The sequence below is a fragment of the Giraffa tippelskirchi genome, chromosome 5, assembly GCF_054371585.1.
Source record: "Giraffa tippelskirchi isolate mGirTip1 chromosome 5, T2T-mGirTip1v1.2.pri, whole genome shotgun sequence".
NCBI classification, from domain to species: Eukaryota; Metazoa; Chordata; class Mammalia; order Artiodactyla; family Giraffidae; genus Giraffa; species Giraffa tippelskirchi.
In genome coordinates this window covers 73,333,050-73,477,228 of record NC_137279.1, presented here as the reverse complement: position 1 = coordinate 73,477,228, position 144,179 = coordinate 73,333,050, and the positions used below count along the sequence as shown (strand labels likewise).

The 144,179-nt window shown below is 40.5% G+C and overlaps 4 protein-coding genes across 36 annotated transcripts; 3 read left to right on the top strand and 1 right to left on the bottom strand.

The window, feature by feature from the left end:
* Positions 1–4,750: 4,750 nt before the first annotated feature.
* YOD1 (YOD1 deubiquitinase) lies at positions 4,751–13,852 on the bottom strand. 4 transcript variants are annotated; one of them, XM_081493667.1, is made up of 3 exons: positions 13,023–13,852; positions 11,689–11,848; positions 4,751–10,673 (listed from the first exon to the last, which is right to left on the bottom strand). In XM_081493667.1, exons 1-3 carry the CDS (start codon positions 13,038–13,040, stop codon positions 9,970–9,972), a joined length of 882 nt encoding a protein of 293 aa, XP_081349793.1. In that variant the 5' UTR covers positions 13,041–13,852; the 3' UTR covers positions 4,751–9,969. The 4 variants fall into 4 exon arrangements, with proteins under 4 accessions (XP_081349793.1, XP_081349791.1, XP_081349792.1 ...); XM_081493665.1 differs by having other exon boundaries at positions 13,001–13,842; XM_081493666.1 differs by having other exon boundaries at positions 13,150–13,240.
* Positions 10,261–40,483, top strand: PFKFB2 (6-phosphofructo-2-kinase/fructose-2,6-biphosphatase 2). Of its 27 annotated transcripts, none has more exons than XM_081493649.1 (16): positions 11,965–12,165; positions 13,603–13,875; positions 15,108–15,212; positions 21,297–21,422; positions 21,939–22,035; positions 22,462–22,528; positions 22,659–22,733; positions 23,104–23,160; positions 24,049–24,173; positions 26,834–27,041; positions 27,575–27,721; positions 28,450–28,554; positions 29,531–29,660; positions 30,399–30,461; positions 30,712–30,776; positions 31,402–31,744. In XM_081493649.1, exons 3-16 carry the CDS (start codon positions 15,128–15,130, stop codon positions 31,600–31,602), a joined length of 1,551 nt encoding a protein of 516 aa, XP_081349775.1. In that variant the 5' UTR covers positions 11,965–12,165; positions 13,603–13,875; positions 15,108–15,127; the 3' UTR covers positions 31,603–31,744. The 27 variants fall into 27 exon arrangements, with proteins under 27 accessions (XP_081349783.1, XP_081349775.1, XP_081349768.1 ...); XM_081493642.1 differs by lacking the exon at positions 11,965–12,165 and adding an exon at positions 38,566–40,483 and having other exon boundaries at positions 12,597–13,875; positions 31,402–31,593; XM_081493640.1 differs by lacking the exon at positions 11,965–12,165 and adding an exon at positions 34,423–37,403 and having other exon boundaries at positions 12,597–13,875; positions 31,402–31,581.
* A 17,302-nt stretch (positions 40,484–57,785) lies between these two features.
* Positions 57,786–69,542, top strand: C4BPB (complement component 4 binding protein beta). Its single transcript, XM_081493668.1, has 5 exons — positions 57,786–57,843; positions 61,639–61,815; positions 66,991–67,084; positions 68,220–68,343; positions 69,332–69,542. Exons 1-5 carry the CDS (start codon positions 57,786–57,788, stop codon positions 69,473–69,475), a joined length of 597 nt encoding a protein of 198 aa, XP_081349794.1. The 3' UTR covers positions 69,476–69,542.
* Positions 69,543–72,087: 2,545 nt separating this feature from the next.
* Positions 72,088–120,248, top strand: C4BPA (complement component 4 binding protein alpha). 4 transcript variants are annotated; one of them, XM_081484964.1, is made up of 14 exons: positions 72,088–72,114; positions 75,644–75,716; positions 79,708–79,821; positions 84,557–84,708; positions 85,699–85,881; positions 86,575–86,674; positions 103,359–103,444; positions 103,622–103,816; positions 104,057–104,239; positions 105,717–105,908; positions 107,276–107,467; positions 117,987–118,157; positions 119,146–119,321; positions 119,836–120,248. In XM_081484964.1, the coding sequence occupies exons 4-14, from the start codon at positions 84,567–84,569 to the stop codon at positions 120,064–120,066; spliced, it is 1,851 nt and encodes a 616-aa protein (XP_081341090.1). In that variant the 5' UTR covers positions 72,088–72,114; positions 75,644–75,716; positions 79,708–79,821; positions 84,557–84,566; the 3' UTR covers positions 120,067–120,248. The 4 variants fall into 4 exon arrangements, with proteins under 4 accessions (XP_081341090.1, XP_081341088.1, XP_081341089.1 ...); XM_081484962.1 differs by lacking the exon at positions 79,708–79,821 and having other exon boundaries at positions 72,092–72,114; XM_081484963.1 differs by lacking the exons at positions 72,088–72,114; positions 75,644–75,716 and adding an exon at positions 78,996–79,124.
* The last annotated feature ends 23,931 nt before the right edge of the window (positions 120,249–144,179 follow it).

Here is a 144,179-nt window from a genome sequence, read left to right as displayed (position 1 = left end):
GACGTGGAACAAGTGACTGGTTCAAAGTTGGGAAAAGAGTACAACAAGGCTGTATATTGTCACCCTGTTTATTTAACTTATGTGTAGAGTACATCATGAGAAACATCAGGCTGGATGAAGCACAAGCTGGAATCAAGATTTCTGGGAGAAACATCAACAACCTCAGGTGTGCAGATGATACCACTCTAATGGCAGAAAGCAAAGAGGAACTAAAGAGCCTATTGATGAGAGTGAATGAGAAGAGTGTAAAAGCTGGTTTAAAACTCAACATTCAAAAACTAAGATCATGGCATCTGGTCCCATCACTTCATGACAAATAGAAGGGGAAAAAATAGAAGCAGTGACAGATTTTCTCTTCTTGGGCACCAAAATCACTGCAGATGGTGACTGCAGCCATGAAATTAGAAGACATTTGCTTCTAGGATGGAAAGCTATGACAAACCTCAACAGCATATGAAAACGCAAGGACATCACTTTGCCAACAAAAGTCCGTCTAGTCAAAGCTATGGTCTTTCCAATAGTCATATACAGATGTAAAGTTGGACAATAAAGAAGGCTGAGTGCTGAAGAAATTGATGCTTTCGAACTGTGGTGCCAGAGAAGATTCTTGAGAGTCCCTTGGTCAGCAAGGAGATCAAGCCAGTTCATCCTAAAGGAAATCAACCCTGAACACTCATTGGAAGGACTGATGCTGAAGCTGAAGCTCCAATACTTTGGCCACTTGATGCAAACAGTTGACTCACTGGATAAGACCCTGATGCTGGGAAAGACTGAAGGCAAAAGAAGAAGGGGGCAGCAGAGGATGAGATGGTTAGATAGCATCACTGACTCAATGGATGTGAACTTGGGCAAACTTCGGGATTTACTGTCTCTTTGTCCTTGAGAGTTTATACCTTTTGAAACCCCATAATTATCATTTAATGCTGTTTTGAGAGAACAGACAATCAATAAATACATTCAACCTGCTCTCTTTAAGCAGACATCCTGTTTACTCTAAGCCACATCCATCTGCCTTCTTTCTCTATTTCCCTGAAATAGCTCTTGTGAAGTTCATCAATGAGTCATAGGTTGCCAAATTTTACAGACTCTTTATTTGATCTCTTCCATTCTTATGTCTTCTTCAAGAAATCCAAAATTTATATTTTAATCTTTGGACATATTTTTTGAATTTCAGTCCTATAGTTGCCTATATGACATCTCCTTTCAGATGATGCACAAACATCTTAAACCTAACATGTCCAAAGTCTTATTTTTTCTATTCCTCCAAATATTCTTCCCTTCCATCTTCCATGGGTCAATAAATCTCACTTTCATCTACCAGATGCTTGAGTAAAAGCCTTGAGAAACATTCTAGAGGCTTCCCTACTATTCCTCATGTTACCAGGTCCTGGAGAGATACTATCTCTAAAATAAATCTTAAAACAATCCTCTTCTATTGACATTTACCTGATCCAAGCTATCATCCATTTATTAGCTTTTGATTCTTGAAGTTTTCAAGCCTCTCTGATCCTCACTAACCATACCTACAAAACACAGAAGAATAATATCTATCTCATAGAGTTATTGTACATGAGATAATACATGAAAGTGCTCTGTACATTGTAAGCACTCAACAAATGTTATTATAATTATTACCACTATCATCATCACTTACATAGGTTATGGCAGTAGCTTCCTCCTAACTGGTCTTCGACTTACAATCTTGCCCCCTTAATCCATTCCCTACAGAAAAATTACAATAACTTGGATAAACATTAATCTAATCCCTTTCCTAAAGTGTTTTAATGTCTTCCCAATGCTCTCAGTACATTCCTAAATAACACATTAACATCATTCATTGGTATGTTCATTCATTCAAATAAATATTGAATGTTTAATATAAATCCAGCACCTTATTAGGTGCTGAGAATACAATGGTAATATGAAAGAACTGATCTCTGCTCTCATGGACAAGCTATTTGGGGACACAAATATCAAATAAGCAAATAAAATGTAAATATGAATTAGAGTAATGCTTAATGTAGCTTATAGATACTGCAAATCTCAATACTTGCTTCTAAAACTTGATCTCATGTTCCTCTTTCCCTGTTTACAACACTATGGCCAGACTGGTCTGGAAAATTTTTCATTTTCTCCGGTAACATAGTGTTTGCAAACATTATAACCCCTATTTGGAATGATATTCTTACTCATCAACTGACTTAAACTCCTATTCATGCTTTTGGTTTTAGCTTAAAAGGTCAGTTTTCGTTCCAATCCCAAAGAAAGGCAATGCCAAAGAATGCTCAAACTACTGCACAATTGCACTCATCTCACATGCTAGTAAAGTAATGCTCAAAATTCTCCAAGCCAGGCTTCAGCAATACGTGAACCGTGAACTTCCAGATGTTCAAGCTGGTTTTAGAAAAGGCAGAGGAACCAGAGATCAAATTGCCAATATCCGCTGGATCATCGAAAAAGCAAGAGAGTTCCAGAAAAACATCTATTTCTGCTTTATTGACTATGCCAAAGCCTTTGACTGTGTGGATCACAATAAACTGTGGAAAATTCTGAAAGAGATGGGAATACCAGACCATCTGACCTGTCTCTTGAGAAACCTGTATGCAGGTCAGGAAGCAACAGTTAGAACTGGACATGGAACAACAGACTGGTTCCAAATAGGAAAAGGAGTACGTCAAGGCTGTATATTGTCACCCTGCTTATTTAACTTATATGCAGAGTACATCATGAGAAACGCTGGGCTGGAAGAAACACAAGCTGGAATCAAGATTGCCGGGAGAAATATCAATAACCTCAGATATGTGGATGACACCACCCTTATGGCAGAAAGTGAAGAAGAACTAAAGAGCCTCTTGATGAAGGTGAAGGAGGAGAGTGAAAAAGTTGGCTTAAAGCTCAACGTTCAGAAAAGTAAGATCATGGCATCTGGTCCCATCACTCCATGGGAAATAGATGGGGAAACAGTGGAAACAGTGTCAGACTTTACTTTTTGGGGCTCCAGAATCACCGCTGATGGTGACTGCAGCCATGAAATTAAAAGACGCTTACTCCTTGGAAGGAAGGTTATGGCCAACCTAGATAGCATATTTAAAAGCAGAGACATTACTTTGCCAACAAAAGTCCGTCTAGTCAAGGCTATGGTTTTTCCAGTGGTCATGTATGGATGTGAGAGTTGGACGGTGAAGAAAGCTGAGCACCGCAGAATTGATGCTTTTGAACTGTGGTGTTGGAGGAGACTCTTGAGAGTCCCTTGGACTGCAAGGAGATCCAATCAATCCATCCTAAAAGAGATCAATCCTGGGTGTTCATTGGAAGGTCTGATGTTGAAGCTGAAGCTCCAATACTTTGGCCACCTCATGCGAAGGGTTGACTCATTGGAAAAGACCCTAATGCTGGGTAGGATTGGGGGCGGGAGGAGAAGGGGATGACAGAGGATGAGATGGTTGGATGGCATCACCGACTCGATGAACATGGGTTTGGGTAGACTCCGGGAGTTGGTGATGGACAGAGAGGCCTGGCGTGCTGCAATTCATGGGGTCGCAGAGAGTCGGACACGACTGAGCGACTGAACTGAACTGAACTAAACGTCACTTCCTCAGAAAGACTTTCCCAGATTAATCACTTTTGAATTAGATTCTCCTACTCCATTACTCTTATTTTATTTTTTAACACCAAAAACACTTTGTGTTGGGGTATAGCCAATTAACAATGTTGCAATAATTTCAGGTGAATAGTGAAGGGACATAGCCATACATATACATGTTTATATTCTCCCCCAAATCCCATTGCCATCCAGGCTGGCATATAACATTGAGCAGAGTTCCATGTGCTATACAATAGGTTTTTGTTGGTTATCCATTTTAAATATAGCAGCGTGTACATGACCTTCCCGAAGTCTTCAACTATCCTTTCCCCCTGGCAACCATGAATTTGTTTTCGAAGTCTGTGAGTCTCCTTCTGTTTTGTAAGTAAGTTCATTTGTATGATTTCTTTTAGATTCCACATATAAGGAACGTCATATGATATTTCTCTTTCTCTGTATGGCTTACTTCACTCAGTATGACACTCTCTAGGTCCATCCATGTTGCTGGCAAATGGCCTCATTTCATTCTTTTTAATGACTGCATAATATTCCATTATATATATGTGTGTGTGTGTGTGTGTGTAAATATGTATACTACATCTTCTCTATTCATTCCTCTGTCAATGGACATTTAGGCTGTTTCCATGTCTTGGCCATTGTAAACAGTGCTGCAATGAACATTGGGGAGCATGTATCTTTTTGGGTTATATTTTTCCTCTGGATATATGCCCAGCAGTGGGATTGCAGGGTCATGTGGTAGCTCTCTTTTTAGTTTTTTAGGGAACCTCCATACTGTTCTCCATAGTGGCTGTACCAATTTACATTCCCACCAACAGAGCAGAAGGGTTCCCATTTCTTCACACTCACTCCAGTATTTGTTGTTTGTGGAATTTTTGATGATAGTCATTCTGATTGGTGTCAGGTGATATCTCATCATTGTTTTGATCTGCATTTCTCTAATAACTAGCAATTTTGAACATCTTTTCATGTGCCTATTGCCCATCTGTATGTCCTCTTGGTGAAATGTCTATTCTGGTCTGCCCATTTCTTGAGTGGGTTGTCTGTTTTGATGCTCCTAAGTGTCATAAACTGTTTGTAAATTTTGGAGATTAATAGCAGCTGTTCACTTGCCCTCTTTCCTCCCCAAAGCATGCTCGGACAACAATATTTTCACTTCATTTATTTCTTCAAAACAAGTCATTTTATATAGCATTTAGATATTTAAAATCGTACACCTCACAAGTAAAATCAATGCATCTTAATGAAAATGGTAAAATCACAAAATTAGGCATCTCTCAGGTAGTAGCAGTAGTGCATTAACTTGCAAAAATGCTGGCAAATTGACAAAATGTTTTTAAACCAAGGAAGCACTGTCCATCTTCATTAAGAAAAAATATTTTATGCCAAGAGAAACAGAACTTTGTTCTATTTGTCCTTCTCTACTACTTTTAAAGTCATATTTTAAAGCTCTAAATTTGACAGTTTTGTTTTTTCATTGCTTCAGGAATTTCAACCTCTATTGCATTAGTACAGGAAATATAGGACTACTGCCGTTCTCTATTCCTTTTGACAAATTATATTTATTCTTTAAACTTAATACTCTTTTAAAGGAAAAACATTACTTTTTGCTAAAGAAATTATATTTCCTGTAAACAGTTTATGTGATAAATGGCACCAAGGTGAACTGGAAAACAGACAAGAATCAGGTGCCCTGGTCCTTTAAGTAACTTATGGGCGACAACTAACTACATATCCTATACCAGTTATGGAGTCAGGCTCATGTCATCTTAGAGGAAACTGTAAACCTTTCCTAGGTTAACCTGTTTGCCTACAATGTAACTAAATCATATTTTCACTATCCCTAAACTCTTTAGATGTAGGTGTGCATTTTAAAAAACAAGTATAAAAAGGCATCACAGCAAAATGCTTATAGTCATGTTTTAAAACCTTACTGACAAGCCTTTCTTTCTGTTATGGCCTTGCTATATTCTATGCCAAGAAACATGAATGGGTTAAGATGACACAAAGCCATTGCCTGAAACATTTTCTGAAAAGCATAATTCAATAGAAATGCATTCTTTTGAGGAGCTCTTCTGTTTATGTGGCACTTTATCTTCCTGCCCCTTTCTTCCTTTATTTTAAGCAGCATGGGAGGGTTATTAATCTCCTCTAAATTCTGCCAACCAAGACTTAAATCAGCACTCCACAATTCAGTATCAATGATTTTATCAAAGTCAATTATTCAAAGCACTGTAAACAAAATGCAAGCTAAGTTTTGGAGATGGAAAATTAAAGAAACTTTTTTCTACAATCAGGGAAGTTTTATAATCTTTTTAAGTTGGATGAAATGTGCTAAATGCTAGATATCATAACTCCTAGTAAGAAAACATCCTTAGTTAATCAACTAGCTTATTTAAATCAAGTGTTTCACTTTAGACTTAATGATGTTGCTTATATATGACTTTTAAGGCCTCTGACTCAAAAATCAGCTCAAAATCGTAAGTCTGCTTAGAAACAAATGAAGGGTTTTAAGAATCTAACATTTTCAAAGTTGCAGTAGTCATCTTTGAGCTACAAGGACAAATTGAATACTGCATTGTACAATGAATAAAGAACAATCACATTATAGAAATAAGTAACATTTTGAATGCTTGGGCACAGAGCATGCTCCTAATAGTTACTGAAAGGAAGTTTTACTGTTACAGAATTACCAGAATGTTGTACCACTGGATACACTATTCACTAATGGTAACTTTTAATTAAGACGAGCTGATTGTTGGCAGCTCAAGAACTATATTTTAATGTCTGACAAAATTGTCAGAGAGGGCTAACATGTAAACTTTTATTTCGTATTTTTAAAGTGCTGCAAATAATAACAGATTTGTGTTCTCAATACATGAAAAAAAAAATCATTCTGCTGCTAATCTTGTATATTCCCCATTCGATTCTTTTCACAAAAGACATAGAAAATTATGTTCAGCTAGAGGGGAACTTACAACATTCCTGTTTTAATGCCTATACAAGGTAGAAAGAGTAAGCTGAACATGCAAATTAGGCATGGGCATTTATGGGAATGTATAAATATGTTAATTCATTCCTGATTAAGATTTCACTGGGACTTGAACTTCATGGAATAATCAAGTGGTATGTCAATATTAGTTTTTGCCAACAGGGTCAAGCTGACCAGCCCCCAAACTTGCAAGGGTATCACTTGACTATGCCCATGATCCATTCATGAGAAACAAGAAATCAACCACGGACTACTAACAGTAGTTGCACCATACTGATGTCTTCACATGGCTATCACATCACAAAATTCCCAATATTAATTTTAATTTCTGAAATCACTCTATCCAGAAGTGCATTCATAGCCCTACATCTAATCTTTAAATCCAAAGAGGAGTAAGGGAAAGAAGAGTTAAGGAAAGGAGGAGTAGGGGATACGAAAGCACAATCTTGATTCATTCTGCTACTAATATAAACTAACCTCATTTTAATAAAAAAAATTCTTGCAAGGCAGTCATAACCTGAATGAATAGGAAGAAAGGTTTCTCTCTGCTCAAGTGCAAATATAAGAAAAAGTTTCTTTTCATCTTGGTGCCATGTTTTAAATTTCTCAAGACTAGCATTTACGTACATTAACTAACTTCAAGTGTATAGTGTTAGGTGCTCAGTCATGTCCAACTCTGCGACCCCATGGGTGCCTGCCAGGCTCCTCTGTCCATGGGATTCTCCAGGCAAGAATACTGAAATGGGTTGCTATTCCCTTCTCCATTCAAGAGTATAAGTGCAATTTAAAATCTGTTAACTTCTGTGAGGCTCACAAGCTTGAGTTCCGAGTAAGTACAAGTTTAGGTTTTTAATCCTCCACAATTAAAGTGGTCTGCAAACAGTGCTTCATCTTGAATATCCCATGATCAGAACATTACTTAAAAAAGTCCTATTGCTGAATTTCAGCAGCTGATCAATTTTAAAAAGTTGTTACTAGGAACGCACAACCTAGTTAACAGGTATAACAGAATAGAATAAGATCCCCTAAATAAATATTTGACATTTGTTATAAAAGCATAAACTTAAATATGCAAACAAAAACACTTAAAATAAGCTTACTTTTAGAAAATATCCAGTTCTATATCCATCCACTTGTTAATATTACAATCAAATACAGATAAACTATACTCAATTTTAAAGCAACAAAATTTATGTTCAGAAACATCAATATACGCCTGGTATATAATAAATTACTCAATAAATATTTGTTGGATGAATAAACTTTTCTAAAATTCCAGTAAGCAAGTATCAAGTTTGGCCCTTGAAATACTTAGGAAAGGAAGGCAAGGTTTATGAATAATAATGCATAAAGCTCAACTGGATTGGTGTTACCCAGTGGTATACTCTTAACTTACAGCTTTAAATTTGTCTGGGGGAATTAAGAGATACAAAATCCTTTTAGACCAGATGACATACAGGTACAAAGAGATTTTCAATCATATTCATTTGTACACATTATGACTGCCAAATATCGAATTTTACAAGCTCACAAGTGCTATTTTAAGGCTCAGTAAAATAGAAAATTAAATACTTTTGAGTTAAACTGATGATAATAACTTATAATGCCTAAAAGTCCTATTCACACAAAAGGTACTCAAGAAATGTCATCTAATGATTTAAAGTATATTTTGTGAATTGCTCCTTAAAGATACTTTTCTCCTAAATTGTTTATATACTCCTTAATTTTATACGATCACTTCTACCAAGTGAAAGTGCTAAGAGTAAATCTCAATTCTGAAACATTTGCCAAGAAGACATGCTAAAAGAGATATAAGTGCTTTAATGTATACCACTGGGTTTTTTTGGTCACTCCACGAAGCTTATGGGACTTAGTTCCCTAACAAGGGATTGAATCTGCGCCCTTGGCAATGAAAGGGTAGAGTTCTAACCACTGGACTGCCAGGAAATTCCCATATCATTGGTTTTCTAAGCAAGATAATAAAAAACAAGACCAAGATAACAAAACTTCACAACATTAAGCCTCTTAACATTATGTAGGATAATGCATAACAAATTATAATTTAGCATCCCTGATCTTCAGAAGAATTAAGAGGTAGAACACTTTTATCTGGAAGATCTCATAGTGAAGCTAAGTTTTAGAGGGTATGCCTTGTGGATAAGCCCACCAAGCAAATGGCTACACATCTAATACTAGTAAGAAGCAGAATTCTGAGAAGGCTGAATAAGGCAAAGATTTAAAAACTGTCATATTTTGTAAGTGAAACAAATTCATTCAATGTTATCATCCCAATTACTTTAAAACTCTGCAAAAGTCAAGGTAAAAGATGGTGGATAAACAAAGTATTAATTTTCAGAAACACGAAATCATTTAAGAGTGGTGTGACAAGGCTAGCATGAAAACAAAGACTGTTTAGGTAAGCAAAAGATCTCACAAAAACCAACGGAAAGCACAGTGTTATAATTTTAGATGAAAAGTTATTTTAGGAGTGGAGGAAGTGCTCTTAACAAAAAGCTGAGGAAATTAAACCCCTCCAAACAAATCTTTAGTTAAAAAGGCAAAAATTGAGCACTCAAGTTTCAAGGAACTTCAATTAAAAAAAAAAAAAATCCTGCTTAATTTTAACATTTTATCCAAAGCAACAGATGAATAAATGAGTTGCATTAAAACATGGGGCCCATGGTCTTTTAAATCTTCAGTAAGCTGCTCAGGCACCTCTTCCCTCATACATTCTCTTTTATATACTAGAAATTCTTAACTGGGCACTATAAGTTCTTGTTTTTAAGTAACATTCTCAAGGAGTAGACTCATCTCTGTAAAAATTGCATGTTATCTACTTATAACAACTGGTGAAGTACACATTTATAAAGTATACCAAATTGCAATATGAAATCAGTTTTGACAATTCTGAGTATCTTCATTTGAGAAATCAATTCATAAGATAGAAACTATTAACCCACTCAGAGTTTTTAAAAAGACCCAATTACTGGAGACACTGTGGTTTATGTCCAGTGGCCTCACCTGAAGCCTTCCACATTACCCCAAATAGGAAGTTGTTTTCTTCTACAAGTTAATGCTGCTGGGTGCTAGTTTATAATACTAAAACTCAATCTTCAGGTCAGTGTCAGTAGGTAGCAAGGACCTATTCTGTCACCCAAGCAGGAGGAGGGCTATATCACCGCTGTAGACACACATCTGTAAACTTGCACACTAATTTTAATCTTAACAAGGAATTCAGTGTCTTAGTGGTTTAAGGTTAAAAGGATGGTTCAAGCATTGTATTCTTTTGTTCTTAAGGGTAACAAATAGCTTATTGGAAAACCCAGAGCCTTCTGGATCTGTGAGGTAGTAGGCTTCAATCCTCATTATGCATGGATCACACTTCCCCGAAGTTGGTATGGCCTGTCTCCTTGGCATGGTCCCTTGCTTCTGCTTGTCCAGTTAGTCCCTTCTGACATACCATGCATCTCAGGGTGAAGTGGTTTACATCAGTAAACTGTCTCTTCTTTCTAGCTTCATCTGCTAATTCCAGTGCTTGCACAAGAACAATATCATCATAAGAGGAGAAAATAGTCAGAGGAGGGGTGTCTGGGTCAGGGAAGACACGCTGAAGTGGATCATAGTGGATGCCATCATAAATGAGAAGGACCCTTTTGGTATATCCTGCATCTTCCCCAAAACGATCAATTCGTACGGTCTGTGTATCTACTACACATATTTCACATTGGTAAAATTTAGACAAAATGGATATCTCAATAGCTCCGCCCCAAGTATCATCCCTTTTGATCCAGTCACAGTACTCTTCATTTGTTTTTCCCAGTATTGCCTCACTGTAGAAGTCTGGATCACTTGCTACAATTTGTGCTATGAGACGTCTCATCTCAGGGGCACAAGCTGGATTCAAGACTCCTCCTTCAACAACATAGTACACACTGGTAAAGAGACAAGAGTTGTCTGCTGGGACCGCCATCCTGGTAAGCACAGGCAAAGTTTCCCTGAAGTAACTAGGAGCACCATATTTTGTAAATGCAGGTGACGTTTTGGGCCTACTTTGGTCTTCTTCAACGATCAGCATGTCACCTGTCAAAAACAAAACAAAATTCAGAACTACAGAGAAAGTATAGATGAAATTGGGTGTTCACTAACCAAGTCTGTAAATTACAAACAGGAGGAGTTAAAGTATAAACTGGGGTTACTAGGGAGAATACAGCTTTGCAAACATGTGACCAGTAATAATTCTTGTTCCCTGAATCTTCATAAAGATGAAAACGGAACAAAGAGAAAGACATTGTATCTCATTTAGTAAAGGGGCCTGAGTTACACACTTTTATATGTACCTAAAAAGATCCATTTCAAGAACAAAATTTTCTTATCCTTGCTCTCTGCAGTTTAAAAGCACTTCCAAAAGTTGTTTACGAAGGACTCGGCCACTAGGGGATGCTCTCGATCTGAAATATCATATCTACCCTGTTCAAGTGTTTACAGGATCCTTGAGACTACAGAGCAAAGCTTTTAATTACCAATACTGCTGTTCAAGTTTTAATACTGGACAGAAATAACTGTTTTTGTCTAGAACTTGAAAGCGCCTTCAGTGGATGTGTCAAAGCAAACTCTAAAATGAGTACAACTGTCAGAGAAAATACAAATGAAGGCGATTGTAAAAATGAACCAGGAAAGCAAAAAAAAAGTATCCTACATCCTTCAGACCTACCGTCTTCTTTCAGTGATGCAGGGAAAAAGAGCAATCAGAACAGAGAAAACATCGCATCTTAAAAATACTTCTGTGGACGCAGAGAGAAACAAAATGAATGAGATGTTTTCAAGGCAGACGAGAAAGCAGCCAGGAAAGAGGACTCCACGGTTTTTGAGCTTCTCACAAAGATCAAGTCCTCCCTGTCTCTTTCAAACTATATGTGAAGTCAAGGAGTTGCTGGACACTTGCCCTGGCCTCCGTCAGAATTCTCCGTTCTTTAATTTCTCCTATTCTCGTCCTCCAAGCCGACCCATAGAGACCTGACCCTGACAGCTTCTGTTCTCCTTTCTGCCCCTCTACGTCCTCCCAGGACCTTGCCTGGCCCAGCCTCGATTCCCGTACCTGACTGGATGGGCAAATCCCCCAGAATGGTATCCCCGTTGCTGAGATCCAGGCACTCGGGCGGGTATCCGACGAGGATTCGCTGACAGCCGGGGGAGATCCCGGTGATGGCGGCAATTTGGCCCTGGAGTTCCCGCACCCGGGTCCGGCTGGACAACCCCTGCAAAACATAGGTGCCCTCCTTGGCCTTGCAGCGAAGCCGCCACATCGCGTCCGTGCAGGCGCCCGCAGGGCAGACACCGGTGGGGCCAGCTTTGGTCCCGGCAGCAGGCTGGCGGACGCCGCCGGGGCAACCAGCCGCCGGGTGGACTCCAAAATGGCCACCCTTTGCCGGTCCAAACATCGCGAGAAGTCGCTGGTTGTACGGTTCTCGCGATACTCTTCGGCTTCTATTCTAGCACGCTCTTAAAGAGACAACTAACTCCTGTCACTTCCTCGTCAGGAGGCAGAGGATGAAGGTTTATCCGTATTCCCAAAGTACGACTGGTCTTGCTACCTGTAGAGCTAGTGAGGTACCCTCCGCGTCGGAAGCATATATGCTCAAGGGAAGAGGGCGGGGGAAGGAGTTTCTGAATCGAAGCCATTGGAATGTAACCTTGCACTTAGTTCGGAAATTATTAAATTGGGGCTTCCAAACTACGCCGGGAGAAACAAGAATCATAGTTCGGAATGCAGACGAATGCCAAGAATGGTCTGTGAGTCAAATAACCAGTCAAAGACAAATAAGTACCCGTGACTATAGACTCGGCTGCAGCAAACATTGACTCATTGAGGTTAAGGGGCCAAACAACTGGCCTTTCCACCTCCAAGAGACTGTAACTTCAAAACGTCCATTGGTCACATCAGAAAGCGCAGTATGAGGTCAGCATCTGGGCAGAGGGCAATTGCTACCTTCAGGAGGTAGTGGCGGTATAAGGAGGAGGAATGAAGACCAACGTGTGTCATTCAGATTCCAGTTCAGGCCCTAGACATACACATACCAAAAGGACTCCATTCCTGCCTTCAAAATAGCAAAGTACTCAGGTAATCAGGAGAGAGGGTGGGGTGTAAAGGACACATAACCACGGAATTTCATAGCAACGTGGTAATGCTAGATTTGACCTTTTCCAAACCTATATCCCGAGAACAAAGTACGGTGCCTTGCAAATAAGTGCTCAGTAAATACTTGCTGAATGGATAAAACGGAGCTGTATAGGCACAGAGAGGGCAGCTGGGAATTGTAAAAAAGTTTTAAAGAAGAGATACTATTTGAGCTGTTTTGAAGGATGAATTTAATCCCCAGGTGAAACAGGAATAAAAACTCTGAATTTACCTCTCTTCCAAGAAATACGTACGCATTGTTCTTTTTCCATCCTGGACGCAGAGCAGCAAAGCCTACACTGCGTAGAGGGGATTTATAACCACAATCAAGCATCAGATGGGCCCCAGGGGCAACTGTACACTTGAAATGTGCAAATTCACTTCCACTGTGAAAGTTTCTGCCTCTGAATAAGTTATATGGAAACAACGCATCTTCTCAAACCTTTCAGGACCCAGTTTTCTCCTGGAGGAATTTTCCTCTTTGGTTCTTCAAAATGGTCGTAACAACCGGTACAGCGTGGGTGGTAAACGGGAGAATAAATAAGGTGGTAAGTCCGCTGGAGTACGAGCACAGGTTCAGGGAAGTCCCTGGTTCGGCGAGGAGAGTAGCTGATTTTCTTAGTTTACGGTGTTTGACTGAAGGGACTATGCAAACATCCTAAGATGGGATCAGCTTAAGTCCTTTGGTGGTTTACTTTAGCAAGTGTTAGTCGTGTCCGACTCTCTGTGACCTCAAGCAAAGCACTTTCTAAAGTGTGTGCTCCAGTGCTTGGATTTAAAGAGATCCCGCCGGGATTCAGGGAGGAGAGCGTTAATCTTCACATTTTTTTCCAGTCACCAAGAAGCCACACCCCCTCAAGACGTCCACTAGTTCACTCTCGCGATAGTACGAAAAAAAAAAAATCCGGCTTTTATTGACCCCGCCCCCAGCCATGCTAGTTGCCAAGCAACGGAGTAGCCAACCTCCACAGCTCCGGGAGACTCGTGAGCTCGCGCTAGTTCACCTTCACAGGTCCCTCCTCCTGCCCGAGCGAGTGTCCTCGAGCCCCGCCCGAGCCCCGCCCCCCGGAGCCCGCTGGCGCTCGATTGGCCGAGGAACCTCTCCAGGTGAGGGCTGAGGCCGGGGTGGGCGGGGCCGGGCGGGGCACGTGACCCACCGGCGGCTGGTGAGCCGGACCCCGGCCCCAGAGTCGGTTCCCGGCCCCAGAGTCGGCTCCCTCCTGTTAACCTCGACGGGTAGGTATCGGGGCCGCAGGAGGGAGGGATCTTAGGGTGAATGGCGGCTGTGCAGCACCTTGGAGGGGCTTGGCAGGCGACAGGAGAGGGGCTGCCTGGACCTTGATGATGTCCGGGAAGATGAAGCCTCGCTGTTTGGGGCAAGTCCGCGTTCCCCCCGCCCCCACGCCAGGCATTACCTGGAGTGCGTACGTTTAGGGACCCAGAGCCGCAGCTGATGTGTGAGTTCAGAGGATGTGCGTGTTCAGTGGAAGAACTGGAGGGTCCCTGAGGCACTGGGGGTCTTTCTTACGAGTCCCTTGTCTGGGATTGAGGAGTGAACTCGGGGCTCTCCCACCCCAGTTAAGAGTCAGGACTTACCCCTTATGCTGCAAGTGACCTTGGGAAAGTTATTTACCACATCTAGTTGCCCGATGATTCCTCCATCGACTACTTCCCAGGAGATGTATGGAGAGGGGGTGCGGACCAGGGGTTGAGAGTAAGAACACCACAAAGGAAAGTGGTGACATCTGGGGGCTGTCCCCGGGTCCAGCTGCGGTTTTTCCTTTAGGGGACATGTTTGAGATGTTCCCGCTTCTCATTTTTTTTTTTACCCCCCCCAGAACTGAATCCTACCATTGGACTGAAATTGCTTTATGATAATGAACTTGATCTATTCACAACCCACCCCACCTCCACCTGATGCCACTACTCTCCCCAGATTCTTAACCTGGAATCTGAGGTTAGGAAGGAACTTGGATAAACCATTTAATTTGATTAACCTCAGTTTTTCGATCTAAAATGGGGAGAAGTAGCAATGGTAGCAAAATCTGTTTTATTACAGGATTATTGGAAGGATTGAAGGCGATAATTTATGTGAATGTAAACTCCTAAGTCAGCATTATAAATGCAAGGTTCTGGTGCAGCTGTTCATAGATAAGGAAACAGAGGGCTGGGGATATTCATGACTTATCCTAGGGCATGTAGCTATTAACTGGGAGAAGGAGGGCTGGATTTGACACTTGGCCCAGGGTTCTTTCACTTGTACCTCAGTGGTCCTCTTTTGAGTGTTCTGAGGGTTCTTTCCTTCCTTCCCTTCTTTACGTTCCTTTTGTCCCTTCCAGACATCTCCTGAAGAGTTGCCATGTCCGAGAATCCTGCCTGTCCCTCAGAACAGAACGATAGCTATGAAACCAAAGCAAGTCTCCGAATGTCAGAGAAGAAATGTTGTGAGTGTTGGGAAAGAGGAGGGGCTGCTCTGTCCCAGGATTTTATTTTGGGAATATTGTTGTAATTCTAGACTTTGCTGCTGAGTGGAAGTGAGAAATAATTGTTTGACACTGGAATTCAAAACAAAGTCTACCAGGGGAATTTCCTTTCTGAAACAAGTAGACTCAGTGAAATGTCTGTCCTTGGGGCTAGACTGCTGGTGTAGCCCAGCATTTTCTTCCTGCTTTCTTTAACTGAATCTTTATCTCCTCCATCCTGGGAGTATTTGCCCAGTCAATTGATGCAGAAAGTTAGAGTAAGTATTGTACACGCAGTGAGTAAGGCAGAGTGGCAGGGTGCAGGAATCCCTTGGGGCTGATACTGTTAAGAGTTTCCCTTAATCCCTTGGGCTAAGTTTTGTGAGAGTGCTGCTCACAGCAGAAATTGCAGGTAGGAACCAGTTGCTCATTTCTACAGGCCTAAGGGAAATTGACCATGACATTTCACTTCTTGCCATGTCTGGGGCACTTTACTGTCTCACAAGTTTAGTCTTTGTATTTTGCAAACATTTTCCTCTGGGGATGGGTTTCACAGGAGCATTTCCATGCCCATCTTTTAGACAGAGACAACAGTTAGGTTTGCAGAGAGATGAAGTGGTGTTTCCTGTCCCCATGATCTGCATGCCTAAGCATCCTTGCAGACTGCAAGACTGTATCGCCCAGGTCAAAAGGTCCTGGGCAAGTTGGTCCCCAGATGTTTTGGGGAAACTCAAGGAAAGCTCACTCTGTCCCTGCTTCCAAGTTCCCTTGGAACCCTATCAGGCAGTCCTCACTTCAGTGGTTATATTTATCAGCAGGTGGAAATAGTCGACCAGCATGAGACTTGGGATCATCTCATGTTCCAAACTTTCCCCAGAGTCTCAACCTTGATGTCACGCCCTTGTCAGTCTCATGATTAATGATGATCATCTTTTTTCACCTATCACTGATGAGGCTTGTTAGGGTTTGGCTGCAGCAGAGGCGGCTTGTTTGGGTGTGACCCTGGGGTCGGTGCACCTGTATGATTAGGGTCTTTCTCTGCCTGGGCAGGAAGCTGGGTACCGAGGGCAAGCACCCTGTGGAAGATACCTACTATAGCATGACGTTTGGGTGTAGCCTCTGGAGTCAGACTGCCTGGGTCCAAATCTTCTTGTTACTACTTCCTTTTAACCAGTTACTTGTCTGCCCCATGCCTCAGTTTACTTTTTGATAAAATGGGGATACTAATAGTATCTCTCTGAGTGATATGAGAATTGAGTGCATATATATAGGAGAGCGCTTAGAAGAATGTTGGGCATGTGGCTAAACGGTGTTATTTTTCACTGGTGACAATTTGCATGTTGTGTCTGTTCCTGAAGCATTATATATAGATTGAATTATGCGGTAAATGCTGCTCTGGAATTTCACTATTAAAAGAGCCCTGTAAAGAATCATATTTTCAGTAAAAAGTGTTTTCTTCTCTTGTTTGACAATATGGTAGCCCAGATTTGGGGGTATGGAATGCATATCTTAAAGAGAGGTGCCCTCATGTTACTAGGACACTTGAGTCCAAAAAGAGCACAGAACAGGTGGTGGTAGTTGGGGGTGGGGAATTGATAACTGTGGGAGTCACGGACCCTGCCCAGTGCCCAGCGTCAGTCCTTCTAGCTCTGCTTTCTTCTCCAAAGGACTGTCCTACCTGCCTTCCTAACTTTTTTTGCAGTTTTTTTGCCTTGAGGTCTTTTGATTAGTCAAGGAAGCAATAATCCCAGGTCTCTTTCTGTCCTCTAAGACTCTAATTCTTGATCTCTCCTTTCCAAGTTCTACCCTCGTCTTCCCCATTGGAGGCATCTGGGTTCTCCTGAAGCTACTGTCATTCATTTACCCTACTTTGTTCTCCTTTTGTGTTTGGACTGTGAGATTTTGAAAGCCACAGTCAAAGGAGAAATACAGTTATGAGAGTATGTGTTTATTTCCCTTTTCTCTGTTACTTGCTTGTATCTTGCAACAAGCTTCCCAGTCTGCTTAGTGTTCATACCCAGCAGTTGCTTTATTAATAGCTTGCCCGTTATCCCATTACTGCTAATTACACCTGTTTGTTGGCTGACTTCGACTCGGGAAAGTGCCTGAACTGGAGAGCCAAAGCCTCCAAAAGAGCATTACTGAAATTTCAGCTGCTCCTGGGATTGGGGAGAAGGGGGGTGGTGCTGGTTGAGGTGCCCTTAAGGTGCTGAGACAGCTGGTTTCAGGGCTCAGTGAAAGCAGGAATTAGAGGTAGCTGGGGAGTCTACCTTTCTTTGTTTCTTTTATTCTTTGATATTTTGAATTGGTCTGGAACAGACAGGTTCTCATACGAATCTTCCCCTAAAAGCAAGAAATTTCTCACGATTTCTCCTGTCCCTGTTAAGTTTGATTCTTTCTAAAATCTTATTCTGGTGTATCCTGCTAGTGAAAATAGGTTCACACTGTACATTTTTTGTTCTGCCGCCATCTCTCCCCTGCTCCTTTTTAAAACTATATTCTGGACATTTTTTGTGTGTTGATAAGTTCAAATTTACTCCATCCTTCAATTAGCCTTGTATGGATATTGCCTCTCCCTGATGGACATTTACATTGTCTCCAGTTTTCCACCATCACCAACAACAGTGTAATAAGCATCCTTGCATATATATCTTTCCAAGTTTGTGCCAGCAGCTTTCCTGTAGAAATACTCGGAGGAAAGACAGACACTTTGAAACACTTATCAGCATTCCTCAAAAGTTCTGTATTGTTAGCAGTTTTTAATATTCCAGAGTACTTGATAAAAATTGGGCATTAAACTATAGTTGTACTGGTTAACTAAAACATTAACTTTCTTAATGTTTGGCTGCAGAACTTGGATACATTAGGCTTATCAGTAAAACAGCAGGACATAATTGGCAGTTTTATGACTTCTGATGAATACAGAGAAGGTATTACTAATGAATCACATAGGACAGTATATTTCAAAATATTGGAGCTGTTTAGAACAAAAAGTGGAAGATGACCTTGGTCATGAGAAAGCCAGGAACTGTGAGCCTTCTAAACTACCCTTCAGGTTTCAGTTAGAGAACAGAGTTGTGCTCACCACTTGGTTCCCTTCGTCAGGTGCTGACAAGAGCTAGTGACTGGGACTAATTGGACAGTCATGAAACTGGGAGTCTGGTCAGGGCCCTGACCTTGACTTTCTATTGCAGGACTACGGGCCAAGCTCTTCCCTTTTCTGGGCCTCAGGTTTTCTGTCTACAGGAGGGAAGTTTTCACATGCTCATTTCCTCTAACTGTGTTTGTGAAGGAAAATAAGTGTAAGATTGAGAAAGTGAGTTCAACCTTGCATAAAGAAAGCAGAAGAGAGTTTTAGCTTTGAAACAGCTTTCCAAACTTTGTCAATGGATATGTTATAATATGGGCTTCCCTAGTAGCTCAGCTGGTAAAGAATCCACCTGTAATGCAGGCGACCCTGGTTTGATTCCTGGGTCAGAAGTTCCCCTGGAGAAGGGATAGGCTACCCACTCCAGTATTCTTGGGCTTTCCTGGTGGCTCAGATGGTAAAGAACCTTCCTGCAATGCAGAAGACTTGGGTTCAATCCCTGGGTTGGGAAAATCCCCTGGAGGAGATTATGGCAACCCACTGCAGTAGTCTTGCCTGGAGAGTCCCCATGGACAGAGGAGCCGGGTGAGCTACAGTCCAGGGGGTCAAAAAGAGTTGGACATGACTCAGTGATTAAGCACAGCACATGTTATAATATATTGTGTCTGAAATTAATCAGCATGAAGTGTCTACTATTCAGATTAAGGTGGTGATAGTTTTTTTAACAGGCAAGACAGAGTGTTCCTAGTATTGCCGACGTGGTAATTTGAGATAGGAAGTATGGTTTAGTTTTGTCCTCCAGTAAATGAGCAGCTCTGTTGCATAGGTGTGTGTGGTATGTCGTAGGTGGGGGGGTGCTGTGCTGGGGGCCGCCAAGGGGGATCCTTAGTGCCCCGTGCTTGCTTTTGTTCTTAGCACTCTCTGTCTTGTTTGGTAAACATGGGGCAGCTGGTTCCCTGGGTGGTTTCAGAGCATCTCCCAGGTATCATCAGTTCATTTTCAGCTTCAGGGAGGGTAACAGGACCTTTGCGGGAAGTGTGTAATGGGCTGGAAGGTGTGGGCCAAGCAGCACTGGAGGTGCAGGTAATGAGCCAAGCCATGGGGATTGGAGAGTGAGCGATGCTGAACTGGAGAAAGTGAAGACTGGGGAGGATTTCAGTCCTGAAACCTGAGGCAACTGATCTGCCTGTTGGGGGTCAAGAGGTCAGGGATTAACATCAGTGAGGCTGCAGCACAGCATTTGCTTGCCCTTGTGCTCCCTGTTGGGACAGAGATGAAAATCACTTCTGTTGCTCATCACCTACCTTGGAGGGGCTCCTGCTCAGGCCTGGGAGTTTTCCATGTCCCCAGTGGGTAAAGGGCTAAAAGCCAACCCCTCTGACCCCAAGTCTGGGCATCCACCCCTCCCTCACTGCCAGGGCCCTGTTTGGCTACTGGGTACTTCTTGCCAAACACTCCTATGAAACGCTCTTCCTTCCAAGGTCTGTTCTCTACCCACGCCCCTCTGCCCATTTCTCCACTGAGACCTTTTTACCTTCCCTTCCCTAAAAATGAAAGATGACATTCCCATCTAGGTACCACCGGTTTACTGAATTGTTTCTTAGCCTTCCAGGGTCGCCTTGTCCCAGGGAAGAGAAGCACCAGCTACCTGCTGGATGCTTTCTGGAAGATGAAGGTGAACATGACTCTCTCCTGTCCGGTCTGTGCGTAGGGCCTCCCTCATGGGAGACGCAGAGCCTGAGTCCTTCCCGATGACCTGCGTTTGGGTCTTGGCCCCAGGGCTGTGACTGGCAACCTGCAGGGCCCTCTTCCACCACTCCTCCTTGGCAGGGTGGGCAGGGAGGGGCCGTGAGTAAGCAGATCCTCATCAGAGGCTCTTTTTATGGAGAAAAGCTGATTCTGTCACTCAGTGTATGTCCTCAGGCGAGTCACCTGGCTTCTGAGCATCTGGTTTGCCCCTGCCTGCCCAGTGAGAGCTGTCTGTGTAAGTGAGCATTCTTGAAATCTGTTTTCTAAGGAAGTGGCTGTTCCTGCTTCTAAACTGTCTTGCTTTTATTTGGGCCTTTGAGGCAGGCTGGCCTTAATGCCCTTGTGGGCCAGCTTTCCCATGATGTTCCCTGAGGTCTAGTCAGATCCTGTGTCAGTTAGGCTTTGTGCTGTGCGTGCCGAGTTGCTTCAGTCGTGTCTCTTTGTGACCCTGTGGACCATAGCCCGCCAGGATCCTTTGTCCATGGGATTCTCCAGGCAGGAATACTGGAGTGGGTTGCCATTGCCTTCTCCAAAGGATCTTCGTGACCCAGGGATCAAATCTGGGTCTGCTGTGTCTGCAGGCCCTCCTCCAGGGGATCTTCCTAACCCAGGGATTGAACCCGTCCTTCCCGCATTAGCAGGCAGATTCTTTACCATCTGAGCCACCCAGATAGGCTTTGACACGGTCTAAATCATTTAGAAGTTCTGGCTTAAACTTGTGGCCTGAGCACAAAGGCCCAAACAGGTTGAGGGCAGGATTGGTTTTTGATGCTCAAGGTAACTCTTTCCTGTGGCTCTGAAGGGGTAGATGGGATCCTGAGGACAGACGATTTGTTGGATGTGTTACTGAGCCAGCTCAGTGCTGCACAGGTAGAATCTCCAGGCCCCAGGCTTTCCTTCATGGCGCCATCCTCCCGTGTTACTAAATATTCTCACACTGAGGAAGGTGCTATGGCTATACTATTCCTGGCCACTTTTTTTTTGTTTTTTTTCTCTTTCACCTTGTGTACCTCTGTGAAGACCTTGGACAAGTGGGAAAGACACATCTTAGTTTGGGTACTTTGTCTTTTGGGAGGTTTACCTCGGTTTGCCTTTCCAGTCCTCTTGGACCCTGGCCTCACTGAGGTGTACGAGAATCAAACCAGGTTCTGATCATGAAAGCTTAGCCCCATGCACACACTTAACTTGGCCTCTCATTATTACTTCTGTTCCGTTCCATTTCCCTTTAGCATGGGCATCTTACATGACAAACTCTCCAACCCTCATTGTTATGATTGGCTTACCAGCCCGTGGCAAAACCTACGTGTCCAAGAAACTTACACGCTACCTCAATTGGATTGGGGTGCCCACCAAAGGTAGGTGCAGCTGTGCACTCTCTGGGAGAGGGAATGATCAGTTCTGGGCCTCACCAGCTTCTGGGAGAATTTCTGTCCCTGGCATCAAGGTTACAGTGTGCTCCTGGCAGCAACTGTGGTTTTTCGTGGTTTACCGGCTTTATTCTCTAGCTATACACTTGTTCCTCCTGGCCTTGGCTGGATTGGCCTAATTTTGGGGAAATGCCTTTGATAGGAGTATTAAGAATTAAATGAGTATAGGGCTTTACATTTCCAGAGCCCTTATATCTGTGTTATTTAGCAGTATCCCTGTGGAATAGCCAAAGTGGCTGAGAAAATTGAAAGTCAGATAATTTAAGACTTGTCCAGAGTCTGTTAAGTCAGAGCTTGAACTTAACCTGATTCTTAATCTTGTATTGTTGCCAGAATACCATGGTGCTTTTTTCAATCCCTTTGGCCACTCTGACATTAGACCAAGAAGTCCGCTTTGGGACATTGTATTGTTTCACTGCTAAAGGGTGTGGGTGTCTTCTGCAGTGTTTAATCTTGGGGTGTATCGGCGGCAAGCAGTCAAGTCCTATAAGTCCTATGACTTCTTCCGGCATGACAACGAGGAGGCCATGAAGATTCGCAAGTGAGTCTTCTAGGCCTGACCACCAGGCCAGCCCTTCCTTGGCCATTGTGAGACTGGATGTCAGGGGGCTTGGTTTCCTTTTTAGTAAACACCTGGTGGGAATTTTAGGTGGAAGTTACCTACTGGGCGGATCACTGTGGACTTGGGTGGGTAGAAAAACAGGACTCAGAAAGTTGTGTGTGTTATTGTAGGCTAAGCCTCCAGCGGATGAGATATGTACATAGGGCAGGGGAACACGAAAGATCCAGGAAGGTAGAACAATGGCGGGGAAGTTGAAAGGTCTCGTTGGGGAAAATTTTTGATCCTTGAGGAAGCTGAACAGAAGGGACTTGACCCCTGTGGCACCCCAGTGGTTCACGTCTCTGACTGTGCCTGAGCTTGGCCTTGGCTCCGTCCTCTGGCTGATTCCCTCTGCTCTCTTGGCAGACAGTGTGCCCTGGTGGCGCTGGAAGACGTGAAGGCTTATCTCACGGAGGAGAGCGGGCAGATTGCGGTAAGCCTCACCTGCCTCTTCCCCATCTCCACCCCTGCAGCAGCCTAGCTGCACCACTCCGCCTGGGTCCACCTTGGTGGGATTGTGTTTCTCGGTCCCCATTCCTCTGCCTCGTGGGCTCTTTTCCCAGGTGTTTGATGCTACCAATACCACTCGAGAGAGGAGGGACTTGATTTTGAACTTTGCCGAGGAGAATTCCTTCAAGGTAGGGTCTGCCTCCAAGCTGGAGGAAGAGGAGGGTCAGTGGAGGTGGGAAGTTAGGAGGCACGTGTGGACCTGCTTGACTCTGGTGGGTAAGGACAGAACCGGACACCCGATTCTCTCATCTTGGTGCCTTACCCTCAGAACTTGAGTGTTTTCTTTCAGGTCCTTTCTCAGATCTTTAGCATGTATGTATGAGGCCCTGGGGATATGGTAAGAGCTATTTTTAAATGAAGAGCCCTCAAAGGCCACTTTCATGAAAGAAGACCTCCAGGGGATGTGGTGGCTGGGCTGGGGCAAGTGTGAACGTGTGCTCTTAATTGACAGTCTGGCCACTTTTGACTCATTGATCTCTGCCTTTTCCCCCTGGGCAGGTGTTCTTTGTGGAATCCGTCTGCGATGATCCTGATGTCATTGCTGCCAACATCCTGGTAGGTGAGCCCCCTGCACACACCTCTCTATGCCTTGCATGTGTGTGTTGGTGGGGGTGGGTGGAGAGTCAGCTTGGTAATGAAAGTGAGAGATAGACATGTTTAGCAGCACAGGGTGAGCTCTTAGATCTGCCAGGACCCCATTTTATACTTCTAGACTCTTTCCTTGGGAGAAGAAGCAGGCTTTGAGGAATAAAGTAAGAATTAGCTGTTGAATATAGAGGCTCAGCTTAAACTGTAGGAGTCCTGGCTCTGTATTCTGGGTATTAGCTAAGTGTTGAAACCTAGGTATGTTCTCAGAATGGGTTAGACTCGTCATCGTCTGTCTGGGCCACCTTCCAGGAAGGTTGTCTGCCCACCAGTTGTGTAACGTTCAGGTCAGTGTTCTAGGCCCCTCGCTGTGTGTGGTCCCAACTTGCACCAGTGCCCATTTGATGGCTATACCGTGCTGGGCTGATGGCCATCCATGCATCGTGTCATGGTGGTACTCTCCCAGCAGTGTGGGGACTTGCCCAAGAGGTGTCTGGTCCAAGTCAGCCAGACGTCAGATCAGGCACCTATTCTAAGTGCCCACGGGGAGAAATTGAATCCCATTCTGTTTTCCCAGGAAGGTGCATAAAGGGATCGGGGCCCGCGAACTGCTTCAGCTGTGTGACTGCCTCTGTCCTTCAGCCAAGGGCAGGCACATGACTCCCCAGTTGTCTTTTTCTTCTTGGTTGCCAGGGTCACAGGACGGGGGGCGGGTGCTGCTCAATGAATGGGGATCGCCAGCGCTCCCATGAAAGGCCTCTTCTCTGGCCTTCCTTTTCTTTATTTAGCAGTGGCTGTTTGCAGGAATGCTGTTGAGGGCAGACCTGTGACCAGGCCCTGCTCTTCCTGTGATTCCAGGAGGTAAAGGTGTCGAGCCCTGACTACCCCGAAAGGAACAGGGAGAATGTGATGGAGGACTTCCTAAAGAGAATTGAGTGCTACAAGGTCACCTATCAACCCCTTGACCCAGACAACCACGACAAGTAAGGTGTGAGGCCGAGGTCCGAGCGGCCTGAGGCAGTGGTTTCCCGTGAGAAAGGAGCCTTTCTCACCCTGTCTGTAGACTTCCCTCTGACAATCCAGACCTGTGTTTACATCATTCCAGGGAGCAAAGATATGGCTTTGTGACCTCTGCATGGACTGAAGCTTGTCCTTGAACACCGGGGTGTTTTTTATCATAAGCTCTTCAGTTGTGTGCTCTGGAGTGTGATTTCTCCACCTCAGCAGGATGGACATTTTGAACTGGATAATCTGTGCTGTGGGGAGCTGTCTTGGGAACTGTAGGAGCTTTCGCAGCATCCCTGCCCTCTGCCACTAGATACCCATAGCTGTCCCAAACTGTGACAATCAAAAAGGTTTCCAGACTTAACCAAATGTCCCCTGGGGAGCTAACTCACCCCTGGTTGAGAACCACTGCTCTAAATCAGTAGTTTTGAATTGGGGTGTTGTAGGGCACTCCTTTAAGGTGTGTAATCAGTTTTTGATCAGTTTTTAAAGTTTATTGTGTATGTGTGTGTGTATAAAATATCTATGTATATGTGTACATATATTACATATGTAAATGACATAATATGTCAATTTATTTTGCATAAAACATAATCTATTACACATGTGTAGGAAGCTTCCCTGGTGGCTCAGTGGTAAAGAATCTCCTGCCAATGCAGGAGACCTGGGTTCGTTCCCTGGGTTGGGAAGATCCCCTGGAGGAGGGCATGGCAACCGACTTCAGTTTTCTTGCCTGGAGAATCCCATGGACAGAGGAGCTTGGCGGGCTATAATCCATGGGATCACAAAGAGTCTGACATGGCTGAGCGACTAACCACCCCCCCCCCACACACACACATAAGCATACACATATGCATGTTGTTGTTGTTTAGTTGCTCAGTTGTTTCCGACCCTTTGTGACCCCATGGACTGTAACCCGCCAGTCTCCTCTGTCCATGGGGATTCTCCAGGCAAGAATACTGGAGTGGGTTTCCATGCCCTCCTCCAGGAGATCTTCCCAACCCAGGGATGGAACACAGGTCTCCTGCATTGCAGGTGGTTTCTTTACCGACTGAGCCACCAGGAAAGTCCAAGAATACTGGAGTGGGTAACCTATCCCTTCTCCGGGGGTCTTCCCAACCCAGGAATCAAACCGGGGTGCATTATAGGTGGATTCTTCACCAGCTGAGCCACCAGGGAAGGCCATATATATATATATATATATATATATATATATATATATATATATATGGCTTTTATCTATTGCTTAGTATGGCAGTATCTATCGGCAGTGTGGCCTGGAATTGCAGATTAAGTTGATGTGTGAGAGCAATAAGAGTTGTAGCAAAATGCCAAGTCCATGTTGAAGAATGATATGTGCACAGGGAGACCTATAAGAAGGTGGTCTTCATAAAAGCATGTATTGAGATAAGAATACAGCTCTGCAGCCAAGCAAATGGTGAGAGAGTGTGCATAGTCCATTGTTAAATTGCTTCAGTGGTCTGCTTCATGTTTTTAGTCTTTCACTGTGTTGCCCACAATGTTAGTGTTTGGAGATGTTACTTAATACAGAAATTGAAAACTACTGCTCTAGATATGGCATAATAGTATATTCTTTAGTTAACCCAAAGTCCTACATTGAAAAATATTCAAGAAGAATATGTGTATGTGTGTGTGTTTATAGATGTTACCTCTGGTGGTAGGGTTATGGGTGATTTTAATTTGCATCTTTCTTTTAAAAAATTTTTTTGGAATAAACAGTTACTATTTTTTAAGTGGTTTTATTTATTTTTGGCTGTGCTGGGTCTTCGTTGCTGTGCAGGCTTTTTTCTGGTGGTGGCGAGTGGGGGCTCGTCTCTAGTTACGGTGTATGGGCTTCTTATTGCGGTGGCTTCTCTTGTTGCCGAGCACGGGCTCTGGGGTATGCCGGCTTCAGTGGTTGTGGTGTGAGGGCTCAGCAGTTGTGAGCTTTAAATCATAGGCTCAATAGTTGTGCCACATGGGTTTAGTTGCTCTGTAGCTTGTGAGATCTTCCCAGACCAGGGATCAAACCCGTGTCTCCTGCACTGGCATGTGGGTTCTTTACCACTGAGCCACAAGGGAAGCCCAACACTTGTTATTTTTATAGTGAGAAAAATTCTTTGATGGCCCCAAAGCAGCCTTTGTGAGTGCCTTTGAAAAAAGCTTGACTGATATGTAGACGGAGGGAATGTGCAGAGATATCTGTCTGTGGTTCTGCTCCCTCCTCCCTGTCCCTCCCCTCGGGGGGATGCTGTACTCTGACTCTGTCTTGACCACCTTGGTTGGACACTGTGCTTCTCAGCAAACTTCAGGGTTCCCAAGATCACCAGGTCATCTAGTCTAGCCTCTGAGGGGAGGCCTGAGTTCTGCTCACCACACTTAGCCACAGTGCCTGGCATAGGGTGGGCACTGAGGACGTGGTGCTGCCCGACGAGTTCAGGACATTTTGCTGCACCTTGGTTCTGAGGAGTGAGTGACCCATCTCTTTCCACTTGGCTCCTTCCACGTGGGTGGGGGTGTCACGGGAGAGACAGAAGAGCCTCTCGGGGCCTCAAGTCGCTCTGCAGATCCTTTCCCCTCCTGTTATCCTCAGATTTTCATACCGAGGGGATTTTTTTTTTTTCCTGCTTTGTCCCAGGGATCTTTCTTTCATCAAGGTGATAAACGTGGGCCAGCGATTTCTCGTGAACAAAGTCCAGGACTACATCCAGAGCAAGATTGTCTACTACCTCATGAATATCCACGTCCACCCTCGTACCATCTACCTTTGCCGGCATGGAGAGAGCGAGTTCAACCTCTTGGGGAAGATTGGGGGTGACTCAGGCCTCTCGGTGCGAGGAAAACAGGTGAGTAGTTAGTGAGCAGGCTGGATTCCCCAGGCTTAGGGTGAGAAGGACGTGGTGGAGGTCATCTCTTTGATCCCCTTAACTTCTTACTGAATCCTATTAGGCTTAAGTTGTGATTTCAGTGAAGAGATGTTTTCTTGTTCATGGATTCTAGCTTTGCACTGGAGGGTGCATAACTTGGAACCATTTCTGCTGTGATCATTCAGCCATCAGATATTTATGGGCTCAACTTGTATGCCCAGCACAATACAGGGTGCTCTGGTTGAAGTTCATTTCCTCCTGGGTTTATTATAACTGTGTAGCACCTTTCAGAGTTTGACTGGGGTCATGTACATTGTCCTATTTAGGCTGAATTGGCTTGTGTGTGTGTGTTTTCTTTTTGACTTCACCATGCCTGGCATGCAGGGTCTTAGTTCCTCAGCCAGGGATCAAACTGGTGCCCCGTGCAGTAGAAGCCTGCAGTCCTAACCACTGACCAGCAGGGAAGTCCGCTTGTGTGTGTTTTCTTTTACATTTTTTGTTTCATGCCTCAGTTTGCCCAGGCTCTAAGGAAGTTTCTGGAGGAACAGGAGATAGCAGACCTCAAAGTGTGGACAAGCCAGTTGAAGAGGACTATCCAGACCGCTGAATCTCTGGGGGTGACCTATGAGCAGTGGAAGATTCTGAACGAGATTGATGCTGTGAGTAGGAACTTCTGATGGCTGAAAAGCCAGTTAAGGTCTCCTGTTCAGGCTGGAACTCTCAGAAGTCACCATATGGGCTGTGCTATCTAGAAAACCAGAATTGCCAAGTAGAGACTTTGAGGAAGCTGAATCTGTGGCTGGTCTGAGGAGGAAGTGAGAACAGCTGTGTCCCCGCTCAGGGCTTCCCACCTGCTTGATGTACCTGTGCCAACACCCAAACCAATTTTTGACATGGCCCCTGGCACCTGGGGAGAGTGAAGCTCCATTTGTTTCCTTCATATATTTTCCTCCTAGGAAAAGGAAATAGCTGACAACTCATATCTTGTCTGATTTCTGCTTAGGTCACTTGGTCAGCTGTTGAAAAGTCCTTTCCAATTTGTTTTTGCGTTTCTCTGTCCTTGAGGTCAGAAGTAGACACTTCCTTTTCTTTCCGTCCTCTGTATACTTTTATGCCTCCTATAAGAATTCCCCAGAGCATTGAGTTTCCCTCCTTTCCCGTTTCCCCTCCTTTTTCCTGCTGACTTTTCTTGACCTCTCAGCTCCCCAGTCACAGGAGAAAGCGGCAGCTTGAGCTTGAGCCTTCGTTCTGGGAATTGGTCAGTTACAGTGTGTGAAGGGAGCCGGCCCAGTGCCTGGCGCTGACAACTGATATTCTTCAGGGTCACCTCTTCATTTGGGGGGCTGTGTGTGTCCGTTTGCCTCTTTGAGCTGTGTGGTTCCTGCAGGGCGTGTGTGAGGAGATGACTTACGCAGAGATTCAGGAGCAGTACCCAGACGAGTTTGCGCTTCGAGATGAAGAGAAATATCTGTATCGATATCCTGGAGGGGAGGTGAGATTCCCTTCCTGTGGGGCGACTGTCCCATCCTTTGCTTAGGGTTTAGCTTTAATTTGGGGGAAGGATTGAATATGAGTTTGGGGACCTTCCAGGGGTACTTAAGGTATCACTTAGTTTTTCTTCCTGCTTTTGGGTCCTGCTGTGTTTAATTCAGCTCAGGCAGTCAATTTGTTAAGATCCCCAGGTAAGGGATGACAAGATGGCCTCTGTTGTTGAGTATATTTTAGAATCAGCAGACTCTTTTTAAACTTTTTTTTCTTTAATACTTCTTTGTTATTTATTTGACTGCATTTGGTCTTGGTTGCAGCACGTGGGATCGCACATTGCGGCAAGTGTTGGCTACACAGGCTTCTCTCTAGTTGTGGCCATGAGCTTAAGCTTCCCGTAGCATGTGTGATCTTATTTCACGTCAATGACCAGTGGTCAAACCTGCGTCCCCTGCGTTGGAAGGCTAATTCTTAACCACTGGACCACCAGGGAAGTCCTCATAGCTTCTTTTTCTTTTATTCCATCCACACCCAAGCAGGTATAGGCACCAAGTAAATGTATGGGGTATGAAGGATTTTCCTGCAGTGTTTACGACAGCTTGCTGGTCTAAGTGGCTTCATAGTCTAGGGATGTGTGAGGCAAAGGGAAACAAAATAAAGCTATAGGGTCTAGGAAATTCCTAGGACCCTCTGTTACCTTACTCTGCCTACTCTGTAGGGAGAAAAAAAATAGAAAACACAGGTTGCGTTCAGATTTTCTTGACGCGCAGTTTTCTTGGTCTGCATATAGCTCTTGAAGGGTCTGAAGATTCTCAAGAGATACCGGGGATGGGGGTGGTTAGCAGGCGACATGAAGTTGCTGAACCTCCAGGAGGAAAGCCATCTGGGGAGAAAGAAGCGGCCTCTGAACTCTGGACACGGCCACTGACTTGGCTGCCAGCTCGCGCCTGGCCTCCGACCAGCCCGCCCCGTTTCCCCTGCAGTCGTACCAGGACCTGGTGCAGCGGCTGGAGCCTGTCATCATGGAGCTGGAGCGCCAGGGCAACGTCCTCGTCATCTCCCACCAGGCTGTCATGCGCTGCCTCCTGGCCTACTTCTTGGACAAGGGCGCAGGTGCCATGGGGTGGGGAGGGTGGGGAGGCTGGACTTGGGGTGGCACTGGGATGCCTGGCAACCAGACCTCCCCCTCTTCCACTCAGACTTGAGTACATTCTTCAGTCAGCAGTGCAGGGCTCCCAGCAGCCTCGGGGCCAACTCCTCTGCTGGTGCAAAAGCTCCCAGTGGAGAGCAGCTGCTGCTGGGGCTCTCGGTCCTGCTTGGCTGGAGGGGCAGTGTTGATCTCACATGCCTGGCAGCAGTAGCAAAGTGGTTGAACATTCCTGGCATGTTACTTGAGCTCCAGGGAGGGTGGTGTCTTAGAAGCATCTTCGTCCTTGGGATTCGGGGTAGACAGGTTTCTGGGGTAGCAGTAAGGAAGTGCTCCTGTATCTTTGATATGCCCTTTCCTTCCCTTCCTGATCTTCCTGCGCTGCCGAGAAGCCTGCACACTGACCTCTGGTGTACCCACCTGAGCCCCAGTCTCCCCCTTCGTGGGTCACTGGCCACAGCACTTACTCCTGTTTTGCCTGCAAGGAAAGATCTGAAGTGGGCTTATTTCCTTTCTGAGCCACTCAGTAGTCTGGGTGGCTTCCTTGGAGGCTGTGTTGGTAATTGTCTGGGGTTTAGGGGAGGAGTTGTCCAACTCCAGGTCAAGGTAAAGAAAACTCATGAGCCCCTTAGATGCTCGCTTCCACTAACTTGACCTTGTTTCATAATACTGAGATTTCCTCCACCTGGACTTTCTGTTTTCAGATGAGCTACCGTACCTGAGGTGCCCTCTCCATACCATCTTCAAACTTACTCCCGTGGCCTACGGTAATGATGAGCCTAGGAACTGGGCAGGAGGTGGGGATTGGGGAAGGTCAGGGTTTTTAAATTTTCTCCGAAGTTTGCCTAGAAGTTCACTTCATCACTCCTGTATACCGGGGGAGGTTCCCTCAGTGCCTTCCACTTTTGAAAGGATGTATGTATGTATTTGGGAATATCTATGTTCTTTTATTACCAAACTGAAACTAAGGGCTTTTTCTTGAAGCTTTTTTTCCTGAAGTCCTCTCTGTTTTCTCAGGGTGCAAAGTGGAAACAATTAAACTCAACGTGGAGGCTGTGAACACTCACCGTGACAAGCCAACCGTAAGTATTTTTCCATGGATGACATGCAAGCTCCCCGCCACCTTGAGTCTTGAACCTTTGACATCGAGAGGCTGGGGTTTCTTTTATGTCCAGAAAGAAAAACAGATCCAGAACTCAAGTCCTACGTAGCCTGCTTACTTCCAAAAGGAAGAGATGTTGGAATTACTATTTTTGAAAATTAGTATCTCTTTCATGAGTCTTAACCTTGACAATTGGCTCTTGGAAATCCAATGAAATATGAAAAGTGTTTGGCAGAAGTGATATGCAAATATCCTCCCCCTAGAAAGCACTCCCTTTGGAAAGTAGGTTCCTGGAAGGTGGGGTCAGGAAGTATAGGTTAGTTCCTAGGTCTGCCCTGGTAATCTGAGTGATCTTAAATAAGCCCCTTCCTTTCTTTGAGCCTCTCTCTTACTTCGAAGTGTGATGCTCAAGGAACTTCTCCCCTCTACAACCCTTTAGCTTCCCAGGGCTGGGGGACTAGGCTATGGCCCATGTCTTATAAGAGACCCTGTCTGCAGAGGAGCAGGAGTGGAGGAGGCTGTTGTGGTTACAAGCGTTGTTTAACCTTGATGAGTGAGCTTTTGGCTTGGCTTTCATTTGTGTGGTGTCCCTCGTTTCCAATTAGAACAACTTTCCCAAGAACCAAACCCCTGTAAGGATGAGAAGGAACAGCTTTACGCCTCTGTCCAGTTCGAATACAATAAGGCGTCCAAGAAATTACAGTGTTGGGAGCCGGCCCCTCCAGCCCCTCAGCCCTCTCCGTGCCCTGGACACGCAAGAAGGGGCCGACCAGCCGAAGACCCAAGTCAGCATTCCGGTGGCGTAACCGTGTGTCTCCCTCCCATCCTGGCCCCCTGCCCTCGTCACTAATCACTGAGGAGTCGTGTGACCTCCAGCCCCCACCCCCCCTCCTGGCCCCACACCGTGAATCTCAGCAAAGAATGTGAGGTCACATGTTTCTAGACCAACCTTAGCTAGTCCACTGTGTGAGCCGTCTCCCTGCCCAGGGGCAAGCTGGCGAGCTGGGTGTTTCAGGCCAGGTCAGGGTGGTTTGGAGGAGGAGGAGAAGGGCTCCCCTCTCCTGGGGTGACTGGCATGGCTGGGGCTGAGGCTGAGCATGCTATGTTCCTGTCCGTCCACAGCGCCTATAAATTCAGTCACATCCTTGTGTTGGTAAAGTGGGGCCCCTTTCCCCTCCACCTTTGTCTCTCTGAAGTGTGCTCCCCGCAGTCCGTGCCTGCCTGCTGTCTTCCTCCCTCTCACGTCCCCTTTGGGTTGTGGTGTGACTTGTGGCCCTGTGTGTCTGTTGAGGACGGGAGGGGCGGTGGGTGTCAGGGGAGTCTGGCCTCTGTTGCTGTTCTCTGCAGTGAGTCTCGGTGGATCTGCCCTGGGGGAGCCTTTCTTTTCCCTTCTCCCTTCCTCGGAAGTCAGGTCCTGCAGGGGTCAGCCCAGGCTATAGAACATCCACAGATGCTCTGAAGCCTGCAGGGAGACATAGGATGAGAATTCTTGTCCCCTTTCGTGAGAAGCAATCCCGAAGTCTCCAGTGCCCCGAGGGAAGCTGGCTCTCGGTCTGTGGGAAATACCTTGGTTTGTCCTTTTCAGACGTAGGTCTCTAGGCTGCAGCGGGGTGAGGTTTAGGAGAGAAGGCTGGTCTCTAGCTCTTGTACGGCCCTTGGAGGGCAGGCATCCCTTTTCTCCAGTGGCTCCCAGCTTCTTTGCCAACCACAGGAACTTTCCTGCCAAAGCCAGTGACCTCTGTCTGGGACTGTTAGAAGGACAGACTTAGATTCAGGAATCATTGCTGAGGTTTGAATTGCTCAAGGGAAAGGCAGAGAAGGGTTCATACTGTTTTCTAGTAATATTCAACACTATTCCTTTATTTAACTTAAAAAGGAATATTCAATATTGAATATTGGTTTTTAAGTTAAAAAATTTTTTAAATGAACAAATTTTTCCCCAAATGTTGGGAAAACCTAGTGTTAAATTTAATCTCCCTCACTAAAGGTACTGTTTTATTTCATCTTGATGTCCAGAGGAGTCTTGGAATCCAGTGGGATCTAGCTCTTAACTATTTACCTGTATCATTTTATTTTCTCTGCAGGGTTAAACTGAAAATGCTTAGAGGCATGATTCTTAGCTCCTTGGTGGCCCGCAATGGCATACTCCCCACCAATTTTGAATACAAAATATGCGAATACATGTATGTGCATTTATCTGAAAGGCAAGTCTAGGTTTCTCATGAGATTTTTAAAAGAGAGAGAGGACTCCCCACCTCAAAGTTATCAATCTGTCTCTTAGAGGTAACCAGTGACAGATAGTTAGCTATTTGCCAGGGATGTTCTTATTTGGTAATAGGAGACCTTTGATAGCATCACTGACTCAATGGACATAAATTTGAGCAAACTCCAGGACACAGTGAAGGACAGGGAAGCCTGGTGTGCTGCAGTCCCTGGAGTGGTAGTCAGACACGACTGAGCGACTGAACAACAGGAGACCTTTTGTTGTGCTTCTCATCTAGGAGTATTCATGAGAGTCCCCTGTAAAACCTGTGAAACATACTCAGGCCTGGATTCACTCTAGGCTTAATTCTGACTCTGTCTCAAGGATTAGGGTCTTTAAATAGCTTCTCTGATGATTCTGAATCACACTCCAAGTCAGAACTCCGTTTTATGATGTTGGTTTGAGAAACACTGGGGCAATAGTTCCTTGGACAAAGCATCAACCGAGGAATTGTGAATTTCTCATAGTTCTGAAAGAACAGTTCCCTGGAGTTAGCTGTGTGAGCTGATCACAGTATTGAATGAAGTCACCCCTTCATTGTTACTTCAGGCAGCAGCAACCTGTTCAGCTTTTACCCTTTACATTGCAGGGCGATGTGGAACAGATCTGTACATCATGTAGATGACCTGTGATAGCAGCTGAGAGTTTTAAGCACACTGGAGAGAAGTACTGAGATGAAACTTGTGGGATGATAAGGGTTATCACAGGCAGCTGGCTTGTGACCTTGAGTCCTTTATTCCTACATTCTAAGTAGGTTGGACATCACAGCCAGTTTTCAAAGGCCACTTGCCTAGATTCTGCTCAAAATTGCCTTCCAGACGTAAGGTAACCTCCTATTCCTGTCGAGGCATTATATGATGTGTACTTGGCATCTGTGTCTGTGGAGCTCTGGGCTGGGTGGCTGGTGGTGGAGGAAGGAGACACAAATAGGAGAAGAGGTCCTTCCCTGAAGAAGGTTATTTTAGGAGTGGGCGTGTGATTTATAATAAACGAACAGTTGTGAAAGAGCAACACACTGAGTCTATGAATGTGGGTGTCGAAGTGGAGTAGAGATTTCCTTCTGCCTTTTCTCTTGTCCTCCACTTATGAGACAAAGGATTGGGAGGTGGGACTGTCCCCCAGGATGATGGGGTCTGGGAGATGCGTGTGGCACTTTTACAAGGCTGCCTTGTCTAGCTTTGCTTAGCTGGTGGCTTCTTTAGCCCAAATGGGCATTCAGTCTTTTCTGTTGCTGTGAGGTGAGAGTGATTCAGAGCTAATGCATGAGAAAGAGCATTTTGATCCCCAGCTGGCTTTGGGCTGTTTGTACTCTTAGTGAGAAGAGAATTCTCTAACGAACCAGCATCATGTTCCCCTGTTACAGTCCCCTGCATTAGACGCAGGGCACGCAGGTGCTCACCAGGGTCCTCGGCGCATTAGACGCAGGGCACGGGGGTGCTCACCAGGATCCTCAGCCTGCTGATACTTCGCCACCTCCCCATGTGCCAGTTTGCTTCCCCAAGAAGAGAAGCCAGAGGTGGGCTCAATCTCATGATGGACACCAGAAATTAGAACTTGACGATGGCAAGGATTTCAGCATCCTTTGGTTTTAGAGCAAGATCCCTCCACAGAAGCTTCAGCAGGAAGAAGTCAGGAGAGCGTAGACTGGAATAGAGCTTTTACTCCACATATTAGAGGAATTCTGTCCTTCTCTCCCCTTCTTACCTGAGTGTGTGCTGTGCTGTGCTGTGCTTAGTCACTCAGTCGTGTCCAACTCTTTGCGACCCCATGGACTCTAGCCCTCCAGGCTCCTCTGTCCATGGGGATTCTCCAGGCAAGGATACTGGAGTGGGTTGTCATGCCCTCCTCCAGAACATCTTTCCATCCCAGGGATCGAACCCAGATCGCCCATATTGCAGGCAGATTCTTTACCGCCTGAGCCACCAGGGAAGCCCCCGTGCATGTGTATCGGTAATATATACACGTTACTATGATTATGTCTCTATCACAAATCCTAATAAGGGTAAACTCCAGAGCACCTTTTGTTGAGGCTTTCAGTTATGCTGGACTTCCCTTGTGGCTCCACTGGTAAAGAATCCACCTGCAATGTGGGAGACCTGGGTTCAATCCCTGGGTTGGGAAGATCCCATGGAGAAGGGAAAGGCTCCCCATTCCAGTATTCTGGCCTGGAGAATTCCATGGACTGTATAGGCCATGGGGTTGCAAAGTGACTTATATTATGTTAAGTGACTCCTATGTTATGGGAGAAATAGGTGAAGGCTTTAACATTCAATCTATTGTTAGAAAATGGGGAAAGGAAAAATCACTGTATATTCAATTATCTTTTTTCTGCTTTAAAACTGAATGAGGAATTCTGTGACAGATTTGAAGAGGAATCTAAGGCAGATTAGTGAGCTGGCTTTTTTTCCTGTATCTTAATCCTTAAATGGAATTTAGCTCTTATTTATTATTTGTATTATCTTTGCTTTGGTTTTGGTAAAGAGATTGTTTTGCATTCAGTTAGAAAGTACAATAAGAAAATCTTTTAAAAGATGCATTGTGCTAGGTGTCTGCTCCATATCCATGTCTCTGGTTTTTGTTTTTTGTGTGTTTTTTTGTCCTCCCTCCCTGGTCGGGAAGATCACCTGGAGAAGGAAATGGCAGCCCACTCCAGTACTCTTGCCTGGAAAATCCTGTGGTCGGAGAAGCCTGGTAGGCTGCAGTCCATGGGGTCGCAAAGAGTCGGATACGACTGAGTGACTTCACTTTAACTTTCCACCAACCCTCAAGAAGTTAGAGTTAGGAGAACAAGATATTTGTATCTTACCTAAACTAAACAGTTGAGTGTTTCCTGTGAGGTTCTGGGTGTTCCTCTTTACACCCCACATTTGATCTTCAAAGGCACTGGCAGTTTGAAGAAACAGGATATAGCTGTTTGGAAATAAATCCACCTTATGATGTCTCTGTGAGTAGGAGTTCTGCATACCAGAGAAACTCACTGATGCTTGGCGTATCCACGGGACGAGGGGAGCACGTGTCTGATAATTGAGGGAACTCTGTCTGGGTTGTGTACTCTTGTGCACATTCCATCGTCTTTGCTAAGCCCAGAAGCCATGTGTTTGTTTTCCAGAAATTTCATAACTTTACACAGGTTTTCCAGTATACATTTTAAAATATTTTAACTTGAATTAGACATTTTAATTTTCTTGGAATTATGTATTTTAATTTTAATTTGATTTACAATTGAATCAGATTGCAGCATTGGCAGGGTTGAGCTCTGACTTGCGATCGAGGTGACACAAATATCAGAAGTATGTCCAGGGGTTTAATTTAGACTCATCATGTTCAGAACACTGTATCTAGAAGTATTTATATGCTGACTGCCTGACAGACTGTGGTAGGGTCCCTATGCTGATTAACCGACAGGCTCTGCTAAGATCTGTAAGCTGACAGGACTGTTTTCTCATTGTACCGGTTGACACTGTATGCATGTTACTGTAATTCTCTGTCTGTTGCACATGTCCTACAAAGAAAGGAAGTTTCTTCAGGGGGAAGTTCTGTACACTATGATTTTCAGTAGACATTTTCTTTTAGAGTAGCAGCCAAACTCTAATCATTTTATAGAAAGTGAATACTGAACCTCACTTGTAAGGTATTTCGTAAACTGAGCTAAGGAGGTGTGAGCTTAGAGCCTGATATCACTGCCTTTGCTTGAAGTCATCCTACCCATTCCCCCATTTCTAGGCAGGATCTCACTTTCTGAACTTCCTGTGTCCTCAGCTTCCTTGTGATGGGCTGTAGCATTCCATTGGATAATGCTACTGTTTTTAGTCTGCCATCCACTTGGCTCTAAATCATAATCTAATTAATAAAAATTTAAAGGAAATTTTAGCAAAAGTATTTTTTTCAGAAAGCCTTTCACTGGGGATCCATGACTCATTGATCTTTGTACCTGAATTGTTTGTGTATATATATATATATTTCTTGTATGACAAGAAATAACAAAATCAATGCATCCTGATATGGTGGTAGTTTTCCTGTGGCAAAAGCAAAGGAGTGGTCACCAGCTATGCCCTCTGGAGGGGCTGGGATGGGCTGAGCACCCCTGGGTTACGATGCTGACTGGGTTATGGGCCGGGAATGGACTGAATTGGGAACCACACTAGTAGAGCTGCCCTCCAGGTTTCCAGGCACAGCTCTGTTGAAAGAAGGAATGTAAATCCTTAGCAGCATTCTAATTTAATCTGGTGACATTGATGTCAAAATATGGCACTCAGATCCTTATAAGGTATATAAATGTATTTGAAATGTGTTTTTGTGTGTGTGCGTGTAGAATGGGTAAATAAAATTGTTGAGTAACTTGAATCTCTCAGAAGCCTTCTGGGTTTTTTGTTTTATATTTCGGGTTGTGTTCTCCACCCACTCCCCCACCCCCGAAACTTTGCCTCAAACTGCTTGATGATTGAGCCTCGGACGAGCAAAAGCCAGTGCACGGACTGACTGGAGAGCTTGGTGGAGGCGTGGCTCTCTTGCACCACCTTCTGGGGAATATAAGAAGGACATTGTAGAAGGCACCTGAACTTTGTGTGTCCTTTTTGGCTTCTCTACAAGAATTAAGGGAAAATTACCTTTAATTTTTTTCAAATCAAAAAAGGACTCTGTGCTGTGACTCACACTAGCAACATGGAACTCATTGTTGGGGGAAAAAAAAAACTTCGGAGATCTCTTAGAATTTAGTGGACTGTTCCTTCTAAAATATGAGCTTCCTGTTTAAAAGAGATTAAAATTTCTTTAAAAGAGATTACAGCCAGCGGAATAAAATGGCATTAAACTGCTTCTGGGATAGGAAAAACAGATGAGAGTATGCCACTATTCTCATGCTTTAGTCCTTGTTAACAAGGAAATAGGAGCTCATTAGACATGTAGGCTCTTGGCTCCCACCCCAGGCCTGTTGAATCAGAATCTTCCTGGATGACCAGGCAATTCAGATGCACATTTAACACTTGGGAAACACTGTTCTAGGGGGAGGAATTTCTCGCAAGGTCGAATATTGGATCTCAGTTTATGGGAGAAACTTGGTTTCTGCTCTGATGACCGATTTCAGGATGGACTCGGAGACCTACAGCAGTAGAGACCCTCGTCAGAAGCCAAGGAGCCCCTGCCCGCTGCAGTATCACTGTTTTTGGCCTGGGCTTTTGGCCGATGTAACTCTGCGTACTTTAACCATCGGGCCCTGACCTCTTTCACTTCCTGCCTTGGGTCTGGAAGGAGTGCCTGGTCTGACGTGGTCCCAAGGGTCAGCTTCCTCAGGGAAAGAAGCCTGGGACGAGTCCGTTAAGAGTCTGTCTGATTCCCAAGAGGAGATAGATGTGTACAGGCCCGTCAGCGTGTCCAGCGTGTGTGTGGGTGTGGGGGCTGTAAGCGCCAGGGGCACTGGCAAGGCAAGGGAGGGGTTCTGCTCGACTTCCTGCCTTAGCGCCTGGGCGGTGGTGTAACAGCTGTGTCTCTCTTCCTCTCCGGCTCCTAGGCAGAGACCTCGCAGGCCTCGCGCAGGCTCCCGTCTCCAGCGTCCCCCACGTCGCCCTCCTGATGGCGTGGAGGCCGAGGCCACACCGCTTCCGGAGACTGGGGTCTGCTGAAGACCTGGGCGTGTCAGCTCCACTGGGGCTGGAGCAGGAAGTCCCGTGGGGCTCGGACATTCGGGGCCGCCCGAGTGAGCCTGGAAAAGCTGCCCCCCATTTCTTCCCCTCATGCCTAATGGAAACGTCAGTCAGCCTGAAAAGCTCGGCTTCCCTGTGCCTGCAAACGTTTCACAGCCTGAGCTGGTGCGTTTTGATCACCTCTCTGCTGAGTTTGGCCCATGTTGGCCAATCCTGTTCTGTTTCAGCAGTTTAACATCTGACCAGTGACTGTCCTCCTGGCTGGATATTCTTTGCCTAATGTACAGATGCAGCACTTCAGATTTAGTTGTTGCCTCGTGAGAGGGCTGAACTCGCCCGCAAACCTTTTCTGTGCTGTAAGAGCTGAGCTCTGCATCCACTCCAGGTGCACAGGCTAGAGTGTAATAGGTCGCTTATTCCATCACATTGGAAGCAAGAGGCAAATTCACCAGGTGGATGGAAGGTATCTGAGAAATTTAGTCCCCAAAAGGTCTCTTCTGCGGAGATGGAAGAGCAACATCAGTAGCCACCTTTTCATTTAGAGAAGTTGTTCTTGTTCCAGGCCCCTTGAGGGCAGGATCTGACTGCAAGACTCCCCGAAATGGGTGCTCTTCTTCTGAGTTCTGTTCTGTAGAAGCTGTGCTCTCTACTGATACTGATACTGTGTGCCTCTCAAAGTTTAAGAGGGCTGATGTCATCTCTTTGGTGGTTGGGAATGAGGGATGGAGAGAAAAGTAGGGCGCCATTTGGATCACGTGAAGAAGTAAATGAAATTTCCTTGGGAATCACCTATCCCAGGGAGTTCTTTTGGTGTCAAGACAGGTGTAGGGAGACCTGCCCTTTTGGGAGGTCTGCTGCCGTGATACAGTATCTAAGAGAGCTGTGGCTGTGACTTCAAGAGCATCTGGTCTTCTAATCCCTTCCTCTTAGCTAGTTGTCACCATTTTAGTCTACTGGTCTTTCATGCAGAACCTTGGTTCCCAGCTCCCCCACCTCAATGCATTGATCATGTGGTTTCCCTTGAAGATAAACCAAGTAATTATTCCCTAGATCAGCGATTGTCAGATGTACAAATATGTCTCTGTAGATGAGATTTTAATATGCCTCTGCTCCTGAAAGAGGATATAGAAGCTCCCAAGGATACTATATCATACAAGCAAAATATATATATATATATTTTTGTTTGTTTGTTTGTTTGTTTGTTTTTTGGTAAGAATAGTAGATTTCTAGCTTTTAAAACTTTTTTCCCTGTTTCATTCAGATGGCCCACTTGCTGGGCAAGAGGGTGAGTAGCAAGAAAAGTAATGCAATGCAGCTTTTCCCAAATGGTTCTTTAATATTGTGGATGATACAGGGCTCTGTTATCTAAGGTGTGATGCACTGGGCTGCTGGCAGTTCAGCAACCAGCAACTAGGGCCTTATTTTAATGCACAAGGCTGCCTTCAGAAAGGTCTCCTGACTCTGCTCTGTAGCAGGTAATTTTTATCTGTCTGCTCATAGCGTGTTGTACTGTAATGATTTTGTTCTGTGATGCAGGTTTCTTTCTGCATCTAAATATATTGTCTTTTGATGATCTGATAATGTTATTTAGTTATTTATTCATCCACATAAGGTATTTTAAATCTCTATATTAATGTCTGCTTGTATGTATGGTTATTTGTGTTCAGTTTTTTTTGGTAGAAATTTAGGTAGTTTAAGTTTAATGTCCATAGTATTACCTTAAATTAAAATTTCAGAATGTAGTATCTGTCTTCTGGAAAAGGATAATAAATATGTTAAGGCACAGTGGGTTTCTTTTGAATACTTTTTTTTTCATTGATTTTTATTATAAGTATAAACCAAGAGATGCATTTCTCTGGAGAAAAGTTTATCTCCTGGATAAATAAAATCATGCTAAAATTTTTGAGTAATATATATTGCTTTTGTAATAAAAAATACAATAAAAGTTATTTTTTATTAAAAAATACAGCTAAGTTTTAAAATCACACACAAAGCAGGATAATATATAGTACATAATACATACACAAAATAGTGACATCATGCAAAATGTATTTGAAGCTAGCTTCTTTAAAACTATTCTCAAATTATTAGACTGTGTATATATTTCCAATTGTTTTTAACTGGCAACTCATTTATCAAGTTCCATTAACATTTCAAAATGATAGTGGGATCATTACTGCCATGCATTATCAACATTCTAGAGCTTTATTTATTAACTCAGTGTTTAATGATCACTTTTGAATTGCCATGCTATGTCTAAAAGAAAGTCTCTGTCCTCTTTCTAGAGTTTATTATTGGAAAGGAAACAGTTAACAGCAGGTCTGTAATCCATGCTTTCTTTCTGGGAATGCCTTCCCCCTTATGAGTGACCTTGACCAAGGCTATTTTTACATAATAGTTATATTTATGATAGCAAATATTAATGATAAAGGAACTTGGAACACTCTCTAGGGCCGTTAGCAATGATATAAATTGAAATGTTCATAGTAACAGTAAAACAATTATAAATTCTATAAAGCCAAGAGCTCTGATAGCGTTAAAATTACTTATGAATTCTCCTAGTTTGAAATTGAGAGAAAGTGCTAAATATATAGAGTTTTAGTAGTATATCTGGAGGAGAAACAATGACAAGAATGTCAAGGGTGTAATTTCCTTGGAAAACTCTCCAAGCCTTTTTGAGCTAGTGTTAGTTGCTCAGTGGTGTCCAACTCTTTGCGACCCCATGGACTGTAGCCTGCCAGGCTCCTCTGTCCATGGGATTTCCCAAGCAAGGATACTGGAGTGGGTTGCCATTTCCTTCTCCAGTGGATCTTCCAGACCCAGGGATTGAACCTACATCTCCTGCATTGTAGGTGGATTCTTCGTCTGAGCCACCAGGGAAGCTCTTTTGTAAGTGTCTCTTACTCAGCAATCAAGCCATTGTTTGTAGAAGGCTGGCAGTGTCCGTGATCATTCTTGTTTTACAAGTAGGTGAATGAACACCCTTACTGAGTGGCTCACCTCAATACTAGTGGAGTTTTTGTCAAATTACAAGATTTGTGATGGTGAGGGCCCAATAAACACATAACATACTACTTTTAAAAATAGGTAGAAACTTTGAAGATTATCAGGATAAGAAAATGACTGATTGTAGAGTGCTCCAAGTGTTGGGTAATGGTCATCATTCGCTTTATTTCTGTAGCTGTAATTATCACATGTTTTGCATCTCTCCAGGTCTTCACTGGGGCCTCACCATGAGGAGGGGCAGCGTTTGATTCACTAGCTTGTCCCTGTTGGTGAGAACCCTACTGGCACTTCTGGCAGTCTGGCAATAGCCTGTTACCATGCCATATGGTCTCAAAGTATTCTGCACCAACAGCCTACAGTCATTTTCCAGATCATTTGACAACTTGATATAAGCTAAGGAGTCTCTCCCCAGAAAAAGGTTCACACACATACGTTGTGCATACAGTTTAAGGGTGGTCATGGCCTCCCGAAACCTATTCTTGGACCTCAGAGTAGGAAACTAGGAGGTAGATGATAATTTCCACACATACTCATACACCCCATTTTCCTTTCTTTGACGTAAAAAAAAGAGACTTCTATTTAATACTAGTTCATTTAAGCAGAGAACAGGAATATATGAAATTCTGAAATGCTTACTTTTTTTTAAACTGGCCTTTGTGGAATTTGAGTAGTTTGTAGTAAGATAACATTGCTATTCATGGAAAGTAATATTTTCTTTTTCTTAAAAACTTCAAGAAACAAAGTCTTCTTTTATTTTCGTTAAGCCAATTGCATGGGCAGAATAACTCTCTTTAGAACTCCCTTCTGAATTCCCAAAGGCACTTAAGTACCCTTTTTGGTTATATATGTGATGCCTCACACTTGGAAACTAGGTTATATTCTATAGGTGAGTTTTTCCTTGCAATTAAGTGAAATAATTTCAAAAGCATAGGTACCCTTGGGAAGAGCATTTCAGATCTAATGGGGCCTTGCCTCAAAAAGTGTAATGCCCTTCACGAAGTACCTAACTGGCTTTCAGGGAATAGCTTGTTTATCCACTTGGGTTTTCTTCATTAGTAATCCACTTACCTTATTGTTTTTCTTTTCTTTTTCCTTAATATATATATTTTTATTGAAGTATAGTTGACTTACAATGTTTCAGGCGCACAGCAAGGTGATTTAGTTGTACATGTATGTACACATATATTATTTTTCAGATTATTTTCCATGATAGGTTATTACAAAATATTGACTGTAGTTCCCTGTGCTATACAGTAAATCTTTGTTGTTTGTTGTGTATCTATTTTTTTAAATTAGAAATTTTGCATTCTATTCATCCTAAATCAAACAAGTAGAATCAAAATGTCATAAATTTTTTAGGTAGGCAACAATTCAGAAATTTTCTAAAAAAAATATGTATTATACATACTACTTATATACATGTATGTACCAATTTTTTCTGCTTATGTTTGATAACGGCTTGAGAAAGAACATTAAAAAAAAAGAGATGAAGAAACTGGAAAACAAACTAAATGAAATGGGAGCACTGAATATGAAATAGAAAAAGTGAAACAAACTAGGTAAAAAATCATCATATAGTCCAGTTTTTAAACATGGCTGCTCATTAGAAACACATCTGAAGCTTTGGAGATGGGCATTTGTATTGCATATTGTATTTGTATTTGTATTTTTCAAAAAATTCCTACATAATTCTGATATGCATCTGGACTTTAAAAAGTGATTATAGGTTTTTCTATTAAATGGTTCTTTGATGATAGAATTTTATTGTTTTCTGTTGCAATCATGATACAATGGTATTAAGTGAATATTAGTTACATAATCACAATAGTAAAGGATGTTTATCAGCTTTCACAATCAACAGCGAGGCAAAAAAATAAAACATAATTATAATTGCAAGCCATAATGGAAACATGATTAGTAATGTAAAATAATTACATACAATTTGAGGAGTTAAGTAGAGTGATGTGGTAAGTGGAAGTGCATACATGTACATGTTTTCATCCACCCAGTCAGTCTATGTCCTTTGCTTTTAATCCTTATACATTTAAGGTAATTATTGATACATATAATCCTATTACTGTTTTCTTAGTTGTTTTGGGTTTATTTTGTGCAGGTCTTTTCCTTCTTTTGTGTTTCCTGCCTAGAGAAGTTTCTTTAGCATTTGTTGTAAAGCTGGTTTGATGGTGCTAAAATCTCTTAACTTTTGCTTGTCTGGAAAGCTTTTGATTTCTCCATCAAATCTGAATAAGACTCTTGCTGGGTAGAGTATTCTTGGCTATAGGTTCTTCTCTTTCATCATTTTAAATATATTGTGCCATTCCCTTCTGGCTTGTAGAGTTTCTGTTGAGAAATCAGCTGATAGCCTGATGTGGATTCCCTTGTATGTTATTTGTCATTTTTCCCTTGATGCTTTTAATATTTTATCTTTGTCTTTAATTTTTGTCGGTTTGGTTACTACATGTCTTGGTGTTTTCCTCCTTGCATTTATCCTGCCTGGGACTCTCTGTGTTTCCTGAACTTGTTGACTATTTCCTTTCCCATGTTAGGGACATTTTCAGCTATATCTCTTGAAATACATTCCCGAGTCCTTTCTTTCTTCTCCTTCCGGGACACTTATAATGCAAATGTTGGTGTGTTTAATGTTGCCCCAGAGGTCTCCTAGGTTGTCTTCATTATTTTCCATTCTTTTTTCTATATTCTGTTCTGCAGCTGTGATTTCCACCATTCGGTCCTCCAGTTCACCTATCTGTTCTTTTGCCTCAGTTACTCTGCTACTGATTCCATCTAGTGTATTATTTATCTCTGTTCTTTAGTTCTTCTAGGTCTTTGGTAAACACTTCTTGCATCTTTTCCATTCTGTTTCTGAGCTCCTGGGTCATCTTCACTATCATTCTTCTGAATTTTTTTTTCTAGAAGGTTGCCTATCTCCAGTTCATTTAGTTGTTTTTCTGGGGTTTTATCTTGTCCCATCATCTGGGGCCTAACTCTCTGCTTTTTTGTCCTGATTAATTTTCTGTAATGTAGTTTTTGTTCCAGCCACAAAATTGTGGGATTGTGGTTCTTCTTGCTTCTTTTGTTTGCTCTCTGGTGGACGAGGCTAAGAGGCTTGTGTACCTTCCTGATGGGAGAAACTGGATGAGAAAAACTGGTTCTTGTTTTGGTGGGCAGGCCTTGCTCAGTAAAGCTTTAATCCAATTACCTGCTAATGGGTGGAGTTGTGCTCCCTCTCTGTTAATTGTTTGGCCTGAGGTGACCCAGCCCTGGGGTCTACTGGGCTTTGTGGTAGGGCTAATGGTGACCTCCAAGAGGACTTACACCAAGGGGCATCTTCCAGGTCTGCTGCCATCAGTGACCACGTCCCAGAGGTGAGCCCCCACTGACCCTCGCCTCCACAGGAGACCTTCCAACACTAGCAGGTAGATCTCATTCAGTCTCCTGGGGGATCACTGCTCCTTTCCCCTGGGTCTTGGTGTGTGCAAGATTTTGTTTGTGCCCTCCAAGAGTTAAGTCTCTGTTTCTCCCAGTCCTGTGGAAGCCCTATAATCAAATACTGCTGGCCTTCAAGGTCAGATTCCCTGGGGATTCCCGGTCGCTTTATCAGATCCCCAGGCTGGAAGGCCTGATGCGGGGCTTAGAACCCTCATAACAGTGGGACAACTTCTTTGGTATTATTGTTGTCCAGTTTGTGGGTTGCCCACCAGTGGGTATAGGATTTGATTTTATCATGATTGCACCACTTCTAATGTCTTATTGTGGTTCCTTCTTTGTCTTTGGATGTGGAGTGTCCTCCTGTCAATGGTTGTTTAACAGCTAGTTGCAACTTTTGTTCTCTCACAGGGGAAGATGAGCACACATCCTTCTACTCCACCATCTTGAACTGGAAGCCACTTACCTTATTGTTTACAATCAGTTTTCACTTCCTAGGTGTTTTCTCTCACCCATTGCCTTTTTAGAATTTATGCATGGGATGGAAAACAGTCTGTGGGCACAATTTGGTGATGGTGATTTAGTCACTAAGTTGTGTCCAACTCTGGCAAACCCTTGGAGCCTGCCAGGCTCCTCTGTCCATGAGGTTTCCCAGGCAAGAATACTAGAGTGGGTTGCCATTCCCTTCTGCAGGAAATCTTTCCAACCCACGGGTAGAACCCACATCTCCTGCACTGCAGGCAGATTATTTACCAACTGAGCTCCAAGGAAGCTCTGGGCACAATTTAGTAAGGTTTATTATAATTTTTTTTTCCCCTCCCAGATTTAAATTCTAGGTCGTTTCACTCAAACACCAGTTGACCCTTATTTTCTTGTATTCATCAGTATTTCAGATTAGAGTTGATTTTAACTGAAGCTGTCACCAAATCCAAAATAATAGCACCTTACATATGCAGAAGGTTACTCTCACCTCCAGTGTCCTGGCTTCTATCTCATAGTACAGTATAGCTACTCAAACTGCCAGAATCATGTCTACATTCAGATCAGCAAAAAGGGAGCATAATTCCCTCTTATGGCTTATGGCTATATGCGATTGCAAGTAGGGTGAATTGTATTTTTTTTTTAATTCCATGTGACCTTATGCCAGCTATAATTGGGGTCTAATTACTAAAGAAGAAAGATGGAATAGATTTTAGGAATGAATAGCAATCAGCTTTGGGCTTCCCTGGTGGCTCAGTCGATAAAGAATCTGCCTGCAATGAGGGAGACCTGGGTTTGATCTCTAGGTTGTGAAGATCCCCTGGAGGAGGGCATGGCAACCCACTCCAGTATTCTTGCCTGGAGAATCCCCAAGGACAGAGGAACCTGTGGTCCATGGAGTCACAAAGAGTCGGACATGACTGAGCGACTAAGCACAGCAATCTGCTTCAGTAGGTAATAGGGACTTTGTGGCACATCTGAAGGGACAAAACAAGGTGAACAGTAGTCTTTGAAGAGTTATACTGCCATCACTAAAGACACACTATTTGTCATTCATCAAGTTTGATCTTGCCGTAGTGCATATCTGTCATGACTCACAAGCAAATTATATTCAACAGTGTTTCATGAACTGTTTGACTTTTAAAAATTTATGTATTTTATTCTAATATCATCTGCATAAAGGATGCTTTACTGACCCAGGTTTTTCTTGGAGAGGCATTCAAGAAGTATCAGCTCAATAAACAAAAAATAATTTGAAGCAATTTAGATATTTTCTGAATTGTCTCGACAAAGATCAAAAGGAATCCATTCATAACATAGTGTAGAAAAAAATCTTTTCCCAGTTCTCTTAAAAATCTCTGTCACTCACACACACCCTCTTGTTTAGCTTCCCACAACTCTTCCCACAGCTGAGGCATTGAGGACTTTAGTTTTTCTACACCTCTACCCATACCTCCTGATCTCTTCCACTAATTATTGGCCACCATCCCTTTGTAAATTAATCAAACCAGTATGAGCACAACTTCTGCACCTGATTTATTATGCCAGTTCTCCAGAAAAAAACAATCTGGATTAGATCAAATTGTTCAACAGTCTAGAATAGTCTGTTAATGCTCATTTATTAGTTTATTAAAACTTGGACTCTCATGATAAAACATGTAATCCTTTATATGGAATTACAATATTCAATATGCTTTGACAACAGGTTTTTTTTTTTTTTGACTTATTGACCATAAAACCTGACCTGAACTTTTTGAGGATATTTATAGTCTCTACATATCCTACTTAGTGTAAATATTTTTACATTTCATGGAGAAATATTAGGAAGACAATATTATAAGCAGTATGCTGCTGCTGCTGCTAAGTCACTTCAGTCGTGTCCGACTGTGTGACCCCATAGATGGCAGCCCGTCAGGCTCTGCCGTCCCTGGGATTCTTCAGGCAAGAACACTGGAGTGGGTTGCCATTTCCTTCTCCAATGCATGAAAGTGAAAAGTGAAAGTGAAGTCGCTCAGTCATGTCTGACTCTTCGCGACCCCATGGACTGCAGCCTACCAGGCTCCTCCGTCCGTGGGATTCTCCAAGCGAGAGTACTGGGGTGGGTTGCCGTTTCCTTCTCTGTATAAGCAATATAGTACCTTTCTAAAGCCTTAATCATTCTGAATCTGAAATAAGCCATTGAGATGAAGATTTATTTGCAATTATTTCCTTAATAATACTCTATTTTATACCCATGCTTTTGTAGCAATAAACAAAGTTTTCTTTGATTTCTTTTTTTTTTTTTTTACTATTTATTGTACAAACATTATGTACTAAGGATAAGGATAAAGATACTAAGGAACATGTATTCCTCAAGAAATATGTGATACGTTAAAAATTACTGCAAATGGGAGAACAAGATGAGTAGGCAGACATGGAGTACATCTCTCTCCGTGGATACATCAGGAATACACCTTCAGACACAGACGTGCATGCAGAACACCAGCTGAGAGCAGACAGGAGTACTTGGCCAGTGGGAAAGAATATACAGAACCACGCAAAACTCAGTAGGACAAAGGAATTAGGGGGAAAAACAGGAGTGTTAGTAGGACTGAATCTTATCTCTGTGGGTGGGGGAACTGAAGCAGGGGTCCGATCCCCACACCAGGGCAATTGTCTGGGTCAGAGGAGAAACATTTAAGGCTGAGAGTGAAACAGCTGATCCGTGGCAGTCTAACTGGAATAAGAATCCAACAGTCCTTGCCGCAGCCATACGTACGCTGGACAGGAACGCAGGTCTCCTGGAAGGGGCAGCGGCAGGGAGCTGGAGTTTAGGGATTGTGGAGCAATCCCAGGGCAAGGGCTGCTGTTGACTGCGGGGGGGATGTGGGAAATGCCTGTGGAGGAAAGCCAGACAGCCATGGAAGCAAGGTGATACTGCTGAGTCGTGCATAGGGCGTGGAGCCATCACCATAGCCTCTCTCTCCCCACACGCCAGTATCAGAGGCTGGCCCATTAAATCCTGAGGCACAGAACTACAGAGAAGGACCCCACTCAGGGTGCCCCTTTAAGTGTCTGATGCACCGATCTACAGAGTAGGACCCCCGGCAGGGGGCCCCTCTATGTGCCTGAACCAGTGGAGCTACGGAGAAAGACTGGCTAAAGAGGCCTTCTGATTGCCAGCTACAAGAGGCTCAAAAAAAGGCTTTGAGAGGGCCATAACTCCTGCCCTGGAGGCAGTCTGTGTCCCTGCATAGTTGGCGCTGCCAGGGTCTGCAAAAGCCAAGCAGTTGCACCACCTTCACGCTCAACTCTCACTGGGGCAGAGCTGCCACAGGAAAAAAAAACTGTCTTGTGTTAATGCACACAGCGTCCCTTTGATCCTGTCCGACTCTTTGCGACCCTATAGACTGTGGTCTGCCAGGCTTCTCTGTTAGAGAGGGTGTTCTCCAGGCAAGACTACTGGAGCGTATTGGCCAATACTGGTTGCCATACCATTCTAGAGCACTATATTTCCTACTACTCTAGCCACCAAATATGTGACTTCCCTGGTGGCTCAGATGGTAAAGTGTCTGCCTATAATGCCTACAATGAGGGAGACCTGGGTTCAATTCCTGGGTCAGGAAGATATCCTGGAGAAGGAAATGGCAACCCACTCCAGTATTCTTGCCTGGAAAATCCCATGGACAGTGGAACCTGGTAGGCTGCAGTCCATGGGGTTGCAAAGAGTTGGACACGGCTGAGCGACTTCACTTTCACTTTCTAGCAGCCAACCCCACTAAGTACCTGGTGCTGCCAGAACCCCTGTGACCTAAGCAGCTACACCACCTCCACACCTGGCCCTCACAGGGGCAAACCCAAGCCCTCCAGGGCAGCCTCAGGAGCTAAACCCCAGCGGACGACCCACATACAGGGGTGGAAATAAAACCAAAGTTGAAACCCAGAGGCAGTGTGGCTAAGGAAGAAGACTTAAAACCTTCAGACCAGCTGTACAAGCTGCAGATTAAATCCACACGCTCAACTAGGCAGACTCTGTGTCTGTGTAATATATAAAAGGACACTGAGAGCTCCCACAAAAGCAAATGCACTAGCTCTGATAGCTGTGGACATTGGAGGCAAGAACACACAGGAGTAGGACCAGATTAGAATCTGAGCTGCCCCCACAGCAGGTCCAGAGATCAGCATAGTGTTGGAGGGCATTCTAGGGAGAGATCAAACCCTGAGCCTTTGGAATGGGAGCACTGACTCCAAGACCCTAGACTACCAGAGAACTAGCCCTAGGGAGTATCAAATAGTGAGAACTCACACAAAGGAAACCACCTGAATACAAGACCGGGCATCACCTAACCACCAGTAGCACCCCATGGAGGACCCTCATCTAAACAGAAAACAAAACAAAAATACAAACATAATCATCATCAGACAGGAGTACCACCTCACTCAGCCTTGCCCATCAGAGGAACAACAAACAAACAAAAACTCAACGCAAATATCACCTTATACAAAGCTCACACAAACCACTGGACCAACCTTAGTAGGGCAGAAACCAAAAGGAAGAATTCAACCTTCTTCAAGGAAAGAATTCAACTTTCCTTGAAGCCTGGGAAAAGGAGACCTCAAACACAATAACTTAAACAAAAAAAAAAGAAAAGAAAAGGCAGAGAAATACTGCACAAATGAAAGAGCAAACTAGAAACACGGAAGTCCAAATAAATGAAGAGGAAATAGGAAAATTACCTGAAAAGGAATTCAGAATAATGATAGTAAAGATGATCAAAAACCTTGAAAACAAAATGGAGAAAATGCAAGAATCAATTAACAAAGACCTAGAAGAATTAAAAATAAGCATACAGAGGCAAACAACATAATTACTGAAATTAAAAATACTCTAGAATGAATCAATAGCAGAATATCTGAAGCAGAAGAAGCATCAATGAGCTGGAAGATAAATGGTGAAAATAACTTCTGAAGAGCAGAATAAAGTAAAAAGAATGAAAAGAGCTGAGGACAGTCTAAGAGACCTCTGGGACCACGTCAAACGCACCAACATTTGAATTATAGGGGTCTCAGAAGAAGAAGAGAGAAAGAAAAGGTATGAGAAAATTTTTGAAGAGATTATAGTTGAAAATTCCCCCAACATGGAAAAGGAAATAGCCAATCAAGTCCAAGAGGCACAAAGAATCCCATACAGAATAAACCCAAGGAGAAACATGCCAAGACACATACTAATCAAACTAACAAAGACTAAACACAGAGAAAGAATATTAAAAGCAGCAAGGGAGAAGCAACAAGTAATGTACAGGGGAAATCCTATACGTTTAACATCTGATCTTTCAGCAGAAACTCTGCAGGCCAGACGGAATGGCAGGATATATTTTAAGTACTGAAAGGAAAAATATCTACAACCAGATTACTGTACCCACCAAGGACCTCATTCAAAATTGATGGAGAAATAAAAAACTTTTCAGACAAGCAAAAGTTAAGAGAATTCAGTACCACCAAACCAGCTTTACAACAAATGTTAAATGGGCTTGTATAGTCAAGAAATACAACAGAAGAAAAAAGATCTACAAAATCAACCCCAAACAATTAGAAAATGGCAATAGGAACAAATATATATCAATAATCACTTTAAATGTAAATAGATTAAATGCTCCAACCAAAAGACACAGACTGGCTGAATGGATACAAAAACAAGACCCATATATATGCTGTCTACAAGAAACCCACTTCAGACCTCAGGACACATATAGACTGAAAAGTGAGAGAATGGAAAAATATATTCCATGCAAATGGGAAACAAAAGAAATCTGGAAGAGCAATCCTCATATCAGACAAAATAGACCTTAAAATAAAGAAGATTTCAAGAGATAAGGAAGGACACTACATAATGATCAAGGGATCAATCCAAGAGGAAGACATAACAATTGTAAATATCTATGCACCCAACATAGGAGCACCTCAATACATAAAACAAACACTAACAGACATAAAAGGAGAAATTGACAGTAACACAAGAATAGTGGGAGACTTTAACACCCTACTCACATCAATGGACAGATCATCAAAACAGAAAATTAATAAGGAAACACAAATTTTAAATGATGCATTAGATGAGATGGATCTCATAGATATCTTCAGGACATTCCATTCAAATGCAGAAGAATACACTTTCTTTTCAAGTGCACATGGAACATTCTCTAGGAAAGACCACATCTTGGGTCACAAATCAAACATCAGTAAATTTAAGAAAATTGAAATCACATCAAGCATCTTCTCTGATCACAACGCTATGAGACTAGATATCAATTACAAGAAAAAAACTGTAAGAAACACAGGCACATGGAGATTAAACAACACATTTCTAAATAACCAACAGATTACTGAAGAAATCAAAAGGGAAAACAAAAAATTTCTAGAAACAAATGACAATGAGAACACAACAACTCAAAACCTATGGGATGCAGCAAAAGCAGTTCTAAGAGGTAAATTTATAGCAATAGAATCCTACCTCAAGAAACAAGAAAAACATCAAATAGACAACCTAACTTTATAACTGAAGCAACTGGAAAAAGAAGAACAAAAAACCCCCAAAATTGGTAGAAGGAAAGAAATCATAAAGATCTGAGCAGAAATAAATGAAAAAGAAATGAAAGAAACAATAATAAAGATTAACAAAACTAAAAGCTGGTTCTTTGAGAAGATAAACAAAATTGACAAACCCTTAGCCAGACTCAACAAGAAAAAAAGAGAGAAGAATCAAATCAACAAAATTAGAAATGAAAAAGGAGAGGTTACAACAGACAATGCAGAAATACAAAGGATTATAAGAAACTATTATGAACAACTATATGGCAATAAAATAACCTGGAAGAAATGGACAGATTCTTAGAAAAGTTCAATCTGCCAAGACTGAGGCAGGAAGAAATAGAAATTATGAACAACCTAATTACAAGCACTGAAATTGAAGCTGTGATAAAAAATCTCCCCCAAAACAAAAGCCCAGGACCAGATGGCTTCACAGGAGAATTCTATCAAACATTTATGCTATGCTATGCTAAGTCGCTTCAGTTGTGTCCGACTCTGTGCGACCCCATAGACGGCAGCTCACCAGGCTCCACCGTCCCTAGGATTCTCCAGGCAAGAATACTGGAGTGGGTTGCCATTTCTTTCTCCAGTGCATGAACATTTAGAGAAGAGTTAATGCCTATCCTTCTAAAACTCTTTCAAAAAATTGCAGAGGAAGGAACACTTCCAAATTCATTCTATGAGGCCATCATCACCCTGATATGAAAACCAGACAAAGACAACACAAAAAAGAAAACTACAAGTCAATATCACTAATGAACATAGATGCAAAAATCCTCAACAAAATTTTAACAAACAGAATTCAGCAACACATCAAAAAGCTCGTACACCATGATCAAGTTGGGTTTATTCCAGGGATGCAAGGATTCTTCAATGTATGAAAATCAGTCAATGTGATACACCATATTAACAAATTGAGAGATAAAAACCATATGATCATCTCAATAGATGCAGAAAAAGCTTTTGACAAAAATTCGGCACCCATTTATGATTAAAACTCTTCAAAAAATGGGCATAGAAGGAAACTACCTCAACATAGTAAAGGCCATACATGATAAGCCTACAACAAACACTATTCTCAATGGTGAAAAACTGAAAGCATTCCCCCTAAGATCAGGAACAAGACAAGGGTGTCCACTTCCACCACTATTATTCAACATAGTTCTGGAAGACTTAGCTACAGCAATCAGAGAAGAAAAAGAAATAAAAGGAATCCAGATCAGAAAAGAAGTAAAGCTCTCACTGTTTGCAGATGACATGATACTGTACATAGAAAACCCTAAAGACAGGATCAGAAAATTACTAGAGCTAATCAGTGAATTTAGCAAAGTTGCAGGATACAAAATCAATACACAGAAATCACTTGCATTTCTATATACTAACAATGAAAAATCAGAAAGAGCAATTAAGGAATTAATCCCATTCACCACTGCAACAAAAAGAATTAAATATCTAGGAACAAACTTACCTAAGGAGACAAAAGAACTGTACACAGAAAATTATAAGACACTAATAAAAGAAATCAAAGATGACATAAACAGATGGAGGGATATTCCATGTTCCTGGGTAGGAAGAATCAATATGGTGAAAATGACTATACTACTAAATGCAATCTACAGATTCAATGTAATCCCTATCAAATTACCAATGGCATTTTTCACAGAACTAGAACAAAAAATTTCACAATTCACATGGAAACACAAAAGACCCCAATTAGCCAAAGCAGTCTTGAGGAAGAAGAATGGTGCTGAAGGAATCAAACTTTCCGACTTCAGGATTGACAAAGCTACAGTCTTCAAGACAGTATGGTACTGGCACAAAAACAGAAGCAAAGACCAACAGAACAAGACAGAAAGCCCAGAAATAAACCCATGCACCAATGGGCACCTTATCTTTGAAAAAGGAGGCAAGAATATACAATGAGGCCAAGATAGCCTCTTCAATAAATGGTGCTGGGAAAACTGGGCAGCTACATGTAGAAGAATGACATTAGAACACTTCCTAACACCATACACAAAGATAAACTCAAAATGGATTAAAGATATAAATGTAAGACCAGAAACTATGAAACTCTTAGAGGAAAACATAGGCAGAACAATTAATGAAAAAAATCAAAGCAAGATCCTTCTATGATCCACCTCCTGGAGTAACAGAAATAAAAACAAGAGTAAAGAAGTGGGGACTGATTAAACTTAAAAGCTTTTGCACAGCAAAGGAAACTATAAGCGAGGTGAAAAGGCAACCCTCAGAATGGGAGAAAATAATAGCAAATGAAACAACTGACAAAGGGTTAATTTCCAAAATATACAAGCAGCTCATACAACTCAATAACAGAAAAACAAACAACCCAATCAAAAAGTGGGAAAAAGACCTAAACGGACATTCATCCAAAGAAGACATACAGATGGCTAACAAACACATGGAAAGATGCTCAACATCGCTCATTATTAGAGAAATACAAATCAAAACTACAATGAGATATCACCTCACACAAGTCAGAATGGCTGTCATCAAAAAGTCTACAAACCATAAATGCTGGAGAGGGTGTGGAGAAAAGGGAACATTCTTGCACTGTTGGTGGGAATGCAAATTGATGCAGCCACTATGGAAGACAGTATGGAGATACCTTAAGAAACTAGGAATAAAACCACCATATGACCCAGCAATCCTATTCCTAGGCATATACCCTGAGGAAACCAAAATTGAAAGAGACACATGTATCCCATTCTTCATTTCAACACTACTTATAATAGCTAGAACATGGAAGCAATCTAGATATCCATCGACAGATGAATGGATAGAGAAGTTGTAGTACGTATACACAATGGAATATTAGTCAGCCGTAAAAAGAAACACATTTGAGTCAGTTCTAATGAGGTGGATGAACCTTGGACCTATTATACAGAGTGAAGTTTGTAAGAAAGAGAAATACCATATTCTAACACATATAATGGAATCTAGAAAAATGGCACTGAAGAATTTATTTACAGGGCAGCAATGGAGAGAAACAGACATAGAGAATAGACTTATGGACATGGGGAGAGGGGAGGAGAGGGTGCGATGTATGGAGAGAGTAACATGGAATCTTACATTGCCATATGTAAAATAGATAGTCAACGGGAATTTGCTGTATGGCTCAGGAAACTCAAACAGGGGCTCTGTATCAACCTAGAGGGGTGGGGTGGGGAGGGAGATGGGAGGGAGTTTCAAAAGGGAGGGGACATATGTATACCTATGGCTGATTTATGTTGAGGTTTGACAGAAAACAGCAAAATCCTGTAAAGCAATTATCCTTCAATAAAAAATATATTAATTTAAAAATTACTGAAAACTTTGAACTGGGGAAAAAGAAATCAATGGGGACATTTTCTAATGGCTTACTGAGTATTCTCCAGCAGACACTCTCTAGGAATTGTTGATTCCATAGTGTGTGTAATTTTGATTGCCTTTTTAAAAAAAAAAAAAATTAGGCTTTTTTACAACTCTCTGTAAGAGTAGAGTTAATTTGTAGAAAATGGATGGGTGTGAAAATGATTCCTTTCAGAGAACTATACAAGTGATTCCTGATCACAGAAAACAAATGAATTTTGTCCACTAGAGATTCAGCTAACTTCCATCAGTTAGAAAAGCTGATTTCAAATATTACAATTTGCTGCTCAGCATATTAACCAGTTTTGCCTCTAGTAGAAAAGTCATTTTAGAATGCCTTTGACTGACTGACTATATATTTCATATTTCTGTTCCTCAAATTCTTTAAATTAGTTGTAGCATCTTAATAATTCCCTCATTAATTAATGAATCAAGTAAAATCTTTGACACATGTTCATTTTATAATTACATGAATGACATGTATTAATTTTTTGAAAATTATACTTTAAAAGATGCTTGCACTATAAGACCTCACATATTAGTTGACCAAAGATATGGAAACACCATAAAAGCAGTATATAATCAATGATAAGCTATCAGCATGGATTTGAGGAGCTGTGGTAGAGTTTCTGGGTGACTGTTCTTTTTATTTGCCCTGCATTGCTTTTACTTCATTTAGCAGCTGATTCTACTTTGCATTAAGCAGTGCAGAGGAGGGGATTGCAAACACAGATGAGGCACCGCTCCTGTTCTAGAGTTGTTGACAGTTGTTAAAGGGAGAAACACAGGTCCCAAATGGCGTCATCTTGGCTAATGTCCTGATGCCTAACCTAGATTTAATATTTGACCTAATTGCGATTTTGACCTTCCCGAGTAATATAATCATAATCAGACCACTCTGGAATTTTCTGGTCAGCACAACTGAGAAAAACTGCATGATTAAATTCTCATCATTTCCCCAAAAGAGGGTGACCAACCCTGAAACAGTTATTCCTTTTCTTCTGTTAATAACTTCCTTGCCCCACTCTCCTTTAATAAAACCCTCCATTTTGTACAACTCCTCAGAGGGCCCTTCTGTTTACTAGATGGTATGTTGCCTGATTCATGAATTGCTGAATAAAACCAACTAGGTTTTGAAATTTACTCAGGTGAATTTTGTTTTTTAACAGTCTGGTGTGGGAGAAAAACATTAATAAATCATTAACAAAGTATGATAAAGGGTGGGGATGAGAATCACATTTGAGACTTCACTGTATCTTTAGCTTTATATTTATTATGATATTTTATATTATTTTATTTAAACCTAAAAGTTTGAGTAATTTTATCTCAGTTTTATAATTGGTGCAGAGACAACCAGTTAATGGCTGTAATCATCATGAACAAGAAACAATGGGAAACCAAAAGCAAATTTGCATGCTTTCATTCCTGAGACCAAAGTGTTCCCCTCACCTCTTAGTTCATTTGATTGACTCTGGACTCAGGTCAAATCCTGCTCTGAAGACCATGGAATGGGAAACCTGGTGTAGACCTGGCAAATAAGCACTATGTTGTTGCTGCAGGACTCTAGAGTCCTTCTCAAGTTTGGAATCCACCAGGACCAGCTCCTTTCTGGGAAGCAATACGGTCTGGAGGCTGTCAGAGACAGGTAATGTTAGTTGACTTCCTTGACCTTTTGGGCTTCAGTGTTGCAGTTTTAGGATACCTGGTATTTGCAGAGGGAGGGTGGGAGGTAGCACCCAGAGTTAGGTTGTACTTGGGAAATCACCAGGAATGCACTTCTCCCCTCACTTCCCCACCTCCACCCACTGTGCTGGAGAGAGCTGCACAAGGTGGACTGCAAACACTGGCAAATATTGACAGAAGTGAAGGTCACAGTAAGACCGTTTAGCCTGAATCTATTGAGGAATGATTGGCTTGCAGTTCAAAGGGACTGGTCAACTGGATTTGCATAAACAACACAGGCCATTTCTGAAACCGAGTTTTAAAACTAGCAATTCTTTTTACCACCCCCTTGTGTTTTTGCAAAAATCTCTCCTTGTACCAACTTCCTTAAAGCTATTCTTATTTCCTATCATAGAATTTTTTTTTTTTCCTTCCAGGGAAGAAAAAATCAATACAACCCCATCTCTAGGAAGGAGTGATTGGTCTGATCTTAAGTGGTGTGAGAAGACCTATTTTGATCCAAACCAGGGTCTTAGGTTGGGTTATTTCCAACCCGGGTCAAACAATTGATCATAATATGTTTTTTTGGCCTATGTGCTATCTTGTGGATGTGTGGCTGATTTCTGCCTCAGATGGTATGTATTCTTTTCTTAAGTTCAGACTGTAAGGCATTTTATATCAGCATGTGGATTATGAGGCATTCTGTCTAAGATTTTAATGAAATTGAAATTTATAAAACATATTTCCTTTATTGATTAATCTCAAGTTACTTGGTGTTATGCTCTGTACTCAACAGTAAATATTTAATGACCTGGCTCTAAGAAGTGGATCATTATTTGCTACTTTTTCTTTCTGTTCTGGAAACAAAAAATGTACCAATTTCAAAATCTTGAGAGGTCTTATTTATGATAAACTGTGGTACCACTATTTGGAAAGGGGATTGTATTTTTAGGAGTGGAAAACTAATGGCTGAATTTGAGTAAAACTTCTGTTTTTCTTTTGAAAACAAAACTTTGGGAATCCTTGGGGAGGAAGGGATGTGGATGTTCATGGACATGGAAGAATACAAGGAGTCAGAATTAATAGCGAAGCAAAAAGACACTTGGATGGGGACTCTAGTAAGTGCTTCCTCAAGGCACCTGACATGTCAGGTGAATCTGTTTTTTTTTTTCCTTCCAACAAAGAGCTATCCAAAACTTCCCCCAGTGAACAATAGCATATTCATTGCAAATGAGGGAAAAGGACAAATTCTGGGTACTTAACTTATGTAACGATTTTTTAATGCCTCTAAGGGATGGAATGCCCTCACTCCTGAGTACTGCTGTAAGTTTGATCTTTCTGCTTCTTTGTTCATCTTGTCATCCTCCTGTATTCTTTCACACCATACCTCCAGTAGGCCATGGTAAGACTTTATAAGAAAAAAAATTCTCAACTTTTAGGAATCCATTTTTAAAGTACTCTAGTGATAGACTTTCATTTGAAGGCGTGTAGTCAGCTCTTGTGTGTGTGTGTGCTCAGTCGTGTCCAACTCTTTGCAGTCCCATGGACTGTACCCCGCCAGACTCTGTCCATGGGATTTCCCAGGTAAGAATACTGGAGTGGGTTGCTGTCAGGATACATTTAACAGGAGGCTTCCTGTGTGCTGTTTTCAGTCTTGCATGAATTCTATGTTCCTTAACAGCATCTGAATACAGGTGCCAGAGAGCTGGCAAGCCGGCTCTCGGGGATAATAGAAATTCATGTATCTCATTCGTATGGAAATTCCATACGGTGAACAGCAGCCATTTACAAGTCTCCTCCTTTCTGATATGTAAAGTTACTTTTACAATCTCCTCTCTAGAGAATAATTCTAGCCTCCAGCTTTCTAGATGACTTGTTAGATCTTTGATCCCTATCTCTGCTAAAAAGGACTATCTGGTAAGAGTATATATATATGCCCACAATATGTTGAATAAATGCCTTTGTCCCACCAGAGCACTGGTCACCGTGTCTTTCCTCATTTTCTCTCTCCCTCTCTCTCCCTCGCTCTCGCTCTCACTCTCCCTCTCGCTCTCTCCCTCTCTCCGTTTCAGGCTGCTTCCATGGAGCACAGGTGTCCATCGTGTCTACTTATTTGCCCGGGCTTTCAAGAGCTGTTCGAGAGAGCGCCCTGAGCCTACGTAGACGGTGCTAGCTCTTTGTCCTAGAGTTATATCGGCATACTGTGTAAACCAGGGAATATCAGCCTCTTCTCTTCCTTCTTTTCTTATCGGTCGACTCTGTACCCCCAAGTTCTGGTCCATTAAAGGACCACAACAGGTTGCCATTTGCTTCTACAGGAGACCTTCCAGAGCCAGGGATCGAACCCAAGTTTCCTGCATTGGCAGGCGGATTCTTTAATGCTGCGACACCTGGGAAGCCCACTCAGCTCTTGAAAGTGAAGTAAAAGTGTTAGTCGCTCAGTCTTGCCCTACTCTTTGTGATCTCATGCACTGTAGTCCACCAGGCTCCTCTGTCCATGGGATTCTCCAGGCAAGAGTACTGGAGTGGGTTGCCATTCCCTTCTCCAGAGGATCTTCCTGACTCAGGGATCAAACCTGGGTCTCCCACACTGCAGCCAGATTCTTTACTGTATGAACCATCAGCTTGTAGTCAGAATTAACTTAGTTGAATTAGTAGATTCAGTCACCCCTACAAGAAGGAAAGTGTTTCTATGTATTAAAAATACTTTTTTGGGGAGACTTTAATTTATTTAATATCACACTTCTTTAAAATTTTTATGTTATGAAAAAATTTAAACATATAAAAAAGACAGAAGTATAAAATGAACTCATTTGTGGGACTTTCGAGGTTGTCCGGTGGCTAAGACTCTGTGCTACCAATGCAAGGGGCCTGGGTTCGATCGCTGGTGAGGGAGCTAGATCCCACAGGCTACAACTAAGACCCAGTGCAGCTAAATAAATTAATTAATTAAATATTAGAAAAACGAACTCATATGTATTATCAACACATGACTTTTTTCATCTACAATTCTGCTTTGCATTATTATTTTGTAGTAAATATATCATACCATTTTATCCATCATTTAATTTTTGAATTAGAAAAATTTATGTTCTCAATTTACAAATTTGATACCTGAAATCTAAGTGATTCGCTTAGGTTCATAAAACTCATTTGTGATGTCTGTAAAGATGGAGAATAACAAGTCCACATTCTCTTTATTAATACTGTTTTTAGGAATGGCTAGATTAGTTTTGCTTTATACCTAGAGTCTAAAGTTCTCCTTTATACCTAGAGTAAAGCACACCTGTATATTTATCCTTTATTCATATTACCAATGGAAAAGGCAATGGCAACCCACTCTAGTACTCTCGCCTGGAAAATCCCATGGACGGAGGAGCCTGGTAGGCTGTAGTCCATGGGGTCGCTAAGAGTTGGACACGACTGAGTGACTTCACTTTCACTTTTCCTTTCATGCATTGGAGAAGGAAATGGCAACCCACTCCAGTGTTCTTGCCTGGAGAATCCCAGGGACAGGGGAGCCTGGTGGGCTGCCATCTATGGGGTCGCACAGAGTCGGGTACGACTGAAGCGACTTAGCAGCAGCAGCATATTACCAAATTCACATCCCTCTGTATTCTCCTGTTTTTCCACCGGGGGAGAACAACCACAACAACAAAGTTAAAAAATGATGGCTAATGTGTGTATCTGACAGGATGAAAGGGAAGGAAACACTTGCCTTAAATGTGGGCTCAAGAATTTTGAGCAATGCTTACCATAAGAGAATGATGAACGTGCTATTGGTAATTTCCAGTTACATGCTTAATTTCAGTAAGTTCTAATGTCGGTTGTCACTCTTGTGCACGATCAAGATGCTTTCTCACTTAGGACAACCCAATCTTTGCTCATCCTGCATTGATATGGTTTGGTTCCTGGTACCAGTCCATAATGGGCTTCCCTGGTGGCACTAGTGGTAAAAGACCCGCCTGCCAATGCAGGAGAAGTAAGAGACGTGGGTTTGATACTTGTGTAGGGAAGATCCCCTGGAGAAGGAAATGGCAACCCACTCCAGTATTCTTGCCTGGAGAATCCCATGGACAGAGGAGCCTGGTGGGGTACAGTCCATGGGGTTGCAAAGAGTCAGATATGACCGAAGCGATTTAGCAGCACCAATAGCAGCAACCAGTCCATAATAAAAGGTGCAGTTTGGGGAATTCCCTGCTGGTCCCATGGTTAGGACTCTGCACTCTCACTGCTGAGGGCCTGGGTTCAATCCCTGGTTGGGGAGCTAAGATCCCACAAGCTGTGCAGTGTAGCAAATAAATAAATGAACAAAAGCTGCAGTTTTACTTCTTGTTTTCACTCTTCTTGATGAAGCCTGAGGAGGTCTACCCTTTGCTGTGGTGAGTTTCAGCTTTGCCCTTCAGCTCTCTGCCTGTTTTCTAGTTCAGGGGACCACTGTCCTGACCCCTTGCTGGTGACTATTGAGTTCAGTTCCTTGGAGCCTGTGAATGTGAATGACATTATCATGTTTAAATGCAATGAGCATTGCATCTTCAAGGGCAGCAATTGGAGCCAGTGCCGAGAAAACCACACCTGGGTGACTCACTTTCCTGTCTGCAAAAGCAGTAAGTGTAAGAGAAAAGAGTGAAAATCCCAAAGATACTGATCAGCAGTGAAAATCTAGACATTTGCCACAAATTCACAACACTGTCCTCTTTCTTGTATCTGAGGGGAGGGTTTTAGGATCTAGAAAGCAATTAAGAAAGAGCCAAGCCTCAACTCAAGCAATGCATTCTAATGAAATGATTAGCACCCAACAATAATCCCCCTGAAGTAAGATTCCTGTGCTACTAGGTCTAAAACAGGGTAGTTTGGGACATCTGACTATGTTTTGTAAAATTTCAAAATTAAGCAATAACTTTTCTTGAAAGATATACAAAACAGGGAAAAAACCATAATTCATTGCAAAATTACATAAAGTAAAAATGGAGCATATTTTCTTTGTCAGTACAAGTCATAGCTCTCAGAGGTAATTAGTTGGATGTGTTTAATGACTTTTTCTTCTATTTACACAGATATTTAAATAAATGCACATACACATGAACAGACATTTGTTGCTGTTCAGTCACTCAGTCATGTCCAACTCTTTGCGACCCCATAGACTGCAGCACACCAGCCTTCCCTGTCCTTCACCATCTCCCAGAGCTTGCTCAAACTCATGTCCACTGAGTTGGTGATTTCATCCAACCATCTTGTCCTCTGTCATTCCTTTCTCCTCCCACCTTCAATCTTTCCCAGCATCAGGGTCTTTTCCAATGAGTCAATTCTTTGCATCAGGTGGCCAACGTATTGGAGTTTCAATTTCAGCATCAGTCCTTCCAATGGATATTCAGGACTGATCTCCTTTAGGATGGACTGGTTGGATCTCTTTGCAGTCCAAGGGACTCTCAAGAGTCTTCTCCAACACCACAGTTCAAAAGCATCAGTTCTTCAGTGGTCAGCCTTCTTTGTGGTCCAACTCTCACATCCATACACGACTACTGGAAAAACGATAGCTTTGACTAGATGGACCTTTGTTGGCAAAGTAATATCTCTGCTTTTTAATATGCTGTCTAGGTTGATCATAGCTTTCTTCCAAGTAGCAATCGTCTTTTAATTTCATGGCTGCATTAAATGATTTTGGAGCCTAAGAAAATTAAGTCTGTCACTGTTTCCATTGTTTCCCCATCTATTTGCCATGAAGTGATGGGACTGGATGCCATGATCTTTGTTTCTTGAATGTTGAGTTTTAAGCCAGCTTTTTCACTCTCCTCTTTCACTTTCATCAAGAGGCTCTTCAGTTTTTCTTTGCTTTCTGCCATAAGGGTAGTGTCATTTGCCTATCTGAGGTTAACTGATATTTCTCCCAGCAATCTTGATTCCAGCTTGTGCTTCCTCCAGTCCAGCATTTCTCATGATGTACTCTGCATATAAATTAAATAAGCAGGGTGACAATATAGAGCCTTGATGTACCCCTATCCCAATTTGGAACCAGTCCGTTGTTCAATGTCTGGTTCTAACTGCTGCTTCTTGACCTACATCGTATGGGTTTCTCAGGAGATTGGTAAGGTGGCTTGGTATTCCCATCTCTTTAAGAATTTTCCACAGTTTGTTGTGATACACAGAGTCAAAGGCTTTAGCATAGTCAGTGAAGAAGAAGTAGATGTTTGTCTGGAACTCTCTTGCTTTTTCTATGATTTCCTGGATGTTGGCAATTTGATTTTTGGTTTCTCTGCCTGTTCCAAATCCAGCTTGAACATCTGGAAGTTCTCTATTCATGTATTGTTGAAGCCTAGCTTGGTTAATTCTGAGCATTGCTTTGCTTGCATCTGAAATGAGTGCAATTGTGTGGTAGTTTGAACATTCTTTGGCATTGCCCTACTTTGGGCTTGAAATGAAAACTGACCTTTGCTAGTTCTGTGGCCACTGCTGAGTTTTCCAAATTTGCTGGTATATTGAGTGCAGCACTTTCACAGCATCATCTTTTAGGATTTGAAATAACTCAACTGGAATTCCTTCACCTCCACTAGCTTTGTTCGTAGTGATGCTTCCTAAGACCTACTTGACTTCACATTCTAGAATGTCTGGCTCTAGGGGAGTGATCACACCATCGTGGTTATCTGGGTCATGAAGATCTTTTTTGTATAGTTCTTCTTTGTTTTCTTGCCACATTTTCTTAACATCTTTTGCGTCTGTTAGGTCCATACTATTTCTGTCCTTTATTTTGCCCATCTTAGAATGAAGTGTTCCCTCGGTATCTCTAAATTTCTTGAAGAGATCTCTAGTCTTTCCCACTCTATTGTTTTCCTCTATTTGTTTGCACTGATCTCTGAGGAAGGCTTTCTTATCTTTCCTTGCTGTTCTTTGGAACTCTACATTCAGATGGGTGTGTCTTTCCTTTTTTCCTTTGCTTTTCAGTTAACTCTTCTTTTCAGCTGTTTGTAAGGCCTCCTCAGACAACCATTTTGCCTTCTTGGATTTCTTTTTCTTGGGGATGGCTTTTTATCACTGCCTCTTGTACAGTGTTATGAACCACATATTTACCTACAAAGATGGGATTTTGCTATACGTTTTCTTGAGATAGCTTTATTTTTTCATGTAACAATATATATGAGAACTTTTTCAGATCAGTATGTAAAGCTCTGTCTCCCACTTTTTAACTATATGTGGCTATGCCATCTCTCATATTGATGAACATTTATCTTATTTCTATAGATAGAAATAAGATATTTCTATATCTTATTTCTATAGATAGAAATAAGATATTTCTATATCTTATTTCTTTTTCCATAGTTTTGCTTTACAGTGATGAGATGAATGTGTGTATATATATGTGTGTGTGTGTGTGTGTGTGTGTATACACATACAACTTTATGCTATTATTTTTACAGGATAGATTCCTAGAGTGATTGGTGAGTCACATGATATCATCATTTGCAAAATATACATAAAAAATCCAAGTAATTCTATTAATTACTAAAAACTTTATTCTTGGATACAAAATAAATATTGAAAAATCAACAGTTTCACTTCCTGGTAATAGTTATTAGATGAATATTGAAATGTAAAAATAATTCCATTCATGAGACCTATATGAACATTTATCAAAGAGTGGAAAAGAAGGTATGAATGAAAGAAAAGATCCCAGACACACAGACTCAGTCTTACAATGCAATCCTAACCAGATTTTCAATTTAAAAATAAGAAACAAAAAATTAATTTAAAAATCTCATTTGGAATGGTACATATCTGACACTGCAAAATTTAATTCTTTATTTCAACACTTCATGTTTTAGAGCAGTTTTAGGTTTCTAATAAAATTGAGAGGAAGATACAGAGATTCCCCCTGCTGCCCCCACACCCACACACGCACAGCCTCCCACCCATTATCAACATCACTCACAGAGTGGTACATTTGTTCTAACTGACACATCATTATCACTCAAAGTCCATAGTTTACCTAAGAGAGTTCACTGTTGGTATTGTACATTCTATGGATTTGGACCAATGTTTAATGACATATGTACATCGTTATAACCTCATGTGGAGTAGTCTCACCACCCTAAAAATCCTCTGTGCTCTGCTTATTTATCACTTTACTTCCCCCACTCTCCTCAACCACTGATCGTTTTGTTGTTTCTCTATTTTTGCCTTTTTCATAATGTCATATAGTTAGAATTATACTTTCGTAGCCTTTTCAGATTGGCTTCTTTCACTTAGTAACATTCATATAAGTTTCTTCCATGTCTTTTCATGGCGTATAGCTCATTTCTTTATAGTGCTAAATAATATTTCTGGATGTACCACTGTTTACTTGTCCATTCACTTTCTGAAGGATGTCTTGGTTTCTTCCAAGTTTGGGCAATTGGGAATAAAGCTGCTAAAAATAGCCATGTGAAGGTTTTTGTACGGATGTAAGTTTTCACCTCCTTTGGGAGTTGGATTGTATGATCAGCATATAAAACTAAATAGTTTTTTGAGAAACCACCAAAATATCTTCCAAAGTGACTCTACCATTTTGCATTCCCATCAGCAATGTATGAAAAATACTGTTGCTCCAAATCCTTCCTAGCATTTGGTGTTGTCAATGCTCCAGAATCTGACCATTCTAATAGATGTGCAATGTTGTCTTGTTTTCATTTATATTTCCCTGACATATGATGTAAAGCATCTTTTCATATGCCATCTGTACATCTTTGGTGAGGTATCCATTCAGAACACTGTAGTTCCTCAGTCAACTCATTGCAATTCTTTTTCCTTTCTTCCACATAACTTTGACCTCAGGTTTTGATCTTTTGGAAGTTATTTGCTAATTGCTAAAGCTATACACCTCTGTTGTAGAAAAATATAGAAGATAAAAGAAGAAAATATTTAATTACCTACAGACCTATCACTCTAGAATAACAAAATACTTTGGTATATAATTTTCAGACCTTTTTTTCTATTCATATATGTTGGTGTATGACTGTTTTACAAAAATAGTATTATATTACACATGCTCTTATGCTTTGGTGTTTTAGTTGTCTTTATGTTTTGAAGACCTTTATTTTTCAATAAACATACCTACATAATTGCTATTAATTTAGCCATTAATCTTGATCAACATGTTTAGACTCATGTAACGTCAGAGCTGAAAGGGACCTTAGAGATAATGTTATTTAGCCTGCTCATCTTATAGATTAAGAAGGAAGCCAAGAAAGGTGAAAAGGCTTGTTTCATGCCATATGGTTAGTGGAAGGGCCAAAAACAAAACTCATGACATCTAGTACCTTTCCCAACTCTCTTTCCACAATTTTATAGACTCATCCTCTTTCCTCCCAGTTCTGTTCTCTTTTTTTCTGAAGCTCTCATATGGTACAACTGTCCCACAGGGGCAGTCAGTCTCCATCTGAGCTCACTCTATTTATCTACTGTTTCAAGGGTTCTTCCATCTCTACCTATAGTCTAATTTTTCTCTTCTTGTACACTGACAGTTAGCATCTCTACAACTTAACCTTCCTTTCTTCAAACTCCTGCCAATCAGAAAGTACTTTCAGATCACTAATGACCCAGAGAATGAGCCAGGGTGGGGAGAATGAGCCATGGCAAATATAATTTTGACAAAAAGAAATAAGTGGAGAACATGTCCGAGATCCCACGTGGGCTGCTCTGAAGATGGCAGGTGCTGGCCTAGACAGTTGCACTTTGGTGGCTGGTGTGGTTCTCTGAGCATTCTTCCAGTAATGCTTCACAACTGTCATCCTTATAATCCTATCTATCAGGAGACTGTGGCCCTCCTGAGACTCCAACTCACGGCTATTTTGAAGGAAGAGATTTCAAGTCAGGATCTACCATTACTTATTACTGTGAAGCAAGGTAAGTGTACTGCAGACTTTTAAACATAGGACTTTAGCCTTGTTTTAGAAATGCCCCAGTCTGTCTCAACCTTGTCTGCTGATTACCAGGCACATTCTGATTTTGAGAGCTGCTTTACCCACTGCCAGGTCTCCCCACGTTCTAGAAGACAGTCTAACTCTCCTATTTATCCTAATTTATGTATCACTTTCTTTTCTCTTAGCTAAGACAAAATGGAATGTTTAAAACGTATGTTTTTCTAAAGAATAGCAGAACAAAAAACAAACAAAACCCCACAGAATATATGAAAATATAGAAATAGAATTATTTAGATCCTTGCTGTTAGTGTTTAGTCTCTAAGTCATGTCCAACACTTCATGACCCCATGGACTGTAGACCGCCAGGCTCCTTTCTCCATGGGACTTCCCAGGCAGGAATATTGGAGTGGGTTGCCATTTCCTTCTCCAGGGGATCTTCCTGGACCAAGGATTGAACTCGTGTCTCCTGCATTGGCAGATTCTTTACCACTGAGCCACCAGGGAAGCCCATAGATCCTTAGGACATCATAATTAAAGTCTAACCTTAACTTAGACTTCCTGGTCACCCCCTTAATGTTCTCCTAGCCTTTTCTTTTTCTGGCCTCAATCTTATTAACCCAGAGTCATGAGGCCTCACAGGCATTTCTGTCTCCAGTGGATTTTGCCATCAACTCTCATGTTTTTCTGGTTGAAAGGTGAGTCTCCTTTTAAGCCAGTTTACCAAGATTTATTTGAAACCTGTCTCTAGCTTTCTACTCCTTTTTAGAGCATAGACAACAGTTGTTTTTAAAAATTACTGAATGTTGAAGAGTTTCCTCCCTTACCCTCCCCACCCCAAACTGTGTGCTTAAAAACACATATTTAGAATTTTTCACTCCTCCATATCTTACACACTGATACATCTCTTGGGTCCTCTCCTTCCCCAGGAGAGTGGTTTTACTTTACGATTGCTGTGTAATACTGAGATAACTTAAGAATGCATTAGAGCTCTGAGGCAGGAAAGCAGATTCTAGTATTTCTATTTCACAGTGTGAAATACTATTACATAAAACCAACTTTAGTTGCCCAGTTCAAGAAATTGGAGGGTTAAAGTTGTTTCCATTTTACCTTGTGTCCAGGTACCGCCTGGTGGGCACACAGCACCAACAGTGCATTGATGGGGAGTGGACCAGTGCCCCTCCCATCTGTGAGTTGATCCAAGAAGCTCCCAAACCAGTTGAATTAGAGTTGGAGAAGGCATTTGTAAGTAGTGGGCTCTTTTCTGTCTTATTCACAGTGGTGCCCCCAGGGCCTGGTTCTGGTCCTGACACACGCTCAGCAAACAGCTGTTCATTTGCAATACCTTTGAATGGGCTGATCTTGGCCTGTTTGTAGAGTGGGACTCATAAACTATTAACTTATGTTTTTGTATATGAGTTCTCATTCTCCACCATCACCACTAATGTCTCATGAAGCTCTGTTGATAAGAGTCGTTGTCTCATGTGCTTTAAAGAGCAAGATACATAATTTCATGTCTTAGACTTGGAAGTATTGCTATGAAAAGTCTCTAAAATTTTTCCAGACTTAAAAAAAAAACCCACAAAAACTCTGAAAGATCTGTTTTCATCGAGACTCCTCTCTTTTTGTTGTTGTTGTTTAGTTGCCAAGTGATATCCAACTCTTTGAGACCCCATGGACTATGTAGCCCACTAAGGTCCTTTGTCCATGGGATTTCCCAGACAATAATACCGGAGTTGGTTGCCATTTCCTTCTCTGGGGGATCTTCTCAACCCAGGGATCAAACCCACATCTCTTGCGTTTCCTATGGGCAGGTGGATTCTTTACCACTGAGCCACCAGGGAAGCCCATCTCCTCTCTTAGTCTATATTTATTACTGGGATGATGAGTAAACTTAAATCTCTAAATTTTATTTTCTGAAAGTAAAAAATGACCCTAAGGGCAGACAGCGGTACCTTCCCCCATGACGCACCTACTTGCAAGGTTTTATATATATATCTCTGAGCCCCTGCCGGAGGAGAGTGACACTTGGCAGCATCCTGGAAGGGGCTCAGGCAGTCTACAGCCATCCTGCAAATTTAGATGATTCATCATATTGAAGACCCAGATTCCCACTGAACCTAACCTGATTCTTAGCCTTCATCTGGGGACCTAAACACCACTCATTAGCTTCTGAGGGTAGCACTGGGTCTCAGTTCTCAAACTGTAACTTAAAAAGGTGTTTTTTCTTCAGCTTGCCTTTCAGGAGAGTAAGGAACTCTGCAAAGCCATAAAGAAATTTACACAAAGATTAAAGAAAAGTGACTTAACAATGGATAAAGTAAAATATTCTCTGGAAAGAAAGAAGGCTAAGTTGAAGGCAAAAATGTTGCCCTGACATTGTAGCTGAGCAGACTGGGTAATAGAAATACTCCCAAGAATAAAATTTTCTCTTGGTTCTGAAACTGGTTTCAGATTTTTCTCTTTTTGGACTGAAATGCCAATTCATAATAACTAGCTGCAGTTGTATAATACATTGTGTGTGTGTGTGTGTGTGTGTGTGTGTGTTGAAAGTAGAATGACCAAGTGTGGTGATCGTTTAAGACCAGAATTAGCAATGTATTAATGGGGTGTGAAGCCACAAGGCTTCCCTGGTGGCTCATATGGTAAAGAATCTGCCTGCAACGCAGGAGACCTGGGTTCGATCCCTGGGTCAAGAAGATCCCCTGGAGAAGGGAATGGCTGCCCACTCCAGTATTCTTGCCTGGAGAATTCCATGGACAGAGAAGGCTGGCAGGCTACAGTCCTTGGGATTGCAGAGCTGGACATGACTGAGTGACTGACACTTTCACTTCAATTGAAGAGAGAAGGGTTTAATTTTCTGTCTGAAAGAGGTTGGGAAGCTTAGATCACAGCTAAGGTATAAGGTATTTATTTTTTTGGCTGCACTGCATGGCTTGTGGGATCTTAGTTCCTTGAATAAGGGTTGAACCCCAGCCCTCCACAATGAAAGCGTGGAGTCCTTACTGCTGGACTGCTAGGGAATTCCCACGTCATTTTTCAATATGAAAAGCAAACGATGAGAGAAAAATTAACCTTAAATTAACCAAAACTTATGAGGCAAAAATTAATGTCTTATTTTAGGAAAATAGGTTCAGCACAGTTATATCTTATCAAAACAAAAGTAGAATTAGAACCCAAACTCTCACCAGGGTCTCCCCAACATCCTGCTTATAAAACCAGGCTTCCAAATCTTCTGCAGTAACATTGCCTACTGCCCTTTGGATGAAACTTAGATCTATATGGTCAATTTGAGATGCTGCAACACATATGAATATGTTATCCTTTTTTCAGAAGGTGGAAGAAATAGGAATCCTAAGGTTTTCTTGCCAAGATTTTATATTATCTGATATGACCAGCTTTTTCCATTTCTCACTCTGCTCTCTGTAGGAAACATGGAGGAACTCTGGGTAGGATACAAACAAAATACAGAAGAGAGATGGTAATCACTAGCTTGTTCTCTATAACTGTGAATTTATTTCTGCTTTATTGTATTCATTCATTTGTTTTAGTTTTTAGATTCCATATACAATTGATAACATAGAGCATTTGTCTTTCTCTGCCTGACTTATTTCACTAAAGCATAATTACCCTATAGGTCCATCCACATTGTTGCAAATGAAAGTCATAAGTTTTTTAACCAAGTAAATCCACTCCTAGGATTAATCTAACTTGACCAAAATGATTTTAAATTTAAAGATGTTCATTATATTATTGCCTATGGCACCCCACTCCAGTACTCTTGCCTGGAAAATCCCATGGACAGGGGAGCCTGGCAGGCTGCAGTCCATGGGGTCGCTAAGAGTCGGACACGACTGAGCGACTTCACTTTCACTTTTCCCTTTCATGCACTGGAGAAGGAAATGGCAGCCCGCTCCAGTATTCTTGCCTGGAGAGTCCCAGGGATGGCGGAGCCAGGTGGGCTGCCGTCTATGGGGTCGCACAGAGTCGGACACGACTGAAGCGACTTGGCAGCAGCAGCATATTGTCTATATAGCAACTAGCAAGACCTTGTGAGCTTTAGTAATGTCCAATCTAAGAAAAATTTTTAATAAATTATGATACATCAAATGTAATGCAGTCTTTCACAGTGATAATTATGGACAGAAAATTTTAAAAATATAATCTTATCATCTTAAGTAAAAATCAAGTACAGAAGAGCAAGTACTTATAATTGCATTTATATAAAATCTTTATTCTTACAGAAAAGGACCAGGCAATAATAGGTGCAGATGAAAACAGTTGTCTTAGAATGGTGAAATTCTCTCCAAGTTATTTAATGTTTTATATTGAATTTTTAATATTAATTTTTAGAAAAGGCAGTGCAAAGAGGCAAGAAGGGTGGAGCATGTTTAGGGTAATCCGCATAGCCTGGATAAAGCGTGAGAAGTAATGAGAGAGAAAGAAAGATACATTAAAGCCAGTTTATGGAGGATTTTAAAGATCAAGTTAGAAAATTTGAACTTTATTTTGTAGACAGTGAGTAGAGATGGAAAACTTGCAAGCAAGGAAGTGATAAGGACAGAACACAGATTTCTCTCACAACACTATGTTGTAGAGGTATAGCAGGAAAAGGACTGAGAGAGAAACCAATGAAAAGGCCACAGCAATAGTCCACCTAAGAGACAATGAAAACCTGAACCAGTTTGATGGCATTAGAAATAGAAAAGAAACAGCAGATTTGAGAGACATTGTGAAATCAAAACAACTTGTCAACTTATGAACATTGGAGGATGAGGGGAGGAAAGGTTTAAAGGTGAGTCTGAAATTCCATTCTGGGAAGCCTGAATTAATCTTGTGGTCAGAAGGTGAAGTTTCTGGGCAGGAAATGAGAAGTTCTTCCTTGTCGAGTATAAAGGTGCTATAAGATTCCTAATGGGCAATAAAAAATGTCAGTTTGAGTTTCAAAGAGAAATGAAAGATAAAGGTGTATTATGAGGTAGTACCTACAGGGAACAGTTAAAGCTGCAAGAACAGGTAAGATAAAAAGCTGTAAAGAGAAACATTTTTAAAAAGAAGAACTTGGGATGTATCTGCATTTGAGGTTGAAAAGTAGCAAGAGGAGGTAATAACAAACAAGAAAGGACAGTTAACGAGATAGGGAAATCAGGAAAGTTTAGGGTAATGGGAGTCGAAGGAGAAGCTTCAGAAAGGAGGTGATCCACAGTGTTAGAGGCTGCTGAGAAGCCAAAATTGACGAGTTAAAGAAATTTTGGATTTGAAGACAAGGGCACACGTCACAGAGTTGTGTCAGTGGAGGGGGAGAACTCCAGATCGAAGACCACAATGGGAGGGGTGAAGAGTGATTGTAGAGAAAAAGTGGGCATGAAACATAGAGATTCTTTTGAGAAGTTCAATATCTCACAACAGAAGAAAACTTGAATTTGAGGTTTGGTAAGACTGAGGGGAACAGTTCAGGATGACATACATTTAAAATAAGGAAGAAAAGAAAATAAATGTCTTCTGACACAAGAGTAAATAGGGAAGACAATTTGAGGAAGAGAGAAGCTAATGTGGAATGAATGATTTCTTAGTAAAGTATGAGGCAAGATTATCTGCTGAGAGTAAGACAATCTGGTGAACTGGAGAGAAAAATTTGGAACAGTCACTACGGAAAGTAAAGAAAAGGACTCAGACTGAGAAATGGAATTTGATGACCCAGCTTTAAAGGTTACATTTCCTCTAACTTCATTATCAAGACTGCATAATTTTGGATCCTCTTTTATTCTCAATTCAGATCAGTCACTCAGTCGTGTCCGACTCTTTGTGATCCCATGGACTACATTTTTGTAGTAGTCAGGCTCATTTTTGTTAAATCAGAAAATCAGCTTCACTTTTGTGACTTGGCCCATGTTCTCTCTCTCTCTTTCTTTTTTTGGCCCCACCACATGGCTTGCAGGATCTTAGTTGTCTGATCAAGGATTGAACCTGGGCCCTGGCAGTGAAAGTGCTGAGTCCTAACCTCTAGTTGTTGTTGTTCAGTCACCCAGTTGTGTCCGACTCTTTGCAACCCCATGGACTGCAGCATCCCTATCCCTCAGGCCTCCCTGTCCCTCTCCGGGAGTTTGCCCACGTTCATGTTCATTGTATCGGTGATGCCGCCCAGCCAGCTCATCCTCTGATGCCCTCTTCTCCTTCTGCCCTCAATCTTTCCCAACATCAGGGACTTTTCCAATGAATCATCTATTCACATCCAGTGACCAAAATACTGGAGCTTCAGCTTCAGCATTAGTCCTTTCAGTGAATATTCAGGGTTGATCTTCCATAAGATTGACTGGTTCGATCTCCTTGCTGTCCAGGGGACTTTCAGAAATCTTCTCCAGTACCATAGTTCAAAGGCATAAATTCTTTGGTGTTCTGCCTTCTTTATGGTCCAGCTCTCACAAGCATGCATGACCACTGGAAAGACCATAGCCTCGACTATATGGGCCTTTGTCAGCAATGTCTCTGCTTTTCAACACACTGTCTAGGTTTATCATCATTTTCCTGCCAAGAAGCAATTGTCTTCTGATTTCATGGCTGCAGTCACCATCCACAGTGATTTTGGAGACCAGGAAGAGGAAATCTGTCACTACTTCCAACTTTTCCCTTCTATTTGCCATGTAGTAATGGGGCCGGATGCTATGATCTTAGGTTTTTTTAATATTTAGTCTTAAGTCAGCTCTTTCACTCTCCTTCTTCACCCTCATCAGGAGGTTCTTTAGTTCCTCTTTGCTTTCTGCAGTTACAGTGATAGCACCCGCACAGCTGAGGTTGTTTGTGATTCTCCCACCTATCTTAATTCTGGCTTGTAATTCATCCAGTGCACATTTCTCCTGATGTGCTCAGTGTGTAGGTTAAACAAACAGGGTGACAGCAGACAGCCCTGTCTACTCCTTTCTCGATCTTAAACCAATCAGTTGTTCCATACAGGGTTCTAACTGTTGTTTCTTGACCCACAAACAGGTTTCTCAGGAGACAGGTAAGATGGTCTGGTAGTCCCATCTCTCTAAGAGCTTTCCAGAGTTTGTCATGATCCACACAGTCAAAGGATTTGGCATAGTCAATGAAACAGAGATAGATGTTTTTCTGAAATTCCCTTGCTTTCTCTATAATCCAGCAAATGTTGGCAATTTGGTCTCTGGTTCCTCTTCCTTTTCTAAACCCAGCTTGGACATCTGTAAGTTCTTGATTCACATAATGCTGAAGCCTAGCATGCAAGATTTTAAGCATGACCCTACTAGCTGGGAGATGAGTGCAACTGTCCAATGGTTAGCACATTCTTTAGTACTTCCCTTCTTGGGAATTGGGATGAGGATTGACCTTTTCCAGTCCTGCTACCACTGCTGCTAAGCTCTGGACCACCGGGGAATTCCTCATTTATGCTCTCTTTACTTCTAGTATCTTTCTTGTTTTCATCTAATAATTTCCACTTTCCATTCAATGCCCTGCTCAGATATCCTATATTTTGTCAAAACCTCTTCTGTGGTTCAACTCCTTTTCTGAAAATTTTATGAGATTTTGGGCACTAGTGGTAAAGAACCTGCCTGCCAATGCAGGAGGCCTAAGGGACCCAGGTTCAGATCCCTGTGTCAGGAAGCTCCCCTAGAGGAGAAAATGGAAACTCACTCCAGTATTGTTGCCTGGTGAATCTCATGGACAGAAGAGCATGGTGGGCTATAGTCCATAGGCTTGCAAAGAGTCAGACATGACTGAAGTGACTTAGCATGCATGCACGCCCTGAAAAAGTGGAATGGTCACTAGAAATTTCTCTTTAGTAGCAGTCCCCTGCAAGCACAAACCTTAATCCTGAGGATTAAGAGCTTAACTGGATAAGGTCGGAGTGCGTTCTTAGGACCACATGTGATAACAAACATGGCTGACCCTTCACTGCATCCTTCTGAGTAGCTCTCAATGGTAGACCAACTTCTGGAGGTCATGCAATTTTGAAGTACTAATTATGTTCCAAGCCACTCTGCACATTGCCGGGAACTCAGTAAGTGCGTTAAGCTCCTCACCTTCTGTATTTTCTTGGCGTGGGTTGGAGACTAGTACAGGGGAAGGCCAGTCATCCCATGAGCCCCAGGAAAGCCTGTGGGACCTAGAATGTTGGAAAGTGTATCACTTTCGTGGACCTAGTCTGAACCCTGCACTATCCAAAGTTTTCAGGATAGCTGGTTTGCATATTGTATAACCCTCTTTTGTTTATGAAAAAAAAAAAGAATTCTGGCATCAAATTTATATTACCCTTCTACTTAGGGGAAATGGTTGGCAGAGAAGAAAATAAACAATTGCAACATATTATCAAGAAAGGGCGAATGAAGAAGAAGGAGATTAGATAAACACTACTGCTTTATTTATGCTGTTAATCATTCACTGGTTCACTAGAGAGTGTTTGCCCATCAATTTCTATCTGGCTGTCCCTGAACAGCCAACCACATGGCTGGAAGTGAGGGACTTTTTGGTGGGGCCAACTTCAGGGTGTTCTTGTAAACTCTCATCTGGGAAGGAATTAATGCTATTTCAGATCAAAGCAGTCTTCCTCTTTAAGAAACTACCCAAGGAACAATGATAGAGTCTTCTGCCTCGGCTGTCTGCAGGTCAGTGGATTATTTGAGGTATCTTGGGGGAAAGGCTGGTGGTTTGGCCCTTTAAAGAGAACATGATTATGAGGATAATACAAAGACAAAACTTGGAGTGTTTTCAACAGAAATCTTTTTAGGGATACTGCATTAGGAGACAATGTGACCTGAAAAGTACTTGTAATCCCTACTGAGCCTCGATTTTCTATTATAAGTGGGGGAATAATAATGCATACTAATAAACTGAAGCGAGAAAGAAGTAAGAAGTTATTCTTATTATTGCACCTAAAAGTTGAGACTGTTGGTTTATAAATCCTTTACCATCTCTCCACATGGGGGAATTGAGACAGGAGATAAGCCAGATGTCCCAAAGAGAGACACAGGAGACCAGTTTCCAAAGTCTACATTCTGAAAATTGGTGCAATTTCCTTTAAAGATTTTATGAACCCCTTATCTCCTCCACCACTGACAGCAAAGACCTTTAGATTTACTCAGAAGGAGGATATTGGTCAGCGTCCAGTCAGTATCTGAGCTAGAGGTCTGAATTGTCCTGATTTCTTTTCTCTCCCTCAGTTTTTGAATCTCATTGTTGATTAGTTTTCTTTCTTGAAATTGCCTTCTCTTTTCACTGGGCAAGACGTAGTACTCTTCTGGTTTGAGTTTTAATTCTTCAACCACCCTCCTCTTTGCTGACTCTTGTTCTGTCCCTAAATGTAGTAGTAAAGGAGAATACAAAGTAGAGTGCCCAAAAGGGAAAGAAACATCAAAGAAGGTTTATATTAAGTTGAGAGATACATTATAATATGGCACAGAAGGGAGGAGCTGATGAGATTTAAAGAAATTCTAGGAAAGAAGAGAAAATTATGGAAGCAAGTTCTTTCTGGAGTCTGCAAGAAATGTGATTGAGAGTACAGGTGTGAGCCAGGAGACACTCACTTGAGACTGGAGAAAAAATAAGTGCTTTTTTTCCAGAGGTATCTGAATTTTTAAAAAGGGAATTTTAAATAAATAAATTTTAATATTTAATAATTAAATAAATTAATAATTAAATAAATAAGTTAACTTAAAAAAGTAATCTCTAATGAGAGGGGAAATTTGGAGGCTGAGGATTTTCCCAGAGCCTCTCAAATTATACTGCCATGGCAAATGCCAATGGTATTTTTCACAAGAGACTCTCCATGGTGACTATAGTTCTTGAGTTGGTTTCATTTCTATAGGAATTTAAAAAGTGATAGTGAAATATCAGGGCATTTGCTAAGGAAGTCTTAGCTTTTCAGTAGGCAATTCCATAATTCTAGGGTTTGTAGGGAAGAGAAGGATAATCTAAGTTTAATGTCATCATTTTAAGGATGAGAAACTGAGACTGGGGAGCTGGTATACACAGAAATTGACTGGCGTTGCTGGGAATCAAATCAGGTCTCCTCAGCTCCTAAGTCTGAGCCTCCATCTCCATACTCTGTGGTTTGCTGAGTCCTGTGCAGGCTCTGCTGAGGGACCACAGTGAGTCATGGTGATGAATTGGAAATGCTGCACCTGACCCAATGAGCCACCACACACCCTAGGAACCAGTAAGGGGAGATGAATAACTGAATCATCTCTTCAAAATTTACAAAGCACTTCCCACATATTACTTCATTTGGTCCTCAGTAGGTGTTTAGTCATTCTCACTCTGAGGATAAAACTAATTTGCACTTCATTTGTTTCACATATACTGGATAACTATTATCATGCCAGTTAATATTAGGTTAGAAACTGGAAGGTTGAATAAACACCTTCTTTGCCTTCAAGGGTCCTACAATATATCACAAGCGGCAAAAGCGAATAGATAGTTACAACACAATGTGGTGTTACAATTAAGATGTGAGCAAGGTGATTAGGGAAGCATAGCAAAGATTGATATTTCTTGGGTGTAGGAGTTGGGTAACTCTTCACCAATGAGGTGGCATTTGATCTGGATAAGTGCATCATGGGGAGGCTGGGAGTTAAGAACATTCATACACTAAGAGACATCATATGAAAATGCTTGCAGGTGTTTAGAAAGTTCTAGGATACATTTTGGGAAAGATAAGCGCATGTGTGTGGTTGAAGCACAGTGTTTTAAGTGAGTAGAAGTAGAGGGAGAGTTGGGAGACTTATGGGAACCTAGAGAACTGGGGACCGTGGGTGTTTTTAAATTGCTAACAGTTTAGCAATTTCTAAATTGCTTTTTAGGAATATAACAGCATCAGTGTGAAAGCTGGCTTGCAGTTGTTTGGAGGCTTTTGCTGTGGTGTAGGATGGGTGGTGTAGGGCTTCCCAGGTGGCGCTAGTGGTAAAGAATCTGCCTGCCAGTGCAGGAGACCCAAGAGACTTGGGTTTAATCCCTGGGTCAGGAAGATCCCCTGGAGGATGGCCTGGCAACCCACTCCAGTATTCTTGCCTGGAGAATCCCATGGACAGAGGAGCCTGGAGGGCTACAGTCCACAGCGTCGCAAAAAGTCAGACACGACTGAAGCAACTTAGCACTCACACAGGGTAGAGTGAAGGAAACTCTGAGAACACAAACCCTGACCACGGAAGTGGGTAGAAGAGAGAATGACAGATTCTTAGTGTTTCTGCCGCCATCATGACAAGACTTGATGACTTTGCATATAGAAAGGTGACAAGAGAGAGGAAGCTAGGATTCCCAGGTTTCTAGTCTAGAAGACTGAGTGGTGATTATTACCTTAGTTGAGACAGAAAGCAAAGGTCAAGCAGTGTTGGAAGGAAGATGGTATGTTTAGTTTTGGATATGTTAGATTCAACATATCTGGGAGATACAAATAAAGCAGTAGGAAATACTGAGCTGAACCTTGAGATTTATTACAACAAATTTTAAAAGCATTTTTTTTCCTAAGTAAGAAATTTAAGAAGTGGTTGCCAGGGGCTGGGGGATAGGAAAAACAAGGAGAGGTTGGTAAAAGGGTATAGATTTTCAGCTATAAGATGAAGATTTAAGGATTTAATGTAAAGTGGAGTGGTAATACTATCATGTACAATTGAAATTTTCCAACACAATAGAACTTATGTGTCATTTCCAGAAAGAAAATGTATACTTCTATGTGGAATCTAAAACAAAACAAAAGAAAAAACCAAAACCCTCCAAAACAGATTTATAGAAAAAGAGATTAGACTTGTGATTACCAGAGGTGGAGGGCATGAGTTGGGTTGGGGGGAGGAGTTGGAAGAACGTGATTAAAAGGTGCGGAACTTCTATTTATGAGATAAATAAGTGCTAGGCATGTAATGTACAGCACGATGACCATGACTAACTGCTTCATGATATACTGGAAAGTTGTTGAGGTTTCATCATAAGTTCTCATCATTAGGCAAAATTTTGTCTGTTTTTCTTTGTTTTCTGTTTATTATATCTATATGAGAAGATGAATGTTACCTGGATCTATTACGGTAATTATTTCACAATTTGTGTAAATCAAACCATCATGCTGTATACCTTAAACTTATGCAATGATGTATGTCAATTACTTTTTAATTACACTGTGGGGAAAAGTCAAATATGTGATATGATGGATGTGTTATTTAATTAGAGGGGGGCAGGGAGAAATCCTTTCATAATGTATACCTTTGTCAAATCACCACAATGTACACTTTAAGTATCTACAATTTAATCACCTATGCCTCAATAAAGCTGAAATTTAAAGAAAAGAAATCCAACAGTCAAAAGTTTTAATTTATGTTCAGGATTGCAAGTGAAGAAAGTGTAACAATTCATTTTTGGACTTGCTAAGAAGTTCACAAGTATTTATAACTTTCAAAACCAGAATAATTAATTTAAACATTATCTAAGACAAAAAATAATTTTCTAAGATAACCAGTTAGAATTATAGACTTTTCAAAGGTTAAAAGTTATGTTCAAGTGTTGGAAACAATCCCTTTGTTAGATATAACATTTACAGGTCAATTTATGATGTAGGTATCTGCTATTCTGTAATTTCAAAGGAAGAGAAAATAATTCCTCCTTATTTTGCAGAGATTTCTTTCACAGACTTTTATAAAAATCCAGTCATAATGCTCAGCACAGGAATTTTCTAGTTAGCAACAAGAGTAAAGGAGGCAGGCCTGAAGAGCTCAAAATCGACATTTGGTAAGTAATAGTGCAGAGTAAGATTTTTTTTTATTAATAATTGAGTTTATGGCACATATAAGTATTTTGTGCCCATAGGAGACAATTGGGCCCAGAGGTCTGAGTGATTCATAGATGATGGTCATAGAGTGAATGAGTTTCTTCCAAGAAGACAGTTAAGATGAGGGAAGCAGAAATCCAAGAGGGACCCCTGGGGGTGCCATTGTTATTGCTCTGGGTGTGGTCCTGGGTCTCACTTCCCAGGTGGCTCTAGTGGTAAAGAACCCCTGGCCAATGCAGGAAATGCAAGAGACAAAAGTTGGATCCCTGGGTAGGGAAGATCCCCTGGAGAAGGAAATGCCAACCCACTCCAGTATTCTTGCCGGGAGAATCCCATGGACAGAGAAGCCTGGTGGGCTATGGTCCATAGCGTTGCAGAGTTGGGCAGGACTGAAGCGACTTAGCATGTAGCATGCACTGGGTCTCACTATTATCATGGGCCACAGTGAAAACCTGACCAAGACTTCTGACCCAAGTCCAGAGTGTTTTCTTCTTTATCAGGGCTTAGCTAAAGTCTCCTGGAATTGTGGCCATTATGATTTTATGTCATTATTGTGATGATGTTTTGACTCTAGGAGTTCTGGTTCTGTTAGAATCACATTCCACCACCAATGCTGTTATCCTCTTCCTTAACATTTCTCATGGATATTTACTATGTGCTGTCCATGCACCAAGCCAAACCCTCTCAGCAATTTTGGGAGACATGTATAGTTATTTTCAGTTTATAAAGATGGAAATTGAGAGCTTAGAGAGCTGGCTCTCTTGCCCATGGGCACACGGTTCCCATGTGGTGGAACCAGGACTGAATCCACATGGCCTAGGTCTGACTTCAGTGTTCAGATCCCTGGGTCTGGCCACATGTTGTCCTGCTGTGACCCCAGCACTGTGTCTGTGGCCATGATGTTAATCTCTCACTACAGCATGGGGTCTGTATGTGCGTGTGGCTGCCTTTTAGCTCCTGTCATAGACTGTGGTGTTTGTTTATTCTTTCCTTCACTACTATCCTATGTTTTATGGTTGATAGTATGATAACTTTGGGTTAAGGATGGCAAACAGCCTAGAGTAGAATCACTAAGATCTGTTCTCATTAAGATAGCAGATGTGCCTTGTTTTAAAATCAGCTAAAATCTGACCTTGACAAAGCAAGCAGTGTAAGAGTAGACATGGAATGGTATTATTTTTCTTGAAAACATACTTTTAGCATTTTAGCACTAGGTACTTTTGAATGTAAATTCTGCAAACATTTCTTGAGCACTTTGAGTGAAGCACAGTGCTAGGTATTTTGGAGGGCAAAGGTGACTGACAGCCCACCTTCTGACTTCAAGGAACTTGTGGTCCAATGGGGAAGACAGACCTCAGCTGTCAGTTAAGCCAAGTCAGAGTCAGAATTATAAACCACTCAGTTGTAACTGGAAGCTGGAGACTGGTCTGGAGGATAGGAGGGGACCCTGGAGAAGGGACTGCTGGAATGAGGAGGAACTAAAGAGGAAATGGTGAGAGGGAAGATAATATGGGCAGGGGTAGAAAGTAAGAACATGTTTAGAAATGTCAGGGATCTGGGTTGTCCAGATCAGCTGGATTTTGACTAAAAAATTAGTCATCAGAAATCAGTTTGATGAATGCCCATTCCTGAAATCAATTTGCTGAACTCATCACATTATCAGTTTAGTTAATATCATTCTAAGAAGTATTCATTTTGAATGTATTCAATGGTTATTGTTGTGGCCCTTTAATGGACCGGAACTTGGGAGTACAACCGATAAGAAAAGAAGGAAGAAAAGAGGCGGATATTCCCTGGTTTACACAGTATGCCAATATAACTCTAGGACAAAGAGCTAGGACCGCCTACGTAGGCTCAGGGCGCCCTCTCGAAGAGGTCTTGAAAGCCCGGACAAATAAGTAGACACGGTGGACACCTGTGCTCCGTGGAAACAGCCTGAAATGGAGAGAGGGAAACAGGGGGAAAAGGGAGAGAGTGAGAGAGAGAGAGAGAGAGAGAGAGAGAGAGAATGAGGAAAGACACAGTGACCAGTGCTCTGGTGGAACAAAGGCATTTATTCAACATATTGTGGGCATATATATACTCTCTTACCAGATAGCCCTTTTTAGCAGAGATAGGGATCAAAGATCTAACAAGTCATCTAGAAAGCCAGAGGCTAGAATCATTCTCAAGAGAGGGGGTTGTAAAAGTTACTTTACATATCAGAAAGGAGACTTGTAAATGGCTGCTGTTCACCATATGGAATTTCCATACGAATGAGATACATGAATTTCTATTATCCCCAAGAGCTGGCTTGCCAGCTCTCTGGCACCTGTATTCAGGTGCTGTTAAGGAACATAGAATTCATGCAAGACTGAAAACAGCACACAGGAAGCCTCCTGTTAAATGTATCCTGACAGGTTATAAATATTCATTTTGAACATAACTAATGAATATTATCTTTGAAATAACATTTTAAGTATTGTTGTTCAATTTCCTGAAACTAAGGATTCAATCTATGGCTGTACCTTTATAAATATACTCACAAATATTTTTCTGATTATCTCCTATGTATACATTTTCCTTGTGAATATTGTAACAACTGCAGCAATTCATGTGGGAAAAATTTTACTCTATACTGTTATTCTCTTGATTACAGTCAAATTCTATTTTGCCAACACACTGATATTTTTAAATCTCTTTAATTTCACTGAAATTCAATAAACATGACACATTTACTGACATCAAAAATGAAAGAAACTGATTCCTATGGTTTTTATAGTTTATAACAGCTTTAATTGGGTGGGAGAAATTTGTGATATTTTGTAAATTTTTCAGATGATTTAGCAGACTGGTTTTCATCATGTGGACCCTGCTATACCCGCAACTGTCTCCAGTCTCATCAGATTGCTAGGAGTAGAGACTAGAGATCAGGAGGGAGGTATTAAGAAAACAGAGAAGGGAAAACAAGAAAAAAAGGGGCTCAGAACTCTGGCCCTGACTCTTTTCAATTTTCCAGTACAAATTCTGCAAGCACATTTAAAATAACTAAATATATTTGATAAATTCTTCAACAGGTATTTTTTTCTGCAGAATTTTCCTAGTGGCCAAGTCCAGAGCTCATGGGATAGGGGTGGTGTTACTCACAACTGATGGCAGGTGGAGGCCTGAGTGTTAGAACTGAGTTTTGCAAAGATAAGATTAGATAAGTCTTTGCTCAGTGAAGAAGTTGGAGCACTCTGTATAGTGTGAAGGGCCACTATGAACTTTTTTCCCCTAAATGTGGGACAGAAACATCTTTGAGGCAAATATTGAGGGGAGCCCCTTTATCTAAATGGATATTCAATTAATATGAGTTATGGACACACGGGGAGAGTAGAATCATGTGGATCTAACAGAAATATCAGAATAAAAGATGAAATTCAGTATTTCATTGGGGCTTAACTTCATGTGTTTCTTTGAAGACAAAGACTAATTCTAATGTAAATTTAAGATACATTTTTTTTTTTCCTAATGGGAACAGGAGTGTGGTGAAGAGAAAAATGTTCTTCATGATTTAGCTTTAAATAAGTCTTTAAATAGTCTAATTAAATAATGAAAGTACATTTGTAACATATATTTTTATTTATATACCTATGTATATATCTATATATATCTACATATATCTATGTTGTTATTGTTTAGTTGCTAAGTCTTGTCCAACTCTTTGTGACACCATGGACTGTAGCCTGCCAGGCTTCTCTACCCATGGGATTTCCTAAGCAAGAATACTGGAGTGGGTTACCATTTCCTTCTCCAGGCAATTTTCCTGACGCGGGGATGGAACCTGTGTCTCCTGCTTGGCACATGGATTCTTTAACGCTGAGCCACGTGGAAAGCCCCTACATATATCTACAGATAAAACCATCTTTTTCTCTCAAAACTGCAAATTGCTTGGTTTATTGTTTCAGTTGATAGTTGTCACGAGGAACTGCCAATGTTATATGTGATGATCCAACTCTTTATTTTTTATCTTATAATTTTCCTGCTTTTTGTTTTGTTTTAAATTTATTTCATTTTCTCTAACTCCTTTGCCATTTCCTTGGTCTGGTCACCTCTGTGGCTCACCTGGCCAACTGCAATAGTCTTCTTAATCAATCTCCCTGTTTCTCCTCTGCTCATTTCAATTTGTCATGAATATTTAATACATCCACTCTAGTGATATTAAGGTACAATAATGTATCACTCTAAGGACATATTAAAAACAAACACACCAAAAACAAAACCAAATCAAAACAAAACCGAAAAACAATGGCTCTTTACTCTCTACAGAGTAGCGTTTATAAATTCCTAACCTTGGCTCTTCTGTCCCATTCAGACACACCTGTGAGCTGCCTCCTGCTTAACAACCATCTGCAACACCTTACTTTGCAGTCAAACTGTAGTGCTATGTACTGTTCCCCAATATGCCCTGCCTACATTTTCTAACTTTTACAGAATACCTAACTCAGATTAAGCTACCTCCCATCTCTCCACTTGGAATGAATCTCTTTCATGAGCAGAGTGCTTCTTCAGAGGCTAACACCTACTGTTTTGTGTCGCAACATTTGTGCACCTGTCTTTTCTTCCAACTCTAGGCTGTAATTTCTTCAAGACATGGATCCCATAGCATGATCCTAGTGCTTTATAACAAGTAGGAATTCAATGATTGTTTTTTAAATTGAGTTCTTTCAGCAGAAAGGTGTCAATGAAGCATCAGAGAATTCCAGTTATGATCCTTCATAGCAAGAGGACAATGGTATCCTGGCCCTTCTCTAGGCTGTGGAGTATCTCTGATCCAATTCTGTTCCAAGTGACGTTGGTTGCTACTCTGTTGGCTACTGTTCTTGGTGAGTAATAGGGAGAGAAGTTCAAATTGTTAGCAAAATTTCAAGATCATTTGCTCCTTCACTTTCAAGACTAACAAAGAGCTGATTAAACTTTTAGCGGAAATTCAGCTTTAGCAACAAAGGGTTTATTTGACAAAGTTTGGAATTTATGAGGCATTTGCAACTTAAGGGGATTTGGAATAATTTGGAATGTAGGGGTCATTTGCTTTACACACAGTCAGTTTTGTAGACATTTCCTCCAAGAATTTCTTCTTCCGGGATTTCCAAAACAATCTGTCCCCAACCACGACTTGAAACAAATCTGTATTATCTATTAGCCTGACTAAACAATCTTCACTGTCTGTGGGTTTATCCAGAATGGACAGGAAAAGCATATACTTCTAGTGTGGCTCCTAAAAGGTAAATCAGCCCTAGGTTTCGTTCTTGCAAGCAAAGCAGGATTAAGATTGTTATGTTTCAAGGGCTCCATGTTTCTTCCTTCAGACCACACAAAATCCAAAGGATGCAAAAAGGACAAATTAGAAATGTATAGTCATCCTTCTCCTAGCCACCGAGTTTCTGTTCTCTGAAACAATGTTATGTAATGTTTCTATTAATGAAACGGTAAATTTCTGTTATTATTAATGGAACGATATACTTCTGTTGAACAAAAGTGTTGGACTTCTGGATTTGCATGGATGCATATGCGTCAGCAGATATGGGCAATCTGATAGGCTGATGAAATATTGTCTGCCATCCTTTTAAGGTAAATCATTTATAGGAGAAAAGAAATGAAAAATTTATGCCTTTTATCTTTATCATTGTCATTAATCAACAAACATGTATTACTAATTATTCCCTGGATTCATTGAACAGTGGGGATAATAGGAGTTACTATTTTTCTTGATTAAAGGAGAAAAGAATGGTTCCTGTCCTAAAGTAACGCTACTGAAACTTTATGATGCTGTGTCTCAAGCTCTAACTTGAGTATTTTGTCATTTTGGTATTCAGGCAGTTGTGGTACTCCACCCTATTTAGACTTTGCTTATCCAATAAATGAGTTGAATGAGACAACGTTTGAAACTGGAACTATTCTGAAATACAACTGTCGTCTTGGCTATAGGATAAGTTCAAGAAGTTACTCTCTTACCTGTGAGGCAACAGGCAATTGGAAATACAAAGAGTTTTGTGTCAGTAAGTATGAACATTCATTTCTCTTATTTTGCTTTGTCCTTCTTCGCAAAGTTACCTCAGGAACTAAGCTTTATAAATACAAATGAGTTATCTCTGATCACTAAGGAACAATCCAGTTTGTAAGTTACTGATTTCAATGTACACACGTGTGCCACTTTTTGAAAAAACAAAAAAATGAATAAAACAAAAAAATTAGGAGCCACCTAGTTGCACTGAAAAATAAATTTATCATTTACAATCTATTCATTAAGTACTTTTTTTCAGAAGTGAACTGCAAATTCATTTTAATACATTTCAAACTAGATTTACTGTATAAAATTATGAAAATTATGTGTCTAGAAAATGACAATACAGTTTTCAAAGAAACCGCATCCCAAATATATACCGTGTTTGGAAGAAGATGCTGTTATTCACTGTTAATTGAGAATAAATTCTGTGATATTTTTCTAGTAGTATGGGTATACACATGCAATCTATACTTTTTTTTCACCTTTTGTGACCAAGGACCTGTATTTTGAATGGCTTAAGTTCCAAGTACACACTGGAGATGTAGAATGGAGCTTAGCTCCTTGATCAGTATGTTAAATTCCAGACCATAGACTTCATTACCACAATGATCCATCAGATCTCTTTTCTAATGCCATATCCTTGAGTACATGGAATCGCTAATCATTATTTTAATTTTTCTCACAGAAAAACGATGTGGAAACCCAGGAGAATTACTTAATGGGGAAGTGATAGTTAAGACAGATTACTCTTTTGGATCAGAAATAGAATTCAGCTGTTCAGAAGGGTGAGTGTGAGGCAATCTAGAGATACTTTTCTTTTAAATTAAAATTTTAAAATAGCTAATGTATAATATAATATATATTTCAAAACTAAACATGATATAAAAGGTACCCATTGAGAATTCTCACTTTCATTCTATTGCCATCACCACATTCCTTTCCATCTTTAAACAGGGATCCACTTATATTGGCTTCTCATGTATTTTTCTAGCATTTACTTTTACAAATACAAGTTAAGAAATTAGTATGTATTCTTATTTGACAACTTTCCAATAGGAAAAGTAGTCTTAAATCTCGCTTTATATTTTATTTATCAATATAAACAGAAGGTGTCTCTATGTTTGTGTTAATTCCCTTTTATGCCTGCACAAGATTTTATTGTGTGATGTATTGTGGGCTGATAATCTCTTTGATGGATCCATGAATTTTCTAATCATTTTCTGTTCTGAACTATGCTCTAATGCATTACCTTGTATATATAAATTATATCTGTAGGGTAAATTTCCAATGTAGGAATCCTGGGTCAAAGAGTACATATATTTGAAAATTTGAAAACTATTTCCAAATTGCTCTCTGTAGGAGTTATATGGTTTTGCAAAGTATACAAATGTCTATCTCACCATAAACTTTCCAATTAAGTTTGCTGTCAAACCTTGAATGCTTGTAAAAATTTGGAAAATTTTCCAATTTAAGAGGTAAAAATGAAATCTTACTATAGTTTAAATGTATATTTCTCTTATTCTGAGTAAAATTCAGCATGTTTTAATAAGAGATGTTTGTATTTATTCAATATTTGTGAATTATTTGGCATATCCTTTGCCTATTTTTACTATTAACTAGTTGAACATTTTATTCTTAATTTTTAAGGTATATGGATACACATATTCACATGGATTTGTGTCTATTAGGATTCACACCTTGTTTCTGATGTGAGCTGTTATTTTGCCTTCAAAGTTTTTCTTTTTACTTGGCTTTGGTGCATGCATGCATGTGTGCTAAGTTGCTTCAGTTTTGACCTTATGGACTGTAGCCAGCCAGGTTCATCTGTCCATGGGATTCTCCAGGCAAGAATACTGACTGGATCTCCTCTTCCAAGGGGTCTTCCCGACCCAGGGATCGAACCCGCATCTCTTGTGTCTCCTGCATTGCAGGCAAATTCTTTACCCACTGAGCCACCTGGGAAGCCCTTGGTTTTGGTATATGTTGTCAAATTTATCAGTCTTCTTTTTAAAATGGCTTCTGAATTTTAAGTCTTAATTTGAAAGGCCTTCCCAAATACAAGGTTTTGAACTATTTGCCTAGCTTTCTTCTACACTTTTATGTTTTCATATTTTTTAATGTTAAAATCTTTGATCCATTTGGAGTCAATATATACTATACAGTATGAGGTACATATCCCAGTCTATATTTTTCCATATGACTTTCCTGTTATCTCAACATCATTTATTAAAAAGTCCATCTTCAACTTACTGATTTGAGATTGTTTTTGGATACTATATGAAATTCTCATATATATCTGGGTCTATTTCTAGACTTTCTATTCAATCATTGTTTTGTCTATATATTTATATACACATTGCACAGTCATCTAATTATTGATGTTTTATAATATGTTTTAATAGTAATATGGGTAGTCCTATCTAATTACTTTTCTTTTCTAGAATTTTCCTAACAATACTTGTTTATCTTTCTACATGAACTTTAAAGTTAGGCATATCTTAAACTCATGTTGGATTAGCCTTTAATTTTATTTTAGGAGAATAGATTAAAAAAAAATTCTGAGTCTCTCTAGACAAGAATATGTTACTGTAGGAAAAGCAAAACTTTACCTTTACCCTCTTAGGGTCTCTGACTGGGCCTGAGAATTAAGTTGACATAACACAGATTAATAGGAGAAAATTATACCAATCTTATTTTTACATGTACATGGGAGCCTTCAGAGGGAAATGAAGACCTCCAAAATGATTAGGCCTATGTGCTTATATGTTAATTTTTTTTTTACTGAAATATAATTGCTTTCCTATGGCTCCCTGGTGGCTCAGAGGGTAAAGAATCTACCTGCAATGCAGGAGGCCCAGGTTTGATCCCTGGGTGGGGAAGGTCCCCTGGAGAAGGAAATGGCAACCCACTCCAGTATTCTTGCATGGAGAATTCCATGGACAGAGGAGCCTGGTAGGCTAATATCCATGGGGTCTCAAAGAGTTGGACTTGACTAAGCAACTAACACATGTGTTAGTTTCTGCTGTACAAAAAGTGAATCAGTTATATGTATACATACATCGCCTCCTTTTTAGATCTCTCCCTACCATCCCACCCATCTATGTTATCACAGAGCACTGAGCAGAGTCCGCTGTGCTTTACTATAGGTTCCCACTAGCTATCTATTTTACACATGGTAGCGTATATACGTCAAACCTAATCGCCTAATCATTCCACTCTCCTTTTCCCGCTGTGTCATATGCACATTCTCTATGTTTGTGTCTCTATTCCTGCCCTGAAACTAGGTTCATCTGTACCATTTTTCTAGATTCCACATACATGCGTTAATATACCATATTCGTTATTTTCTTTCTGACTTACTTCACTCTGTATGACAGATTATAGGTCCATCCACATGGACCAATTTTGTTCCCTTTTATGGTGAATAATATTCCGTTGTATATATGTACCACATCTTCTTTATCTGTTCATCTGTTGATGGACACTTAGGTTGTTTCCATGTCCTGGCCATTGTAAATAGTGCTGCAATGAATATTGAGGTAACTGCGTCTTTTTGAATTATGGTTTACTCAGGACATATGCCCAGTAGTCAGATTGCTAGGTCATAAGGTAGTTCCATGTTTACTTTTTCAAGGAACCTCCACATGGTTTGCCATAGTGGCTGTATCAATTTACATTCCCAGCAACAGTGTAAGAGGGTTCCCATTTCCCCACATCCTCTCCAGCATTTATTGCTTGTAGATTTTTGATGATGGCCACTATCATCAGAGTGAGGTGATACCTCATTGTAATTTTGATTCACATTTCTCTAATAATTAGTGATGTTCAGTATATTTTCATGTGCCTTTTGGCCATCTGTATGTCTACTTTGAAGAAATGTCTATTTAGGTCTTCTGCCCATTTTCTGCTGGGTTTTTTCTTTGAAATTGAGCTCTGCGGGCTGTTTATTTAATTTGGAAATTAATCTTTTGTCTGTTGCTTTGTTTGCAAATACTTTTTCTCATTCTGAGGGTTGTCTTTTTATCTTGTTTATGGTTTCCTTCGCTATGAAAAAGTTTTTTAACTTTAATTAAATTCCATTTGTTTATTTTTGTTTTTATTTTCACTACTCTAGGAGGTGTGTCCAAAAAGATCTTGCTGTGAATTCTGTCAAAAAAAGTGTTTTTCCTATGTTTTCCTCTAAGAATAAGTGTCCAGTCTTGAAGTAGGTCTTTAATCCATTTTGAGTTTATTTTTGTGTATGGAGTTAGGTAGTGTTCTAATTTCATTCTTTAACACATATTAATAGCTGTCCAGTTCTCCCAGCACCATTATTGAAGTGACTGTGTTTTCTCCACTGTATGTTCTTGCCTCCCTTACCATAGATTTGGTGACTATAGATGCTTGGGTTTATCTCTGGGCTTTCTATCCTGTTCTGTTGATCTATATTTCTGTTTTTGTGCCAATACTATACTATCTTGATTACTGTAGCTTTGTAATATAGTCAGGGAGCCTGATTCTTCCAGCTTTCTTTCTTTTTCAAGATTGCTTTGACTATTCAGGATATTTTGTATTTCCATACAAATTATAAAATTTTTTGTTCTAATTGTGTGAAAAATGCCATTGTTAATTTGATAGGGATTGCACTGAATCTGTAGATTGCTTTGGGTAGCATATTCACGTTCATGATATTGATTCTTCTCATCCAAGAACATGGTATATCTCTTCAACTGTTTGTGTCATCTTTGACTTCTTTCATCAGTGTTTTATAGTTTTCTGAGTACACATCTTTTGTCTCCTTAGGTAGGTTTATTCCTAGGTATTTTATTCTTTTTGTTGTAAATGGGATTGTTTGCTTAATTTCTCTTTCTAATCTTTTGCTGTTAGTGTATAGGAATGCAAGAGAGTTCTTTGCATTAATATTATATCCTGAAATTTTATCAAGTTCATTGATTAACTCTAGTATTTTTCTGGTGGCATCTTTAGGATTTTCTTTGTATAGTATCATGTCATCTGCAAATAATGATAACCTGGATTCCACTTTTTTTTTTCTTTTTCTTCTCTGATTGCCATGACTAACTAGGACTTCCAAACTATGTTGAATAATAGTGGTGAGAGTGGACATCCTTGTCTTGGTCCTTCCTTGATTAGAGGAAATGTTTTCAGTTTTTTGCCACTGAGAATGATGTTTGCTGTGGGTTTGTCATATATGGCCTTTATTATGTTGAGGTAGATTCCCAATATGTCCACTTTCTGGAGAGTTGTTTTTTTTTCCACAAATGAGTGTTTAATTTTGTCAAAAACTTTTTCTGCATCTACTGAGATGATCATACTGTTTACATTCTTCATTTTGTTAATGTAGTGTATCACATAAGTTGATTTGCATGTATAGAAGAATCCTTGCATCCTTGGGATAAATCTCACTTGACCATAGTTTATGAGCCTTTTTTCATATTACTGGATTCTATTTACTAATATTTTGTTGAGGATTTTTGAGTGTATTTTCATCAGTGATATTGGTGTATAATCTTTTTTGTAATATCTTTGTCTGGTTTTGATATCAGGGTGATGGTAGCCTCATAGAACAAGTTTGAGAGTGTTCCTCCTTCTGCATTTTTTGGGGGGAAGTTTGAGGATAGGCATTAGATGCTTTCTAAATATTTGATAAAATTTGCGTGTGAAGCCATCTGGTCTTGGAAGATTTTTAATTACAGTTTCCATTTGGTTACTTGTGATTGGTCTGTTTATATTTTCTAATTCCTCCTGGTTCAGTCTTGGAGAGTTGTCCTTTTCTTCCAGGTTGTCTATTTTGTTGGTATATAGTTGCTTCTAGCAGTCTTTTATAGTTCTTTGTATTTCTATGGTATCAATTATAATTTCTCCTTTTTCATTTCTAACGTTATTGATTTGAGTCCTCTCCCTTTTTTTCTTGATGATTCTGGTTAAGGGTTTATATATTTTATTTATCTTCTCCAAGAACGAACTTTTAATTATATTGATTTTTGTTACTGTTTTGTTTTTTTTTTATTTCTATTTCATTTATTTCTCCTCTGATCTCTTCTTTCCTTCTACTAACTTTGGTTTTTTTTTGTTGTTGTTGTTGTTGTTCTTCTTCTTCTTTAGTTTCTTTAGATGTACGGTTACATTGCTTATTTGAGACTATTCTTGTTTCTTGAGTTGAGGTTGAATTACTATAAGTTCCCTTTTGGAGTTACTTTTGCTGCACCCCATATGTTTTGGATTGTCCTGTTTTGGTTGTCATCTGTTTCTGCATATAAAATTTTTTTCCCCTTTGATTTCTTCAATGATCTCTTGGTTATTAAACAGGGCACTGTTTAGCCTCCATGTGTTTACATTTTAGTTTTTTTCCTTGTAATTAATTTATAATCTCATACTGTTGTGGCCAGAAAAGATGCTTGATACAATTTCAGTTTTCTTAAATGTCCCAAGGCTTGGTTTGTGACCAAAGATGTGATCTGTCCTGGAGAATGTTACATGTGTACATGAGAAGAAATTGTATTTTGCAACTTTCAAGTGAATGTCCTATAAATATCCATCAAATCTATCTAGTCTATCATGTCATTTAAAGCTGTATTTCTTTATTTATTTTCTGTCTGGATGATCTGCCTGTTGGTGTAAGTGGGGTGTTAATGTCCCCACTATTATTATGTTACTATCAATTTGCCCTTTTATGGTGGTTAGCATTTGCTTTATATATTGAGGTGCTCCTATGCTGGGCACATAAACACTTATAATTGTTACATTTTCTTCTTGGATTGATCCCATGATCAATATGTAGTGTCCTCCCTTATCTCTTGTAACTCTATTTATTTTAAAGTCTATCTTGGCTGATGTGAGAATTACTGCTCCCACTTTCTTTTTATTTCTATTTGCATGGAATATCTTTTTCCATCCCCTCAGTTTACATCTGTATATGTCCCTAAGGCTGAAGTGGGTTTCTTGTAGGCAGCATATATATGGGTCTTGTTTTTGTATTCATTCAGCCAGTCTGTACGTTTTGATTGGAGCACTTAATCCATTTACTTTGAAAGTAATTATTGATATGTATGTTTCTATTACCATTTTCTTAATTGTTTTTGCTTGTTTTTGTTGTTCTTTCTTTTCTCTTGTGTTTCATACCTAGAGAATTTGTTGTAAAGCTAGTTTGGTGGTGCTGAATTCTCTTAATTTTGCTTTTCTCCAGCAAATCTGAATGAGATCCTTGTTGGGTAATCTTGGTTGTAGTTTTCCCCTTTCATCACTTTATATCCTGCCATTCCCTTCTGACTTGAAGAGTTTCTGCTGAAAAATCAGCTGACAACTTTATGGGGATTCCCTTGTATGTTATTTCTTACTTTTCCCTTTCTGCTTTTGACATCTTTTCTTTGAATTTACTTTTTGTTCGTTTGACTGATATGTGTTTTTTCTTGGGTTTATCCTATATGAGACTGTGCTTCCTGGACATGGGTGGATATTTACTTTCCCATGTTAGGGAAGTTTTCAACTATAATCTGTTCAAATATTTTCTCAAACCCTTTCTCTTTCTCTTCTTCTGGGACTCCTACAATTTGAATTGTTGGTGCATTTAATGTTGTCCCAGAGGTCTCAGACTGCCCTCAATTTCTTTCGTTCTTTTTTCTTTATTCTGTTTCTTGGCAGTCATTTTCACTCTTCTATTTATCAGCTCACAAGTTGATTCTTCTGCTTCTGTTATTCTGTTATTGATTCCTTCTAATGTATTTTTCATTTCTTTTATTGTATTGTTCACCACTGTTTGTTTGGTCCTTTAGTTCTTCTAAGTTCTTGTTAAATATTTGTTGTATTTTCTGGATCTATGCCTCCATTCTTTTTACAAGATTTTGGATCATTTCTACTATCATTACTCTGAATTCTTTTTCAAGTAGGTTGCCTATTTCCTCTTCATTTATTTGGTCTTGTAGGTTTTTAACCTTGTAACATATTTTTGTGGTCTCTCTCTCTCTCTTTTTTTTTTTTGATGGGTGGGGCTCTGTTCCTGTCTTACTTGTTTGGCCTGAGGTTTCCAGCTCTGGAGTTAGCAGGTAGTTGGGCAGAGCCAGGTCTTGGTGCTGAGATGAGGCCCTCCAGGAGAACTCACTCTGATTAATATTCCCTTTGGCCTGAGGTTCTCTGTTAGTCCAGTGGTTTGGATGCAACTCTCCCACCACAGGAGCTCACTCCTGACTCCCAGGGCAAAAAAAAAAAAAAAGAAAGAAAAAAGAAAAGAAAAAATAGTATAATAATAACAAAGAATAAAAGGTAAAATTTAGAAAATTAAAAATATAGGATAAAACAAAAATACAGCAAAACAGAAGCACAGCAGCAAAAAAAGAAAAGAGAAGAAAAAGGGTGCTGGAAAAGGCCTTGGCTATAGGGGGGCAGGTCTTAGGAAAGAGTGGGGCTTAGGCAGATGTGGGGTGTAGGCTCAGGACCAGTCCTGGGAGGTGATGGAGGCAGGACTTAGGGCTCATCAGAGCTGGAGTGTACCTCAGTAGCCCGAGGTTCAGGCAACAGGACCCCAACAGGCTCTCCGGGGTCCAAATAGGAGGGGAAAACAATGGTCCCATTCCCTTCCAATCCAATCCCTAGAATGTTTCTCCTTATCTCTGCTGAGCCCCTCACTGGATGGTCCTCACTTGAGTGTGGGAGCCCTTCCCCTCCCCCAGATGCATCTCAGGAGCACTAGGTCTGCTGGCGTCTACTTTTCCTGCCTCCTTCCCTCCCTCACTCTCTTGCCACCAGGAGCCCTGCAGCTAGAGGGGGCCTCAGAGGGTGAAGGTTCAGGTCTGAGATCCCAGTAGGCTTCCTAGGGTTTGAGTGGGCAGGGGAAATTCTGGCTGTGTTGACTTTTGATCTTGTGATTCCCCCAGTGTCCACATCCCCACTATGGGTGGCCCTCTCCCAGCTTGGGAATCCCTTGTCTTCCCCCAGCTGAGCCTCAGGGGTGGCAGTTCCTCCTGCTTCCACTTCTCCTCCCTCTTTCCTTCCCCCCATGTTCCACCTGGTCACACAGGGGTTCCTCCCATCCTTGAGTGTCTGAGGTCCCCCACCAGTGCCTAATAGATGCCCTAGCTGTAAGGAGATGTGAGCTCCATGTCCTCCTACTCTGCCACCTTTACCCCACCCTTTATATATTAGATTGAGCAAAGAATAGTATTTGTGGATCACCTGGAGAAGGAAATGGTAACCCACTCCAGTATTCCTGCCTGGAAAATCCCATGGACAGAGGAGCCTTGTGGGCTACAGTCCATGCGGTCACAAAGAGTTGGACACAATTTAGTGACTAAACAACAATGACAGCAATGAAAATATATATGGTGGCTAAAGAGAGATAAGCATTATTTTTAACAGGATCTTTTAGTACCGATTTCTCTTGGCCTCAATACTCTTATTTCAGGTGATAAAAATGTTCTTTCCTCCTGGTATAGAAAAGTTATCTTTCACATGGAAATTTGGTCTCCTTTTAGGAAGAAAAGGGGAGGTCATAAGTTACCGAATCTGCTAATTTTCAGGTACCTTTAGCTGAAAATAATACTGATGCCAAAGTGGCCTGTTTCGGTGTGCTACACCCTATTCATTTTAGTGTTTTTTTCTTGTTTCTTCAGAAGTGTTTCAATGTTTTCTTTCTGCATTTCTTGAAGTAATTAAACCTAGTTATTTTAGTTTTGCTCTTTTACTTATTTTTAATTTTTTACTTATTTTTTTAAATTTTTGGCTGTGGTGGATCTTTGTTACTGCAAGGGCTTTAGGTTAGTCTAGTTGTGGGAAGTGGGGCTACTCTCTAATTGTGGTGCGCTGGCTTCTCATTGTGGTAGTTTCTCTTGTTGCAGAGCACAGGGTGTGTGGGCTTTGGTAGTTAATGCATGAGCTCAGTAGTCATGGCCCCTGGGCTCTAGAGTACAGGCTCAATTGTTGTGGAGTACAGGCTTAGTTGTTCTGCAGTATGTGAAATCTTCCTGGATCAGGGATCAAATTCACATCTCCTGCATTAGCAGGTGGATTCTTTACCACTGAGCCACCAAGGAAGTCCCTATTTTTGCTACCTTAAGTGGATCGTTTCTTCCATTAAATACTGTAACATTATATGTTTATTTATATATAAATACATTTGATTTCTGCATGTAAACTTGATATCTAAGCTAACTTTCTAAATTCTTTTATTATTTATATTAGTTTTTCAGTTTAATTCTCTTGGGATTACCCAGTTTGCAATCATATCCTCTGCAAAGGATATGATTTTACCTCTTAATTTCCATTTCCATACTTTATTTTATTGTAGTTTATTTATTTATTTTTTTGTCTATACTAGTTGTATTAGTTAGGACTAACTCAGGTGTATATATATATGGATTTGCTATAGGAATCTGACTTGTTAACAGTCTGGTAGCTGGCGAAAGTGTACAGGAGGCTGTTTCTTCTATGTTTGCTACTGTGACCTGAGGTCAGCAGGGCAGGCAGTCAAAAAGGGAAGGTAGATTTGAAGTGGGAGATGCAAAACCAGAAGAGGAAACACATGGCTGAGTGGAGCATAGACTGGAAGTCATAGTATGCACAGAGTATACCCATGAGTATGGACTGGGATTCATATTGTTCTTTCATTACCTCTTAGCCTTTGACTTCAAAGATGAGAATGTCTTGTAGAAGTTGTTGCCCTTCTCTACAGTGCTAATGTACTTGGATCAGAAGTTGGAGTATGTGAAGGAGGACATCCTCCAGGAGTTGGGTTTGCTGTAATCCTGGCTGTGTGCTATGGCACCAAGGTGATGGAGCAGAGAAGCAAAAATATGTGGTAACTGTGGGCACATCTTGTGCTGTGATCTGACCTTTTAAGCATATACAGAACTTGGCTATTAAATCACTTCTAGACCACAATAACTTGTCATTATGCATGAAAGAAAATTCTGGAAAAATTTCTCCTTAGGTTAAGTTGATGCAATTCAAATCTACCAGGGTCCACCCCTTGTCAAATTTGGCATTTATATGCACTGTTTTAACCATATTTGGTTTCACTTCCAGATCAAGGCAATAGCAAAATTATGCTTCCAACTTACATAATGCAACTATCTCTCATACAACTGAAAACATGCTAACTTTCTCTCCCAAAGACAATCCTCTTTAAGCAAAATCATACCTCTCCTTTGATATCCTGTAATTTAAATACTGAGCTATATAAGATAAACTACTGTTAATATATCTTGTTTAGATGGTAGAGGGATGAAAAAAGAAAAGAGAAAAATTTAATTTAGACCAAATCTATTCATATGTAAAGAAGAAAGAAATATTTATAACTACTATGGTGCTTATTTCTATGATGATAATGTGGTTGTAGTTGGTGTTTCTAACTACTTGCTTCTGTTACCCTTTCCATATCCTCTTTTTCCTCAGCAAACACTTCATCTGATCCTGAATCCTTGCCTAGGGGGATCACTTGAACATTTATTCTTATATTTTAAAATTAAATTTATTTTTTTAATTGAAGGATAATTGCTTTACAATATTGTGTTGTTTTCTGCCAAACATCAACATGAATCAGTCATAGGCATACTATATCCCTTCCTTCCTGAAACTCCTTCCCACCTCCCTCCCCATCCCAACCCCTCTAGATTGTTAATAGAGCCCCAGTTTGAGTTCTCTGAGTCATACAGCAAATTCCTATTGGCTATATATTTTACATATGGTAGTGTATATGTTTCCATGTTACTCTCTCTGTATATCCCACCCTCTCCTTCCTCCCCCCACCATGTTAAAGCCTGTTCTCTATGTCTGCATCTCCCATGCTGCCCTGCAAATAGGTTCATCAGCACTGTCTTTCAAGATTCCATACATATATGCATTAATATACAATACTTGTTTTTCTCTTTCTGATTTACTTCACTCTGTTTAATAGGCTCTACATTCATTCACTTCATTAGAACTGACTCAAATGCATTCCTTTTTATGGCTGAGTAATATTCCATTGTATATACATAACACAGGTTCTTTATCCATTCATCTGTCAGTGGACATTTAGGTTGTTTCCATGTCCTAGCTATTGTAAATAGTGTTGCAATGAACACTGGGATACATGTAACTATCTCAATTTTGGTTTCCTCAGGGTATATGCCTAGGAGTGGGATTGCTGGGTTATATGGTGGTTTTATTCCTAGTTTCTTTTTGTATTAGTTAATTTATTTTAATTGGAGCATAATTACTTTACAATATCATGGTGGTTTTTCCATACATAGACATGAATCAGCCATGGGTGCACATGTGTCCCCTGCATACAAATTCCTTCCCAACCCCATCCCTCTGGGTTGTCCCAGAGCACTGGCTTTGAGTGCCCTGTTTCATGCATCAAACTTGCACTGGACATCTGTTTTATATGTGGTAATATACATGTTTCAATGCTATTCTTTCATATTATCCCAACTTGCCTTCTGCCACATGTTCCAAAAGTCTGTTCTTTACGTCTGTGTCTCTTTTACTGCCTTGCATATAGTGTTGCCATTATCATCTTTTTAAATTCCATATACATGTAATAATATACTGTATTGGTGTTTCTCTTTCTGACTTCACTCTGTATAATAGGCTTCAGTTTCATCTACCTCATTAGGACTGACTCAGATGTGTTCTTTTTTATAGCTGAGTAATATTCCATTGTATATATCTCTTCAAAAAAATTAGAGATACCAAAGGAACATTTCATGCAAAGATGGGATTGATAAAGGACAGAAATGGTATGGGCCTAACAGAAGCAGAAGATATTAAGAAGAGGTGGCAAGAATACACAGAAAAACTTTACAAAAAAGATCTTCACGACCCAGATAATCATGATGATGTGATCATTCACCTAGAGCCAGACATCATGGAATGTGAAGTCAAGTGGGCCTTAGGAAGCATCACTACGAACAAAGCTAGTGGAGGTGATGGAATTCCAGTTGAGCTATTTCAAATCCTGAAAGATGATGCTGTGAAAGTGCTGCACTCAATATGCCAGCAAATCTGGAAAACTCAGCAGTGGCCACAGGACTGGAAAAGGTCAGTTTTCATTCGAATCCCAAAGAAGGGCAATGCCAAAGAATGCTCAAACTATGTCACAATTGCACTCATCTCACACGCTAGTAAAGTAATGCTCAAAATTCTCCAAGCCAGGCTTCAGCAATACGTGAACCGTGAACTTCCAGATGTTCAAGCTGGATTTAGAAAAGGCAGAGGAACCAGAGACCAAATTGCCAACATCTGCTGGACCATCGAAAAAAACAAGAGAGTTCCAGAAAAACATCTATTTCTGCTTTATTGACTATGCCAAAGCCTTTGACTGTATGGATCACAATAAACTGTGGAAAATTCTTAAAGAGATGGGCATACCAGGCCACCTGACCCACCTCTTGAGAAACCTGTGTGCAGGTCAGAAAGCAACAGTTAGAACTGGACATGGAACAACAGACTGGTTCCAAATAGGAAAAGGAGTATGTTAAGGCTGTATATTTTCACCCTGCTTATTTAACTTATATGCAGAGTACATCATGAGAAATGCTGGGCTGGAAGAAGCATAAGCTGGAATCAAGATTGCCAGGAGAAATATCAATAATCTGAGATATGCAGATGACACGACCTTTATGGCAGAAATTAAAGAGGAACTAAAAAGCCTCTTGATGAAAGTGAAAGAGGAGAGTGAAAAAGTTGGCTTAAAGCTCAACATTCAGAAAACTAACATCATGGCATCTGGTCCCATCACTTCATTGGAATTAGATGAGGAAACAGTGGAAACAGTGTCAGACTTTATTTTGGGGGGCTCCAAAATCACTGCAGATGGTGATTGCAACCATGAAATTAAAAGATGCTTACTCCTTGAAAGGAAAGTTATGACCAACCTAGATACCATATTTAAAAGCAGAGACATTACTTTGCCAAGAAAGGTCTGTCTAGTCAAGGCTATGGTTTTTCCAGTAGTCATGTAGGGATGTGAGAGTTGGACGGTGAGGAAAGCTGAGTGCCGAAGAATTGATGCTTTTGAACTGTGGTGCCGGAGAAGACTCTTGAGAGTCCCTTGGACTGCAAGAAGATCCAACCAGTCAATCCTAAAGGAGATCACTCCTGGGTGTTCATTGGAAGGACTGATGTTGAAGCTGAAACTCCAGTACTTTGGTCACCTGATGCGAAGAGTTGACTTATTGGAAAAGACCCTAATGCTGGGAAGGATTGGGGGCAGGATGAGAAGGGGACCACAGAGGATGAGGTGGTTGGATGGCATCACCGACTCGATGGACATGGGTTTGTGTAGACTCTGGGAGTTGGTGATGGACAGGGAGGCCTGGTGTGCTGCGATTCATGGGGTTGCAAAGAGTCGGACACAACTGAGCGACTGAACTGAACTGAACTGATATGTCTTCTTTGGAAGAATGTCAGTTTAGGTCTTTTGCCCACTTTTTTGATTGGGTTGTTTGCTTTTCTGGTATTGAGTGTATATTTTGGAGATTAATCCTTTGTCAGTTGTTTCATTTACTATTATTTTCTCCCATTCTGAGGGTTGTCTTGTCGCCATGTTTATAGTTTCCTTTGCTGTGCAAAAGTTCTTAAGTTTATTAGGTCTCACTTGTTTATTTTTCTTTTTCATTACTCTAGGAGGTGGGTCATAGAGGATCTTGCTATGATTTATGTCATACAGCGTTCTGCCTATGTTTCTTCTCTGAGTTTTATAGTTTCTGGCCTTAAATTTAAATCCTTAATCCATTTTGAGTTTATCTTTTTGTATTGTGTTAGGATGTGTTCTAATTTCATACTTTGTCCAGTTTTCCCAGCACCACTTATTGAAGAGACTATCTTTGACCCATTGTATATTCTTACCTCCTTTGTCAAATATAAGTTGCCCGTAGGTGTGTGGGTTTATCTCTGACTTTCTATCTTGTTCCGTTGGTCTATATTTCTATTTTTGTGCCAATACCATACTGTCTTGATGACTGTAATTTTGTAGTGTAGTCTGATGTCAGGGTGGTTGATTCCTCCAGCTCCATTCTTCTTTCTCAAGATTGCTTTGGCACTTCTTGGCTTTTTGTGTTTCCATATGAATCATGAGGTTTTTTGTTCTAGTTCTGTGAAAAATGCCATTGTTCATTTGATAGGGATCACATTGAATCTGTAGATTGCATTTGGTAGTACAGTCATTTTCACAATATTGATTCCTCCAACCTAAGAACATGGAAAATCTCTCCATTTGATTATGTTGTCTTTGATTTCTTTCATCATTGTTTTATAGCTTTCTGTATACACTTCTTATCTCCTTAGGTAGGTTTATTTCTAGATATTTTATTCTTTGTGTTGCAATGGTAAATGGGATTTATTCCTTAATTTCTCTTTCTGATTTTTCTTTTATTTAGTGTATATGAATGTAAGTGATTTCTGTGTATTGATTTTGTATCCTGTAACTTTACTAAATTCAACTGATTAGCTCTAGTAATTTTCTGATAATATCCTTAGGGTTTTCTATATATAGTATCATGTTGTCTGCAGACAGTGAGAGTTTTATTTCTTCTTTGCTAATCTGTATTCCTTTTATTTCTTTTTATTCTTTGCCATAGCTAGGACTTACAAAACTATGTTGAATAACAGTGGTGTGAATGGGCACCCTTGTCTTGTTCCTGATCTTACAGGGAATGCTTTCAGTTTTTCACCATTGAGAATAGTGTTTGCTGTGGGTTTATCATATATGGCTTTTGTTATGTTGAGGTAGATTCCTTCTATGCCCATTTTTTGAAGAGTCTTTATCATAAATGGGTGCTGAATTTTGTCAAAAGTCTTTCCTGCTCTATTGAAATTATCATATCATTTTTATCTTTCAATTTATTAATATGGTGTATCACATTGATTGATTTGTGTATATTGAAGAATCCTTGCAACCCTGAAATAAACATGACTTGATCATGGTGTATGATCTTTTTAATATGTTGTTGAATTCTGTTTGCTAGAATTTTCTTGAGGATTTTTACATCTATATTCACCAGTGATATTAGCCTGCAATTTTCCTTTTTGTGTGTTGTCTTTGTCTGGTTTTGGTACCAGGGTGATTGTGCCCTTGTAGCATGAGTTTGGGAATGTTCCTTCCACTGCAATGTTTTGAAAGAGTTTTAGAAGGGTAGGCATTAATTCTTCTAATGTTTGGTAGAATTCACCTGTGAAGCCATCTGGCTCTGGGTTTCTGTTTTTTGGGAGTTTTTTTTAAATCACATTTTTTATTTCAGTGCTTCTAATTGGTTTGTTCATATATTCTATTTCTTCCTGGTTCAGTCTTGGAAGTTTGAACTTTTCTAAAAATCTGTCCATTTCTTCTAGGTTGTCCATTTTATTTACATATAGTTACTCATAATAGTCTCTTATAATCCTTTGAATTTTTGCATTGTCTTTTGTAACTTATCCTTTTTCATTCCTAATTTTGTTGATTTGATTCTTCTTCCTTTTTTCTTGATGAGTCTGGCTAATGGTTTGTTAATTTTGTTTATCTTCTCAAAGAACCATCTTTTAGTTGTATTAATCTTTGTTATTGTTCCATTTATTTCTGCTCTGATCTTCATGATATCTTTCCTTTTAGTGACTTTGGGATCTTTTTGTTCTTCTTTCCAGTTATTTTAATTGTAAAGTTAGGTTTTCTATTCAATTTTTTCTTGTTTCTTGTGGTAGGATTGTATTGCTATAAACTTTCCTTTTAGAACTGCTTTTGATGCATCCCATAGGTTTTGGGTTGTTGTGTTTTCGTTGTCATTTGTTTCTAAAGATTTTTTTCATTTCCTTTTTTATTTCTTCAATAACCTGTTCATTACTTAGAATGTATTATTTAATCTCCATGTGTTTATTTATTTATTTTTTTTACAGTTTTTTCCCCTATAATTGATACCTAGTCTCATAGTATAGTGGCTGGAAAAGATGCTTGATATGATTTCAATTTTCTTAAATTTACTGAGACTTGATTTCTGACCCAAGATGTGTGAACCTTTATTCTTTAAGGATGATTGGCAGTCCTGCATGTATTGGGTTGTTATAGTTTTCATTGACTTTAACTAGAGGGCATGGATGTAGTACAAGGTGGTGCCCAGGAAATCTCCCTACTTTTCAGATATAAACACCATCATCACTGTTGCTTTTAAGCAATCCAATTTCCCATGGCTAATCAGGATTAATCACTTCACTCAGGAAAGTAACATGCTTCTTTGTCTGTTTATTCATTTACTTGAGTACCCAGATTTGATGAGACCAAGTTTCAAGTTTAATTTGCCAGGACAGCAATAGATTATAGAATAAAAGAAAAAATGAATAGATACACATCTCATTGCAGTGATAAAATTTTACAAAATGGAGTTCTCAGTGGAAAGTGTTATCTGATAAAATATTATTTCTTCATTTATAATATAGAATAATAAGCCTATTTGTTCAGACTCCTTTATTCAACTTAATTTATACTAGGAATAATTCCATTAAAATCTTCAATCCTGTCTTATTCAGGTATATCTTAATTGGCTCAGCCAACAGTTTTTGTGAGATCCAAGATAAAGGAGTTGGCTGGAGTGATCCTCTCCCACAATGTATAAGTAAGCAAATACTCTTTTTGACTTGACTATAAACTTAAACTTTATTATATGTTAGGTAACAATAAAACTCATGTCCCTCATTGTTGCTTCTTACACACTTCATTAGAATTTGCATCATGAATGTTAGATTTGTAAGTATGCCTTCCCCCATAATTTCTTCCTCTTCACTCATCTCAGTTGCCAAGTGCAAGCCTCCTCCAACCATCAGCAATGGGAGGCACAATGGTGGAGATGAAGACCTCTACACATATGGCTCTTCTGTCACCTACAGCTGTGACCCTGACTTCTCAATGTTAGGCAAAGCCTCCATTTCTTGCAGAGTGGAAAATAAGACAATAGGTGTCTGGAGTCCAAGTCCTCCATCTTGTAAAAGTAAGTCATAATGATGAATTTGGTTTGAATGCTTAGTTTAACAGAAAAAGTAAGGTAAAGGTATTGGGGGAGGTGAAATTATTCAAAGAAAAACTAATTATTTAATGATGCAGTCATTAATTTGGTAAACTGATACTTATGCTGTACCAGTATGTAGTAACAAATAGCACTGATATGATGGAATCTCATTTTACTGAAGCTTTTAAAAGTTGAAATTTGTCTTTTCTTGTGGATTTTTAGAAGTCATTTGTGTTCAACCAGTGGTTAAAGATGGAAAAATAACCTCTGGATTTGGACCCATCTATACTTATCAACAGTCTATTGTATATGCCTGTGATAGAGGTTTTCGGCTTGAAGGCAACAGTTTAATCCGTTGTGAAGCTGACAATAGCTGGAATCCTCCTCCTCCCACTTGTGAACTCAGTAAGTAAGGACCATGAAAGAGTTTCAATGTTTGGCATCTAAAGATATCCAGAAATATTACTGGGAGCATACTTACATGCCTAAGCACATTTGAATCACACTAGAAGTTTAAATTTAGATCAATCCCTCTTTTTTTTTCTTGTTGAAAAAAAGACGAGTTACAGTATACTGTGCAAGATCATATAACATCACAAAACGCTGTCACACACAGTTGTAAAGGTTATGCATACTCCTCCACCCCTAAAGATAGAGGTTAGCATTGTAGAGGTTGCTCTACAATAAACTGTTTATTGTATGTTTATTTCAACGTATAGTATGTTTATTTCAACAATTTTCTTGCACTTGATAGAAAATTGCTTGTTTTAACAAAGATCATATGATAATTGTTTTAAAAATAAACAGTAAAGAGTCCTGAGGAAAAAATATCTTTTTCTAACTTACACAAAATTTTATATGGATTAACTATCAATGTAATTCTCATACTCTGAAATTATAAACTCATGTGGATCCCTGAAAATTATCTTAATAGTAATAATAATAACTTGATGCTAGTATAGGTTTATAGCAAGAATTAATTCAATGAATTCTGTCCAGAATTGTGGGCAGTAGTATTACCATTATTTGAAATGTCTAGGTTAGGCAAATCCATAGAGAGAGAAAGTCTTTTAGTGGTCTCTAGGACCTGGGAGAAGACAAGACTAGGGGATAACTGCTAACAAGTACTGAGTTTATTTTTGGGTTGGTAAAAATATCCAAAAATTGGATAGTGGTGATGGTTGGAGAACTCTGTGAATATACTGAAAACCACTGGATTGTGTACTTTAAATGGATGAATTTTATGTTATGGGACTCGTCTCTCAATAAAACTGTTTAAAAAGACGCTTACCCTTGAAGATGAAAATATAATAAATGTCCAAATCAACATGTTTGTATTATATTTCCATATTGTGAACCTGTGTTATCAGGAAAGAGTGAAGATGACAAGACACAGATTTCGGCTCAAAAGTCACTTGGTATTTGATTTGTTCTTGACAAACCCTTCAATGATAAATTTCCTGATGTCATCTGGATAAGAGGAATGGCTCTTGTTTATTTTCTTCTATCAGTCAGGAAACAAGAAAGTTTGATGTGTTTGCCTGGAACATTTTTCCAGCCATACCTACCTAGCAAGCCCAATGCTTCAATTCAGAGACTAAAGTTTGTGAAGTGAAATGAAGATGAAAAAGAATTCACATTTTAAAAAGTTGGCACAACATGCAGAAATCATTTGTCAGTGCCCCTAGTAAGAACCTTTCTGATGCCTTGCACATTTGGATGCCTGTCCTTGTATGTTTTCTGGTGTGGCTCATTCATCAGCCATGGTAGGCTGGTTCCTGGCTGAACGAGGACTTGCCACCCTTTTATATGACAGGCTCGTTGATCACTGTTGCATCCCTAGTGAGAGTGTACATTTCCCTTGTTCTTTCTTTATGAGCAGATGGTTGTGTTGGCTTACCACACATCCCTCATGCCTCATGGGATAGATATGGCTACCTGATACAAACTGTGTATGATATTGGGACTGAATTGAACTACAAGTGCCATTTGGGCTATAAGCCAAAGGCAGATGGACCTACAACTGTGACCTGTCAGAGCAATTTGAAGTGGAGCCCATACATAGAATGTGAGGGTGAGTTTCTTTTTTTATAAATCTTTTTGTATATTAAATATTCAGTATAAGCTTGATTTTCATCATAAATGGATGTATTTTTTTCCTCAAGATAAATTTAAAATTATATTAATTGAACTGTATATTGAACTATTATTGCCAGAAGGGGCCATAAATTTCTTGGAGTTTGAGCTGAGACATTATAATCTTATCCTGATTCAGAATCAAATGAGATACAAACACAGAAGTCAAATATTATACAGATTAAGTATTAGCTCCAATATTGGTAAAGGTAGGATGTAGAATACAACTCAACCATTGCTTGAGTCAGACATCCATCACGGCCCTTTCCTCCCAAGTGTAGACTCTGGGGTGCTTGGCAGAGGAAAGTCTGTGAAGCAGTCGTGAACTCAACCAACCGCAAGGTGACTTGTGTCTCATGTCTCTTGAGTGATGGGACTGTGGGCTGAATGACCTGTCTCTAAAAGACAGACTCTGATCCCTGACTCAGTGATTTTGCCTCATTAGGACAGGAAGGAGACTGTCTCTAGTCTCACTTGAGAGTAAGTGAGGGGATGAGAGACATATGGATGCAATTTTATGGAATTCTGCACTTGACAACATGCATTTTTATACCCATCTATGAGACTCTTGCCATTTTAGAGGTGAAGACACTGAGGCACAGAATACAGGGAACTTTATTCTGTAGACTGGAATTGAAATGCACAAATAATGATAGCTCAGTTGGTAAAGAATTCACCTGCAATGTGGGAGACCCCAGTTCAATTCCTGGGCTGGGAAGATCCGCTGGAGAAGGGATAGACTACCCACTCCAGTATTCTTGGGCTTCCCTTGTGGCTCAGCTGGTAAAGAATCCACCTGCAATGCAGGAGACCTGGGTTTGATCCCTAGGTTGGGAGTGATTCCCTGGAAAAGGGAAAGGCTACCCACTCCAGTATTCTGGCTTAGAGAATTCCATGGACTATATAGTCCATGGGATTGCAAAGAGTTGGACATGACTAAGTGACTTTCACTTTCACAAATAATGAAAAATGGTAGTTCACTTATTGAAAGATTATTTGTTTCACATTAGGAGTTAAAGTTTAATTGCAGTCATTCAAACTCATTTTGTGGAAATAAAAAGAAAGACCTTAATATCACTGAATTAAAATATCATTAATAATATCTTTTACCACCACTTATATAAAATGTTGGAAACAAATGAGCTGGAGTGCTTGAGCAAATCAGGGACGGGGAGAACAGACTTGGTGTCCCTGTTATCCCAATCTCTCTTCAGTGATGAGATCTTCTAAAGGTAGAAATGAGATTTAGTCATAGGAGCCTCCTCATAGTGATTTTACTGTTAGCCTTCTTTTATATTTTTTTAGAGGTATGTTGCCCAGTACCAAACCTGAATTATGATGGCAGAATCATTCTACAGAGAAGACGTAGCACTAGTACTCACTGTACCTATTTCAGTGGAGATGAAATTTCATATAGATGTCATAATAAATATACATCTCATGCTACATGCACAAAATATGGCACTTGGAGTCCTGGAACACCAGAATGTAGCCCAGGTAAGTCCTTATGGAAACAGATTTTTTTAAAGAAGTTTTTCATATCAAATTGATAGAGAGTATAATTTTTTGCATTTTATTTACCAACTTTTTATTGCATATATTTAAGTTTTGCTATATAGAGTAAAAATCAAATTTTGTGTTTTTTTAATATATTTATTTTAGTTGGGGGCTAATTACTTTAAAATATTGTAGTGGTTTTTGTCATACATTGACATGAATCAGCCATGGGTTTACATGTATTCCCCATCCTGAACCCCCCTCCCACCTCCCTCCCCATCCCATCCCTCTGGGTCATCCCATTGCCCCAGCCCTTAGCATTTGTCTCATGCATCGAACCTGGAATGGTGTTCTGTTACTTTTATTTGGTTAACTGTGTAACCAACTAACAATGCAGTGATAATTTCAGGTGAACAGCAAAGGGACTCATGTTGTATATCCATTCTCCCCAAACACACTTCCCATCCAGGCTGCCACATAACATTAAGCAGAGTTCCATGTGCTATACAGTAGGTACTTGTTGGTTATCCATTATGGATATAGTAGTGTGTACATGTCCATCCCAAACTCCTTAACTATCCTGTCCCCCATGGCAACCACAAGATCATTCTCCTAAGTCTGTTGGTCTGTTTCTGCTTTGTAAATTCATTTGTATCATTTCCTTTTAGATTCCACATATAGGTGATGTCATGTGACACTTCTCTTTCCCTTGTGACTTACTCCACTCAGCATGACAATCTCTAGGTCCATCCATGTTGCTGCAAGTGACATTATTTCATTCTTTGTAACGGCTGAGTATTATTTCATTGTATATATGCACCACATCTTCTTTATCCATTCCTCTGTCAATAGACATTTAGGTGGCTTCCATTTCTTGGCTATTGTAAACAGTGCTGCAATGAACATTGGGGCACATGTATCCTTTCAGGCCATGTTTTTCTCCAGATATATGCACAGGAATGGGATAGCAGGGTCATATAGTAGTTCTATTCTTAGTTTTTTAAGGAACCTCTATATTTTTCTTCATAGTGGCTGTACTAATTTACATTCCCACAACAGTGTGGGAAGGTTCCCTTCTCTCCACAGCCTCTATAGCATTCACTGTTTGTGCTTCACCCAGCTCAGCATTTTGTATGATGCACTCTGAGTAAAAGTTAAATAATCAGAGTGACAATATACAGCCTTGGCATACTCATTTCCCAATTTGGAACCAGTCCGTTGTTCCATGTCCAGTTCTAACTGTTGCTTCTTCACCTGCATACAGGTTTCTCAGGAGACAGGTAAGGTGGTCTGGTATTTCCATCTGTTTAAGAATTTTCCACAGTTTGTTGTGATCCACAGAGTCAAAAGCTTTAGTGTAGTCAGTGAAGCAGCAGTAGGTGTTTTCTGGAATTCCCCTTTTTCTATAATCCAGTGGATGTTGGCAATTTAATCTCTGGTTCCTCTGCCTTTTCTAAATACAGCTGGAACATCTGGAAGTTCTCAGTTCATGTACTGTTGAATCCTAGCTTGAAGGATTTTGAACATTACCTTGCTGCCATATGAGATGAGTGAAATTGTGCGGTAGCTTGAACATTCTTTGGCATTGTCCCTCTTTGGGATTGAAATGAAAACTGACCTTTTCCAGTCCTGTGGCCAGTGTTGAGTTTTTCAAATTTGCTGACATATTGAGTGCAGCACTTTCGCTGCATCATCTTTTAGGATTTGAAATTCCATCACCTCCGCTAGCTTTGTTTGCAGTAATGCTTCCTAAGCCCACTTGACTTTACACTCCAGGATGTCTTCTTAGGTAGGTTTATGCATATATATTTTATCCTTTTTGATGCAATGGTAATGGAATTGTTACTTGAATTTCTCTTTCTGTTCTTTTATTGTTAATGTATAGTGATAACAGAGTGTTTGTCTTTGTTTGCCTTATTTGAGTCAGCTTATTACTCTCCAGGTTCATCCAGGTTGTTGCAAATGGCAAAACTTAATTTTTTTTATGGCTGATTAATATATATATATATAATATATTACTATCATAGTGATATTATAATATAGTGATATTATATATATATATGTATCTATCTTCTTTTTCCATTCATCTGTTGATTGACTGCTTGCTTCTGTATCTTGGCTATTGTAAATAAGACTTCCATGAACATCCAAAATGATGGAGATTATTAAGGGAAGGTTTCAAATTAGGTAAAAAGCCTTGGACTAGTTAGCCTTGAGGACATGGTAAGCCCTCACCTGGAGTCCCAGAGAAACTGGTCGCTAGGGGTATCAGCCCAGGATTCTTGTGTCAAGGAATGGGGATTCTGTGATGGTGGAGTCTGTGAGGGTCAAATACAGCTGTCTTGAGCCAAGGTCATATTCAAGGTAGAGCAAAGAGCTTTCATTCTTTTAGCCTCTTTGTGGAATGAAAAAACAAAACAAAACAAAACCTCAGTAAATTTTCCTCTAGCCTTGCGAACAGAATGACAATTTGGGTGTGAAACCACTGTTCTAGGTCAACTTCGAGACGATTGTTGACACACAAGTTGGAATGGTTCCAATAGCTTACCTTGCAAAAAAATCTTCAGATTTATAGTTTATTTTGTAAAAACAAGGGAGGTATTGGAGTTTACCTCAAGACCAATTAGGCTTTGGCAAGACACACAGGAGGCACAGTGGAGCATTACCTTTAGAAGTAGGGAGAGTAGCGCAAGCCTGTGAATGCTTAGAAAGGTGCAGAGATGTTTCTGATGCCCGCTAGAGGCAGAGAGCCTCTGCCTTACTTTGCATATATACATCCTCTTAGAATCCCACTGTGGCTTGTGTTCTATCCTTGACCATTTGTCATCTTTTTATCTTCAGACACAACTTCAGAGATGACATCATGATACCTAGAGCAGAGAGAACCTTAGAGAATGAAAGATCTCATTCAAGAATTTTAAGAAGTATGAGTGCTATTAGCTTTTATTGATAGCTTAATAATCTTTAAAAATGCCATACCCAGTTAGCCCAGCAGTTTCTTCAACTCAGAGTTTTGAGCACTGATGAATGGATTGTGGAAGAACTCTGTGATTTCAATCTAACTCTCTTGAGTTTCTGTAAAGTTTGCTATTTCTATTCCAACCAACTATGCATCAGCCATTTGTGAATTCAAGCTGAAAAAGTGTCTGTTTTCTTATACTTTTTCCCATTTTGTTATTTTGTACAGACTTTCACAAAGTAGAATTCTCAAATAATAATCAAAGTCATAGCTTCATGTTAAAAACACAAGTTATTATACGGTTTGCTATTGATTAAAATTCTGTGGAAGTTTTATTAATTGGTAATGCAAAAAGACCAGAAGTAGCTTTTTATAGACCACTTTTAGGCTTCATGAAGCCATTCTGTGATAGAAATAGGACTATATTTAAATTTTGAATAAAAATAGGACAGTTTCCCTCTTTGCTATTTGTATTTCATATCTCCACCACCAGATAAAGGATTTAAGACTCTGCATAATGCCAAAAGCTCAGGCTCTGTGTACTGGTGCCAAATTCGATCTTGGAGACAGAGTGTTGGGTGAAGTAGAAAAGAAATATTTCATTGCTGTGCCAGGTAAAGGGGGACACAGCAGGTTCGTGCCTCTCAAAATTGTGTGTCCCAGTTTGAAAGGATTTGAGGAGGAGTTTTATAGCAATGGTTCAAGGGTGTGCTTGCTGATAAGATTAGGGTGAATTCAGGGCCTCTACTCCCTCATCTGGTCTCAGGTGGTCTTTTTTACTAACTTTTTATTTTATTTGTGGGTTTGGCCAATTAACAACGTTGTGATAATTTCAGGTGAAGAGCAAAGGAACTCAGCCATACATATACATGTTTCCATTCTCTCCCAAACTCCCTTCCCATCCAGGCTGCCACATAATATTGAGCAGATTTCCATGTGCTATACTGTCAGTCCTTATAGGTTATTTATTTTGAATATAGCAGTGTATACAAGTCCATCCCAAACATTCTAACTATCCTCCCACCCCTAGCTTGATGAGCTTCTCTGATTCCTTTAATGTAGCCTCTGGTGGTTTTTCTCTGGTAAGAAGAACGCTAACATCTTGTTCTTGTGTTCAGTAATCAAGTCACGTCCAATTCTTCCCAACCCCCTGGACTGCAGCATGCCAGTCTTCTTCCCTGTCCTTCGGCATCTCCTGGAGTTTGGCCAAGTTCATGTCCGTTGAATTGGTGATGCCATTCAATCATCTGTCGCCCTCTTTTCCTTCTTCCTTCAGTCTTTCCCAGCATCAGGGTCTTTTCCAATGAGTTGGCTCTTCGCATCAAATGTCCAGAGTATTAGAGTTTCAGCTTCAGTCCTTACAAAGAGTATTCAGGGTTGATTTCATTTAAGATTGACTGATTTGATCTCCTTGCTATCCAAAGGACTCTCTAGAGTCTTCCTGGAGGACCACAGTGCAAAAGCATCGATTCTTCAGTGCTCTGCCTTCTTTATCGTCCAGCTCTCACATCCATACATGACTACTGTAAAAACCATAGCCTTGACTATATGCGCCTTTGTTGGCGAAGTGATGTCTTTGCTTTTTAACACACTGTCTAGGTTTTCATAGATTTCCTGCCAAGAAGCAATCAACTAATTTCATGGCTGCAGTCCCCACCCACAGTGATTTTAGGGCCTGAGAAGGGAAATCTGTCACTGCTTCCATATTTTCCCCTTCTATTTGCCATGAAGTGATGGGACCAGGTGTCATGATCTTAGTTTTTCAATATTGAGTTTTAAGCTGACTTTTTCACTCTCCTCCTTCACCCTTATCAAGAGGTTCTTTAGTTCCTCTTCTCTTTCTTCCTTTAGGGTGGTTCATGCACATATTTGAGGTTGTTGATATTTCTCCTGGTAATCTTGATTCCAGCCTGTAACTCATCCAGTCTGGCATTTCGCCTGATGTGGTCTGTATTTAAGTTAATAAAAACGGTGACAATAAACAGCCTCATCATACTCCTTTCTCAATTCTGAACCGGTCAGTTGTTCCATATGGGGTTCTAACTGTTGCTTCTTGACCTGCATACAGGTTTCTCAGGAGACAGATAACATGGTCTGGTATCCCATCTCTTTAAGAGTTTTCCACAGTTTTTTATGATCCACACAGTCAAGGGTTTAGTGTAGTCAGTGAAATAGAGGTAGATGTTTTCTGGAATTTCCCATGCTTTCTTCATGATCTAGTGAATGGTGGCAATTTGATCTCTGGTTCCTCTGCCTTTTCTAAACCCAACTTGAAACCTAGAAGTTCTCAGTTCATAAATGCTGAAGCCTAGCTTGGAGGATTTTGAGCAAAACCTTACTAGCATGGGAGATGAGTGCAATTGTCAGGTGGTTTGAACATTTTTTAGTACTGCCTTTCTTGGGAAGTGGGATGAGTATTGACCTTTTCTAGTCCTGTGGCCACTGCTGGGTTCTCCAAATTTGCTGACATATTGAGTGCAGCACTTTAATAGCATCATCTTTTAGGATTTTAAATATCTGCTGGAATTCTATCACCTTTGCTAGCTTTATTGGCAGCAATGCTCCTTAAGACCCACTTGACTTCACATTTCAGGATATCTGATTCTAGGTGAGTGATCACACCATGTGGTTATCTGGGTCATGAAGATCTTTTTTGTGTAGTTCTTCTGTGTATTCTTGCCACCTCTTCTTAATATCTTCTGCCTCTATTAGATGTCAGTGGGAAGCTGACATCTTAAACAGTTTAAAGACATTGTTATGTATCCTTGAGGCAGACCAAGACACTGCCTCAAGGCTCTATTGTTTCTTGGCTGCCCCTGCCTTGTCTTTTCATCCCTTTCTTTCCCAAATTAATACTTGTTAGACTCTGCCCTTTGGAAACTCGGGGAATGTCATGGAGGTTGGAGGTGTGTTCCTTACAAGAAACCAGGGACAGAAGGGCTTCTATGCCCAGGAGCCCCACAGGATCCTGAACAATTTCATGCAGAAGAAAAAAATGCTTATAACTGTTCAATCATATGGTCAGATCTGAATCCACACTTTAAAAAAGAAAATGTTGAATAAAGCTGGCACAAATTCTATAGCTCCTGACTTACTCTCACTAAAGCCAACTGCTGCTGCTGCTAAGTCGCATCAGTCATGTCCAACTGCTGACTTATTAAAGATAGGAAGAGGTGCACAGCCCAGCACCCAGTAGCTTTCAGTCTCTATCTGCTAAATGAATGAAAGGATAGAAAATCAGATCTTGAGATGAGTGTCATTCTTCCCTTCCTTACATTTTTGCAGTTTAAGTGCTGGAACTAAAGAAGAACAATCTAGAAGCAGATGAAATTATTAAATTTAACTTTGAATTCTCCTCTTGGAAATCTACTTAGTTCTTCTGAAGTGTGTGTGAACTGAGAAAAGTTTCCAATACTAGAAATTTCTCTTATACTTTGGCACTTTTTTTACCTAGAAGTTCCCATACCCTGCTCAGTTGTGAGTATATTGATCTCAGGATCCCCTGATTGAAACATGTGGACACACTCCCAGGACACCTGGTACTAGTGAAACGACCCTATTATTGTGCTGTTTATGGATCAATCACTTGATCAGAGAACAAGCTTGGCTTTTGTCCCAGTATCAAGGATGCTTCTAATACCATAGCATAATAGGGTTTTGGATATCCTCAAGGACAGACTTCCTCCTTGGATAACGGAAATTAGAATAACGAACTTCACATGGGGATAAATATTAGTAACTGTTGTGACTTCCATCAAGAAAGAGGAAACATACCATTGTTCATTCCCTACCATGCATGTCTTTTTCATAATTTGCTTTTACAATGTAAGTTTAGAATTTAAGAAATGTGTAATGGTGGTGATTTGTCTGATCTGATGTTTTTATGTGTTGTATTTTTTTACCTAACATCTTTTGTACAATTTAAACACAGGAAATGAACTTGCAGTGCAAATCCTTTCCTGCAGCATCATTCAGTTGGAAAAATGAAACAAAACACACAAACACACCAACAAAAAACACATTAGATTAAAAACTTGTATACACTGAATGTTTTTTAAGTGGATAAGTTTGTTAAAAAATACTGCTCCTTAGTCCAACTTTCTCTTTATCCCCCATTATTTGTTCCCATTCTTTGACTTTGCTGGTTTCCCTCCCTTTTCTGAATCAATGAAAATGGGCCACATCTAATAGATAAGCTAAACATTTCAATTATTACCTTTCGTTTCTTGGTATTTATTCTTTGTTCTTCCTTTCTTTCTGGTCCATGTGCCTTCACCTACTACTTTGTAAAACCTGCTCAAATCTATTTGAATCTGCCTTTCAGAGTTTACTTCTTTTCTTCCTTCTCTACCTTCCATACTCTGGAACATCATCATGTCATCTAGTCTTGCTTATTCAGTAAAATAACATGATGCCATTGATGTTCTTTATCAAAGTGCTGTTCTATGGGTGTCTACATGGTCATGATATTTTCAGACTCTGTTATGACAGGGACAGCAGTGTTATCACAGCCAAGGACTAAAAATGCAGATGGATGATCTTGACCTTTCCATATGTATGCAAACTGCTTGTGATGCTCTTTTCTGACAGGGATGGAAAAGAAGGCCTGTGCTGAATCAGTGGCCTCACCTACCAGAAGACATGTTAATCTGCTCTAGCAAAGGTACCACGTGTGGTACAGTGGCTGCAATGTTGTGGCATTTTTAGTAGTCTACTGTAATTCTCCAGAATCCTAATTTTTTGTAGTAGACAGGCTTATGAAGTACATGGGGATATGATGACCACTGTTGAATCTTTAATTATTTAAGAGTGGCACATATTTCTCCTTTTCATCTACCCATTGGTAAATGATATTTAAAAGAACTTATCTTCTTTGCCTCTAAGGGGAAGGTACAGGTCATATCAATGACTTCTACTTGATTTTCTTGGATAGGACAGTCTTACCCCATAGACCAAGGACCAATATGGGGATTATGCCAATGACCAATTTTGTCTATCTGGCCCATACTTTAAAAGATAATGGAAATGCCGACCAAGTGGTTTAATAAGGGAGCCTTAATGGTTCCAGGTATATATGTCAACTCAAACTCTATGTCCAATAATAGTTGGATTATTGTGCACCTCTCATTTGTGCATAGTTGCTTACATAAATGGACACAGGTCCCTTTGGAAGACTGGGAAACTCATTACTGTGCTTATGTCTCAAGGTGTTGTAGTATCCTTAGTCCTGGAAAATTTTTTCTTCAGTTATTTAGTGATCTCCACACCTGAGATTATTAATAGCACAGGTCCAGAAACTAAGCAACAGATTGTAACCTTTTAATGGACCAAGACCATCAGTCTCCTGATCATCCATCCTTTATTTCTTTCCATGGTACAGACTGAGTTGTATCTAGTTGGCTGCTCATCTGTTTTCACCCTTAGGAACATCATGTTCTTTTAACCATCTTCCTAATCTCAATCTGGTCCCATCACTTCATGGGAAATAGATGGGGAAACAGTGGAAACAGTGTCAGACTTTATTTTTCGGGGCTCCAAAATCACTGCAGATGGTGATTGCAGCCGTGAAATTAAAAGACACTTACTCCTTGGAAGGAAAGTTATGACCAACCTAGATAGCATATTTAAAAGCAGAGACATTACTTTGCCAACAAAGGTCTGTCTAGTCAAGGCTATGGTTTTTCCAGTAGTCATGTATGGATGTGAAAGTTGGACGGTGAAGAAAGCTGAGTGCCGAAGAATTGATGCTTTTGAACTGTGGTGTTGGAGAAGACTCTTGAGAGTCCCTTGGACTGCAAGAAGATCCAACCAGTCCACCCTAAAGGAGATCAGGCCTGGGTGTTCATTGGAAGGACTGATGTTGAAGCTGAAACTCCAATACTTTGGCCACCTCATGCGAAGAGTTGACTCATTGGAAAAGACCCTAATGCTGGGAAGGATTGGGGGCAGGAGAAGAAGGGGACGACAGAGGATGAGATGGCTGGATGGCATCACCGACTCCATGGGCATGGGTTTGGGTAGACTCCAGGCATTGGTGATGGACAGGGAGGCCTGGCATGCTGCTATTCATGGGGTCGCAAAGAGTTGGACACAACTAAGTGACTGAACTAAACTGAATGATGATTACATTTACGTAGCTTCTAAAGCCTATGAGCACCTCTAAGATTGTGACTGCTAAGTGTGAAACTTGTTCTTTAACAGTCTTCCCGTTATCAGCTCTGGTCTCTGATACAGGTGCTCCTCTCCTTATGATATTCTTTCTGTCCTTGGTAAATGTATCCCCCAGGTCTTCCCAGACAATATAATCATTTGGTGGAATTTCCTGCATGTGTGTGGCACATCTACTCCAGCATATCACTCTTCTGAGTCACTGGATCATTCTCTCTACCGCTTGCCACAGCAACACCAGCATTTGAATCTCACTGTTGGCATCACGTTTTCCATGCCTCAAGGAGGCATCTTAGGATAGTACTGTAGATACTATCATCCATCAGTTTAATATTTTACTGACATTTCCAAAAAGTGTCAAGTGTTAGTTGCTCAGTCATGACTGACTCTCTGCGACCCCACCAGGCAGCCCACCAGGTTTCTTTACCCATGGATTCTCCAGGCAAGAATACTGGGGTGGGTTGCCATTCCCTTCCCCAGAGGATTTTCCCGATCCAGAGATCAAACCCAGGTCTCCCTCACTGCAGGCAGATTCTTTATGGTCTGAACCACCAGGGAAAGCATTTCCAATGATCTGTTTTATTTAAACTTCTCATGCAGTGTTTGTGGATCCTGACAGTGTTTCCTTTCACACAGATGCTCAGCACCGTGTCATGTCTATTGTTTCAACATACAAACCATCATTTTTATTCTTTCTTTTTTTTGGCGGCAGGGACAGTGTTACATTTTATTTTTTTAATTTATTTATTTTAGTTGGAGGCTAATTACTTTACAATATTGTCATGGTTTTTGCAATACATTGATATGAATCAGCCATGGGTGTATTTGTGTTCCCCATCCTGAACCCCCCTCCCACCTCCCTCCCCATTCCATCTCTCTGGGTCATCCCAGTGCACCAGCAGTGAGCACCCCGTTCTATAAGCTATTTCTGAAATATTTTAGAAGACAGTGAGTATATTCTTGGGAGGATAGATGGGCTGGTTTATTGGGAGCAATGAATCAGAGATTGTGGATTAGTCTTGCATCTTTAGTTTCTCCCAGATATACATCTCTGCATTTAGCAGGAAAGCAGTGGAGTGTGACACCAGTATAGTGTGACTTTGGACTGAATTCAGCCTTCTTGCCAAAATGGCTCCTAAATAGTGTCAAGTTTAGTGAATTTTCAAAAAAATGAAGCAAATCCTAAGTGCGTGTCAGTCCGTTGTAACCTTTCTATTGTTCCCTAGCCTTAGGCCTTGGGGAAGCTCAAGTCCTGCGTTGGCTGAGTGATTGGATGGGCAGAGAAGACAGAAGGACAGACAGAAGCCTCCTTTGAACCACACAGATTCTAGGAAGTGTTATTATATGCATTCCACATGCTGACCTTCTTTCACTTCTGTTTCTCACCTCAAGATTGTGAATTCCCTCCTGTCATTGCCCATGGACAACGTAAAATAGTCCCTAGACTCTTTGCATTTGAACAAGAAGCTGTATATGAATGTGATGAAGGGTACACCCTGGTTGGAGCGAAAACACTCTCCTGCACTTCTTCAGGCTGGTCACCTGCAGCCCCTCAGTGTAAAGGTAACTCTGGCTCCCTCTTCATTTTAGGGGGTGGGGGTGGGGCTATCATCAAAGGATTAAGAGCACAGTTTCTTCCCTGTGAGAGGCAGCAAAAAACCAATTTGATTTGATTTATTTAAAATAATTACTGTGGTCTGATGGTATCCAAAGCAAATGTGCAGAGGGCACACAGAACATTAATCTCCCCTTCTTCCTCCCAGGTACAAAATTCAGCCTTTGTGAGGCAGGCCCATTTCCCAGTTTCTTGTATAATTCCAGAAATAGTCTACAGATGCTACATTCTATCTCAGTGCAGCTGTGGCCTGTAGCAAAACTTTCATGAAAAGTTGGTCTAGAATGTAAGCCCTAGTGGACTAATGCCAAGCTTTGTGAAATCACAAGCATTTGCATCAGAGCCAGTGCAGGGCACCAGCTGCTCACAATGTAGCTGTGTGGTGAGGGACTCCTAATTTTCCGGCTGTTATGGGGACAAGAGGTCAAAATCAGGTCTGATTATTGCATGCACACAGGTTTAATATCACTTCATCATCAACAACTTCAGGGATGACTTGCCACCGTTGTCTCCTTTGCACACAGGAGAATAATAAGCAAGAGGGAAAATTTTTTATCTATTGTCTTGCAGGAATCAAGATACAAGAGACAGCTGATTTGATAGCTGAAGATTTGGGGTCACATAGTTTTTATATTCTGTCATGCTATTTAAAATTGTTATATCCTTCAGCAAGTCACTTAACCTGTCTGTATCTGACTTTCTCTTAGATAAAATAGTGAGACTTTAATAAGATAATCACATAAAGATCTACCCCAAAGTGTGATAAAGTACTATCCCAATGCTCAATACATATGCTAATGAATATTCTTTTTCTTCTCAAGATTAAAAAAAGGTAAAACAATTAGCAACACTTAAATACAGTTCATTCTTAGTACCCTAGACTTGTATGTTTTTTCTTAGATCTGTAGATGGCTTAAAATTATGTTTCCATTGCAGCATTGTGTCTGAAACCAAAGATAGAATATGGAAGGTTATCTGTGGAGAAGGTTAGATATGTTGAATCTGAAAGAATTACCATCCATTGTGACTCTGGCTATAGTTTGGTTGGTTCCGAAAATATCACTTGCTCAGAGGACAGAACCTGGTACCCGGAGGCACCCAAGTGTGAGTGGGTAAGTCACACAATTGAGGTAGTTTTTTTGTTAAATCCCAAGGCACTGTCCTGCCAGCAAAGGGGATATCTGGCTTGTCAGGATTCATTCATTCAAAGGAACTCTCATTTTTGCTTTGAAGCCTTCTGGTCGGATAGGAGATGCAAAGTTTTCCTGCTCTCACTTGTGATCAGGGAAAACTGAACCCCTTTGGAGCGGAGGGTCTCAGACCTGGTAGTACTGACTCCCACCTTTTCTAGAGGATTTGATATACTCTTGTCCCATTTCCGGATGGTCAGAAGTAGGGTCTGTTCCCACAGAAGCTTTCTGGGAGGCTGTCTCAGAGTAGAGTTATATTCTTCTCAGGAAAATGATGGTGAGAAACAAGGTGTTTCTGGTTTTCCTGCTCACCCACCAGTCCTGGGGTGTGTCTTGGTCCTGAATCTGTAATCTTGCCTGTTTCTACGTGAAATATGTCCCCTAATAATTGGGAGAGAAGTCTTTCAAACATACTCATCATGCATTTCTCCTTTAGGAGTATCGCGAAGGCTGTGAGCAAGTAATCAAAGGCAGGAAACTCTTGCAGTGCCTCTCAAGCCCAGAGGAGGTGAAATTGGCCCTGGAAGTGTATAAGCTGTCCCTGGAGATTGAACTCCTGGAGCTTCAGATAGATAAAGTAAAGAATTCCTCTCAGGAAGCATTTCTCCCTCTCCCTGAGAAAAATGTGACTTGTTGCCTTGAACCCAATATAGATCTCTTCAGTTAATCACTTTTATCATCTCTTTATGCCATCGATTGTGGTAATAGTTATCTAGAAAGAATAATTTGTTAACATTTAGTTCTTTGAGATTGTACAATTGTTGATCATTTTCTGACTCATTGTTTTTGCTTTTCTGGTTACATTGCACATATTTTTTTTTCCATTAAAAATTAACATATCCAATCGTATTTTGTCTTCATGGTTATTAGGACTCTGTGAAATGAGGTCTGAGAATAAACCCATGCATAAAGTTGATACATTTATTTTACTGTAGAGACCCTGGACATAGGGACTTGGGTTCACACCAATACATTTTTCTGCATTGCCTTTACTCATCAGTTCTGCATATATAGGTCACTCAGGTGCTCAGTATTTAGATTAAACATCAACATAACCCAAACGCCTTGTTCACTGTTGCCCATTTGAAGCAGTCATGCCTTTTTCTAAGCTTCCATGCACTTGGCCTCTGCCTCCGTAATGCACGGGACATTGCCTTATGAGGAGGGGATTCTTGTCTGTGTCGGTCTCCTGATCCCCTCCTCAGCAACACACTCTGAAAGTCTGACGAGTGGAAGCCAAGCTGGCAGCCACCTTTGTGTTCCTAAGTCCTTGATCTGGTTTAGTCCTTATTTTCCTTAATAGAAAGAAAAATGGCTTGAGCAATTGTTTCCCATCTGAGGAGAAACCTCATTATCAATCACTTTTATGTCTTAGGGTGTTTGGAGACTTTTATTCTTTGCACTAACCACTTCCTCCAACTCTTGCATCCTCTGAAATCTCTCTCCTACTCATATCTTGGCTCTTTTGGTTATTCCATCTCTTTTGTACACAGAACTCTATGAGGGAACACTGGCTTCTTTAATTCCCGTCAACATACTCCAATGAGACAATGTTGTATAACAGGCTTTCACCAAACCTTCAATAAGTTTGAATTGCTATAGTTAGTTACCTACTTAACACAGAAGGTATCTATTCATGGTCTTAAAAGCCATTTGTCTGATCCTTTTACTCAGAATTTCTTTCGGTTGGTATTTGTTTTGGTTTTCTCCTGAGACAAGCGAGGAACTACTCTCCTTGGGAGGTGCCCCAGAAAGTGCTGTCATTGAGTGGAAGAAGTGGGAAAGGAAGGATAGCCTCAAGAGGTCATTGCTGTTGCAAGCAGAAGCTCAGTCATGCTGATTGCTTTCTGGGAGCATGTGGAACACAATTCTAAGTTGTCTTTCCAAGGAGGAGGACCCGGGATATTTATCGCCAGTTCTCTCCTTTGACTGGTAAAGACTTGCTCTGGAAGGACTGACACTCAGTCACATCTGACCTGGACTGTGGGCCAGTGGGGGCAGCAATGAGACATCAAGGCAGAGAGACACGGGTAGCCGATGGTTCTGTGGGACTGCTTGTGGTAACCTCCAGAGCAGGTATGTGGGCAGAGCACAAGTCACGTCTTCTCCAATTGCTTTTTCTCTGTTGAAGTGCTGATCTAGCCTATCCATTTTTTTCCCTGCTCAAATCTCTTGTGCTTGTGCTCAGCCATTTCAGTTGTGTCCGACTCTATGATCCTATGGCCTGTAGCCTGCTAGACTCCTCTGTCCATGGGATTCTCCAGGCAAGAATACTGGAGTGAGTTGCCATTTCCTCCTCCAGGGGATCTTCCTGACCCAAGGATCCAACCTGTGTCCCTTGTGTCTCCTGCATTGGGAGGTGGATTCTTTTACCATTGGGCCACCTGGGGAGACCTGCACAGTCTGTATACAAAACAGTTACAATTCACACATTTGCTGTAACACATATTGATTCCTCCTCTTTTGGTTTGGGATATGAGGATGAAGCATGAATCTCAGTGGTCCTTTAGACACTCTGTGAATAGGATTTCACCATCATCTTCTATAATTGTCCAAATTTCTCGTGTATTATAACTATCTTCACATTCATCATCAAAAATACGATCTAAAAAAGAAGAATATCCTGTTAGGTATGTACATGAGCTGAGAAAGCGTAGGAAAGCTTTATTAGAAGAATTTGCAAGAGATTAATTTGTTCAAGTTGGTGCTTCCTGAGGGTTTGAGTGAGAGGGAGAAAAGGGACCTGGATATTTTATATCAAAAATTTAAAGTTTAGAGCAGAAGATCATGGAGGAGTAAGATGGAGAGATCACCCACCTCCCCAGAAACATCAAAAACTCATCAAGATATGAAACAACTACAAAGCAACCTCTAAACAACAACTGAAGACCCGAGATCTCCAAAGGGGCAAGCTAAGCTCCCTGGAATAAGGTAGGATGAAAGATAAAGACATTAAAAGAGAAAGAGAGAGAGAGAGAAAGAGAACTCCAGGACAGGAGCTTGCGCCCCAAGGGAGGGAGGGATTCATGAAGGAGGGAAAGTTTCCATGCACTGGGAAACTCCCTCATAGGTGGGAACAAGAGGGAGCTATAGAACCTCAGAGAGCCATGCAAAAGTGGGAGCCCAGAAGGCAAAATACAGAGAAAGCTGCACATCTCAATCCATAAGCAGCTCACAAGTCTTAGCCCTGACCAGAGGGTGGCGGTGGGGAGCCAAGAGAAGTGGCTAATAAACCCCACCCCTGCCCAGAAGTAGGGGGCAAGAAGCCGAGAAAAGCACCACATGAGCCTCCCCCTAGCAAGCTCCACCTGCAACACAGGGTAGGACCCAGGTCAGAAGCTCTGGCAAAGATCCCAGGGAGAGGTAGAGGGCTAGTGGCAGTGAGGATGTGCTGAGATACTTCAGTGTGGCTGCAGAAATAGACTTGTCAATTACTGCCAAAGCCAGAAGGAGTGCCAGAGACAGTGGACAAAACACCACCAATTTGGTCCTGATCCCAGAAGTTGCAGCTACCACGAGGCAGTGAGCAGGCACAGGTTACTGCTCGTACCTTGCTGGGAGCTTAAACAGCTGAGCTCTTTCTAGGAACCCTTTTCCCCGGGGAGAACTCATGACCTACCTCAGATTGTATCAACATCCAATAGGTCACTACTGCCACAGGCACTCCCCAGTACAACCCATATGTGGTGGCCATATCCTCTCCTCTCTCCAGCCCAAGAGAGCAAGTGAACCCCAATGAGACTTGGCCTTTGCCCCCTCATGTCCAGGGAAGGAACAGGCAGTGGACTCAAGGGGCAACTCTAAACATTGGGAGCAACTACAAGTTGGAATAAGGCCAGATCTGACACTGAAGTCACTCTACGCTGCCCACAACAGGTCCAGAGACCTTCCTAGAAATATTAGAGGTCTTTGGTGTAAGCTTCGCTGGATGTTCTGGGCTGCTGAGTGTTGCCTTCCCCAAGAGTATTGGTAATTTGTCTTTTGCACTGTGTGGCTTGTGAGGTCTTGAAACTTCAATAGGCATCGAGCCTGAACCCCTGAGGTGAGAGACTCAAGCCCAGGACTTTGAACCACTGGAGAACACCTTACCCCGGGGAACATTAATAGATGAGAGCCTTTCCAAAGGCCTCCATCTCAACACCAAAACCAAGCCCACCCAAAAGCCAGCAAGCACCAGTGCCCAGACACCCCACAGCAGTTCTTCAATGAAACAGAACACAATGCTGCATATTAGCAGACAGGCTGCCCAAAGCCACACTGAACCCACAGACACCCCCAAACCTACTACTGGACATGGTGCTGCCTTCAGAGAGATGAGCTACAACTCCAGACCAGAACACAGGCATACGTCCCCCCAGCCAGGAAACCATCGCAGGACACTCTTCCAACCACACCCACAGGCACAGAGTCCACAACTAGGAAGAACCATGACCTTGAGCACTTTTTTCTTTTTCTTCTTTTAAACCACACTTTTTATGCTCCCTACATGCTTCTACTTCTACACTGGCCTTTTGCAGTGCTGTGGATGTTTCTTTTTAAAATTTTTTTTAAGAGATCGTTTCTTCCTCTTTTGGGATTTTTTGTTGTTATTGTTCTGTTTGACTGTTTTTCTTATTGTTTTCCCTGTGGTAGCTATTCCTTTTTTTTTTTTTAATAAATTTATTTATTTTAGTTGGGGGCTAATTACTTTACAATATTGTAGTAGTTTTTGCCATACATTGACATGAATCAGCCATGGGTTTACATGTGTTCCCCATCCTGAACCCCCTTCCCACCTCCCTCCCCATCCCATCCCTCTGGGTCATCCCATTGCCCTGGCCCTGAGCATTTGTCTCATGCATCGAAGATGGAATGGTGTTCTGTTTCACATATGATAATATACATGTTTCAATGCTATTCTCCCAGAACGTCCCACCCTCACCTTCTCCCTCAGAGTCCATAAGACTGTTCTATGCATCTGTGTCTCTTATTCCTTTTTGCATATAGGGTTATCGTTACCATCTTTCAAATTCCATATCTATGCATTAGTATACTGTATTGGTGTTTTTCTTTCTGGCTTACTTCACTCTGTATAATGGGCTCCAGTTTCATCCATCTCAATAGAACCGATTCAAATGTATTTTTTTTAATGGCTGAGTAATATTCCATTGTGTATATGTACCACAGCTTCCTTATCCATTCGTCTGCTGATGGACATCTAGGTTGTTTCCATGTCCTGGCTATTGTAAACAGTGCTGCGATGAACATTGGGGTACACGCGTCTCTTTCAATTCTGGTTTCCTCGGTGTGTATGCCCAGCAGTGGGATTGCTGGGTCATATGGCAGTTCTATTCCCAGTTTTTTGAGGCATCTCCACATTGTTCTCCATAGTGACTGTACTAGTTTGCATTCCCACCAACAGTGTAAGAGGGTTCCCTTTTCTCCACACCCTCTCCAGCATTTATTGCTTGTAGACTTTTGGATAGCAGCCATTCTGACTGGTGTGAAATGATACCTCATTGTGGTTTTGATTTGCATTTCTCTAATAATGAGTGATGTTGAGCATCTTTTCATGTGTTTGTTAGCCATCTGTATGTCTTCTTTGGAGAAATGTCTGTTTTGTTCTTTGGCCCATTTTTGGATTGGGTCGTTTATTTTTCTGGAACTCAGCTGCAGGATTTGCTTGCATATTTTTGAGATTAATTGTTTGTCTGTTGCTTCATTTGCTATTATTTTCTCCCATTCTGAAGGCTGTCTTTTCACCTTGCTTATAGTTTTCTTTGTTGAGCAAAAGCTTTTAATTTTAATTAGGTCCCATTTGTTTATTTTTGCTTTTATTTCCAATATTCTGGGAGGTGGGTCATGGAGGATCCTGCTGTGATTTATGTCAGAGAGTGTTTTGCCTATGTTTTCCTCTAGCAGTTTTATAGTTTCTGGTCTTACGTTTAGATCTTTAATCCATTTTGAGTTTATTTTTGTGTATGGTGTTAGGAAGTGTTCTAGTTTCATTCTTTTACAAGTGGTTGACCAGTTTTCCCAGCACCACTTGTTAAAGAGATTGTCTTTTGTCCATTGTATATTCTTGCCTCCTTTGTCGAAGATAAGGTGTCCATAGGTGCGTGGGTTTATCTCTGGGCTTTCTATTTTGTTCCATTGATCTATATATCTATCTTTGTGCCAATACCATACTGTCTTGATGACTATGGCTTTGTAGTAGAGCCTGAAGTCAGGCAGGTTGATTCCTCCAGTTCCATTCTTCTTTCTCAAGATTGCTTTGGCTATTTGAGGTTTCTTATATTTCCATACAAATTGTGAAATGATTTTTTCTAGTTCTGTGAAAAAGCTATTCCTTAATAAATACAAATCTTTTTCACATGCATCTATTTATCTTGGCTTTTCTATTTTTCTTCTTTTATCTTTTCTTCTGCCTCCTCCTTTTCTCTTCTATTTCCCTTCTCTCTTTTTTTTCTTCACCCCTTTTTTTTTCCACTAGGTATGTTAATTTATGCTTTCTTTGCTATATTCCCCAGTTGACACTCTGCTCTCGCTCAGTTTTCCAGTCTGAGTTTTAGTTAACCCTGTTTTTAATTGGTCAATATCATTTTTGGTTTTCTTTGCTCACCAAGTCAATCTCTTGTACTTTATTTTCTTTGGAATACTTTGGTTATATTTGTGTGTGTGTAAAGGTGTGTATATGTCCCATTGCTTTTGTAATTATCTGCCTGACCTTGTATTTACCATTTATGTAGGTTCATCTTTTATTTCTTGTTATGTTTTGCTTTTTTTCTTGGTATATTTGTTTTAATCCCTTTTAATCTCATAAAAAATGACTTATGGAGTCTCCCATCCAGGGATTCAGCCTGAACCATTGAAGTGGGAGCCCTTAGCCCAGTAACCCAGACTGCCAGAGAACTCCTAACCCCAGGGGATATTAATTATTGAGAACTTCCATGAAGACCTGTGCCTGTACACAAAGCCTGGTATCACCCAGTTGCCAAGGCACCCAGTGCAGGACACCTCACTCAAACAACAAGCGAGACAAAAACACAAAAATAATCATCGCTGACAAGATTCCCACAGACACTCCAAAATATACCACCTCACACAGTCCTGCCTATCAGAAGGAAAAACAACAACAACAACAACAACAAACCCCAACTCACCTCCTCCCACTATAATGCAGGCACAAGTCACCCCTAACAAGAAGTCAACACAGACTGCTGAACCAACCTTAACCACTGAGGGAAAAAACCAAAAGGAAGAAGGAATATGACCCTAAAGCCTGGGAAAAGGAGATCTCAAATGGAGTAAGTTGGGGAAAAAAACGAAAAGACAGAAATATAGCACAAAGGAACAAACAAAGTAGAAGCTCATAAGATCAAATAAACAAAGAGGAAATAAGAAAACTACATGAAAAAAAATTTAGAATAATGATAGTGAAGATGTTCCAAAGCCTCTAAAATAGAACGAAGTAAATATAAGAAGCAATTAATATAATTAACAATGACGTAAGAGAAGTAAAGAATAAACAGAGATGAATAACACAATTACTGAAATTAAAAATACTCTAGAATGAACCAATAATAGAATAACTGAGGCAGAAGAACAGATAGGTGAGCTGGAAGATAGAATGGTGAATTCTGCTGAAGAGCAGAGTAAAGGAAAAAGAATGAAAAGTATTGAGGATAGCCTCAGAGACCTCTGGGACAATATTAAATGCACCAACATTAGAGTTATAGGAGTCCTAGAGGGAAAAGAGAAAAAGAAAGGCACTGAGAAAATTTTTGAAGAGATTATAGTCAAAAATTCCCCAACACGGGAAAGGAAATAATCAATCAAGTCCAAGAAGTGCAGTCCCAAACAGGATAAACCCAAGGAGAAATTCTCTGAAACACATACTAATCAAGATAATAGAGATTAAACACAAAGAAAGGGAGCAGCAAGGGAAACAGTGATACAGTATATTGACACATATATATGGAATTTAGAAAGATGGTAACGATGATCCTATATGAAAGGCAGCAAAAGAGGAACAGATATGAAGAACAGACTTTTGGACTATGTGGGAGATGAGGGTGGGATGATTTGAGAGAATAGCATTGCAACATATATGTTACCATGTGTAAAATAGATGACCAGTGCAAATTCAATGCATGAAGCAGGGCACTCAAAACCGGTGCTCTGGGACAACTCAGAGCGATGGGGTGGGGAGGAAGGTGGGAGTGGGGATCAGGATCCAGGGGAAACGTGCACCCATGGCAGATTCATGTTGATGCCTGGTGGAAACGACCACAATATTGTAAAGTGATTATTTTCCAATTAAAATAAATAAATTAAAAAAAAAGAAAGCAGCAAAGGAAAAGCAACAAGTAACACAAGGAAAAACCCATACGATTAAAAACTAATCCTTTGGCAGAAACTCTGAAGGCCAGAAGGGACTGGCAGGATATATTTAAAGTACTGAAAGCAAAAAATCTACAACCATGCTTACTCTACCCAGGAAGGATCACATTCAAAATTGATGGAGAAATCAAAAGCTTTACAGATAAGCAAAAGTTAAGGAAATTTAGCACCACCAAACCAGCTTTACAACAAATATTAAAGGAACTTATATAGGCAGTAAACACAAGAGAAAGGAAAGACCTACAAAAATGAATCCCAAACAATTAAGAAAATGCCAATAGGAACATATATATCAACAATAATTTTAAATATAAGTGGATTAAATGCTCCAACCAAAAGACACAGACTGGCTGAATTGATACACACACACACAAAAGACCCATATATATGTTGTCTACAAGAGACCTACTTCAGATCTAGAGACATAAACAGAATGAAAGTAAAAGGATGGAAAATGATATTGCATGCAAATGGAAATCAAAAGAAAGCTGGAGTGGCAACTCTCATTTCAGACAAAATACACTAAAAATAGAGAAAATAGCAAGATATAAAGAAAGACACTACATAATGATCAAGGGATCAATCCAAGAAGAAGACATAAAGCTTGTAAATATTTAGGCACCCTACACAGGAGCATCTCAGTACATAAGCAAACATTAACAGACATAAAAGAGGAAATTGACAGTAACACAATAATAGTAGGGGATTTTATCACTCCACTTAGAGTAATGGACAGATCGTCAAAACAGAAAATCAATAAGGAAACACAAACATTAAAAGAAATATTAGATCAAGTGGACCTAGTTGATATCTTTAGGACTTTCTGTCCAAATGCAGAAGAAAACACTTTCTCCTCAAGTGCACATAGGACATTCTCCAGGATAGACCACATCTTGGGTTACAAATCAAACCTCAGTAAATTTAAGAAAATTAATATTGTATAAAGCATCTTCTCTGACTACAACACTATGAGACTAGATATCAGTTATAGGAAAATAATACTGTAAAAAACCCACAATCACATGGAGATTAAAGAATACATTTCTAAGTAACAAACAAGTTACTGAAGAAATAAGAAGGGAAATAAAAAAAAAAAGATTCCTAGAAACAAATGACAGTGAAAACACAATGACCCAAAACCTATGGGATGCAGCAAAAGCAGTTCTAAGAAGGAAGTTTGTAGCAATACAATCCTACCTCAGGAAACAAGAAAAACATTGAATAGACAACCTGATTCTACATCTAAAACAGCTGGAAAAAGAAGAACAGAAAAAACATCAAAGTTAGTGGAAGGAAAGAAATCATAAAGATCAGAGTGGAAATAACTGAAAAAGAAATGAAGGAAGCAATAGTAAAGATTAATAAAACTAAAAGCTGATTCTTTGAAAAGATAAGCAAAATTGACAGACCATTATCCAGAGTCATCCAAAAAAAAAAAAGGAGGGGGTAGGGGAAAAAAATCAAATAAAAAAAAAATTAGTAATGAAAAAGGAGAGGTTACAACGGACAACATAAAAATACAAAGGATCTTGAGAAACTATTAAAAGCAACTATATGCTAATAAAATAGACAACATAGAGGAAATGGACAGATTCTTAAAAAGTTTAACCTTCTAAGACTGAGCAACGAAGAAATAGAAACTATGAACAAGCCAACTGCCAACACTGAAATCGAAACTGTGATAAAAAAAATCTCACAAAAAACAAAAGTCCAGTGTCAGATGGCTTCACAGGTAAATTCTATCAAGCATTTAGAGAAGAGCTAATGCATATCCTGAAGCTCTTTCAAAAAATTGCAGAGGAAACAACACTTCCAAGCTCATTCTATGAGGCCACAATCACCCTGATACCAAAGCCAGGCAAAGACATCACAAAAAAGAAAATTACAGGCCGGTATCACTGATGAACATAGATTCAAAAATCCTCAACAAAATTCTAGCAAACAGAATTCAACAACACATTTAAAAGATCATACACCACGATCAAGTTGAGTTTATGCCAGTGACACAAGGATTCTTCAATATGCACAAATCAATGTGATACACCGTATTAGCAAGTTGAAAGATAAAAACCATACAATAATCTCAATAGACGCAGAAAAAGCTTTCGACAAAATTCAGCACCCATATATGATAAAAACTCTTCAAAAATTGGCATAGAAGGAACATACCCTAACATAATAAAGGCCATATACAACAAACCCACAGCAAATATCATACTCAATGGTGAGAAAGAGAAAACATTCTCTCTAAGATCAATAACAAGACAAGGGTGCCCACTCTTGCTACTATTATTCAACAAAGTTTTGGAAATACTAGCTATGGAAATCAGAGAAGCAAAAGGAATAAAAGGAATCTAGAATTGAAAGGAAGAAGTGAAATTCTCACTATTTGCAGATGACATGATAATCATGTACTATCATGTACCTAAAGATACTACCAGAAAATCACTAGAGCTAATCAGTGAATTTAGTAGAGTCACAGGATACAAAATCAATATGTAGAAATCTCTTGCATTCCTATATACTAACAAAGAAATACCAGAAAGAGAAATTAAGCAATCAATCCCATTTACCATTCCAACAAAAAGACTAAATACCTAGGCATAAACCTAAGTAGGAAGACAAAAGAACTGTACACAGAAAACTATAAGATGCTGATGAAAGAAATCAAAGAGGACATAAACAGATGGAGAGATATTCCATGTTCTTGGGATGGAAGAATCAATATTGTAAAAATGACTACACTACCAAATGCAATCTACAGATTCAATGCAATCCCTATCAAATTACCAATGGCAGTTTTCACAGAACAAGAACAAAAATTTCACAGTTCATATGGAAACACAAAGGGCCCCAAATATTCAAAGCAATCTTGAGAAAGAAGAATGGAGCTAGAGGAATCAACTTACCTGATTTCAGACTGTATTACAAAGCTACAGTCATCAAGACAGTATGGTACTGGCACAAAAAGAGAAGTACAGGACGATGGAATAAAATAGAAAGCCCAGAGATAAACCCACACACCTATGGGCACCTTATCTTTGACAAAGGAGTCAAGAATATACAATGGAAAGGAGGCAGTCTTTTCAATAGGGGGTGCTGGGAGAACTGGACCACTATGTGTAAAAGAATGAAATTCCTAACACCCACCTAACACTTCCTAACACCATACTGTGCTGTGCTGTGCTTAGTCGCTCCATCATGCCTGACTCTTTGTGACCCCATGGACTATAAGAGGGGTCCTCTGTCCATGGGGATTCTCCATGCAAGAATATTGGAGTTGGTTGTCAGGCCCTGGATCTTCCAAACCCAGGGATCAAACCCAGGTATCCCACATTGCAGGTGGATTCTTTACTGTCTGAACCACCAAGGAAGCCCTTCTAACACCATACATCAAGATAAACTTGAAATGGATTAAAGACCTAAATGTAAGACCAGAAAACATAAAACTCTTAGAAGAAAATATAGATACAACACTGTATGACATAAATCATAGCAAGGTCCTCTATGACCCACATCCTAGAATAATGGAAATAAAAACAAAAATAAACAAGTGGGACCTTAATTAAACTTAAGAGCTTTTGCACAGCAAAGGAAACTATAAACAAGATGAAAAGGCAACCCTCAGAATGGGACAAAATAGTAGTAAATGAAACAACTGACAAAGGATTGATTTCTAAAATATACAAGCAGCTCATACAACTCAATACCAGAAAAACAAACAATTCAATCAAACAGCAGACAAAAGACCTAAACAGACCTTCTTCCAAAGAAGAGATATGGATGGCTAATAATCACATGAAGAGAAGCTCAACATTGCTCATTATTCAGTTCAGTCCAGTTGTTCAGTCGTGTCTGACTCTTACGACCCCTGAATGGCAGCACACCAGGCCTCCCTGTCCATCACCAACTCCCGGAGTCTACCTAAACCCATGTGCATCTAGTCGGTGATGCCATCCAGCCATCTTATCCTCTGTCGTCCCCTTCTCCGCCTGCCCCTAATCCTTCCCAGCATTAGGGTCTTTTCCAATGAGTCAACTCTTTGCATGAGGTGGCCAAAGTATTGGAGTTTCAGCTTCAACATCAGTCCTTCCAATGAACACCCAGGACTGATCTCCTTTTTTTTTTTTTAAATAAATTTATTTATTTTAGTTGGGGGCTAATTACTTTACAATGTTGTAATAGTTTTTGCCATACATTGACATGAATCAGCCATGGGTTTACATGTGTTCCCCTTCCTGGACACCCCACCCACCTCCCTCCCCATCCCATCCCTCTGGGTCATCCCATTGCCCTGGCCCTGAGCATTTGTCTCATGCATCGAGCATGGAATGGTGTTCTGTTTCACATATGATAATATACATGTTTCAATGCTATTCTCCCAGAACGTCCCACCCTCACCTTCTCTCTCAGAGTCCATAAGACAGTTCTATGCAGCTGTGTCTCTTATTTTGTCTCGCATATAGGGTTATCATTACCATCTTTAAAATTCCATATCTATGCATTAGTATACTGTATTGGTGTTTTTCTTTCTGGCTTACTTCACTCTGTATAATGGGCTCCAGTTTCATCCATCTCAGTAGAACCGATTCAAATGTATTTTTTTTAATGGCTGAGTAATATTCCATTGTGTATATGTACCACAGCTTCCTTATCCATTCGTCTGCTGATGGACATCTAGGTTGTTTCCATGTCCTGGCTATTGTAAACAGTGCTGCGATGAACATTGGGGTACACGCGTCTCTTTCAATTCTGGTTTCCTCGGTGTGTATGCCCAGCAGTGGGATTGCTGGGTCATATGGCAGTTCTATTCCCAGTTTTTTAAGGAATCTCCACACTGTTCTCCATAGTGGCTGTACTAGTTTGCATTCCCACCAACAGTGTAAGAGGGTTCCCTTTTCTCCACACCCTCTCCAGCATTTATTGCTTGTAGACTTTTGGATAGCAGCCATTCTGACTGGTGTGAAATGATACCTCATTGTGGTTTTGATTTGCATTTCTCTAATAATGAGTGATGTTGAGCATCTTTTCATGTGTTTGTTAGCCATCTGTATGTCTTCTTTGGAGAAATGTCTGTTTAGTTCTTTGGCCTGATCTCCTTTAAGATGGACTGGTTGGATCTTCTTGCAGTCCAACGGACTCTCAAGAGTCTTCTCCAACACCACAGTTCAAAAGCATCAATTCTGTGACGCTCAGCTTTCTTCACTGTCCAACTCTCACAACCATACATGACTACTGGAAAAACCATAGCCTTAACTAGATGGACCTTTGTTGGCAAAGTAATGTCTCCACTTTTAAATATGCTATCTAGGTTGGTCATAACTTTCCTTCCAAGGAGTAAGTGTCTTTTAATTTCATGGCTGCAATCACCATCTGCAGTGATTTTGGAGCCCCCAAAAATAAAGTCTGACACTGTTTCCACTGTTTCCCCATCTATTTCCCATGAAGTGATGGGACCAGATGTCATGATGTTAGTTTTCTGAATGTTGAGCTTTAAGCCAACTTTTTCACTCTCCTCTTTCACTTTCATCAAGAGGCTCTTTAGTTCTTCTTCACTTTCTGCCATAAGGGTGGTGTCATCTGCATATCTGAGGTTATTGATATTTCTCCCGGCAATCCTGATTCCAGCTTGTGTTTCTTCCAGCCCAGCGTTTCTCATGATGTACTCTGCATGTAAGTTAAATAAGCAGGATGACAATATACAGCCTTGACGTACTCCTTTTCCTATTTGGAACCAGTCTGTTGTTCCATGTCCAGTTCTAACTGTTGCTTCCTGACCTGCATACAGGTTTCTCAAGAGACAGGTCAGATGGTCTTGTATTCCCATCTCTTTAAGAATTTTCCACAGTTTGTTGTGATCCACACAGTCAAACGCTTTGGCATAGTCAATAAAGCCGAAATAGATGTTTTCCTGGAACTCTCTTACTTTTTCAACGATCCAGCAGATGTTGGCAATTTGATCTCTGGTTCCTCTGTCTTTTCTAAAACCAGCTTGAACATCTGGAAGTTCATGGTTCACGTATTGCTGAAGCCTGGCTTGGAGAATTTTGAGCATTACTTTACTAGCGTGTTAGAGAAATGCAAATCAAAACTACAATGATATATCACCTCACAGTGATCAGAATGGCCATCATCAAAAAACCCACAAACCATAAGTGTGGAATGTTGTGGAGAAAAGGGAACAATGTTGCAAAGCTGGTGGGAATGTAAATTGATATAGCCACTATGGAAGACAGTGTGGAGATTCCTTTAAAAACTAGGAATAAAACCACCATACAACCCAGCAATACCCCTTCTAGGCATATACCCTGAGGAAACCAAAACTGAAAAAGACACATTTATCCCATTGTTCATTGCAGTACTATTTACAATAGTTAGGACATGAAGCAACCTAGATGTCAATCAGCAAATGAATGGATAAAGAAACTGTGGTACATATATACAATGGAATACTACTCAGCCATAAAAAGGAACACATTTGCGTCAGTTCTAATGAGGTGGATGAACCTAGAACCTATTACACAGAGTGAAGTAAGTCAGAAGTGAAAGTCACTCAGTCATGTCTAACTCTTTGCGACCCCATGGACTGTACAGTACATGGAATTCTCCAGGCCAGAATACTGGAGTGGGAAGACTTTCCTTTCTCCAGGGGATCTTCCCAACCCAGGGATTGAACCCTGGTCTCCCACACTGCAGGCAGTCTTTACCAGCTGAGCCACCAGGGAAGCCCCATATGTATTAGTGCATGTATATGGAATCTAGAAAGATGGTACTGATGAACCTATTTTCAGGGCAGCAGTGGAGGCACAGACATTAGATAACAGACTTATGGACAAGGGTGGGGGAGAGGAAGGAGAGAATGAGATGTATGGAGATGGTAGCATGGAAGCATAAACACTAACATATGCAAAATAGCCAGTGGAAATTTGTTGTATGACTCAGGGAACTCAAACTGGGGCTCTGTAATAACCTAGATGGGTAGGAAAGGGTGGGAGGTAGAAGGGAGTTTCAAGGGGGAGATGACATATGTATACCTATGGTTAATTCATGTTGATCTGTGACAAATCAATCATCGATCAATTAAAAATAAATAAACATAATTACAAAAATTTTAAAGTTTAGAATATGTGGAAAATAACTGCCATTGCCTTATGAGGACAGGGTAGGGCAGACATATCACTTTTAAAAATTGAATTGCCAGTATAGTCTTGTGTTAGCAGGAACCGTATAATTTGTAAGCAAAGGAAACCCAAACAGACGTTCATTCTCTTTGTGTCTGTGTCTTCCTGCGATGGTTCTCTCTACTTCCTACATCAGTAAGGACTGGGGGAGAAGATGCTGACAATTTCTTGGGATTATATGTGAATAAATATCTGGCAACATCCACTGGATCATCGAAAGAGCAAGAGAGTTCCAGAAAAATATCTATTTCTGCTTTATTGACTATGCCAAAGCCTTTGACTGTGTGAATTACAACAAACTGTGGAAAATTCTTAAAGAGATGGGAATACAAGACCATCTGACCTGTCTCTTGAGAAACCTGTATGCAGGTCAGGAAGCAACAGTTAGAACTGGACATGGAACAACAGACTGGTTCCAAATAGGAAAAGGAGTACGTCAAGGCTGTATATTGTCACCCTGCTTATTTAACTTATATGCAGAGTACATCATGAGAAGCACTGGGCTGGATGAAGCACAAGCTGGAATCAAGATTGCCGGGAGAAATATCAATAACCTCAGATATGCAGATGACACCACCCTTATGGCAGAGAGTGAAGAAGAACTAAAGAGCCTCTTGATGAAGGTGAAACAGGAGAGTGAAAAAGTTGGCTTAAAGCTCAACATTCAGAAAACTAACATCATGACATCTGGTCCCATCACTTCATGGGAAATAGATGGGGAAACAGTGGAAACAGTGTCAGACTTTATTTTTGGGGGCTCCAAAATCACTGCAGATGGTGATTGCAGCCATGAAATTAAAAGACACTTACTCCTTGGAAGGAAAGTTATGACCAACCTAGATAGCATATTTAAAAGCGGAGACATTACTTTGCCAACAAAGGTCCGTCTAGTTAAGGCTATGTTTTTTCCAGTAGTCATGTATGAATGTGAGAGTTGGATGTTGAAGAAAGCTGCTGCTGTTGCTGCTGCTGCTAAGTCGCTTCAGTCGTGTCCGCCTCTGTGCGACCCCATAGACGGTAGCCCACCAGGCTCCCCTGTCCCTGGGATTCTCCAGGCAAGAACACTGGAGTGGGTTGCCATTTCCTTCTCCAATGCATGAAGGTGAAAAGTGAAAGTGAAGTTACTCAGTCGTGTCTGAGTGTTACCGAGCGACCCCATGGACTGCAGCCTACCAGGCTCCTCCGTCCATGGGATTTTTCAGGCAAGAGTACTGGAGTGGGCTGCCATTGCCTTCTCCGGAAGAAAGCTGAGCGCAAAGAATTGATGCTTTTGAACTGTGGTGCTGGAGAAGACTCTTGAGAGTCCCTTGGACTGCAAGAAGATCCAACCAGTCAATCCTAAAGGAGATCACTCCTGGGTGTTCATTGGAAGGACTGATGTTGAAGCTGAAACTCCAATACTTTGGCCACGTCATGCGAAGAGTTGACTCATTGGAAAAGACCCTAATGCTGGAAAGGATTGGTGGCAGGAGGAGAAGGGGACGACAGAGGATGAGATGGTTGGATGGCATCACTGACTCGATGGACATGGGTTTGGGTAGACTCCGGGAGTTGGTGATGGACAGGGAGGCCTGGCGTGCTGCTATTCATGGGGTCACAAAGAGTGGGACACGACTGGGAGACTGAACTGAACTGAAACTTGTGGAGTAGCAAATTGGTAAACCAGAGCTTCTGTCAAGAAAATTTTAGCTAAAGGGAGACTACGTTGATTGTACTGCCATTTTGTACTCATGGGGAGCAAAAGAGGGGCATATTATTTTCTAAAATTCATCTGAATTCAGTAATTAATCTTCCTAGTCCTTTCTTTCACCAATTTTAGGCAAATAATCAATTTTCTGGTATGATAATGAGCCTATTTGCAGATTTAAAGTTTTATGAGTTCTCCTTCCTATGTTTAAAATATATCAAAATATTCTACATGAATTAACATAATTAAAATTTTTTATTTCCGAAAATATTTGTTTTTCTTAAAACCTTTACATGTCATCTAGCTCACCTGACAGAAGCTTGGGTATTATAAGTTTTAAATTATATCCATTTTTAGTGTATACCAAAATGTACATGTATTATCCATCTGGGTCTAATCTGGAAAGAAAGAAACGACACAGTGATTTAAGTGGGGAAAATTTAATATAAATAATGGTTAAATTTTGATAAAAGAGAAACTTTAAGCTATAAGAAAACTCTATATGGTTCCCTAGGGCTGTAGAAAGTACTCAAGCGGGATAAACTTCAAAGGGGGACCTTTTCTGATGTTTGGGTTTAGATCTTGTTGGAAAAGGCATAATTGTAACCTACTAGATGCCAGAGAAGTTCAGTCAGTTGCCTGAATTGGAGCTGGTCTGCAGAAACCAGCCCTTGGGAATGCAGGCAGAGCATAACTGAGCTGCAGCTGGTGACTAAGCTTGTGAGCCTGCAGCTGGCCCGGGGCACTAGAGCATTCTTTGTGCAGTGGCTGCCCGTGGTAGCCAGCAGCAGAGGTGTGCAGAGTGACAGGGAACCCAGTTGCAAGCCTACAAGACAGAGATGGGTGCAGGCACATGGCAACTGGCAGCCAGGTGTGCAGACATGCAGACAGAGTGCTAGTATGGCAAAAGGGCTGGCATAGCATCCCTGTCAGGAGAACCTATAGGAAGCTGGTGACCAGGCCAATTCAGGGCTGCAAAATTACCATGAAATTCTGCATTCTGGGCAAGGACTGGGGCTGACTGATACTAGATAACCTTACACTCACAATGCTAACCCGCTGAGAAGCAGCAGGAAACAGCAGGAGATATAGTCTTCCTACAATGAAAAGTATTATCACTATCACTAAGTCCTATCACTTTTTTTTTTTCAAATATGCACCCTCTACTGAGAAAGCTTAGCATCATGCTCACTGCAAAGGGGAAATGTTCATTATCACAGTTGTTTGTAATTGGAGCCAAAGGGCAATACATTGATAACTGGCAGAGAATTTATACCTTAAAGTTGCTAAAACAGAAATGTGAAGTCAAGACACTCCATGATTGCTTCAGAGTTAAACCTATAAAGAAGGAAATGCTAGAAGAAAAGCAGAAAATTTATTAAAACTTAGGTTTATTCACTTATTTTAATGTTAGACTGCACCACACAGCATGTGGGATTGTAGTTCCCCAAGCAGGGACTAAACCCATGACCCCAGCAGTGAAAGTGAGGAGTCTTAACCACTGGACTGCTAGGGAAGTCCCCAAACTTAAATTCATAATCTAAACTTTCCATCAAGGAAAAAATGAGAAATATAGTGGTTATATATTTCCTGTTGGTTGATAAAACTAAACATATTCCTGACAGGAACTTATTTGCTCTTACTAAAACAGATATTATTAAATAGAAAATTAAAACTGATCTCAGGTTACTTTATAAGAAACTGAATAACATCATGGACAACACCATCACCAGCTGCAAATCTCTTCTTTCAATAATCAAATGTAGAGCCTTTTATAAGAACTGAGTTGGTTGATCTATTAAAGCATAAGTTGAGATTGATGCATTTGCAAGGAGGTAAGCTACTGATATTCAGATAAGTAGCTACTAAAGCTCTATTTTGAAACAAAGATAGACCATGGAATATATAGAGAAATGAATAAATAGCATCTCTGTTAGATTTGTGGTTCCCCAATTTGTTGCATATGAGAATCACTAGGGCCATTTCAAGAATATTTCAGATCCTCAAAGCCTTACCAGATGTATTTCTTTAGGGGATAGAGCCTGAGAATCCGCATTTTTAACCACCATAAGACATTTTGGGGGAACTACCTCACCTAAATTTGCAATCTCTCCTTGAGGGCATCCTATAATCATTCACAGGTTGATACAGTGTTTCAAAGGCTCACCTCCCTTGACCTTGAGCTTCCATCTTTTGAGTGCCACGGGGGATCTGCTGTAACTTCTGATGCCACTGCTTCCCAGGTCAGCTTTTCCCTCCACTCTATCATGTCCTGGCATGCCTTTAAGGCATTGTTCCTGAAAGGACTCCTGAATGACCCACCTGTGTTCAGCCTCCACCTTTGAGTCTATTTCCCAGGAAACTGAATGTATGAACTATTCATCGGTTAACCCAACCTGTGAAATATCTTTTTTTTTTTATTTACTTGTTCTTTGGTCACATTTTTATGTGCTAGTTCTATTTTTGGAATTACTTGTAAAGAAGTCTTTTTCTCTTCATTGCATTAAATCTTAATCTGTTATATATGTTTCAATTATTTTATTATCTTTTCTACTGTTTGAGGTGTGAGTGGTGTAAAAATTATACTTGAGTTAAGCATTTTTCCCCTTTGTTTTCCCCTTTGTTTTCGCCTTTGAAATATGTGATTCTTCATGGACATTTAGAATGCTCCCAAGGGAGTTACTGCAAACACAAAAAAATCCATAGATAAAAGCAATCTTCAAGGATTGCCTACATGAAGAGGGCATGTCGGAAAAGTAAATAGCGAACAAAATGACAAAGGGACACAGAGTGAGAATCAGGAGGAACAGACTGGGGATTCTAACACTTACTTCTGAAGTTTTGTTACAGAGAAGAAAATATTAAAGATCTCATCAGCAAATGCATAAGTACCCTCACACTAAAATTACAAAGCCCTGAGAGGCTCTGACTCCAGCAAGAGGGCACTTACAGTCAGAACCTTTGCTATGGGTAATATCTGAGGATACAAATATTTAATGATGACATTTGTATCATGCTTTAATTACCAGCAACTAATTTGATCTTAGACAACAATCAATGTACCTATGTGATGGTTTTAATCAAGTCCTCACTTTCGAATCCAAATCTTTCAAGAGTGTTTGGAAACTAAGACAGTATAGATGCTCCTATTCAGCACGTAAGAGACTCTGGTTCAATATCATAATATTTCTTATCTATTTGGTTTCTATCCACCTCTGAAATATATCTCCAATTTATTTCAGAAAGGCTCCAATTCTGTCTGCCACAACTTTGTCTTACATGATTTCCTCATGCCTCCATCATTGTCCTATCACTTTTTTTTTTCAAATATCACCACTCTCTTGATGTGTAGTAGTCACTTCCTTTCTGTTGTTTATAGTTTTACAAAACATGTGTGCAGCCTTAATTACTAGCTTGAGTGCTCCGTCACTTGAGTCATGTCCGACTATTTGCAACCCCATGGACTGTAGCCTGCCAGGTTCCTCTGTCCATGGAATTTTCCAGGTAAAAATACTGGAGTGTGTTGCCATTTCCTTCTCCAGGGGATCTTCCCAACCCAGGGTCCGAACCTTCGTCTCCTACATTGGCAAATGGACCTTTAACCACTGAGTCACCCGGGAAGTCCAATTACAAGCTTGGGGGTTGATTTATTTCTTTTTATAATTGGGATAATACAATATGTATTATGGGCTTCCCAGGTGGCTCAGTGGTAAAAGAATCCACCTGCCAATGAAGGAGACACAAGAGACACAGGTTGGATCCCTGGGTCAGGAAGATCCCCTGGAGGAAGGCATGGCAGCCCACTCTGGTGTTCTTGCCTGGAGAAACACATGGACAGAGGAGCCTGGCAGGCTATAGTCCATAGGGTCGCAGAGTTGGACATGACTGAAGCGACTTAGCACACACACTCATGCACTATCTCAATTGCTGCTGGTGAGATGAGCTTTAAGGTGGATTTTATTTATGTGTTGTTTAAACTTAATTATAGGAGCTAGTTCTTCATCTAACACTCTGAGTTAGGAGTAGCAGGTTTTAATGCTTTCATTTTTCAGCAAATAAAATCCAGACCCCAGGACAAGAAGATATCATATATCCAGCTTTCCTAGCCTCCAGTTCTACATTTTCTTTTCCAGTGAACATTGTTTTTTTTTGGTTAGGTCATGGGAATCATCCTTCTAATTATACCTCATGGGTAAGGGTAAGCAAAGGGAACAATGAACTATTACGACATGTTATCAACTTGAAGACTGATTAAGGGGAAGGAGGAAATTAAATATCCACTGCCACTTTTTTCTGCAGTTAATCATTTGCAGGGACAATTAACGGTTACTTCTTATCTATGCCACCCGCTCATTTTTACCTGACCAACCAGCCACCAATCATATTGCTGGAACTCAGAGGATTTTCAGCTGAGCACTTGCTTGAAAGGCAAGGAAGTTGTGATAAATTCTGTTGTAGAGAGGGCTAAGAATATCTGAGATCAAAGGTAAATCATTCTGAGAGAAAGAAATCAAGGCAACACTATGGAGTCTGTTTCTCACTCAGAAACCTACAGGTAAGTAATTTACTAAGCACTCAGATTACCTTAAGGAAGAGCCCGATGTTTTTGTCTGAGGAGTGAAGGCTCAAAGGATAAGGCAAAGAGAAATAATCAAGTGTCTGTTCATCAGAAATTCTTTCAGGATTCCTGTGTTTTGTGGTAGAAAGAAAACGGTTTGTGGGACTTGAAAAGTATTTAAAAATTTTTGAAGTCTTGATTATTTAATAGATGGGGAAGAGAATAATGCCTGCCAATGAAATAAATTGTAAAGTAAATCAGGAGTGTAAGATGCTATTTTTACTGATTCTAAAATACATGTGTTTGTTGGCTTTCTGCCTATGTCTCACTTCTGGAAGAAGAAGCTGGAAGCAACTCAAATTTGCTGAAAAGATAAGGGTGGTCCAGTGAGAAAGTAGAACACAAGAGGTCTGGTTTTCAGAGCCTACATTCAGCAAACGTGTTAGGTTTCTCTTTGGAGATTTCATCCACCTGTCATCAGTCTTTGAAGGCAAAGATTTGTAGATTATAAGTGGATACTGGTAACCTTCTATTCAGTCTTTTAAGCAAGAAATCATGGTCCTCCTCACCTCTTTTCTCTCCCTCACCTTCTGTAATTGGCATTGCTCTCTTCTGTCTTGGAATTCTCTTCTACCTTGGTTGAGCATGGCATAGTTGCATTTTGGTTCCCAATTCATTCATTCACCCACTCCTCTCCTTGGCTGCATCCTGTTCTGACTTAAACTGGTAGTAAAAGGAGAGTGAAAGTAAAGTAACTAGAATAAGCAGAAGCAAAAAAAAAAAAAAAAGAAAAACTCAGAATGGATCTCAGACAAGCAGAAAGACTAAAACTATGAAACACTTAGAAGAAATCATAGGAGTAAATCTTCACGTTGAGTTAGGCAATGGTTTCTTCAGTATATAAGCAATAAAATTAAAAAACAAATTAAAAATTCATCTAAATTAAAAACATTTGTGCTTCAAAAGATACTATCAAGAATAAATAGAAATTCCACAGGATGACAAGTGACTTGTATCCAGAATATGTAAAGACCTCATACAACTTAGAAACAGAAAGACAATTAACCCAATTAGAAATGAGCAAATGATTTTTAACAGAGATTTCTTTAAAGAAGATATCCATATAATAATAACCACATAAAAATATTCAACATCATTAGACATTCGAGAAATGTAAATCAAACCCACAGTGAAGTACCACTTCATACATACTAAGGTGGCTAAATTAAAAAACACAACCAATTGCAAGTGTTGAGGGATAATGCAGAGAAACTGAAGCCCTCATTCACTGCTGCTGGGAATGTAAAATGATGCAGTCACTTTGGAAAATTATTTGGCAGTTCATCAATATATTAAACCTAGAGTCACCAGCAATTCTAGTCCTAGAAAAAAGGAAATACACCCAAGAAAAAATGAAAACAAGTGTCTATGCACAAAAAATGTACATGAATATTCATAGCAGAATTATTCATAATAGCTCAAAAGTGGAAACAACCCAAATGTCCATGAGCTAAAGGATGGATAAACAAAAGGTGGAATAGTCATATATATAGCAGAATACTATTCAGTCATAAAAAGGAATGAAGCACTAAAGTTATGATAGCAATGAACCTTAAAAACATTATACTAAGTGAAGGAAGCTAGTCATAAAACCCCACATACTATATGATTCTGTTTATATGAAAAGTCTAGAATAGACAGATCCACAGAGACAGAAAGTAAGTTAGCGGTCTCCAGGGCCTGGGAGGCAGATAGAAATGGGGAGTGATAAAAATATTCAAAAATCAGATGGTAACGGTTATACAACTCTGTAAATGTACTAAAAGCCACAAATTTTATGCTTGAAGTAGGTGAAATTTGTGGTTTGTGAATTATTTCTCAGTAAAGCTTTTTATAAAATGATTGCATGTGGAATAAAAGAGGGTTGAATAAGGTTTTTATTTTGTAAGATTTTTATTAACATACACGCTCCATAAAAGCTTATGGAGCATGTATGTTTTTGCACCTACCAGAGACAGTTGGGCCCAGAGATATGTGAATGATTCATGGATGATGGACAGAGTCAGGGAGTTGATGAGTTCCTCCCAGGAAGACAGTTAAGGTGAGGGAAGAAGCAGACCAGGCTAGACCTCCATGGGTGCCCCATGCTCTGGGTATGGCACTGGGTTTCTCTGTTAACACAAGCCATAGTGAAGGCCAGATCAAGGCTTCTGGCTAAGGTCCAGCATGCCTTCCTTTGTACCAGGGCTGAGTTAAAGACTCCTGGAATTGCAGCCACCGGTTGTTATAAGTTTACATCATTATTGTGATGATGTTTTGTCTTCTAGGAGTTCACCCTCCAGCAGAGTCACATGCTAATTCCAGTTCTATTCCTCTCTTCCTTAGGTTTAACAACTGCCAGCATTTTCTTCTTAACGTTTACCATGTTTCAGTGACCATGCCAAGCCCTTTACAGAAAATCTTATTTAATTTTCTCAATAATTTTGAGATAATTGTGTAGTTGTTTATAAAAGAAGAATTTTGGGCTTAGAGAGCTGAGTATCTTGCCATGGGAACACATTTCCCATGTAATGGAACCAGGAGTAAAACCCACATGGCCTGGGCCTGATTCCAAAGCTCACACTTGGGTACCAGCCACATTGTACCATCCTCCTCTGTACAGAGCACTTTGGCTGTGGCCTTGATAGGTTGAGATAAAAGGAGGGAAATCATTTTCCATCACTTTCCATTTGCCATCATTACCTAACCTGGCTGTGAGCTGCAGAGAAAGGAGAAACATTTTCTATTCCTCTCTCTCACTCTCCTTTTACTGGTCTTATGCCATTGCTCTCTGTTAACTGGTTGATGACATTGACTCAGGTTAAAGATGGGGAAGGGGAACCTTGGAACCTACAATAAAATCACCTGATAGTATCTTATTAAAATAAAGAGATGCTGGTTCAATCCCCAGGTCAGAAAGAGCCCCTGGAGAA

Excerpts from the sequence above, each read along its gene's own strand:
- PFKFB2 (XM_081493637.1), top strand. The coding sequence starts at position 15,128 with ATGTCCGAGAATCCTGCCTGTCCCTCAGAACAGAACGATAGCTATGAA. Across the intron at positions 22,529-22,658 it reads AGGAGAGCGGGCAGATTGCG|GTGTTTGATGCTACCAATAC; the intron begins GTAAGCCTCACC and ends CTCTTTTCCCAG. Across the intron at positions 28,555-29,530 it reads ATCGATATCCTGGAGGGGAG|TCGTACCAGGACCTGGTGCA; the intron begins GTGAGATTCCCT and ends TTTCCCCTGCAG.
- C4BPA (XM_081484962.1), top strand. The coding sequence starts at position 75,685 with ATGATAGAGTCTTCTGCCTCGGCTGTCTGCAG. Across the intron at positions 85,882-86,574 it reads ATACAAAGAGTTTTGTGTCA|AAAAACGATGTGGAAACCCA; the intron begins GTAAGTATGAAC and ends TTTTTCTCACAG. Across the intron at positions 103,817-104,056 it reads AAGTCCTCCATCTTGTAAAA|AAGTCATTTGTGTTCAACCA; the intron begins GTAAGTCATAAT and ends GTGGATTTTTAG.
- C4BPB (XM_081493668.1), top strand. The coding sequence starts at position 57,786 with ATGTTTTTTTGGCCTATGTGCTATCTTGTGGATGTGTGGCTGATTTCT. Across the intron at positions 57,844-61,638 it reads GCTGATTTCTGCCTCAGATG|GGGACCACTGTCCTGACCCC; the intron begins GTATGTATTCTT and ends TTTCTAGTTCAG. Across the intron at positions 67,085-68,219 it reads ACTTATTACTGTGAAGCAAG|GTACCGCCTGGTGGGCACAC; the intron begins GTAAGTGTACTG and ends CCTTGTGTCCAG.
- YOD1 (XM_081493664.1), bottom strand. The coding sequence starts at position 12,031 with ATGTTTGGACCGGCAAAGGGTGGCCATTTTGGAGTCCACCCGGCGGCT. Across the intron at positions 10,674-11,688 it reads GGATTTGCCCATCCAGTCAG|GTGACATGCTGATCGTTGAA; the intron begins GTACGGGAATCG and ends TGTTTTTGACAG.